The sequence below is a fragment of the Salmo trutta genome, chromosome 34 (genome assembly GCF_901001165.1).
Source record: "Salmo trutta chromosome 34, fSalTru1.1, whole genome shotgun sequence".
Taxonomy (NCBI): domain Eukaryota; kingdom Metazoa; phylum Chordata; class Actinopteri; order Salmoniformes; family Salmonidae; genus Salmo; species Salmo trutta.
Genome location: NC_042990.1, coordinates 14,928,202 through 15,072,380, shown reverse-complemented (window position 1 = coordinate 15,072,380; position 144,179 = coordinate 14,928,202). Strand labels below are relative to the sequence as shown.

Below are 144,179 nucleotides of genomic sequence, written 5' to 3'. Positions count from 1 at the left end.
AGAAATACGAGCCTTAGGTCATTAATATGGTCGAATCCGGAAACTATCATCTCGAAAACAAAACGTTATTCCTGTTACATTGCACAACCTTCAATGTTATGTCATAATTACATAAAATTCTGGCAAATTAGTTCGCAATGAGCCAGGCGGCCCAAACTGTTGCATATACCCTGACTGCGTGCAATGAATGCAAAATGACACAATTTCACCTGGTTAATATTGCCTGCTAACCTGGATTTCTTTTAGCTAAATATGCAGGTTTAAAAATATATACTTCTGTGTATTGATTTTAAGAAAGGCATTGATGTTTATGGTTAGGTACAGTCGTGCAACTATTGTACTTTTTTCGCAAATGCGCTTTTGTTAAATCATCCCCCGTTTGGCGAAGTCGGCTGTCTTTGTTAGGAAGAAATAGTCTTCACAGTTCGCAACGAGCCAGGCGGCCCAAACTGCTGCATATACCCTGACTCTGTTTGCAAGAGAAGTGACACATTTTCCCTAGTTAAAAGAAATTCATGTTAGCAGGCAATATTAACTAAATATGCAGGTTTAAAAATATATACTTGTGTATTGATTTTAAGAAAGGCATTGATGTTTATGGTTGGAGCAACATGTACATAAGCGATTATATGCAACACAGGACAGGCTAGATAAACTAGTAATATCATCAACCATGTGTAGTTAACTAGTGATTATGATTGATTGATTGTTTTTTATAAGATAAGTTTAATGCTAGCTAGCAACTTACCTTGGCTTCTTACTGCATTCGCGTAACAGGCAGGCTCCACGTGGAGTGCAATGTAAAGCAGGTGGTTAGAGCGTTGGACTAGTTAACCGTAAGGTTGGAAGATTGAATCCCTGAGCTGACAAGGTAAAAATCTGTCGTTCTGCCCCTGAACAAGGCAGTTAACCCACCGTTCCTAGGCCGTCATTGAAAATAAGAATGTGTTCTTAACTGACTTGCCTAGTTAAATTAAGGTCAAAAAAAATATATATATAAAAAAAAAAAAAATAATAATTTAAAAAATTGCCGTCCAAAAATATCAATTTCTGATTGTTATGAAAACTTGAAATCGGCCCTAATTAATCGCCCATTCCGATTAATCGGTCGACCTCTATTATTGACACCGGCCATATTAGCAAATGTTGTGCGTTTGGCACACAGAGTGCTCTAAAATCAGAGTAGATAGCCAGAGTGAATTTGCGAAAGCAAGAGATATGCTAACTGTATAACAGTCATTTAAGTTCTTGCTAGCTAACCAAATGACACCTGCATCGCTAGTGATGTACAGCCACTGAAAAATTATATTCGGGAAAAGTCAGTCACTCATCCTCCAATGACATGTCATGACATGACATCCTCCTAGCACCTATGTAGCTAACGTTAGGCTCTGTGTTTTTAGCTTGTCACTTAAATAGATACACTAGTCTATTAGCCACATTATGACTGACTTGTGATCATTGCCCTTGCTAGTTTGATTGTATTGACATTCCCCGCCTTAGTTGCATTATTCCAGTTTTGTCCAAAATATTGAGTCATTGAAACAGAAACAGTGCATCCCAAATGGAGTCAGCAAACAATGTATCAGGCCAGCTGTGATTTACAACCTGATAGCAATATTTTTTGGACTAACAAGAAATGTATTGGTGAATTTTATGAATCATTAATTGAACTGCATCCATCTATTTGTGCCAACAATGCCTTAGTGTACGTCATGGAATGTTGAGTCAAATAGAACCTATTTATAAACCTCTTATGAAGTTTGTTTTGTAGCACGAACTGGGAATTGTATATTTTTTTACTGATATTATGATTTTTCTGTTTGTTTCATATCTGCAAAGTAGTTAAAACGCTGTCAGTTCCACGGGTTAGGTTTGGTTTATAATCTGATTTTAAGGAGCAAAATTGCAGAAACAGGCAGGGTTTATGACTTTGTGACTGTGGCAACTAATGTTATGATGATCATACTTTGCAAACTGCCAGTGGCATTTAAAGTTAGCCTAGGTTATTACCCCCTAAACATAGACAGGACCCACACTGAAAATATACTAATACATCAGTTTGATGAAGACAAAGAGCGTATTTTCATCAGGATCATTAAGCTTATGCCGACTCCCCAAACAGATGTTGTGGCCATAACTCATCCCCATGCGGTGTTCACTGTAGAATTGTTAATCAGTTTCCAAAAGGAACAAGCAAACTAAATTGAACGTCTGTATATCGAAAAGAAGACACATTTCAAATGAAATCAAATTGTATTAGTCACATGTAAAATAACAATAGCGACACTATATACAGGGGGTACCAGTACAGGTCAATGTGCGGGGGCACCGGTTAGTCGAGGTAATTGAGGTAATATGGACATGTAGGTAGAGTTATTAAAGTGACTATGCATAGTTAATAACAGAGAGTAGCAGCAGCGTAAAAGAGGGGGTGGGGGGGTGGGCAATGCAAATAGTCTGGGTAGCCATATGATTAGATATTCAGGAGTTTTATGTCTTGGGGGTAGAAGCTGTTTAGAAGCATCTTGGACCTAGACTAGGCACTCCGGTACCGCTTGCCGTGCGGTAGCAGAGAGAACATTCTATGACTAAGGTGGCTGGAGTCTTTGACAATTTTTAGGGCCTTCCTCTGACACCGCCTGGTATAGAGGTGCTGGATTGCAGGAAGCTTGGCCCCAGTGATGTGCTGGGCCATACGCACTACCCTCTGAAGTGTCTTGCGGTCAGAGGCCAAACAGTTGCCATACCAGGCAGTGCGGCAACCAGTCAGGATACTCTCGATGGTGCAGCTGTAGAACCTTTTGAGGAACAAAAAAACAAATATTTTCAGTCTCTTGACGGGGAAATGGTTTTGTTGTGACCTCTTCACGACGGTCTTGGTGTGCTTGAACCATGTTAGTTTGTTGGTGATGTGGATACCTAGGAACTTGAAGCTCTCAACATGCTCCACTACAGCCCCATCGATGAGAATGGGGGCTTGCTCAGTCCTCCTTTTCCTGCAGTCCACAATCATCTCCTTTGTCTTGATCACGCTGAGGGAGAGGTCGTTGTCCTGGCACCACACGGCAGGGACTCTGACCTCCTCGCTATAGGCTGTCTCGTCGTTGTCGGTGATCAGGCTTACCATTGTTGTGTCATCGGAAAACTTAATGATGGGGTTGGAGTTGTGCCTGGCCGTGTCTGGCCCTGCGGCCTTGTGAATGTTGACCTGTTTAAAGGTCTTACTCACATCGGCTGCGGAGAGTGTGATCACACAGTCATCCGGAACAGCTGGTGCTCTCATGCATGCTTCAGTGTTGCATGCTTCGAAGCGCGCATAAAAGTCATTTAGCTCATCTGGTGGGCTTGTGTGACTGGGCAGCTCACGGCTGGGCTTCCCTTTGTAGTTCGTAACAGTTTGCAAGCCTTGCCACATCCGACAAGTGTCGGAGGCGGTGTAGTAGGATTCAATCTTAGTCCTGTATAGGCACTTTGCCTGTTTGATGGTTCATCGGAAGGCATAGCAGTATTTCTTATAAGCGTCCAGGTTAGAGTCCCGCTCCTTGAAAGCGGCAGCTCTACCCTTTAGCTCAGTGTGGATGTTGCCTGTAATCCATGGCTTCTGGTTGGGGTATGTACGTATGGTCACTGTGGGAACGATATCATCAATACACTTATTGATGAAGCTGGTGACTGATGTGGTGTACTCCTCAATGTCATCAGATGAATCCCGGAACATATTCCAGTCTGTGCTAGCAAAACAGTCCTGGAGCTTAGCATCTGCATCATCTGTCCACTTCCGTATTGAGCAAGTCACTGGTATTTCCTGCTTCAGATTTTGCTTGTAAGCAGGAACAGGATAGAATTATGGTCAGATTTGCCAAATGGAGGGCGAGGATGAGTGCTTTGTTTACGTCTCTGTGTGTGGAGTAAAGGTGCTCTGTAGTTTTTTTCCCTCTGGTTGCACATGTAACATGCTGGTAGAAATGAGGTAGAACTGATTTATGTTTCCCTGCATTAAAGTCCCCGGCCACTAGGAGCACCGCCTCTGGATGAGCATTTTCTTTCTTTTTTTTTTAGGGGGTGGTCAGCTTTAATATTTCGGATAGATTGTTGCTTCCATCAATGTAATTTTCTGCATCATTTCCAATTCCCCATATATTTTGGGGGGTAAATGTATGTATATATCTATATACATACATACATACATACATACATACATACATACATACATACATACATACATACATACATACATATACCCATTTATACATACATACATACATACATACATACATACATACATACATACATACATACATGTTGTCAGGCGGTGGGTGTAGCTGGTGCATGAAGTCAGGCACAGGAGAGCAGGGATGAGTAAACAACACACTTTACTTCAGAAATAGCACACAGTAAACATACCAATGTGCGAACAATAACGGGTGAAAACAGCACCCGGAAAAAACCTGCCGGGTAGAAGCCCGGCGCCACCCGAACAAGGAGAGGAACCGACTTTGGCGGATGTCGTGACAGTACCCCCCCCCCCCCCCCCCCCCCCCCCCCCCCCCCCCCCCCCCCTTGACGCGTGGCTCCAGCAGCGCGCCAACGCCGGCCTCCCCTGAGGTGGAAATGCGGTACCCTAGGAAGGAGACAGCCTGCTGGAAGAACAGGCATTTCTCAGCCTTGACGTACAGCTCATGCTCCAACAATCGTCCAAGCACCCTGCGCACCAGGGACACATGCTCGGTGCGTGTAGCGGAGTATATCAGAATGTCATCAATATACACCACTACACCCTGCCCGTGCAGGTCCCTGAAAATCTCGTTTACAAAGGCTTGGAAGATTGATGGAGCATTCATCAACCCGTACGGCATGACGAGGTACTCATAATGCCCTGAGGCATTCTTCCACTCGTCTCCCTCCCGGATACGCACCAGGTTGTAAGCGCTCCTGAGATCTAATTTGGTGAAGAAGCGCACCCCGTGCATTGACTTAATTGCTGTGGCGATGAGCGGCAGCGGGTAACTGTACCTCACCGTGATCTGGTTGAGACCTCGATAGTCAATACACGGGCGCAGACCTACCTCCTTCTTCTTTACAAAAAAGAAACTTGAGGAGGCAGGTGAAGTGGAAGACCGAATGTACCCCTGACGTAGGGATTCGGAGACATATGTCTCCATAGCCGCCGTCTCCGCTTGTGACTGGGGATACACGTGACTCCTGGGAAGTGCGGCGTCTACCAGGAGATTTATCGCACATTCCCCCTGTCGATGGGGTGGTAATTGAGTCGCCTTCTTCTTACAGAAGGCGAGAGCCAAATCGGCATATTCAGGGGGAATGCGCACGGTGGAGACCTGGTCTGGACCATAGTAGCACCTACGGAAACCCCTACACCTCACCGAGCACTCTCGTGACCACCCCGTGAGAGCCCTCCGTTGCCACGAAACAGTGGGATCTTGACAGACTAACCAGGGTAGGCCTAGCACCACGGGAAACGCAGGAGAATCAATAAGGAAGAGACTGATTCTCTCCTTATGACCCTCCTGCGACACCATGCCCAGGGGCGCGGTGACCTCCGTAATCAACCCGGACCCTAATGGTCGACTGTCTAGGGCGTGAACTGGGAAGGGCATATCTACAGGAACAATGTGGATCCCTAGTTTATGGGCAAATGATCTGTCAATGAAATTCCCAGCTGCTTCCCAAATCGACAAGCGCCTTATGCTGGGAATGCGGGGGAAACTCAGGAAAAGTAATGTTCAAAAACTTGTGGGCAACAGAGAGCTATGGGTGAGCATGGTGCCGGCTCACCTGGGGTGACACGAGAGTGCCCTGTCTGCTGCCTCGACTCCCAGAGGAACCTCCCCAGCATTGACCGGCAGTTTGCCCTCTGCGGCCACAGATGGTGCATGAAACGGAACCTCCTCCGGTCTCCCTAAGCGCAGCACCTCCCAGCTCCATGGGCATCGGAGCGGTGGTGCTGGGGAATGGAACAGACCCCGATCCAGACGTCCGCGGGTAGCCAGCAGGTTATCCAACCGAATGGACAAGTCCACCAACTGGTCGAAAGTGAGGGTGGTGTCCCTGCAGGCCAACTCCCGACGGACGTCCTCTCGCAAACAGCAACGATAGTGGTCATTCAGGGCCTTGTCGTTCCATCCCACGCCAGCGGCCAGAGTCCGGAAGTCCAGAGCGAACTCCTTGGCGCTCCTCGTCCCCTGCCTCAGATGTACGAGACGTTCTCTCGCTATACCCTCAGGCGGGTGGTCGAAGACTGCCCGGAAGCGGCGGGTGAAATCTTCGAAGTCCATCGCCGCATCTCCTACCCCCCACACGGCGTTGGCCCACTCCAGGGCTCTCCCTGAGAGGCATGAGATGAGGGCGGACACGCTCTCTCGGTCCGTAGGCGCCAGGTGGACGGTTGCTAGGTAGAGCTCCAGCTGTAATAGTAAACCTTGACATTGTGCAGCCGTCCCATCATACTCCCTAGGAGGGCAAGACGAATCCCACTGGGACCGGGTGAAAGAGGGGCGAGTAGTGGAGACCTTGGTGGAGCTGGCGGAGGCGCTGGAGGACCTCCCTTTCTCTCCCAGCGATCCATAGTCTGTATGACGCGGTCCATGGTGGCGCCGAGATGATGGAGCATCGCCGCTTGATCCTGGACGCGCTTCTCGACCCCAATAACAGGGGTACCTGCTCCTGCTGACTCCATGACGTTTCTTGGTGTGTGATTCTGTCAGGCGGTGGGTGTAGCTGGTGCATGAAGTCAGGCGCAGGAAAGCAGAGATGAGTGAACAACGCACTTTACTTCAGAAATCGCACACAGTCAACAAACCAATGTGCGAACAATAACAGTTGCCACAAAACACGGGTGAAAACAGCACCCGGAAAAAAACAGCCGTAAACGTACCGACCTGAACAATAAACAATCACACACAAAGACATGGGGGAAACAGAGGGTTAAATACATGACCAGTAATTGGGAAATGAAAACCAGGTGTGTGGGAAACAAAGACAAAACCAATGGAAAATGAAAAGTGGATCGGCGATGGCTAGAAGACCGTCGACGTCGACCGCCGAGCACCGCCCGAACAAGGAGAGGAACCGACTTCGGCGGAAGTCGTGACACATGTACACACTTTTTTTAGAATATGCCTTCATTATTCCCCGTAAACCCAACCACCCCACCCCCAATTGGAGTAAACTAATAAACAATAACACTTAGGCTTCTACCTTCAGTTTATACACGCTATACACATTTTACAGACACAATATATTTTACAATAGTTATATTTTGTTTGTTTTTAGTCCTGGCCTTCCTCTATTTCTGATGTCCATCCAGTTTGATTTCTATTTGTAACTTCAATTTCACAAAAAAATCTGAACCTATATACATTTTACAGACCCAACATGTTTTACATTTCTTATCCTGTTGTTATTAGTACCAATCTTCAGCTCCATTCAACCCATCCCATCTATCTCTTAACACCATCCATTTTGGATTTCTATTTTTCATATATTTTTCAACTGTGCTGTGATGCTTCACACAAGTATTGAATCTTTCTATTCTCATATCTTCTACAGATTGTAAATGAAAGATAAACATTTTTGCTAAAACAATTATTATATTATTGATCGATTGACTATGACTTTTCAAATCATCCAGTATTGCTCTCTGCAGTGATAGTTCTAGGTAAATGTTGCAATTCTTCAGCCATTCTGTTAGGTATACGGAAATGGCTGTAAGGGAGTCAGGCGCAGGAGAGCAGTTATTGGGTAGCAAACGGAGCCTTTTTTAGGTGAACCAAAAACACACGGCACACGGCACAACAAACACAAAATACAATACGGGTTGACATAACCCAGCGCAACCAGCCTATTGTGCACATACATGAAACAATAAACAATCCCACACAAAGACATGGGGGGAACAGAGGGTTAAATACACAACAAGTGATTGAGGGGATTGAAACCAGGTGTGAGGAAAACAAGACAAAACAAATGGAAAATGAAAAGTGGATCGATGATGGCTAGAAGACCGGCACCGCCGAGCGCCACCCGAACAAGGAGAGGATCCAACTTCAGGCGGGAGTCGTGACACATTCCTGGACCTGTGACCAAAAAGGAGCTACACATGGACAGTACCAAAATAAATGATCCTCGCAGCAACATCTGCAGAGCTGGGGCGATTGTATCCCCCATATATATAACATTCTATTGGTTGCAAATTCAAAGTTTTTAAGCACTTTCTTGTTGTCTCCTGGCCTTGTACAGTCTTTGTCCAGTTCGAGGTGAGCAATCATTTTTCTGATAACCAGAATCTCTTTTCGGTCATAATAGAGCTCGTAAGAAGCCCGTAAAATGGCAGCCTCTCCTCCGGCGTGTGATAGCTGCACTTTGTTTCGATTTACCTTTTTCAACTGACATTTCTTTGTATATATCCATAAAAATATTCCAGCTGATTCATGATTTAGACTGGCTGAGAAATGCTTCCTGTCTGTCTCCTCCCAACAAGTTCATTACTATCGGACAGCTAGAGATTGAATTTGAATATTGAAACAAGGTTGCAAATGTCGGAGAGACAGACAGCAAGGTTTATACAAATCTCCGCTGTTGAAAAAAAATGTGATATAATGTCTAGATGCTTCTTATAGTGGAGATCAAGTTTATAAAATGTTTGGCTGGGCTGATGACAGTGGATTGTGCAGTCAGATGGAACAGAGTAAATAGGCATTTTAATGTCATATATTTAACTTGTGGAATAGACACTGGCTGGAATGCGGTTTTAACCAATCAGCATTCAGGATTAGAACCACCCATTGTATAAAGTTAACTCTAATGAGAACCCGTTGAAATTCAATTGTGTATTAAAGTGGTCAAAGGTTAAGTATTTGGTCCCATATTTGGTCCCATGCAATGATTACATCAGGCTTGTGACTCTACAAATTTGTTGGATGCATTTTCTGTTTGTTTTGGCTGTGTTTTAGATTATTTGGTGTCCAATAGAAATTCATGATAAATAATGCATTGTGTAATTAGAGTCACTTTTATGGTAAATAAGAATAGAATAATAGAAAAAGCTTGATGTAGTCATTGCGTGCTATGAATATGGGACCAAATATTAACTTTTTCCTAGTTAATACACAAGTGAATTTGGCCCAATAACAATGGTTCCCTAAAATGGGGGGACTATGTACAAAAAGTGCTGTAATTTCTAAACGGTTCACCTGATATGGATAAAAATACCCTCAAATTAAAGCTGACAATTTGCACTAACCTCATAGTCATTGTATCATTTCATATCCAAAGTGCTGGAGTACAGAACCAAAAGAACAAAATTGTCACTGTCCCAATGACTATCCTACTGATCCTTGACTTCGGCGATGTCATTTACAAAATAGCCTCCTACACTCTACTCAGCAAATTGGATGCAGTCTATCACAGTGCCATCCGTTTTGTCACCAAAGCCCCATATACTACCCACCACTGCGAACTGTATGCTCTCGTTGGCTGGCCCTCGCTTCATATTCGTCGCCAAACCCACTGGCTCCAGCTCATCTATAAGTCTTTGTTAGGTAAAGCCCCTCCTTATATGAGCTCACTGGTCACCATAGCAGCACCCACCCGTAGCACGCGCTCCAGCAGGTATATTTCACAGGTCACCCCCAAAGCCAATTCCTCAGTTGGCCGCCTTTCCTTCCAGTTCCCTGCTGCCAATGACTGGAACGAATTGCAAAAATCCCTGAAGCTGGAGACTCATATCTCCCTCTCTAACTTTAAGCACCAGCTGTCAGAGCAGCTCACAGATCACTGCACCTGTACATAGCCTATCTTTGCACCCCAGTATCTCTACTTGCACATTCATCTTCTGCACATCTATCACTCCTGTGTTTAATTGCTAAATTGTAATTATTTCGCCACTATGGCCTATTTATTGCCTTACGTCCCTTATCTTACCTCATTTGAATACACTGTATATAGACTTTTCTATTGTGTTATTGACTGTATGTTTGTTTATTCCATGTGTAACTCTGCGTTGTTGTTTGTTTCGCACTGCTTTGCTTTATCTTGGCCAGGTCTCAGTTGTAAATAAGAACTTGTTCTCAACTGGCCTACCTGGTTAAATAAAGGTAAAAAAAATGTATAAAAATAAATAAATGAATACTTTTGGAGCTCAATGTATAGGCCCAGGACCAAATACTTAGATAATGCATTCTTACATGTCTGAATTGCTGAAAATTAAAATGAAATGTTTTGTGCATTGTGTACCATTATGTAGAGTGTAACGCTTGCAATGTCACGGTTGTTGTTGGTTTGGTTCCCGCTGGGGTCAGCCACGCAAAAATGTATGCATTCTCTACTGTATGTTGCTTTGATAAAAGCATCTACTAAATTATAATATAAACTAAGCACTAAACCATCTTCTATGTCATACCATGGCATTGAAACATATAACAAGGAGGATGTTCCTTGTTATGGATGTAGAGGTATGTTCAATAGAACAGATTCTAAAAGAAACTCAAACACCTTTCAACGTCATACGAGACGTCAGGGAGACGTCAGGGAGTGACACAACTCTTTAAAAAAACATGCCATCTTATGATATGTCATCTACTGACAAACCAGACCAGTGTTTAATCAACCGTGATCTCTTAGGGTGTGGCTAGTCACAGAACAGTGTAGTTATTGGTGGACGGCAACACCAAAGACAACAATAAATCATCAGAAACACAGTTCAAACATCCAAATAGGGTCAAGTGTAAGAGTAAGTTGTACAATTCACATCTGATAAATATAAGTTGTTATGATTGGGTCAATGCAAATCGTTAGTTGGAATGTGTCATAAAATCCCTGGTCAAAACAGTGACACTCGAGGCATCTTGCCAAAATGCTCTGACTGGTTATTCTGCCCTCTGCAAGATAAGTTTTCTCTAAACTGAATACATTTGTACCAGTACATGTCTTAGTTTAGTTTACAATGGCAAGTAGCCATTGTTTAAGCAGGATGGAGTTCTATGGAAATAATTCACTTCACAGAGGTGTAAAGGAACGCATCAGGCCAAGTTTGATATTTGAATAGTATAAATAAAGGTAATAAATGCACCTGATTGGTTAAGTTTAAGGAAGAATCCTGTATATCCTGTATATATCCTATATTTGATTCTGACTCCAATTCTGGATGGGCTAAAGTTGTAAAACCTATAAAGTGCTTTTCACATTGCTGAGCTGAACAGAGCTGCACTCACAGCACTGTCTCTGTGAATATGCTGGTGGAAAATGAGTCTTAAAGCTAGTCACACCCTAAAGAAGAAAATCACACTTTTGACGATTAACATACTGTGATGTGTTTACACCTAGCGAGTATAACTGAAACGCACATGCATACATCCAGGGCAACATACCTTATTAGTCAAGAAGGCGTGAGATAGTAACAATTGGACATCAATTGGCATCACTCTCGGGAACGTACATATTCACAAGTGACACTCACATGTTGCTGCTTAGAATGAAGCTCCTCACCCAAATTTCGTAAATAAATAGTTTGGGTAACACTATGTGAATGTTGAAAATGTCATCATGCATAACAACCTTCAAAATAAGTTTTTTTTTCATTACAGTAATTTATTAAGTTATTATTAAGTTAAGTTAAATTATTTTTTTGTTGAAATAATCTGGTCTGAGTGAACAGTATTGTTGCTGGTGTCACTGACTGGATTAGTCCTGTGCACCACAAGGCTGTATTAGTCTTTGCTGAGCTAAAGCCAAGGCATAAGCTTCTGGCTCGATGGGGTTTATGTCAGTATCAGTAAAGCAATTCCTGACCACCGCTGATGTAAAAAGTGCTTTATAAATTAAATGTGATTGATTGATTTGATTGGAGCTAATACATGTCTTCAGGTATCAGGAAAAGTTACTCAACACGTTACATTGCCATCAACTGCTCTGCCCTGGGTTCAAATAGTATTGAGCCTGTCTGGAGTGAGTGCCAGAGGGGCCAACGTATTGGGATCAGACAGTGAGGTATTGGAGGGGGTCAGGCCACACCTCCTTGTTCTTCTCTCTGTACGCTGTGCCACATGGCATACAAGAACACTGCTGCACATCAACACTGTGTTCTTTTGGGACTACGACAATAGTTTCATTGTGCCAGGCAAGCTAAATCATCAACTACAGCTAGTTAAAGTATTTGAGATATACTATTTACAGTCAGTTCTGGTTCCAACCTTTTTGCCCTTGTGGCCTTGAGCAAGGCACATAAACCCTTAAACTGCTACCTGGGTATTGCTCTGAGGCTTACCTGGTGCTTCCAGACTGTTGTGTGAATAGTGTGTCAGAGGGTTGGGTACTTTGACAAAAGAAATAAACATGTTTGTTGTACTGATAAAGAAATAGCTTTTCGAGGGGACTTATATTTAGCATTTCCTCAAGAATGATGTTGAATAAATGTGTCATAGTTGCTATGAATGATACTGGAACACTAATCAAGGTGTTATGTATACCCCCCTTTGTTTTAGATCAGCTAATACAACATTGGCATGCAGAAGATTCCCCTTAGTTGAGATTCCTGAAGAAAAAGAGGAACTCCCTGGGGAAGACAGGAAAACTGTGCATCAAGGTTTAACCCTGAATAAAGTGATACTGACAGTCAGCTGGAGAGGGAAAACCTGCATACTTCAGATGCACATTAGTGTTGCCATGAACCTTGCAGACATTAAATATGCACCCAGAAATAGGTCAATACTATTATGAAACTGCATACAGATGCACTGTAATTCATTTACAAAAAGGTAGGGATCTGAGCTTCCATCTTCAATCTAGCAGGTCTACAAATATTTCACTCTGTAACGGCGTTCGTCGGAAGAAGGGGACCAAAGTGCAGCGTGGTAAGTGCTCATGATTTTATTTAAACAAAACAAAAAGCCAAACCGTTCCATCAGGTAACGAATACAAAACAGAAAACACCTACCCACAAACACAGGTGGGAAAAAGGCTGCCTAAGTATGATTCCCAATCAGAGACAAAGAGAAACAGCTGCCTCTGATTGGAAACCATACTCGGCCAAAACAAAGAAATAGAATGCATAGAATGCCCACCCCACACCCTGACCTAACCAAATACAGAAAAAACACGGCTCTCTAAGGTCAGGGCGTGATACTCTATAAAATGAATAGGGTTGGTAAGATTGAGATGAATTAGCTGTGCGGGTGTTACAAAAATAAATTGATAATCATGACAGCCTTAACTTTTTGATATCTTTAATAAAGATTTGAGTTCTTAGACCCTGAGTCCTTAAAGGGGCAATCTGTGATTCAAACAACAAAGCAGACACCCCCCCCACTTTAGTAAACTTAACCACTCTCAAATTCATAGATGTAACTATGAATGTAAGGACTAACCATCATGATATCAAAATGATGAGGACCAAGGCACCCTTCAAAATACTGAAACACTATTGTTGGTTCATGTTAATGTTCAATAGAAAATATTGAAAAAACCTGAACACATTTCATTACCATAGAGAGATACAAGTCCTTAAATACGTTTTTTTTTTAATTCAGCCACAAGATACACATTTTTATTAATTTCTCCAAAATATATTCACTGTGAAGTCCGATATGGATAATAATTCCTTCAAATTTGTAACGCCCTGGCCATAGAGAGGGTTTTTTTTGGTCTTTATTTTGGTTAGGCCAGGGTGTTACATTGGGTGGGCGTTCTGTTTTTTCTAGGTTTTTGTATTTCTTTGTTTTGGGCCGTGTGTGTGTGTGTGTGTGTGTGTGTGTGTGGCTCCCAATCAGGCACAGCTGAAGTTCGTTGTTGTTGATTGGGAGTCACACATAAGGAGCATGTGTTTTCTTTGGGTTTTGTGGGGGATTATTTCTGTTTAGTGTTTTGCACCTGACAGGACTGTTTGGCTGTCGGTTTTCTTGTTTGTTTTGTATAGTGTTCTTACGTAATTAAAAATACAAAGATGAACACTAACTCCGCTGCGTATTGGTCCACTTTCTCGGACGATGACTCCTCTGTTTCGTCTGACGAAGAAGACAGCCGTTTCAAAATTAAAGCTGACAATCTGCTCTAACCTCATAGTCATTATATCATTTCATATCCAATGTGCTGTAGTACAGAGCCAAAACAACAAAATTGTCACTGTCCCAATAGTTTTGTACCTCACTGTATAGGCCCGGTCCAAATACTTTGAAAAGGTATTCTAACATGTCTGAATTGATGAAAGCTAGCATTAAAAGTTTTCAAAGGGCCATTATGTACCATTATGTTGAGTTAGTGCTTGCAATGCCACGGTTGTCGTTGGTTTGGTTCCCACTGGGGTCAGCCACGCAAAAATGCATGCATGCTCTACTGTATGTTGCTTTGATAAAAGCATCTACTAAATTATAATATAAACTAAGCACTAACACCATCTCCATGTCATACCATGGCATTCAAACATATAACAAGGATGTTCCTTGTTATGGATGTAGAGGTATGTTCAATAGAACAGATTCTAAAAGAAACTCAAACACCTTTTAAACGTCATAGGAGACGTCAGGGAGTGACACAACTCTTTAAAAAACATGCCATCTTATGATATGTCATCTACTGACAAACCAGACCAGTGTTTAATCAACCATGATCTCTTAGAGTGTGGCTAGTCACAGAACAGTGTAGTTATTGGTGGACGGCAACACCAAAGACAACAATAAATCATCAGAAACACAGTTCAAACATCCAAATAGGGTCAAGTGTAAGAGTAAGTTGTACAATTCACATCTGATAAATATAAGTTGTTATGATTGGGTCAATGCAAATTGTTAGTTGGGATATGTGATAAATCACTGATCAAAACACTGACATGGGAAGCAACTTGCCAACACTTTCTGAATGGGGATTTTTCCCTCTGCAAGATGACAATAAGTTTTCTCTAAACTGAATACATTTAAACCAATACATGTGTTAGTTTAGTTGACTATAGCAAGTAGGCAATGTATTAACAGGATGGAGTTCTATGGAAATAATTCACTTCACAGAGGTATAACGGAACGCATCAGGCCAATTTTGTTAGTTGAATAGTATAAATAAAGGTTATAAATGCACCTGACTGGTTAAGTTTAAGGAAAAGTCCTTTATATCCTGTATATATCATATATTTTTATTTGATTCTTACTCCAATTCTGGATGGGCTTTTCACATTGCTGAGCTGAACAGAGCCGCATTCATAGCACTGTCTCTGTGAATAGGCTGGTGGAAAATGAGTCTTAAAGCTAGTCACACACTAAAGAAGAAAATCACACCTTTGACGATAAACATACTCTCTAAAACCTGTGATGTGTTTACACCTAGCAGTTATAACTGAAAAGCGCATGCATACATTCATGGCAGTCAGTGCTTATTTTTCAAGAAAGCGTGAGATAGTAACAATCGGACATGTTGAGTCAGGCATCACACCGAGGAATGTACATGTTCACAAGTGATACCCACATGTTGCTGGTTAGAAATAAGCTCCTCGCCCAAATTGCATAAATAAATAGTTGGGTAACACTTTGTGAATGGTAAAAGTATCATCATGCCTAACAACCTTAATATTTTAACATCATTCACAAGGAACCTTCATTAGTTATTTTTTATTTCCAGTAAGTTATTATTAAGTTAAGTAAAATGATTTTAAACCAGTATTGTGAACAGTATTGTTGCTGGTGTTACTGACTGGATTAGTCCTGTGCACCACAAGGCTGTATTGGTCTTTGCTGAGCTAAATCCAAGGCATAAGCTTTTGAGTCGATGGGGTTTATGTCGGTATCAGCAAAGCGATTCCTGACCACCGCTGATGTAAAAAGGGCTTTATAAAGTAAATGTGATTGATTGATTTGATTGGAGCTAATACATGTCTTCAGGTATCAGGAAAAGTTACTCAACACGTTACAATGCCATAAATTGCTCTGACCTGGGTTCAAATAGTATTGGGCCTGTCTGGAGTGAGTACCAGAAAGATGGGGTTTGCTCTTATGGGACTACGACAACATTTCCATTGTGCCGGTCAAGCTCAATCATCGACCACAGTCCCTTAGAGTATTTGAAATATAGTATTTACAGCCAGGTCTGGTTCCAAACCTTCTGGCCTTGTGGCCTTGAGCAAGGCACATAAACCCCTAAACTGCTACCTGGGTACTGCTCTGAGACTTACCTGGTGCTTCCAGACCGAATCGTATGTCAGAGGGTTGGGTACTGTGACAGGAGAAATAAACATGTTGTTGTACTGATAAATAAATAGCTTTGAGGGGACTTATATTTAGCATATTCCTCAAGAATGATGTTGAATAAATGTGTCATAGTTGTTATGAATGATACTGGAACACTCATCAAGGTGTTATGTATACCCCCCTTTGTTTTAGATCAGCTAATACAACATTGGCATGCAGAAGATTCCCCTTAGTTGAGATTCCTGAAGAAAAAGAGGAACTCCCTGGGGAAGACAGGAAAACTGTGCATCAAGGTTTAACCCTGAATAAAGTGATACTGACAGTCAGCTGGAGAGTGAAAACCTGCATACTTCAGAAAAGTCAATTAAGTACAATGAAGCACGTTTCTGGCTAATTGTATTTGTCACCTAATCAGTTTTCAATAAAATAATGTCAGTACATAACTGTTATTATACTCTTAAACAGATTCTTTGCCCCTCCCTTTCTTTCAATAATTTATTGTCCATCACAAATTTTTTGCCAGAACACCAAACCAGTTTTCCATACCACGTCAGTACCTGGGGATATTTTTTTTTAAGCTACGTACCTCTCACATGCATTCCTCTGTCCCTCCCTTTTTCATTACCATTATCTTGTTAACTTTAACTTTGGTGCCTCCCAAAATATTACGTCACCTGAAATATAGTAATAGAAGCTAGAAATACATTTTCATGACAGTATGCCTACTGTATCAACAATTGTAAGCTACCTCATCCCCATATTGTTATTTTTATATATATATATATATATATATATATATATATATATATATTTATTTTTCTGTTTTGCACCCCATTATCTCTACTTGCACATCATCATCTGCACTTCTATCACTCCAGTGTTAATGCTAAATTGTAGTTATTTCGCCTCTATGGCCTATTTATTGCCTTACCTACCTAATCTTACTACATTTGCACACACTGTATATAGATTTTTCTATTGTGTTATTGATTATAAGTTTGTTTATTCCATGTGCAACTCTGTTGTTGTTTTTGTTGCACTGCTTTGCTTTATCTTGACCAGGTCGCAGTTGTAAATGAGAACTTGTTCTCAACTGGCCTACCTGGTTAAATTAAGGTGAAATAAAAAAATGTATTAAAAAAAGCTTGAAATGGTTAACAGAACTAGAAGGATAATGAGATTTTAGAGTAGATAAGGTAGATATTGTGATTGTTTATTGTCTTTAACCAAGACCTTCCTCAATTGCTATTTGGAGAAATTACAGAAATAGGTGGCTGACATTGAAGTGTTTGCTGTAGGAAAGTAATAACCTTTACTGTATAATGGAATATATACATGGAAATGCTTTGATACATTTAATAAAGAAACTGCACATAGTACAAAAAAAAGAAATACATACAAATATAACAAGGTAAAATGGTCTCATACTTTCTCCTTTTTGAAGTAACGGTTACATGATTTACAGTGCCTTCAGAAAGTATTGATACCTCTTGACTTATTCCACATTTTGTTGTGTTACAGCCTGAATTCAAAATTGATAAAATAAGAGATTTTACAACATTCTCAAACAGAGAATTAGTGAACATAAAAGTTCAATCAGGAGAAACAACAGGGATTATCCAGTCGCAGTACATTTTAATGATCTACCTTTACATTTTGAGGCATAGAGAAAGTCAAGATATCAGACCAGGGAGTTGATATAAATAATACTCTGAGCAAAAGAGAATGTTTTGGGATTTTCACCCTCCAGACATGATGAAATGCCCAGGCATGTTATGTAAATGTGAACATGAGTTAATGCCACCACTTCAGATCACTCTGACGTTTTTTCTTGTACAGTACCCAGTGATTTATGAAAACTTACTTGATAGGTCGATGTCCTCATTGTGGTTTCACTGTCTTGTTTATTACGTTTTATGTATACACTTTATAGAATTATAAGAATACTTATGAAATGCACATTATGATGTTTGGTAACATATGCTTGTTTTCTTTATACTCCAATCCCATTGAACGGATGTGGGTGGAGAAATGTCTACATAAGGGTGCAAATTAAAAAGCTCTGACCAAGGCCTTGAGGCCTATATGTAAGGCTTAATACAGAGCAGTGATATTATCAAGAGCAGTGTGTGTATTTCTTATTTATCATCTTTTGAAGACTATAGAAATTGGATTGGTAAACTTTTGATAGCCAAGATTAAATACTTATGTTTTTAAGCAGTAAAATGCTGATTTCTCCTGAAAAATTGCAACGTTAATGTGGATTATAATATATTATTTTATGTATTATATTTTATATTACAAAAAACATCCACTTTTGATGAACTACACAAATTACTTTCACAGAATATGTATAGAATTCAGAATGAATTGCTGGTCGCTGGCAGACCATTTGAAAATACTTTTCCTCTTTTATGAAGTAACATGATTGGTGGGATGAGGTAATAGGCTGATTTCTCATGGAAAAAATGCAATGCTGATCTGGATTTTACTCTGTAATTTCACCACGGTGTATAAATCCATGTACACAGCAGTTATAGTGCCTATTGTGAAATGATTCACACCCTTGAAAACTTATTCACCGAGATGTCTAGCATGCGTAGTTATTCACACCTCTTGATCTGGCACACATGAGTTCAAGTGCATATAGTTGCTTAACAAGTTACAGATAAAGTTGAAAAGTGTCTACCGTTGCACATTAATAGTGGTTCAAATTACCTGTCAATAAAATTGATATTTTTCTTTCCATTCAGAAAACTGCATCAACTGAGTCCAAAATGAAGACACAGAAAATGACAGCTACTTTTTTTTTACCATGGTTAAGTAGTACACTGAATTTCATTCTGTGTTTATGTTTCAGATTTTTTACTAATTGCAAACGTCATGCCAACTCGTGTATTAATCCTGAATCAAAATATTAGCAACCAAAAATGCTAGATGGTGACAGAATAGACCATATACATTTGGATAATGTAATCATAATAATGAGCAATGATGTACATATTCTTTGCATATGATGTTACAATGCCTATTCTTTTTTTCTAAATATGTTTATTCTGACATTTCATTGGGGCAATTTTACATTTTGCCTAGTCTACTGTCAAATTTTTTTCCAAAATACAAAAAAGGAAAATGACTAAGTTGTTAGCGGTATTGTCAGGCGGTAGGTGTAGCTGGTGCATGAAGTCAGGCGCAGGAGAGCAGAGATGAGTGAACAACGCACTTTACTTGAGAAAACAGCACAAAGTAACAATACCAATGTGCGAACAATAACGGTTGCCATAAAACACAGGTGAAAAAAGCACCCGGAAAAAAACAGCCGGAAATGTACCATCCTTAACAATAAACAATCACACACAAAGACATGGGGGAAACAGAGGGTTAAATACATGACCAGTAATTGGGAAATGAAAACCACGTGTGTGGGAAACAAAGACAAACCAACAGAAAATGAAAAGTGGATCGGCGATGGCTAGAAGACCGGCGACGTCGACCGCCGAGCACCGCCTGGACAAGGAGAGGAACCAACTTCGGCGGAAGTCGTGACAGGTAAACATTATCACACTGCTGTAACGTCTATTAGTTGAATTATATTACTGTAAAAAAAATACAACTCAGGTGTGGTAATCTCAATAAGGTATTATAGGTAATATTATTAACAATCAAGGGAATTATTTAAGTATTTCATTTATGTAGCTATAAATTATAATTGTTTATTGTATATAATAAAGATGTCAAAAACTGCACCATGTTGATGAAAGGTAATCTTGGAAATAATGATATTGTGCGCAATGAACATATTAATCATTCATCTCATAAACCACAGTGTTTTTATGGTGGATTGTCTTTGGAGTTCCGACCACAACTGCAGTTTACACAACTGCAGCTCCTACTACAATGACCACAACTGAAGCTCCTACGACAACTGTAGCTACAACTACAACAACAACTATAGCTCTTATGACAACCACAACAACCACTGCAGATCCTACTACAACAACGGTAGCTCCAATGACCACTATGAATACAGTACCTACTACGACAACTACAACTGCCGCTCCGGCGACAACGACAACTGCAGGACCTACAATGACAACTGCAGGTTTTACAATGACAACTGCAGGTCCTACGACAACTGCAGCTCCTACAACAACTGTATCTCCTTCGACCACTACGACTGAATCACCTACTACCAAAACTGCAAGTGAAACTCCTATGACAACCACAACTGCAGCATCTGCTACGACAACTATAACTGAAGCTTCTAAGACCACTACAACAGCAGCATCTACTACTACATTGACAACTGTAGCTCCTAAAACAACTACAGCTGCAGCACCAACTACGACCACTACAACTGCACATCTTAGGACCTACAACGATAACTACAGGTCCAACGACAACTGCAGCTCTTACAACAACTGTCGCTCATTCGACCACTACAACTGCAGCACCTACTAAGACAATTACAACTGACGCTCCTATGGCAATCACAACTGCAGCGCCTACTACTACAATGACAACTGTAGCTCCTACAACCACTACAACAGCAGCACCTACCATGACCAATACAACTGCAGCACCTACCACGACAACCACAACAGCAGCACCTACTACGACAACTACAACTGCAGGACCTACAACAACTGTAGCTCCTACAACCACTACAACTGCAGTACTTACTTCGACAACCACTGCACCTACTACGACCACTACAACTCCAGCACCTACAACAACAATAGTAGCTCCTACGACAACAACTGTAGCTCCTACAACCACTACAACACTAGAACCTACCATGACCAGTACAATTGCAGCACCTACTACGATAACCACAACAGCAGCAACTACTACGACAGCCACAACTGCAGCAACTACTACTACAATGACAACTGTAGTTCCTACCACAACTACAACTGCAGCACCTACTTCAACAACCACTGCAGCTACTACAACCACCACACCAGCAGCACCTACTACGACAACTACAATTGAAACTCCAACGACAACCACACCTGCAGCACCTGCTACGAGAACAACAACTCAAGAACCTACGACCACTACAACAGCAGCACATACTAAGACAACTACAACTGAAGTTCCAACAACAACCACAACTGCAGCACCTACTACTACAATAACAGCTGTAGCTCCTACAACCACTACAACAGAAGCACCTACTACAACAACTAAAAGTGAAACTCGTACGACAACCACACCTGCAGCACCTGCTACGACAACTACAACTGAAGCTCCAACGTCCACTACAACAACAGCTACTACGACAACTACAATTGAAGCTCCTATGACAACCACAACACCTACTACGACAATGACAACTGTAGCTCCTTCAACACCTACAACTGCAGCACCAACTACGACCACTACAACTGCAGCACGTACAACAACAACTGTAGCTCCTACGACTTCTCCAACTGAATCACTTACTACGACAACTGCAACTTTAGCTCCTATGGCAACCACAACTGCAGCTCCTTTTACAACAACTTTAAATCCTGCGACCACGAAAACAGAAGCACCTACAACGCCATCTGTAGCTCATACAACCACTACAACTGCAACACCTACGTCAACAACAACTGCAGCTCCTACAACCACTACAACAGTAGGACCTACAATGACAACTACAAGTGAAAATCCTACGACAACCACAACTGCCGCACCTGCTACGAAAACTAGAACTGAAGCTCAAACGACCACTACAACATCAGCACCTTTTCCTACAATGATAACTGTGGCTCCGACAACAACTACAACTACAACTGCAGCACCTACTACGACCACTAAAACTGCAGCACCTACTACTACAATGACAACTGTATCTCCTACGACTTCTACAAATGAATCACCTACTACAACAACTGCAACTTCAGCTCCTACAACAACCACAACTGCAGCTTCTTTTACAACAACTTTTAATCCAACGACAACTGTAGCTCGTACAACAACCGCTGAAGCTCCTACGACCACTACAACTTTGTCACCTACTGCAACAACCAGTGCAGCTCCTACGACCACTACAACAGTAGGACCTACAATGACAACTACAAGTTAAAATCCTATGACAACCACAACCGCCGCACCTGCTACGAAAACTAGAACTGTAGCTCCTACAACAACTACAACTGTAGCTCCTACGACAAGAACTGTAGATACTATGACAACTACAACTGCAGCACCTACTTCAACAACCACTGCAGCACCTACTACTACAATGACAACTGCAGCACCTACAACAACAACTGTAACTCCTTCGACAACAATTTCAGCGTCTATGACAATCACAACTGCAGCTCCTCCTACAACAACTTTAGACCCTAAAACCACTACAACCAAAGCAGTTACAACGACAACTGTAGCTCATACGACAACAAATATAGCTACTACTACAACAACCATAGCTCTTACGACCACTACGACTGTAGCACCTACTACGACAACTACAACTGCAGCTCTGACGATGACAATAACGGCAGCTTCTACAACTACCACAGCTCCTACTACAACAACCACATTATTATCCCTTGTGGCATCGCTATCATTCTGGTACCCCTGTGGAACCTGCTATGTGTACGTATAGGCATGTGTTCACTTGCGTACTGTGTATACTGTTTACATATTTTACAGTGTATTTATTTAAAAAATATGCTAAATCTCTGCAATGATTTGATTTTACATGTGCATCATACTTCTCCATCTTTGTTCTGCAGTGCATTTTATGTGGCTGCTGTGCAGCTTTAAGGAGACGCTGGCACAGACGCAGATCTTACAATGTACAGTACACCAGAAGAAACGGTCTCTTCTGAGGTGACAATGCTAACATCTGTGCCAATTGTAATCACAAGAACAGCCAATCATCTATATCTGCTAATCACGGGACTTTAACCTGTTATGACTAGCGGGCAGTATTTTCACGGCCGGATAAAACACGTACCCGATTTAATCTGATTATTACTCCTGCCCAGAAACTAGAATATGCATATAATTATTAGCTTTGGATAGAAAACACTCCAAAGTTTCTAAAACTGTTTGAATGGTGTCTGTGAGTATAACAGAACTCATTTGGCAGGCCAAAACCTGAGAAGATTCCAAACAGGAAGTACCCTGTCTGACCATTTCTTGGCCTTCTTGATTATCTCTATCCAATACAGGGGATCTCTGCTGTTACGTGACACTTCCTACGGCTCCCATGGGCTCTCAGAAGGCGGCAAAAAGCTGAATCGTGGCTTTGCAGGCACTGGTTGAAAAACATTAGCGCGTTTGGATAGTGGCCGGTCAGAGTACTATGAGACTAAGGCTCGTGCACGAGTCGACTCCATGTTTACTTTCTCTCTCTCTTTGAACGAAAACCACCACTCCCGGTCGGAATATTATCGCTTTTTTACGAGAATAATAGCATAAAAATTGATTTTAAACAGCGGTTGACATGCTTCGAAGTACGGTAATGGAATATTTAGAATTTTTTGGTCACGAAATGCATCGTGCTCGTCACCCTTCTTTACCATTCGGATAGTGTCTTGAACGCACGACCAAAACGCCGCTGTTTGGATATAACTATGGATTATTTGGGACCAAACCAACATTTGTTATTGAAGTAGAAGTCCTGGGAGTGCATTCTGACAAAGAACAGCAAAGGTAATAACATTTTTCTTATAGTAAATCTGACTTTGGTGAGTGCTAAACTTGCTGGGTGTCTAAATAGCTAGCCGTGATGGCTGGGCTATCTACTGAGTATATTGCAAAATGTGCTTTCACCGAAAAGCTATTTTAAAATCGGACATATCGAGTGCATAGAGGAGTTCTGTATCTATAATTCTTAAAATAATTGTTATGCTTTTTGTGAACGTTTATCGTGAGTAATTTCGTAAATTCACCGGAAGTTTGCGGGGGGTATGCTAGTTCTGAACGTCACATGCTAATGTAAAAAGCTGGTTTTTGATATAAATATGAACTTGATTGAACAAAACATGCATGTATTGTATAACATAATGTCCTAGGGGTGTCATCTGATGAAGATCATCAAAGGTTAGTGCTGCATTTAGCTGTGGTTTGGATTTATGTGACATTATATGCTAGTTTGAAAAATGGGTGTCTGATTATTTCTGGCTGGGTACTCTGCTGACATAATCTAATGTTTTGCTTTCGTTGTAAAGCCTTTTTGAAATCGGACAGTGTGGTTAGATAAAGGAGAGTCTTGTCTTTAAAATGGTGTAAAATAGTCATATGTTTGAAAAATTGAAGTTTTTGTATTTTTGAGGAATTTGTAATTCGCGCCACGCCCATCATTGGCTATTGGAGCAGGTGTTCCGCTAGCGGAACGTCTAGATGTAAGAGGTTTTAATGCATGGAAAATCCCTTGACTACATAGGACTGCATCTGAGAAGATAAAGTGAAAATTGATAATAGGCTTAAAAGTCCACATGTTTTTGTGCAATGTACTACTTTTTATATTATGCATCTGATTGTTAATCAAAGTTACAGCTGAGCTGAAAAAAGTATGTTTATATATTTATTAGTTATGTCATTTGTGGGTTCAAGCTGTGCTGTCCACTGACTAAAATGGTTATAATTTATTTATTTAACGTATAATAAGCTTCATTACAATATTTTTGTTTTGTAATTTCATCTCTTGATTAACTACTGTATGAACAAATGTATTTTAAATTGCAATACAGTACTTGTTTCTTCAACTTACAGTTTGACAAATGTAATGAAAATACTTCACCAACCAGTATTACGATCAAATTCTATGAAAAAGTTTGACTCCAGGGTGATTATAGACAGCACATCTACACATCAAAAGTAGTCAAAATTGTTCGACCTGGCACCTTGAAAATCTATTTAAAGACCCAGGGCTATCTTCTATTTACCACCCCTACCTTGTCACAAGACAACTGATTGGCTCAAACGCATTAAGAAGGAAAGATCTTCCACAATTTAACTTTTTACAAGGCACACCTGTTAATTGAAATGCATTCCAGGTGACTATATCATGAATCTGGTGGAGAGAATGCCAAGAGTTTTTAAAGCTGTCATCAAGGCAAAGGGTGGCTTCTTTGAAGAATTTCAATTATACTTTTTTGGTTACCACATGATTCCATATGTGTTATTTCATAGTTGTGATGTCTTCACTATTAGTCTACAATGTAGAAAATAGTAAAAATAAAGAAAACCCGGGAATGAGTAGATTCTGTATATTACTGTTCTGTACTTTGTCATGTATATGTACATTTTATGTGGACCCCAGGAAGAGTAGCTTCTGCATGTGCAGTAGCTAATGTGGATCCTTATAAACTAAACCAAGAAGACAGTGAATATTCCTGAGTGGCCAAGTGACTTAAATCTGCTTGAAAATCCATGGCAAGACCTGAAAGTGGTTGTCTAATAGTGATCAACAATCAATTTGACACAGTTTGAAACATTTAGAAAATAATCAAGGGCAAATGTTGCACAATCCAGGTGTGGAAAGCTCTTAGACTTACCCAAGACTCACAGCTGTGATCGCTTGCTGTCAAATGTGATTCTAATGTATTGACTCAGGGGGTTGAATACTTATGTAATCAAGATATAATTGTGTTTTATTTTTCATACCATATAGAGTATTTTGGTAGATATTTCACAAAAAATGACATTTGAATCCATTTGAATTCCAATATGTAAGACAACAAAATGTGGAAAAAGTCAAAACTGACACATTTTGATGGGGATTTTTTTGTAGTGTAACTTATTTTGACGCACTGGTGCTTCAACTGACTATAGGGGTTAACTATTTAGCATTCTTATGGCTTGGGGGTAGAAGCTGATCAGGGTCCTGTTGGTACAGACTTGGTGCACCGGTACCGCTTTCCGTCAGGTAGAGGAGAAAATAGTCTCTGACTTGGGTGGCTTCAGTCTTTGACAATCTTTAGGTCCTTCCACTGTTCTGACACCGCCTTTTTGTAGAGGTCCTGGATGGCAGGGAGTTCGGCTCCAGTGATGTACAGGGCCGTACGCACTACCCTCTGTAGCGCCTTGTTGTCGGATGCCAAGCAGGTACTATACCAAGCTGTTATGCAGCCAGTCAAAATGCTCTCAGTGGTGCAGCTGTAGAACCTTTTGAGGATCTGCCAAATCTTTTTGAGGGGGAAGAGGCACTGCCGTGCCATCTTCATGACTGCGTTGGTGTGTGTGGACCACATTAATTCTTCAGTGATGTGAACACTGAGGAACTTGAAGCTCTCAACCCATTCCACTACAGCCCTGTCAATGTGGATGGAGTCATGCCTGGCCCTCCGCTTCGTGTAGTCCACGATCAGCACCCCTTGTCTTGCTGAAGTTGAGGGAGAGGTTGTTGTCCTGGCACCACACTGCCAAATCACTGACCTCCTTTTTATAAGCGGTCTCATTGTCTTTGGTGATTAGTTACTAATGGGTAAAAAGTATACAAGAAGGACCAAAGTAAGAATCTATTTAAAGTAAAAAAAACTGTGCCTCTGCCACTTGGTAAATAGCTGAGGGGTGAGGGAAATGTAACCTCTCTCAGGCATTTTGTCTAGTGCAAGGACTGACAGTCCAAAGATGAACATTATATTTAACTGGTTTAAGATATCAATTATTTACAAACAATGGAGTTAACCGGTTAGGGCTAGGGCGCAGTATTTACACGGCCGGATAAAAAAGTACACGATTTAATCTGGTTACTACTCCAACCCAGTAACTAGAATATGCATATAATTATTGACTTTGGATAGAAAACACCCTAAAGTTTCTAAAACTGTTTGAATGGTGTCTGTGAGTATAACAGAACTCATATGGCAGGCAAAACCTGAGAAGATTCCTTACAGGAAGTGCCCTCTCTGACAAGATCTTGTTCTTTTTGTCTCTGTTTATTGAAGACTGAGGATCTTTGCTGTAACGTGACACTTCCTACGGCTCCCATAGGCTCTCAGAGCCCGGGAAAAAGCTGAATGATATCGAGGCAGTCCCAGGCTGAAACACATTTGCGCTTTTGGCAAGTGCTCTATCAGAGGACAATGGGCTTATGCGCGTGCACGAGTCGACCCTGTGCTTTATTTTCTTTCGTCTATTTACCTAAACGCAGATTCCCGGTCGGAATATTATCGCTTTTTTACGAGAAAAATGGCATAAAAATTGATTTTAAACAGCAGTTGACATGCTTCGAAGTACGGTAATGGAATATTTAGACATTTTTTGTCACGAAATGCGCCGTGCTCGTAACCCTTATTTACCCTTTCGGATAGTGTCTTGAACGCACGAACAAAACGCCGCTGTTTGGATATAACAATGGATTATTTGGGACCAAACCAACATTTGTTATTGAAGTAGAAGTCCTGGGAGTGCATTCTGACGAAGAACACCAAAGGTAATCAAACTTTTCTAATAGTAAATCTGACTTTGGTGAAGGCTAAACTTGCTGGGTGTCTAAATAGCTAGCCCTGTGATGCCGGGCTATCTACTTAGAATATTGCAAAATGTGCTTTCACCAAAAAGCTATTTTAAAATCGGACATATCGAGTGCATAGAGGAGTTCTGTATCTATAATTCTTAAAATAATTGTTATGCTTTTTGTGAACGTTTATCGTGAGTAATTTAGTAAATTGTTAGTAAATTCACCGGAAGTTTGCGGGGGGTATGCTAGTTCTGAACGTCACATGCTAATGTAAAAAGCTGGGTTTTGATATAAATATGAACTTGATTGAACAAAACATGCATGTATTGTATAACATAATGTCCTAGGTGTGTCATCTGATGAAGATCGGACAGTGTGGTTAGATTAACGAGAGTCTTGTCTTTAAAATGCTGTAAAATAGTCATATGTTTGAGAAATTGAAGTAATAGCATTTCTAAGGTATTTGAATAACGCGCCACAGGATTCCACTGGCTGTTATGTAGGTGGGACGATTTGGTGCCACCTACCCTAGAGAGGTTAAACAAGCTTCGCTTGAAGTGTAATGAAGACAATAGTGAATATAGCAGAATGTTTATTAGTGATGCAAACTATATAATAATATATATAAATATGGGTCTTTATATTTATATTTAAAAAAAATATTTTGGAAAACCTTGAAAAAAGCTGTGAGTTTGTGAGATTATGTTAGCTTCAAATGTCATGAAGAAGTTGTTTATTTCTCTCAGACATAAGAAAATCTAAACAAAATGTAGTGTAAACTAAATATCCAATCTGTATCCAGCTATCAATCCAAAACGATTGGGATCGGACTCTACAATGCATTCTTTCACACAGGATTGGGACATTTTCAACTCAAGTGATGCATTTCTCTTCAGAGGGGAATATATTTCTCTGTGAGAGGTACAATCACACTGTTTAACATCATGAATGCCTATAGATTTAAGAGAGTCACTGAATATTTTTACGATATCTAAAATCCCTGATGTAATTCTGGATTGGAAGACCAAGCTTTAACTTCCTGACTGATGTTTTGAGATGTTGCTTCAATATATCCACATCATTTTCCTACCTCATCATGCCATCTAGTTTGTGAAGTGCACCAGTCCCTCCTGCAGCAAAGCACCCCCACAACATGATGCTGCCACCCCCATGCTTCACAGTTGGGATGGTGTTCTTCGGCTTGCAAGGCTCCCCCTTTTTCCTCCAAACATAACGATGGTTATTATGGCCATACAGTTCTATTTATGTTTCATCAGACCAGAGGACATTTATCCAAAAAGTCTGATCATTGTTCACATGTGCAGTTGCAAACCGTAGTCTGGCTTTTTTTATGGCAGTTTTGGAGCAGTGGCTTCTGCCTCGCTAAGCAGCCTTTCAGGTTATGTCGATATAGGACTCGTTTTACTGTGGATATAGATACTTTTGTACCTGTTTCCTCCAGCATCTTCACAAGGTCCTTTGCTGTTGTTCTGGGATTGATTTGCACTTTTCGCACCAAAGTACGTTCATCTCTAGGAGACAGAACGCATCTCCTTCCTGAGCGGTATGACGGCTGCGTGGTCTCATGGTGTTTTACACTTGCGTACTATTGTTTGTACAGATGAACAAGGTACTTTCAGGCGTTTGGAAATTGCTCCCAAGGATGAACCAGACTTGTGGAGGTCTACAATTATTTTTCTGAGGTCTTGGCTGATTTCTTTTGATTTTCCCATGATGTCAAGCAAAGAGGCACTGAGTTTGAAGGTAGGCCTTGAAATACATCCACAGGTACACCTCCAATTGACTCAAATGATGTCAATCAACCTATCAGATGCTTCTAAAGCCATAACATCATTTTCGGGAATTTTCCAAGCTGTTTAAAGGCACAGTCAACATAGTGTATGTAAACTTCTGACCCACTGGAATTGTGATACAGTGAATTATAAGTGAAATAATCTGTCTGTAAACAATTGTTGGAAAAATGACTTGTGTCATGCACAAAGTTTGTTAACAAGAAGTTTGTGGAGTGGTTGAAAAACGAGTTTTAATGACTCCAACCTAAGTGTATGTAAACTTCCGACTTCAACTGTATGTGTCCTTAAGAAATTCCTGATTTGGAGGTATCTGAAAATATGTGTTGTTGGCATGTTAAACTTACCCTGTAATTATTGAAATTAAGCTAACTAACCATCAATGTATAAGTTACCAATTGTTGTGAGCCCCTTCTCCCTCCACTGTGAAAACACCCATATCATCCAATGCAGAGTGGAAAGCATGATTCAGGCAAATCGGGCTGTCAATGTATATAGTGGGTATGTTAAGAAAATACCTCATCTGTTTCTAGATCCTAAGAGTATGACAAATGACTGGTTTAGAGTCATACGTGGCTTTTTTTCACATATGCTAGACTATTAACAAGTGAAGGGAGTGAGGAACGTTGACAGGAGGCCTGCTCAATCAAAAGCCATGAAGGCATATCATTCTGTCGCATCCCAGGTAAACTTTCCTTCCAGAAAGACAAAATGTTCAGATTAGCAGCCCAATAATAGAGTTTAAAGTGAGGAAGGCCAAAGCCCCCCTCTATCTTGTACTTGCATAAATGCTTTTTTGAAATTCTGGCTGCCTTGTTATCCCATAAAAATGGAATTACTATTGAATCCAGTTTCTTAAAATAGCTTTGTGGTATGAAACTGGGTCGATATTGGAAGAGGTAAAGAAACCTGGGTAGGACAACCATTTTAATAGCGTTTTCATTTCCAAATTCGCTTTCAATAGCTGATCAAGTTCTCTTGTCACTGCAATGCCAAGGCTTGTGAACTTGTCCATCACTGTTTTATATGGGGTAGATTGCAGAAATTGCATATCCACAGTCCGTAATATCGGCATCAACTCGCTTTTTTGTCCCTCTTTGTTTCTTGGGACCTAGAACAAGCATCTCTGTTTTGTCTGAGTTTAAAAGTCGAAAATTTGCCGCCATCTACTTCCTTGTCTGAAACACAGGCTTCCAGGGATGGCAATTTTGGGGCTTCACCATGTTTCATCGACATGTACAGCTGGGTGTCATCCACATAGTAATGAAAGTTAACATTATGTTTCCAAATGACATAACCAAGAGGTAAAATATATAGTTAAAACAATAGTGGTGCTAAAACTGAGCCTTGAGGAACACCGAAATTTACAGTTGATTTGAGGACAAACCATCCATAGAGACAAACTGATACCTTTCCGACAGATAAGATCTAAACCAGGCCAGAACTTGTCCGTGTAGACCAATTTGGGTTTCCAATCTCTTCAAAAGAATGTGGTTATAAGACGACATCACCATGGAATGTCTACAGTGAGGGAAAAAAATATTTGATCCCCTGCTGATTTTGTACATTTGCCCACTGACAAAGAAATGATCAGTCTATAATTTTAATGGTAGGTTTATTTGAACAGTGAGAGACAGAATAACAACAAAAAATCCAGAAAAACGCATGTCAAAAACGTTATAAAATGGTTTGGATTTTAATGAGGGAAATAAGTATTTGACCCCCTCTCAATCAGAAAGATTTCTGGCTCCCAGGTGTCTTTTATACAGATAACGAGCTGAAATTAGGAGCACACTCTTAAAGGAAGTGCTCCTAATCTCAGTTTGTTACCTGTATAAAAGACACCTGTCCACAGAAGCAATCAATCAATCAGATTCCAAACTCTCCACCATGGCCAAGACCAAAGAGCGCTCCAAGGATGTCAGGGACAATATTGTAGACCTACACAAGGCTGGAATGGGCTACAAGACCATCGCCAAGCAGCTTGGTGAGAAGGTGACAACAGTTGGTGCATTTATTCGCATATGGAAGAAACACAAAAGAACTGTCAATCTCCCTCGGCCTGGGGCTCCATGCAAGATCTCACCTCGTGGAGTTGCAATGATCATGAGAACGGTGAGGAATCAGCCCAGAACTACACGGGAGGATCTTGTCAATGATCTCAAGGCAGCTGGGACCATATTCACCAAGAAAACAATTGGTAACACACTACGCCGTGAAGGACTGAAATCCTGCAGCGCCCGCAAGGGCCCCCTGCTCAAGAAAGCACATAGACATGCCCATCTGAAGTTTGCCAATGAACATCTGAATGATTCAGAGGACAACTGGGTGAAAGTGTTGTGGTCAGATGAGACGAAAATGGAGCTTTTTGGCATCAACTCAACTCGCCGTGTTTGGGGGAGGAGGAATGCTGCCTATGACCCCAAGACACCATCCCCACCGTCAAACATGGAGGTGGAAACATTATGCTTTGGGGGTGTTTTTCTGCTAAGGGGACAGGACAACATCACCTCATCAAAGGGACGATGGACGGGGCCATGTACCGTCAAATCTTGGGTGAGAACCTCCTTCCCTCAGCCAGGGCATTGAAAATGGGTCGTGGATGTGTCACATCCTGACCAGTAAAGAGGTTATTTTGTTATTATAGTATGGTCAGGGCGTGGCAGGGGGGTGTTTGTTTTGGGATTTTGGGTTTGATCTATGTTATATACTGCTCAAAAAATAAAGGGAACACTTAAACAACACATCCTAGATCTGAATGAATGAAATAATCTTATTAAATACTTTTTTCTTTACATAGTTGAATGTGCTGACAACAAAATCACACAAAAATAATCAATGGAAATCCAATTTATCAACCCATGGAGGTCTGGATTTGGAGTCACACTCAAAATTAAAGTGGAAAACCACACTACAGGCTGATCCAACTTTGATGTAATGTCCTTAAAACAAGTCAAAATGAGGCTCAGTAGTGTGTGTGGCCTCCACGTGCCTGTATGACCTCCCTACAACGCCTGGGCATGCTCCTGATGAGGTGACGGATGGTCTCCTGAGGGATCTCCTCCCAGACCTGGACTAGAGCATCCGCCAACTCCTGGACAGTCTGTGGTGCAACGTGGCGTTGGTGGATGGAGCGAGACATGATGTCCCAGATGTGCTCAATTGGATACAGGTCTGGGGATCGGGCGGGCCAGTCCATAGCATCAATGCCTTCCTCTTGCAGGAACTGCTGACACACTCCAGCCACATGAGGTCTAGCATTGTGTTGCATTAGGAGGAACCCAGGGCCAACCGCACCAGCATATGGTCTCAGAAGGGGTCTGAGGATCTCATCTCGGTACCTAATGGCAGTCAGGCTACCTCTGGCGAGCACATGGAGGGCTGTGCGGCCCCCCAAAGAAATGCCACCTCATACCATGACTGACCCACCGCCAAATCGGTCATGCTGGAGGATGTTGCAGGCAGCAGAACGTTCTCCACGGCGTCTCCAGACTGTCACGTCTGTCATGTGCTCAGTGTGAACCTGCTTTCATCTGTGAAGAGCACAGGGCGCCAGTGGTGAATTTGCCAATCTTGGTGTTCTCGCAAATGCCAAACGTCCTGCACGGTGTTGGGCTGTAAGCACAACCCCCACCTGTGGACGTCGGGCCCTCATACCACCCTCATGGAGTCTGTTACTGACCGTTTGAGCAGACACATGCACATTTGTGGCCTGCTGGAGGTCATTTTGCAGGGCTCTGGCAGTGCTTCTCCTGCTCCTCCTTGCACAAAGGCGGAGGTAGCGGTCCTGCTGCTGGATTGTTGCCCTCCTACGGCCTCCTGCATGTCTCCTGATGTACTGGCCTGTCTCCTGGTAGCGCCTCCATGCTCTGGACACTACGCTGACAGACACAGCAAACCTTCTTGCCACAGCTCACATTGATGTGCCATCCTGGATGAGCTGCACTACCTGAGCCACTTGTGTGGGTTGTAGACTCCGTCTCATGCTACCACTAGAGTGAAAGCACCGCCAGCATTCAAAAGTGACCAAAACATCAGCCAGGAAGCATAGGAACTGAGAAGTGGTCTGTGGTCCCCACCTGCAGAACCACTTCTTTATTGGTGGTGTCTTGCTAATTGCCTATAATTTCCACCTGTTGTCTATTCCATTAGCACAACAGCATATGAAATGTATTGTCAATCAGTGTTGCTTCCTAAGTGGCCAGTTTGATTTCACAGAAGTATGATTGACTTGGAGTTACATTGTGTTGTTTAAGTGTTCCCTTTATTTTTTTGAGCAGTGTATATTTCTATGTTTTCCTTTCTAGTTCTTCTATTTCTAGGTTGTGTATGTTTGGGTTGATCTCAAATTGGAGGAAGCTGATCCTCGTTGCCTCTGATTAGAGATCATATTTAAGTAGGGGTTTTTCTTCATGGGTTTTGTGGGTAGTTGTTTCCTTGTATAGTCAGTGCACCTTACGGGACTGTTTTTCGTCATTGTTTTTGTGTTTAAGTGTGGTTCTTTAAAAAATACGAAGATGAGCACTTTATCTGCTGCATTTTGGTCCGATGATTCTTCCTCCTCAGACGATGAAGTTTGTGACAGGATGGGTATTCCAGCATGACAATGACCCAAAACACATGGCCAAGGCAACAAAGGAGTGGCTCAAGAAGAAGCACATTAAGGTCCTGGAGTGGCCTAGGCAGTCTCCAGACCTTAATCCCATAGAAAATCTGTGGAGGGAGCTGAAGGTTCGAGTTGCCAAACATCAGCCTCGAAACCTTAATGACTTGGAGAAGATCTGCAAAGAGGAGTGGGACAAAATCCCTCCTGAGATGTGTGCAAAGCTGGTGGCCAACTACAAGAAATGTCTGACCTCTGTGATTGCCAACAAGGGTTTTACCACCAAGTACTAAGTCATGTTTTGCAGAGGGGTCAAATACTTATTTCCCTCATTAAATGCAAATAATTTTATACCATTTTTGACATGCTGTTCAAATAAGCCTACCATTAAAATTATAGACTGATAATTTCTTTGTCAGTGGGCAAACGTACAAAATCAGCAGGGGATCAAATACTTTTTTCCCCTCACTGTAACTGTTCCACAAAAAATTAGTGATGAAGAAGAAATGTATACAGATTATGATAATAAAGAAAGATGTATGAATAATAGCCTTTGTCCAAGTGTTGTGACAAAATTCTACATTAACGTATCGAATGTCTGAATGCAAAGAAAAGTTCTGCATCACAACAAAATAAATCTTGCTAAATCCAATGCATCAAAGGGACATTGTCCATGAATCAAAAATAACATTTAGGCAGCTTTATGAAAGTCACTAAATACAGGGTATTAAGTCACAACAACTTGAAGTACCAACATAACCTGCGCACTAAATTGCTGACTACGAATGCAAACTGTAAAATAAATCCAGAACATAATGCATTGAAATAAATAGCATGCGATCATAGGAATTACTTACAATTATCAAAGACGCATACATTTTCATTTAGTTCTCGGGGTGACAGGTTTAAACGAACAGAAATCTAACTTTTGCCGTTTTGGAATAGAAAAACCGTCATTCCCCGCATCATCGTCAATCGGCTGGCTTGGGTCTTTCTCCACCAGTCTTGTGGAGCTGTGCTTGGCCTGAAGGTGCTTCTTGATATTTGAAGTTGAGTTCTTCGCAGCTGACAGGCGCTTATCCCCGAGGCACCTTTTGCGTTCCAATTATTGTTGTTCTCATTTTACACTACCAATTGAAAGTAATGTGAATACTTCCACGGTGTAAAGGCTGTTGTCTCCGGCCATATTGCTAGCTATATTCCCGCCACAACGTTCTTGAAGAAACAGGAAGAGTGTGAGTTTAGGGGAAAGGATTAGAACTTTTGGGGGGGCAACATATTTAAAAAATAAAATGGAAATCATATTTAAAAGTAACAAGTTGTTATTTTAAAAAGTAACTAATTACTTAAATTGAAAAACTAAAGCGTTAAGTTACTTTGTAACATGTCACCCCCCAAACTAAGACATTTATATGAAGTAGTTCTAAAATCCCATATGGAAAAAAACCATTGGAACCATTTACAGGCTTAACTGCTAGGTTTTATGGGAATTATGACTCATACTGTGGTACTCAATTCAGCCTTTTGTTAAGTAAATCAGGTGTTAGAGGTGAAAAGGAGACTGGAATGCTGTCGTGTATTGATGTGATGTACTGAGATAGGATGTCTCCACATCAGTAAAGGAATGTGAGGGGATTACACAGACAGTGATGGAGTAAAGACATGTTGAAGTTTACCTCTGAGTCAGGTTGATTAAATTCAGTATAATATCTTAATTTAGCACGAGTATAAGACTGAACAGTGACGACGAGGATAACGTTTGAAAACGATAGTTAAATCTGAAAATGTCAGTTAGTGTCGTCAAGATGGAAAACACTGTGCCAAAGTTTGACTGCTACAGTGAGCCTTCTTACAATAGGTCCACGCTGGACCAGGTGGTTGATGACGTTTGAGCTGTTCGCGGATGGTAAAGGATTAATACTATCTCAAGGCCATCAGACTGCTAAACAGCAATCACTAACTCAGAGAGGCTGCTGCCCACATTGAGACCCAATCACTAGACACTTTAATAAATGGATCACTAGTCACTTTAAACAATGCCACTTTAATAATGTTTACATATCTTATATTACTCATATCACATGTATATACTGTATTTTATACCATCTACTGCACCTTGCCTATGCCGCTCGGCCATCGCTCATCTATATATTTATATGTACATATTCTCATTCACCCCTTTAGATTTGTGTGTATTAGGTAGTTGTTGGGAATTGTTCGATTATTTGTTAGATATTACTGCACTGTTGGAACTAGAACACTCACATTAACATCTGCTAACCATGTGTATGTGACCAATAAAATTAGATTTGATTTGGTGTACTCGTGTTCTTATTCTCCTACTTGGATGGCACTTCCAGAAGCTTTAAATTGAGGGCCAGATTCTCAGGATGGGTATTGTACTGTATAAGTACATATTCATTACAAGTAAGTACTCCTCAACATACACTTAATTTTAACCAGCTAAATCCTGTGTATCAACTAGTAATTACATTGTAATTAGGCAAACATTACCTGTGCTTTTATATAGTGTATTTTTCCTCATCTGGGATGATACCAGTGTTGCCAACTCCTCAATAAGGAATGTAGCTATTGGCTGTCCTAAAAGTCGCTAGAAGTTGCTAAATGACGTCATCACCGAATTTGCATAATTGGCCATGTGCATGTAATTGTGATGGATGCTGTAGGAGACAGGAATAACGTCATGGGAGAGACAAAAAGTGAGTAAAAAACACTAAAAACTTTCTTCTGTCGATTCTTGTTTTTTTTTATGTCACAATTCCAACCGTCCTCCTTTATCCGGGCTTGGGACCGGCAAAAGTGACACTCTGGCAGAGTTACTTAGTTTAATACATTTTTTATTTAGTTTTTTAGTTTAGTTTGTTTTTTAACCTTTATGGTTTAACCTTAGGAGCCTACAACAAGTCACAGTAAAACATGAACATTTTTAACCATACATTTTTTTTGTATACAATCTACATTAACAATCTAAATGTACCAAAAAGAGACAATAAAAAAACTGTCAATAAATTTGTTTAAGATTTAGGATAAATCATGTATATCCTGAATATGTACTATAACAGTCCTTATTAGTCAAGGCGGCCTTATTTTACCTTTATTTAACTAGGCAAGTAAGTTAAGAACAAATTCTTATTTTCAATGACGGCCTAGGACATGTTGAGTCAGGCATCACACTCCAAATCTACATGTTCACAAGTGATACCCACATGTTGCTGGTTAGAATGAAGCTCCTCGCCCAAAATGCTAAATAAGTAGTTTGGGTAACACTGTGAATGTTAAAAGTATCATGCATAACAACCTTCATGTTTTAACATCATTCGTAAGGAACCTTCAAAATAAGTTATTTTTTCATTACAGAAAGTTAAGATATTATGAAGTTAAATTATTTTAGTTTAAATAATCTGGTCTGAGTGAACAGTATTGTTGCTGGTGTTACTGACTGGGTTAGTCCTGTGCACCACAAGGCTGTATTAGTCTTTGCTGAGCTAAAGCCAAGGCATAAGCTTCTGGCTCGATGGTGTTTACGTCGGTATCAGTAAAGCAATTCCTGACCAACACTAATTTATAAAGCTCTTTTTACATCAAATGTGATTGATTGATTTGATCTAATATATATTTTTTCAGATATCAGGCAAAGTTACTCAACACGTTACAATGCCATCAATTGCTCTGACCTGGGTTCAAATACTATTAAGCCTGTCTGGAGTGACTGCCAGAATGATGGGGTTTGCTATTTTGGAACTACTGCAATGGTTCCATTGTGCCAGGCAAGCTAAATCATCGACCACAGCTAGTTAGAGTAATTGAAATATTCTATTTATAGCCAGTTCTGGATCCAACCCTTCTGCTCTTCTGGCCTTGAGCAAGTTACATAACCCCTAATCTGCTACCTGGGTACTGCTCTGAGGTTTACCTGGTGCTCCCAGATTGTTGTGTGATTAGTATGTCAGAGGGTTGAGTACTTTGACAGAATAAAAAAAAAATGTATCAAATTCCTCATGAATGACGTTGAATAAATGTGTTCTAAAAGTTGTTATGAATGATACTGGAACACTCATCAAGGTTTTATGTATACCCCCCATTTGTTTTAGAGCAACTAATGCAACATTGGCATGCAGAATATTCCCCTTGGTTGAGAGGAACTCCCTGAGGAAGACAGGAAAACTGTGCATCAATGTTTAACCTTAAATAAAGTGATACTGACAGTCAGCTTGTCACAGAGTTCGTTGGGTTGTACAGACCAAAACGCAGCCGGGATGTAAATGCTCATCTTATTATTTAATTGAATAAAGAGAACACGGAGAAAAACAAGAAAACGAATAAAGACTAGTGACAGTTTTACAGGCAGAATAAACGCAGTGCAAAATACAACTACCCACAACCTACCAAACAAACACACACCTACTTATAGGGCTCCCAATCAGAGGCAACTAGAAACACCTGCCTCCAATTGAGAGTCCAGCACCCAAAACTACACATAGAAAAACAAACCTAGAACCTATACCAAAACTAACACACCCCACAATACAAAACAAATATACCTCTGCCACGTCCTGACCAAATATAATACAAATAATACCTAAAAATTGGTCAGGACGTGAACCAGGTGGAGAGGGAAAACCTGCATACTTCAGATGCACGTTTGTGTTGCCATGAACCTTGCAGAGGTTAAATATGCACCCAGAAATAGGTCAATACTATTATGCATTTACTTTTTGATAGCTTTAATAAAGATTTTAGTCCTTAGACCCTGAGTCTTTAAAGGGGCAATCTGGGATTCAAACAACAACAAAGCGGCCACCCCACCACTTAAGTAAACGTAACCACTCTCAAATTCATAGATGTAGCTATGGATGCAAGGACTGACCATCCATGATATCAAAATGATGAGGACCAAGGCACTCTTCAAAATACTGAAACACTATTGTAGTGTCACGTTAATGTTGAATAGAAAATATTTAAAAATAACTTTAACAGTCTTAAAATATGTATTTTTTTAATCCAGCCACAAGATACAGATTTTTATACATTTCTCCAAATATATCAACTGTAGTCCAAAAAATATAAGGTATGTCGCACACAATATTTTATCAGAAATTAATTTTTTGTTATATTGTTAACCTTTTCTTTCTTGCTTTTCAGCAGGTACACACATATGTGTAGGTGTCAACATTCTTCATTGTAAGCAATCATTTTTGTAAAATAATTTTAGCATCTGGAAAATGCTCACCATAAAACCAGAAATCCAAGATGATTTCCTCCATTGTTGGGCTCACCATGTGGGGTCATTGTGACCCTCAATCATATTTACCAGCTGATTGCAACCTATCTTGACACCACTTTTGTTAGAGATTCATAAACTGAATCTACTGTTAAAAGAAATCAAATCAAATGTATTTATATAGCCCTTCTTACATCAGCTGATATCTCAAAGTGCTGTACAGAAACCCAGCCTAAAACCCCAAACAGCAAGCAATGCAGGTGTAGAAGCACGGTGGCTAGGAAAAACTCCCTAGAAAGGCCAAAACCTAGGAAAAAACCTAGAGAGGAACCAGGCTATGAGGGGTGGCCAGTCCTCTTCTGGCTGTGCCGGGTGGAGATTATAACAGAACATGGCCAAAATGTTCAAATGTTCATAAATGACCAGCATGGTCAAATAATAATAATCACAGTAGTTGTCGAGGGTGCAACTAGTCAGCACCGCAAGAGTAAATGTCAGTTGGCTTTTCATAGCCGATCATTGAGAGTATCTCTACCACTCCTGCTGTCTTTAGAGAGTTGAAAACAGCAGGTCTGGGACAGGTAGCACGTCCGGTGAACAGGTCAGGGTTCCATAGCCGCAGGCAGAACAGTTGAAACTGGAGCAGCAGCACGGCCAGGTGGACTGGGGACAGCAAGGAATCATCATGTCAGGTAGTCCTGAGGCATGGTCCTAGGGCTCAGGTCCTCCGAGAGAGAGAAAGAAAGAAAGAGAGAATTAGAGAGAGCATACTTAAATTCACACAGGATACTGGATAAGACAGGAGAAATACTCCAGATATAACAGGCTGACCTTAGCACCCCGACACATAAACTCCTGCAGCATAAATACTGGAAGCTGAGACAGGAGGGGTCAGGAGATACTGTGGCCCCTCCGATGATACCCCAGGACAGGGCTAAACAGGAAGGATATAACCCCACCCACTTTGCCAAAGCACAGCCCCCACACCACTTGAGGGATATCTTCATCCACCAACTTACCATCCTGAGACAAGGCCGAGTATAGCCCACAAAGATTAAATAAGGAAACAACGTTTTTAAAAAGACATGGGAAGTAGCACATGTGTGAATGTCGAACTGTTAAATAGAAAAAGGCTGACTGCTTACTTCAGGCCACTGACTAAATTAAATGAATGGCTCCAAAGTTAAGTCAATTACATTTACATCTACGTCATTTAGCAGACGCTCTTATCCAGAGCGACTTACAAATTGGTGCATTCACCTTATGATATCCAGTGGAACAACCACTTACAATAGTACATCTATATCTTTTTTTGGGGGGGGGGGGGGGTAGAAGGATTACTTAATCCTATCCCAGGTATTCCTTAAAGAGGTGGGGTTTCAGGTGTCTCCTGAAGGTGGTGATTGACTCCGCTGTCCTGGCGTCGTGAGGGAGCTTGTTCCACCATTGGGGTGCCAGAGCAGCGAACAGTTTTGACTGGGCTGAGCGGGAACTGTGCTTCCGCAGAGGTAGGGAGTCGAGCAGGCCAGAGGTGGATGAACGCAGTGCCCTTGTTTGGGTGTAGGGACTGATCAGAGCCTGAAGGTACGGAGGTGCCGTTCCCCTCACAGCTCCGTAGGCAAGCAACATGGTCTTGTAACAGATGCGAGCTTCAACTGGAAGCCAGTGGAGTGTGCGGAGGAGCGGGGTGATGTGAGAGAACTTGGGAAGGTTGAACACCAGACGGGCTGCGGCGTTCTGGATGAGTTGTAGGGGTTTAATGGCACAGGCAGGGAGCCCCGCCAATTAAGCACAATTAAGCAAGTTTCTAGCTACAGAAAATCTTTTACAAAATGTATTTGTCACCTAAACAGTGTACAATAAATTAAGGTCAGTACATAACTGTTATTATACTCTCAAACAGATTCTTTGCCCCTCCCTATTTAAAAAAAAAATTGTCCATCCCAAATTTTTTGTCCCGAACACCTAACCAGTTTTCTATACCACGTCAGTACCTGGGGGAAAACGAAAACATTATTAAGCTAAGAACATCGCACTTGCATTCCTCTGTCCCTCCCTTTTTCGTCACCTTTATCTTATTATCTTGGGTGCCTCCCAAAATATTACGTCACCTGAAAGACAGACTATTTGGCATCAAACCAGCCCTATAGTAATATAAATACAAACTAGGAATACATTGGCTTGACAGTATACACAGGAACAGTTCAATTGTAAGCTTGAAATGGTTAACAGAACTAGACAGATAATGAGATTTTAGAGTTGATATAAGCTAGATATTGTGATTGTTTATTGTCATTAACCAAGACCTTCCTCAATTGATATTTGGAGAAATTACAGAAATAGGTGGCTGGCATTGAGGTGTTTGCTGTAGGTAAGTAATAACCTTTACTGTATAATGGAATATATAAATGCAAAATATTTGATACATTTTTTTCAAATAAATTGCACACAGCACAAATACATAATACACAAATACATAAATACACAAATACATAAATACATACAAATATAACAAGGTAAAATGGTCTTATAAGAAAAGATCAAAATCCAAAATTGATAATGTAAAGCAAAAACATTGAAACTATGAAGATTATGGTTATTATGTACACGTTATATGTAAACACCCATACACTTTTGATTAACTACTAAGCTGTCACAGAATATGTATAGGAACATGTAGTTAATTGCTGGCAGACCATTTGAAAACTTTAAATTTACATGATTTACATGATGTTACATGATTTACAGTGCCTTCAGAAAGTATTCATACTTCTTGATTTATTCCACATTTTGTTGTGTTACAGCCTGGTCTTAATGATGAAATGCCCATGCATGTTCTGTAAATGTGAACATGAGTTAATGCCGCCACTTCAGATCACTCTGACGTTTTTTGTTGTACAGTACCCAATGATTTATGACAACTTCCTTGATAGGTCAATGTCCTCATTGTGGTTTCACAGTCTTGTTTAAAACGTTTTATGTACACACTTTATTATAATTATTAGAATACTTATGAAATGCACATTGTTATATTATAAGGGTGTCAGGTAGCCTAGTGGTTAGAATATTGGGCCAGTAACCAAAAGGTTGCTAGATTGAATCCCTGAGCTGAGAAGGTAAAAATCTGTTGTTCTGCCCCTGAACAAGGCAGTTAACCCAATGTTCCTAGGCTGTCATTGTAAGTAAGAATTTGTTCTTAACTGACTTGCCTAGTTAAATGAAGGTTAAATAAAAAATTTAAATATTTGTAACATATGCTTGTTTTCCTTATACTCCAGGATTTTGTGAGTGTTTTTATTTTGCACACTTATGTAGACATTGCTCCAGCCACATCCGTTCAACGTGTTTAATGCTTGAGGCCTATATGTGAAGCTTAATAGAGCAGTGATATTAGCAAGAGCAGTGTGCAGGTTTCCTATTTTTCTCATCTTTTTAAGAATATAGAAAATGGATTGGTCAACTTTTGATAGCCAAGTTTAAATACTTGTGTTTTTTAAGCAGCAAATGCGGATTTCTCCTGAAACATTGCAACGCTAATGTGGATTTTACTATTTCATGTATTATGTTTTATATTTGAAAAAACATCCACTTTTGATGAACTACGCCGATTACTTTCACAGAATATGTGTGAATTGCTGGTCGCTGGCAGACCATTTGCAAATTTGAAATGCCCATTCCTCTTTTATGAAGTAACATGATTGGTGGGATGAGGTAATAGGCTGATTTGTTATGGGAAAAAATGCAATGCTAATCTAGATTTTACTGTGTAATTTCACTAAAGTATATAAATCCATGTTCACAGCAGTTATAGTGACTGTTGTGAAGTTATTCACACCCTTGCAAAAGTTTTCACATTTTGTTTCCTTATTTTTAACATTATTCTTCACAAGCTACTTTTATTCACAGAGATGTCTTGAATGAATAATTATTCACACCTCTTGATCTGGCACACCTAAATGAGTCGCATTAATTCGCTTAACAAGTTGCAGATTAAGTTGATGTCCACCGCTGCACATTAATAGTGGTTTATGACCTGTCAATAAAATGTATATATTTTTCTTTCTATTCAGAAAACAACTGCATCAACTGAGTCCAAAATGAAGACACAGAAACTGACAGCTACATTTTTTACCATGGGTATGTAGTACACTGAATTTCATTCCGTGATCATGTTTCTAACTCATTTTTTACTATTTGCTAACTTCATGCCAACTCGTGTATTAATCCTGAATCAAAATATTAACAACCAAAAAGGCAAGATGGTGACAAAATAGACCATGTACATGTAGATCATGCAATTACAATAATGAGCAATTATGTACATATTCTTTGCATATGATGTTACAATGCTTATGATTTTTTTCTAAATATGTTTATTTTTACATTTCATGGGGGCAATTTTACATTTTGCCTAGTCTAATGTCAAATGTCTCACCTCGATTAAATACATTTCAAAATATAAAAAGGAAAATGACTCAATTGTAAGCGGTAAATATTATCACACTGCTGTAACCTCTATTACTTGAATTATATTACCACACTACTGCAATGAAAAATGTATCAACTTTTCAACAACAAAAATATACAACCCAAGTGTGGTAATCTCAATAAGGTATTATAGGTAATATTATTACCAATCAAGGGAATAATTTCCGTATTTAATTTATGTAGCTATAAATTATAATTGTATATTGTATATAATAAAGATGTCAAAAACTGCACCATGCTGATGAAGGGAAATCTTGGAAATGTTGATAGTGTGCGCAATAAACATATTAACCATTCATCTCATAAACCACAGTGTTTCTATGCTGGAATATCCATGGAGTTCCGACCACAACTGCAGTTAACACAACTGAAGCTCCTACGACAACTGCAGCTCCTACGACAACTGCAGCTCCTACGACAACTGCAGCTCCTACGACAACTGCAGCTCCTACGACAACAACTGTAGCTCCTATAACAATAACTGTAGCTCCTACTACAACAACTGTAGCTCCTATGACAATAACTGTAGCTCCTACTACAACTGTAGCTCTTACAACCACTACAACTGCAGCACCTACTTCAACAACTACAACTGAAGCTCCTACGATAACCACAACTGCAGCACCTGCTACGACAACTACAACTGAAGCTGCTACGACAACCACAACTTCAGCGCCTACAACGACAACTACAACGACAACTACAACACCTACTACGACAACTACGACAACCAAAATACCTACTACGACAACCACAACTGTAGCTCCTACGACAACACCTGTAGCTCCTACGGCCACTACAACTGCAGCACCTACTTCAACAACCACTGCAGCTCTTACAACCACTACATATGCAGTTCCTACAACAACGACAACTGAAGCTCCTACGACAACCACAACTGCAGCTCCAACTACAACATCTGTAGCTCCTACGACCACTACAACTGCAGCACCTACTACAACAACTACAAATGCAGCTCCTACGACAACCACAACTGCAGCTCCTACTACAACTTTAGATCCCACGACCATTACAACAGAAGCACCCACTACGACCACTACAAACGCAGCTCCTACGACAACCGCAACTGATGCTCCTACTACAACTTTAGATACTACGACCACTACAACAGCAGCACCTACTTCAACAACCACTGCAGCTCATACAACCACTACAACATCAGCACCAACTACAACAACTACAAATGCAGCTCCTACGACAACCACAACTGCAGCTCCAACTACAACATCTGTAGCTCCTACGACCACTACAACAGCAGCACCTACAACGACAACTGTAGCTCCTACGACAACCACAACTGTAGCTCCAAGTACAACTGTAGCTCCTACCACCACAACTACACCACCTACTTCGACAACCGTAGCACCTACGACCACAACTACACCACCTACTTCGACAACCGCTGCATCTGCTAAAATAACTACAAGTGACGCTCCTACAACACCATCTGTAGCTCTTGCAACCACTACAACTGCAGCACCAACTTCAACAACTACAACTGAAGCTCCTACGATAGCCACAACTGCAGCACCTGCTACGACAACTACAACTGAAGCTGCTACGACAACCACAACTTCAGCGCCTACAACGACAACTACAACACCTACTACGACAACTACGACAACCAAAATACCTACTACGACAACCACAACTGTAGCTCCTACGACAACATCTGTAGCTCCTACGGCCACTACAACTGCAGCACCAACTTCAACAACTACAACTGAAACTCCTACGATAGCCACAACTGCAGCACCTGCTACGACAACTACAACTGAAGCTGCTACGACAACCACAACTTCAGCGCCTTCTACGACAACTACAACACCTACTACGACAACCACAACTGTAGCACCTACGACAACATCTGTAGCTCCTATGACCACTACAACTGCAGCACCTACTTCAACAACCACTGCAGCTCTTACAACCACTACATCAGCAGCACCTACTTCGACAACTACAAATGCAGTTCCTACAACAACGACAACTGAAGCTCCTACGACAACCACAACTGCAGCTCCAACTATAACATCTGTAGCTCCTACAACCACTACAACAGCAGCACCTACTACAACAACTACAAATGCAGCTCCTACGACAACCACAACTGCAGCTCCTACTACAACTTTAGATACTACGACCACTACAACAGCAGCACCTACAACCACAACTGTAGCTCCAAGTACAACTGTAGCTCCTACCACCACAACTACACCGCCTACTTCGACAACCGTAGCACCTACGACCACAACTACACCACCTACTTCGACAACCGCTGCATCTGCTAAAATACCTACAACTGACGCTCCTACAACACCATCTGTAGCTCTTACAACCACTACAACTGCAGCACCTACTTCAACAACTACAACTGAAGCTCCTACGATAACCACAACTGCAGCACCTGCTACGACAACCACAACTTCAGCGCCAACTACGACAACTACAACACTTACTACGACAACTACAACACCTACTACGACAACCACAACTGTAGCTCCTACGACATCATCTGTAGCTCCTATGACCGCTACAACTGCAGCACCTACTTCAACAACCACTGCAGCTCTTACAACCACTACATCAGCAGCACCTACTTCGACAACTACAAATGCAGTTCCTACAACAACGGCAACTGAAGCTCCTACGAGAACCACAACTGCAGCTCCAACTACAACATCTGTAGCTCCTACGACCACTACAACAGCAGCACCTACTACAACAACTACAAATGCAGCTCCTACGACAACCACAACTGCAGCTCCAACTACAACATCTGTAGCTCCTACGACCACTACAACTGCAGCACCTACTTCAACAACCACTGCATCTCCCACTTCAACAACCACTGCAGCTCATACAACCACTACAAAAGCAGCAAATACTACAACAACTACAACTGCAGCTCCTACTACAACTTTAGATCCCACAACCATTACAACAGAAGCACCCACTACGACCACTACAAACGCAGCTCCTACGACAACCGCAACTGATACTCCTACTACAACTTTAGATACTACGACCACTACAACAGCAGCACCTACTTCAACAACCACTGCAGCTCATACAACCACTACAACAGCAGCACCTACTACAACAACTACAAATGCAGCTCCTACGACAACCACAACTGCAGCTCCAACTACAACATCTGTAGCTCCTACGACCACTACAACAGCAGCACCTACTACAACAACTACAAATGCAGCTCCTACGACAACCACAACTGCAGCTCCTACTACAACTTTAGATACTACGACCACTACAACAGAAGCACCTACAACGACAACTGTAGCTCCTACGACAACCACAACTGTAGCTCCAAGTACAACTGTAGCTCCTACCACCACAACTACACCTCCTACTTCGACAACCGCTGCATCTGCTAAAATAACTACAACTGACGCTCCTACAACACCATCTGTAGCTCTTACAACCACTACAACTGCAGCACCAACTTCAACAACTACAACTGAAGCTCCTACGATAACCACAACTGCAGCACCTGCTACGACAACTACAACTGAAGCTGCTACGACAACCACAACTTCAGCGCCTACTACGACAACTACACCACCTACTACGACAACTACAACACCTACTACGACAACCACAACTGTAGCACCTATGACAACATCTGTAGCTCCTATGACCACTACAACTGCAGCACCTACTTCAACAACCCCTGCAGCTCTTACAACCACTACATCAGCAGCACCTACTTCGACAATTACAAATGCAGTTCCTACAACAACGACAACTGAAGCTCCTACTACAACTTTAGATACTACGGCCACTACAACAGCAGCACCTACTTCAACAACCACTGCAGCTCATACAACCACTACAACAGCAGCACCTACTACAACAACTACAAATGCAGCTCCTACGACAACCACAACTGCAGCTCCTACTACAACTTTAGATACTACGACCACTACAACAGCAGCACCTACAACGACAACTGTAGCTCCTACGACAACCACAACTGTAGCTCCAAGTACAATTGTAGCTCCTACCACCACGACTACACCTCCTACTTCGACAACCGTAGCACCTACGACCACAACTACACCACCTACTTCGACAACCGCTGCATCTGCTAAAATAACTACAACTGACGCTTCTACAACACCATCTGTAGCTCTTACAACCACTACAACTGCAGCACCAACTTCAACAACTACAACTGAAGCTCCTATGACAACCACAACTGCAGCTCCAACTACATCTGTAGCTCCTACGACCACTACAACAGCAGCACCTACCACAACAACTACAAATGCAGCTCCTACGACAACCACAACTGCAGCTCCTACTATAACTTTAGATCCCACGACCATTACAACAGAAGCACCCACTACAACCACTACAAACACAGCTCCTACGACAACTGCAACTGATACTCCAACTACAACTTTAGATACTACGACCACTACAACAGCAGCACCTACAACGACAACTGTAGCTCCTACGACAACCACAACTGTAGCTCCAAGTACAACTGTAGCTCCTACCACCACAACTACACCACCTACTTCGACAACCGTAGCACCTACGACCACAATTACACCACCTACTTCGACAACCGCTGCATCTGCTAAAATAACTACAACTGACGCTCCTACAACACCATCTGTAGCTCTTACAACCACTACAACTGCAGCACCAACTTCAACAACTACAACTGAAGCTCCTACGATAACCACAACTGCAGCACCTGCTACGACAACTACAACTGAAGCTGCTACGACAACCACAACCTCAGTGCCTACTACGACAACTACAACACCTACTACGACAACTACAACACCTACTACGACAACCACAACTGTAGCTCCTACGACATCATCTGTAGCTGCTATGACCGCTACAACTGCAGCACCTACTTCAACAACCCCTGCAGCTCTTACAACCACTACATCAGCAGCACCTACTTCGACAACTACAAATGCAGTTCCTACAACAACGACAACTGAAGCTCCTACGGCAACCACAACTGCAGCTCCAACTACAACATCTGTAGCTCCTACGACCACTACAACAGCAGCATCTACCACAACAACTACAAATGCAGCTCCTACGACAACCACAACTGCAGCTCCTACTACAACTTTAGATCCCACGACCATTACAACAGAAGCACCCACTACGACCACTACAAACACAGCTCCTACGACAACCGCAACTGATACTCCAACTACAACTTTAGATACTACGACCACTACAACAGCAGCACCTACAACGACAACTGTAGCTCCTACGACAACCACAACTGTAGCTCCAAGTACAACTGTAGCTCCTACCACCACAACTACACCACCTACTTCGACAACCGTAGCACCTACGACCACAATTACACCACCTACTTCGACAACCGCTGCATCTGCTAAAATAACTACAACTGACGCTCCTACAACACCATCTGTAGCTCTTACAACCACTACAACTGCAGCACCAAATTCAACAACTACAACTGAAGCTCCTACGATAACCACAACTGCAGCACCTGCTACGACAACTACAACTGAAGCTGCTACGACAACCACAACCTCAGTGCCTACTACGACAACTACAACACCTACTACGACAACTACAACACCTACTACGACAACCACAACTGTAGCTCCTACGACATCATCTGTAGCTGCTATGACCGCTACAACTGCAGCACCTACTTCAACAACCCCTGCAGCTCTTACAACCACTACATCAGCAGCACCTACTTCGACAACTACAAATGCAGTTCCTACAACAACGACAACTGAAGCTCCTACGGCAACCACAACTGCAGCTCCAACTACAACATCTGTAGCTCCTACGACCACTACAACAGCAGCATCTACCACAACAACTACAAATGCAGCTCCTACGACAACCACAACTGCAGGTCCTACTACAACTTTAGATCCCACGACCATTACAACAGAAGCACCCACTACGACCACTACAAACACAGCTCCTACGACAACCGCAACTGATACTCCAACTACAACTTTAGATACTACGACCACTACAACAGCAGCACCTACAACGACAACGGTAGCTCCTACGACAACCACAACTGTAGCTCCAAGTACAACTGTAGCTCCTACCACCACAACTACTCCGCCTACTTCGACAACCGTAGCACCTACGACCACAACTACACCACCTACTTCGACAACCGCTGCATCTGCTAAAATAACTACAACTGACGCTCCTACAACACCATCTGTAGCTCTTACAACCACTACAACTGCAGCACCTACTTCAACAACTACAACTGAAGCTCCTATGATAACCACAACTGCAGCACCTGCTACGACAACTACAACTGAAGCTGCTACGACAACCACAACTTCAGCTCCTACTACGACAACTACTACGACAACTACAACACCTACTAAGACAACCACAACTGTAGCTCCTACGACATCATCTGTAGCTCCTATGACTGCTACAACAGCAGCACCTACTTCAACAACCACTGCAGCTCTTACAACCACTACATCAGCAGCACCTACTTCGACAATTACAAATGCAGTTCCTACAACAACGACAACTGAAGCTCCTACTACAACTTTAGATACTACGACCACTACAACAGCAGCACCTACTTCAACAACCACTGCAGCTCATACAACCACTACAACAGCAGCACCTACTACAACAACTACAAATGCAGCTCCTACGACAACCACAACTGCAGCTCCTACTACAACTTTAGATACTACGACCACTACAACAGCAGCACCTACAACGACAACTGTAGCTCCTACGACAACCACAACTGTAGCTCCAAGTACAATTGTAGCTCCTACCACCACGACTACACCTCCTACTTCGACAACCGTAGCACCTACGACCACAACTACACCACCTACTTCGACAACCGCTGCATCTGCTAAAATAACTACAACTGACGCTCCTACAACACCATCTGTAGCTCTTACAACCACTACAACTGCAGCACCAACTTCAACAACTACAACTGAAGCTCCTACGATAACCATAACTGCAGCACCTGCTACGACAACTACAACTGAAGCTGCTACGACAACCACAACTTCAGCGCCTACTACGACAACTACAACACCTACTACGACAACCACAACTGTAGCACCTATGACAACATCTGTAGCTCCTATGACCAATACAACTGCAGCACCTACTTCAACAACCCCTGCAGCTCTTACAACCACTACATCAGCAGCACCTACTTCGACAACTACAAATGCAGTTCCTACAACAACGACAACTGAAGCTCCTATGACAACCACAACTGCAGCTCCAACTACAACATCTGTAGCTCCTACGACCACTACAACAGCAGCACCTACCACAACAACTACAAATGCAGCTCCTACGACAACCACAACTGCAGCTCCTACTACAACTTTAGATCCCACGACCATTACAACAGAAGCACCCACTACAACCACTACAAACACAGCTCCTACGACAACTGCAACTGATACTCCAACTACAACTTTAGATACTACGACCACTACAACAGCAGCACCTACAACGACAACTGTAGCTCCTACGACAACCACAACTGTAGCTCCAAGTACAACTGTAGCTCCTACCACCACAACTACACCACCTACTTCGACAACCGTAGCACCTACGACCACAATTACACCACCTACTTCGACAACCGCTGCATCTGCTAAAATAACTACAACTGACGCTCCTACAACACCATCTGTAGCTCTTACAACCACTACAACTGCAGCACCAACTTCAACAACTACAACTGAAGCTCCTACGATAACCACAACTGCAGCACCTGCTACGACAACTACAACTGAAGCTGCTACGACAACCACAACTTCAGTGCCTACTACGACAACTACAACACCTACTCCGACAACTACAACACCTACTACGACAACCACAACTGTAGCTCCTACGACATCATCTGTAGCTCCTATGACCGCTACAACTGCAGCACCTACTTCAACAACCACTGCAGCACTTACAACCACTACATCAGCAGCACCTACTTCGACAATTACAAATGCAGTTCCTACAACATTGACAACTGAAGCTCCTACGACAACCACAACTCCAACTACAACATCTGTAGCTCCTACGACCACTACAACAGCAGCACCTACCACAACAACTACAAATGCAGCTCCTACGACAACCACAACTGCAGCTCCTACTACAACTTTAGATCCCACGACCATTACAACAGAAGCACCCACTACGACCACTACAAACGCAGCTCCTACGACAACCGCAACTGATACTCCAACTACAACTTTAGATACTACGACCACTACAACAGCAGCACCTACAACGATAACGGTAGCTCCTACGACAACCACAACTGTAGCTCCAAGTACAATTGTAGCTCCTACCACCACGACTACACCTCCTACTTCGACAACCGTAGCACCTACGACCACAACTACACCACCTACTTCGACAACCGCTGCATCTGCTAAAATAACTACAACTGACGCTCCTACAACACCATCTGTAGCTCTTACAACCACTACAACTGCAGCACCAACTTCAACAACTACAACTGAAGCTCCTACGATAACCATAACTGCAGCACCTGCTACGACAACTACAACTGAAGCTGCTACGACAACCACAACTTCAGCGCCTACTACGACAACTACAACACCTACTACGACAACCACAACTGTAGCACCTATGACAACATCTGTAGCTCCTATGACCAATACAACTGCAGCACCTACTTCAACAACCCCTGCAGCTCTTACAACCACTACATCAGCAGCACCTACTTCGACAACTACAAATGCAGTTCCTACAACAACGACAACTGAAGCTCCTATGACAACCACAACTGCAGCACCTACTTCGACAACCGTAGCACCTACGACCACAATTACACCACCTACTTCGACAACCGCTGCATCTGCTAAAATAACTACAACTGACGCTCCTACAACACCATCTGTAGCTCTTACAACCACTACAACTGCAGCACCAACTTCAACAACTACAACTGAAGCTCCTACGATAACCACAACTGCAGCACCTGCTACGACAACTACAACTGAAGCTGCTACGACAACCACAACTTCAGTGCCTACTACGACAACTACAACACCTACTCCGACAACTACAACACCTACTACGACAACCACAACTGTAGCTCCTACGACATCATCTGTAGCTCCTATGACCGCTACAACTGCAGCACCTACTTCAACAACCACTGCAGCACTTACAACCACTACATCAGCAGCACCTACTTCGACAACTACAAATGCAGTTCCTACAACAACGACAACTGAAGCTCCTACGACAACCACAACTGCAGCTCCAACTACAACATCTGTAGCTCCTACGACCACTACAACAGCAGCACCTACTACAACAACTACAAATGCAGCTCCTACGACAACTTTAGATCCCACGACCATTACAACAGAAGCACCCACTACGACCACTACAAACGCAGCTCCTACGACAACCGCAACTGATACTCCTACTACAACTTTAGATGCTACGACCACTACAACAGCAGCACCTACTACAACAACTACAAATGCAGTTCCTATGACAACCACAACTGCAGCTCCTACTACAACAACTTTAGATCCTACGACCACAACAACAGAAGCACCTACAATGACAACTGAAGCTCCTACGATAACCACAACAACATCTGTAGCTCCTTCGACAACAACTGTAGCTCCTACGACCACTACAACTGCATCATCTACTTTGACAACCACTGCAGCACCTGCTACAATAACTACAACTGAAGCCCCTACGACAACCACAACACCTACTACGGCCATTACAACAGCAGCACCTATAACAAGAACTGTAGCTCCTATGATCAATACAACTTCAGCACCTACTTTGACAACCACTGCAGCACCTGCTACAATAACTACAACTGCAGCTCTTACAACAACCGCAACTGCAGCTACAACCATAACTGCACCTCCTACTATAACATTTTTAGCTCTTATGACCCCTACAACAGCTGCACCTACAATGAAATTTGTTGCGCCTACGGCAACTGTTGCGCCTACAACCACTACATCTACCATACCTACAACAACAACTAAAGCTCTTACTCCAATAACTGTAGCTCCTTCAACCAGCACCACAAAAGCTGCTATGACAATCAATTCAGCTCTTACTAAAACAGCCATTGGTCCTACCACCCCTACAACTGCAGCATCTACTACGACAACAACTACAGCTCTTACAACAACCACAATTGCAGGTCCTATGATAACTGCAGCTCCTACAACTGCAACTGCAGCTCCTACAGCTGCAACTGCAGCTCCTACAGCTGCAACTCTTACAACTGCATATGATAATGCTGCACTAATTAAAACAGCTGTAGCTCCTACAACCACTAGAATGGCAGCTCCTTCAACAACCACAACTCCAGCTCCTTCGACAACCACAACAAAAGCTGCTACAACAACCACAAATATAGCTGCTACAACCACCACAACAGCAGCACCCACAACGACAACTGTAGAAGCTACCACACCACCTCCTACTCTTTTGCTGACCACTCCTTTCAATACCACAAGTGGAGGTTTTCCTGGCTGGGCTCTGGCCATTATCATCCCTTGTGGCATCGCTATCATTCTGGTACCCCTGTGGATCCTGCTATGTGTACGTATACGCTTGTGTTCACTTGTGTACTGTTTACATATTTATTCAAAAAATATGCTAAATCTCTGCAATGATTTAATTTTACATGTGAATCATACTTCTCCATCTTGTTTTGCAGTGCATTTTATGTGGCGGATGTGCAGCCATAAGGAGACGCTGGCACAGACACAGATCTTACAATGTACAGTACACCAGAAGAAACGGTCTCTTCTGAGGTGACAACGCTAACATCTGTGGCCAACTGTAATCACAAGAACAGCCAATCATCTATATCTGCTAATCATGGCACTTTAATGCATGGAAAAATCACTTGACTACATAGCATTGCATCTGAGAAGATCAAGTGAAAATGTATAATAGGCTGAAAAGGCCACATGTTTTTTGTGCAATGTACTACTTTATATATTATGCATCTGAATGTTAATCAAAGTTACAGCTGAGCTGAACATAGTATGTTAATATATTTATTAGTTATGTCATTTGTGGTTTCAAGCTGTGCTGTCCACTTACTAAAACAGTTATAATTTATTTATTTCATGTATAATAAGCTTCATTCCAATATTTTTTTTTTTTGTTATTTCCTCTCTTGATTAACTATGAACTAATTTATTTTAAACTTCAATACAGTACATGTTTCTTCAACTTATAGTTTGACAAATGTAATGAAAATACAAACCAGTATTATGATCAAATTTTATGTAAATGTTTGACTGCAGGGTGATTATAGACAGCACATCTACACATCAAAAGCAGTCAAAATTGTCTGACCTGGTACCTTAATCTATGCAAACCTTATTAAAGACCAAGTTCAGTCAAAAAACTTGATTTTCTTATGTTTTGTATTCAGTGCCTTCAGAACGTATTCACAACCCTTGACTTAAAAATAATAATAATTGTGTTACAGCCTGAATTTGAAATGGATTAAATTGAGATTTTGTGACAATGGCCTACACACAATACCCCATACAGTCAAAGTGGTATTATGGTTTTAAATTTTTTACAAATTAATTTAAAAAGTAAATATGTATTCAACCCTTTTGTTATGGCAAGCTTACAAAAGTTCACATAACAAGTCACATAATAAGTTGCGTGGACAATCTGTGTTAAAAAGTAGAATTTAACATGATTTTGGAATGACTTCCTCATCTCTGTACAACCACAAACACCAGGGAGGTTTTCCAATGCCTCGCAAAGAAGGGCACTTATTGGTAGATGGGTTAAAGAAAAAAAACAGACATTGAATAGCCCTTTGAGCATGGTTAAGTTATGAATTACACTTCATGTGGTGTATCAGTGCACCCAGTCACTACCAAGATACTGCCGTCCTTCCTAACTCAGTTGCTACAGTGGAAGGAAACTGCTCAGGAATTTCACCATGAGGCCAATGGTGACTTTAAAACAGTTACAAAGTTTATTGGCTGTGATAGGAGAAAACTTAGGGTGGACCAACAACATTGCAGTTATTCCACAAAACTAACTAAGAGTGAAAAGAAGGATGCCCGTATAAAATGTAGCAAAGCCATTCACCTTTTGTCCTAAACACAAGGTGTTATGTTTGGGGCAAATCCAATACAACACATTACGCCAAGGACTTGGGAGTTTTTCAGGATAAAACATAAATGGAATGGAGCTAAGCACAGGTAAAATCCTAGAGGAAAACCTGGTTCAGTCTGCTTTCCACCAGACATTGGGATATGAATTCACCTTTCTACAGGACAATAACCGAAAACACAAGGCCAAATCTACACTGTCTCTTGGTGTCTTTCACACATACATAAACATATACATATGTATTTAAACGCAGAAAAAAAGAAACGTCCCTTTTCAGGACCCTGTCTTTCAAAGATCATTCGTAAAAATCCAAATAACTTCATAGATCTTCATTGTAAAGGGTTTAAACACTGTTTCCCATGCTTGTTCAATGAACGATAAACAATTAGCTTCTCTAGGGTAGGGGCAGTATTCGGAATTGTGGATGAAAGGTGTGCCCAAATTAAACTGCCTGTTACTCGGGCCCAGAAGGTAGGATATGCATATTATTAGTAGATTTGGATAGAAAACACGCTGAAGTTTCTAAAACTGTTTGAATGATGTCTGTGAGTATAACTCAAATAGCAGGCAAAAAAAAAAAAATCCAACCAGGAAGTGTGGAAATCTGAGATTGTAGTTTTTCAAGTCCTGGCCTATCCAGTATACAGTGACTTAGGGTTCATTTTGCACTTCCTAAGGCTTCCACTAGATGTCAACAGTCTTTAGAATGTTGTTTGAGGCTTCTACAGTGAATCTTGAGCGAACAAGAGCTCCTGGAAGTTGACTCAGAAAATGACATGAGTTCAGTGGCGAGCATTCACGTGAGCGTTAGCTGTGTTCCAGTTCATTTTTGAAGACATTTGAATCGTCCGGTTGGAATATTACTGAAGATTTATGTTATACATCGTTTGACATGTTTCTACGAACGTAAATATAACTTTCTTTTACTTTTCGTCGTGACATTTCGGCGCGCTTCCTGGATTTGGAGTAGTGGACTGAATGCACGAACAAAAAGGAGGTATTTGGACATAAAATATGGACTTTATCGAACAAAACAAACATTTATTGTGGACCTGGGATACCTGGGAGTGCATTCTGATGAAGATCATCAAAGGTAAGTGAATATTTATAATGCTATTTATGATTTTATTATCTGTATTGTTTGATGTTGTTGTCTGAGCGCAGTACTCAGATTATTGCAAAGTGTGCTTTTGCCATAAAGCTTTTTTGAAATCTGACACAGCGGTTGCATTAAGGAGAAGTTTATCTATAATTCTTTGAATAACAGTTTAATATTTTATCAACGTTTATGATGAGTATTTCTGTAAATTGATGTGTTCATTCACCGGAGGTTTTTGGAGGCAAAATATTTCTGAAAATTACGAGCCAATGTAAAATGGGGTTTTTGGATATAAATATGAACTTTATCGAGCAAAACATACATGTATTGTGTAACATGAAGTCCTATGAGTGCCATCTGATGAAAATCAAAGGTTAGTGCTTCATTTTAGCTGTATTTCTGGTTTTTGTGATGCCTCTCCTTGCTTGGAAAATGGCTGTGTGGTTTTTCTTGTTTCTGCGCTGTCCTAACATAATCTAACTTTATGCTTTCGCCATAAAGACTTTTTGAAATCGGACAATGTGGTTGGATTAACGAGAAGTGTATCTTTAAAATGGGTTATAATAGTTGTATGTTTGAGAAATTTGAATTATGAGGTTTCTGTTGTTTTGAATTTGGCGCCCTGCTATTTCACTGGCTGTTGAATAGTGTGTCCTGCAGGTGGGACGATAGCGTCCCATATACCCCAGAGAGGTTGAACATGCAGCAGTGGAACGGTCATTACGACACTAACAGCTTACAGACGGTAGGCAATTAAGGTCACAGTTAAGAAAAATTAGGACACTAAAGAGGCCTTTCTACTGACTCTGAAAAACACGATGCCCAGGGTCCCTGCTCATCTGCGTGAATGTGCCTTAGGCATGCTGCAAGGAGACATGAGGACTGCAGATGTGGGCAGGGCAATAAATTGCAATGTCCGTAATGTGAGATGCCTAAGACCGAGCTACAGGGAGACAGGACGGACAGCTGATCGTCCTCGCAGTGGCTGACCACGTGTAACAACACCTGCACAGGATCGGTACATCCGAACATCACACCTGCGGGACAGGTACAGAATGGCAACAACAACTGGCCGAGTTATACCAGGAACGCACAATCCCTCCAATCAGTGCTCAGACTGTCCGCAATAGGCTGAGAGAGGCTGGACTGAGGGCTTGTAGACCAGTTGTAAGGCAGGTCCTCACCAGACATCACCGGCAATGTCGCCTATGGGCACAAACCCACCGTCGCTAGACCAGACAGGACTGGCAAAAAGTGCTCTTCACTGATGAGTCGCGGTTTTGTCTCACCGGGGTGATGGTCGGATTCGTGTTTATCGTCGAAGGAATTAGCGTTACACCGAGGCCTGTACTCTGGAGAGGGATCGATTTGGAGGTGGAGGGTCCGTCATGGTCTGGAGTGGTGTGTCACAGCATCATCGGACTGAGCTTGTTGTCACTGCAGGCAATCTCAATGCTGTGCGTTACAGGGAAGACGTCCTCCTACATTGTGGTGCCCTTCCTGCAGGCTCATACTTACATGACCCTCCAGCATGACAATGCCACCAGCCATACTGCTCGTTCTGTGCGTGATTTCCTGCAAGACAGGAATGTCAGTGTTCTGACATGGCCAGCGAAGAGCCTGGATCTCAATCCCATTGAGCACGTCTGGGACCTGTTGGATTAGAGGGACAGGGCTAGGGCCACTCCCCCCAGAAATGTCAGGGATCTTGCAGGTGCCTTGGTGGAAGAGTGGGGTAACATCTCACAGCATGAACTGGCAAATCTGGTGCAGTCCGTGAGGAGGAGATGCACTGCAGTACTTAATGCGGCTGGTGGCCACACCAGATACTGACTGTTACTTTTGATGTTGACCCCCCTTTGTTCAGGGAAACATTATTCCATTTATGTTAGTCACATGTCTGTGGAACATGTTCAGTTTATGTCTGTTGTTGAATCTTATGTTCATACAAATATTTACACGTTATGTTTGCTGAAAATAAATGCACTTGACAGTGAGAGAACATTTCTTTTTTTACTGAGTTTATATAGATGGGCAAAAGAACACAGACACTGGATAGAGGAACTCTCCCTAGGTCAGCATCCCGGAGTTGCCTTTTCACTGTTGACGTTGAGACTAATATATATATATATATATATATATATATATATATATATATATATATTATATGACATTGAGACCATTTACAGTTGAAGTTGGAAGTTTACATACACCTTAGCCAAATAGTCGTAGCCAAATAGTCGTGGCCAAAAGTTTTGAGAATGACACAAATATTATTTTTCACAAAGTCTGCTGCCTCACTTTATATGATGGCAATTTGCATATACTCCAGAATGTTATGAAGAGTGATCAGATGAATTGCAATTAATTGCAAAGTCCCTCTTTGCCATGCAAATGAACTGAATTCCCCCCAAAAAAATTTCAGCCCTACCACAACAGGACCAGCTGACATCATGTCAGTAATTTTTTCGCTAACACAGGTATGAGTGCTGATGAGGACAAGGCTGGAGATCACTCTGTCATGCTGATTGAGTTCAAATAACAGACCAGAAGCTTCAAAAGGAGGGTGGTGCTTGGAATCATTGTTCTTCCTCTGTCAACCATGTTTACCTGCAAGGAAACACGTGCCGTCATCATTGCTTTGCACAAAATGTGCTCCACAGACAACCATATTGCTGCCAGTAAGATTGCACCTAAATCAACCATTTATCGGATCATCAAGAACTTCAAGGAGAGCGGTTCAATTGTTGTGAAGAAGGCTTCAGGGCGCCCAAGAAAGCCAGCAAGCGCCAGGACCGTCTCCTAAAGTTGATTCAACTGCGGGATCGGGGCACCACCAGTACAGAGCTTGCTCAGGAATAGCAGCAGGCAGGTGTGAGTGGATCTGCACGCACAGTGAGGCGAAGACTTTTGGAGGATGGCCTGGTGTCAAGAATGGCAGCAAAGAAGCCACTTCTCTCCAGGAAAAACATCAGGGACAGACTGATATTCTGCAAAAGGTACAGGGATTGGACTGCTGAGGACTGTTGTAAAGTCATTTTCTCTGATGAATCCCCTTTCCGATTGTTTGGGGAATCCAGAAAAAAGCTTGTCCGGAGAAGACAAGGTGAGCGCTACCATCAGTCCTGTGTCATGCCAACAATAAAGCATCCTGAGACCATTCATGTATGGGGTTGCTTCTCAGCCAAGGGAGTGGGCTCACTCACAATTTTGCCTAAGAACAGAGCCATGAATAAAGAATGGTATCAACACATCCTCCAAGAGCAACTTCTCCCAACCATCCAGGAACAGTTTGGTGACGAACAATGCCTTTTCCAGCATGATGGAGCACCTTGCCATAAGGCAAAAGTGATAACTAAGTGGCTCAGGGAACAAAACATCAATATTTTGGGTCCATGGCCAGGAAACTCCCCAGACCTTAATCCCATTGAGAACGTGTGGTCAATCCTCAAGAGGCGGGTGGACAAACAAAAACCCACAAATTCTGACAAACTCTAAGCATTGATTATGCAAGAATGGGCTGCCATCAGTCAGGATGGTCACAGAAGTTAATTGACAGCATGCCAGGGCAGATTGCAGAGGTCTTGAAAATGAAGGGTCAACACTGCAAATATTGACTCTTTGCATCAACTTCATGTAATTGTCAATAAAATCCTTTGACACTTATGAAATGCTTATAATTGTACTTCAGTATTCCATAGTAACATCTGACAAAAATATTTAAAGACACTGAGGCAGCAAATTTTGTGGAAATTAATATGTGTCATTCTCAAAACTTTTGGCCACGAATGTACATTTAAACTCGTTTTTCCCAATTCCTGAAATGTAATTCTAGTAAAAATTCCCTGTCTTAGGTCAGTTAGGATCACCACTTTATTTTAAGAATGCAAAAAGGTCAGAATGATAGTAGATAGAATTATTTATTTGAGCTTTTATTTCTTTCATCACATTCCCAGTGGGTCAGAAGTTTACATACACTCAATTAGTATTTGGTAGCATTGCCTTTAAGCAAGGACTTGAAATACACCCACAGGTACACCTCCAATTGACTCAAATGATGTCAATTAGCCTATCAAAAGCTTCTAAAACAATGACATCATTTTCTGGAATTTTCTAAGCTCTTTAAAGGCGCAGTCAACTTAGTGTATGTAAACTTCTGACCACTGGAATTGTGATACAGTGAATGATAAGTGAAATAATCTGTCTGTAAACAATTGTTGGAAAAATGACTTGTGTCATGCACAAAGTAGATGTCCTAACCGACTTGCTAAAACTATAGTTTGTTAAAAAGACATTTGTGGAGTGGTTGAAAAAATAGTTTTAATGACTCCAACCTAAGTTTATGTAAACTTCCGACTTCAACTGTATATATAGTCTCAACGTCAACAGTGAAGAGGCGACTCCGGGATGCTGAGTTTCCAGGCAGAGTTCCTCTATCCAGTGTCTGTGTTCTTTTGCCCATCTTAATCATTTATTTTTATTGGCCAGCTTGAGATATAGCTTTTTATTTGCAACTCTGCCTAGAAGGCCAGCATCCCGGAGTTGCCTCTTCACTGTTCACGTTGAGACTGGTGTTTTGCGGGTACTATTAATTGAAGCTACCAGTTGAGGACTTGTGAGGCGTCTGTTTCTCAAACTAGACACTCTAATGTACTTGTCCTCTTGCTCAGTTGTGCACCGGGGCCTCCCACTCCTCTTTCTATTCTGGTTAGAGCCAGTTTGCGCTGTTTTGTGAAGGGACTGGTACACAGCGTTGTACGAGATCTTCAGTTTCTTGGCAGTTTCTCGCATGGAATAGCCTTCATTTCTCAGAACAAGAATAGACTGACGAGTTTCAGAATATAGTTCTTTGTTTCTGGCCATTTGAGCCTGTAATTGAACCCACAAATGCTGATGCTCCAGATACTCAACTAGTCTAAAGAAGGCCAGTTTAATTGTTTCTTTAATAGCACAACAGCTTTCAACTATCCTAACATAATTGCAAAAGGGTTTTCTAATGATCAATTAGCCTTTTAAAATGATATACTTGGATTATCTAACACAACGTGCCATTGGAACACAGGAGTGATGTTTGCTGATAATGGGCCTCTGTACGCCTATGTAGATATTCCATAAAAAAATTAGAAGTTTCCAGCTACAATAGTCATTTACAACATTAACAATGTCTACACTCTATTTCGGATCAATTTTATGTTATTTTAATGGACAGAAAATGTCCAAAATTTTGAACGGTAGTGTACATATTACCTCAACTAACCAGTGCCCCCGCACATTGACTCTGTACTGGTAACCCCCTGTATATAGTCTCGCTATTGTTATTTTACTGCTGCTCTTTAATTACTTGTTACTTTTATTTCTTCTTCTTATTTATATATTTTGAAACTCCATTGTTGGTTAGGGGCTCGTAAGTAAGCATTTCACTGTAAGGTCTACATGCATTCGGCGCATGTGACCAATAAAATTTGATTCGATGACAACATTTGTTATTTGAAGATAAACAATGTAGACAGAATTTGATGAGAATCTGTGCCTCCATGTCTTAACGATGGTTCCATCACAACTTTCAGAAATTAACAACAATTACACATAAAAATGATAATGAAGATGCAGGACAATTTATTGATCAACACCAAAACCCATTGTCACATACAGGGCGATTTCGGCTTGGGCTTGAGACTGTGTCATCTCTAGTCTCTCTATACAGACTGGTTGATTCAGGCAATGTACCAATACTCCAGTTTAACATGTGTAGTAGATGTTCCTGCCTCAGTTGGGACAAAGGTGACAAGTCTGAAATGGGAAGCACATCATCGGTAACGTCGCTGCCGGATCCGCTTCTTGCCCTAGCTAAACATGAGCAGAATTCTTGCCTACATTTTGACCCCTGCCTATCCAAACTCTTGATTTGTTGAGAGTTATCTGTCTGAAGAAGATCCTCCCCTAAAATCATATTTTTTCCCCATTTCGAAATGTCAGAGAGCAGCCGACATCCTCCCCAGACCTTCTGCTGTTACCTAGTTTACGTTGCCTGACGAATTTCTACTGCTCTATCGATTGCAACATACATTCTACATTCAGTCTCAACCTGCTATCCTAGAAGTCATTTTGAATATGAGCCTTACAAACTAAAGCTGTCACACCCTAAAAAATTACAGCCTAAAAAAACGAACATGTTCCCTTCGTCTAGCAGGTACACCAGAATTGCACACTTTACATCCATGGCATCGTTCCTTATTAGCCAAGAAGGCTCTGATTTGAACAATTAGACAGGTTGAGTCAGCCATCCCTCTCAGGGAGCATGTAGAAGTTCAGAAGTGATACATGTTGCTGGTTAGAAAGTTGAACAAAATCATTTGTTTTTAGATCAACTATTTTATTGAGCACTTTTGGGCATAGTGCCCAGCTAAAGGGCACAATCTTCAAAAGCTACTGCTCCATTTTTTCCCAAGCTCAATGAACATAAGTTAGTTACATCAAAAAGTAGAAACAACTATCACAATACATAAAAACATGACCTACTAATGCAAAAGATAGACTTTAAGCAAAATAAGCAATCAAATATTAAAAGCTAGCCTGAATGGGTGGGGCTTTATTTGTTTTTTAAATGATGAAATGTAAGCTGCCTCCTTGACATGTACAGCTAGAGTGTTCTAGAGCCGATGTGAGGAGTTCCTGTCACTCATGCTGTGCAGGGTTGTGGCTGGTATGACCAAGCTGTTTGAGCCTGATAATCGTAGGGTGCTGGTGAATAGTTCTCTAGAAGTTGGCATATATCTTTAAGTGCTTCACCCTTGGGAGCCATGAAAGGTGAACAGAATAATCTTGAATTTGATCCTATATTGAACAGGCAGCCATGGGAGGTTGAATAAAACAGGGGTGATGTGCTATTTCTTTGGGTGATGTGTGAGATTATTCTGGCAGCTGCATTCTGGATAATCTGGAGTTGAGACAGGAGCCTTACTGCTATTCCTGTCAGCAGTGCATTGCAGTAGTCAAGATGAGATGTTACCAGGTAATGTACAAGCTTTTCAGCATCAACAGTGGACAATAACAACCTGATCCAATCAATGTTACATAGATAAACAACACTTTCTTGGTGATGTGGATATGTGCTTCAAATGAGAGGTTACAGTAAAAAAAGAAAATCTGGTGGTGGGGCAATCTGCGATGGTGTCATCATCCAGAGATATGGAGAATGTGCTCAGCTTGCTCTATGCATTCTTAGAGCCTCTAAGCACAAGCTCTGTTTTGCTGCAATTAAGTTTCAGGAAGTTCAACTGCATCCATCTCTTGATTGCATCTACACAGTCTGTCAGTTTAGTTGTAACAGTCTCAGTATCCCCATTTGTCCTTACATATATTTGTGTGTCATCAGCAGAAAAATAACAGTTCAGTCCAAATCTTTGGATAAGTATAGCATTTGGCAACATGTATATAGAGAACAGAAGTGGCCCAAGAACAGAGCCCTGTGGGACCCCTTGAGTGACTGTGTTAGGGTTGGATTTATAAATGGCAATTGTCACAAATTGTTGTATGTCAATCAGATAGGAGCTAAACCACTAGAGAGCTGTGCTAGAATATACACGGAAGTTGTGTATTCTGTTGATGAGAATGTTATGATTCACTGTGTCAAAAGCTGATGTAATGTCCAGGAGCTAAAGAAGGCTAATGTCTCCATCATCAGCTGCCATCAACAAGTAATTTTGTACTCTTACCTGGGCTGTCTCTGTGATGTGCTGGAAGGCTGAAAGGGATCATAGAGGCTGTTGGTTGAAAGGTATTTCTGGAGCTGTATTGAGACCACACATTCAAGGATCTTTGATAGAAAGAGCAGGTTGAAAATTAGTCTGTAATTGCGTTGGGTGTTGGGGTCAAGTCCAGGTTTTTTCAAGGTTGGTGTAATGGAGACAGTTTTCAGGGAATTAGGCACAGTACCTGAATTAAGATAGTAATTTATGATTTTGGTTATAGTTGGACTGAGAAGAGTGAGGCTGGATTTAATAAGTACTGTGGGACAGAGATGGGCATGAATAATTTGAGTACTCGAACTAAAGTCAAAACTCCATCTTAAACCAGAGATCACATTTTCTTAAAATACTGTTAAACTATTTGGTCTAAATTTGCTTCGACTGTAGTGTTTCATTTGTAAAATATACCAAGCCAAGCCTCCCACTGTTCTGCTCCCTAAATTCCCTTTCCCCTCAGCACTAGCGGTTCTGGAGGGGGGGGTTGCAGTGCCCCTGTGAAAACAATTTTTTGGACCCCCTTGTGGCCCCCCTAAATGTGGAGTATGAAATAATTTTTACATAACTAATTTTTGCTATCGTTCTTTTTTTACATCCGTTATTAGACAGTGGCAACGCGGAACACTAATTTTACCCACACATTTTCTAGAGGGACGGCTTTAGGCGGAACACAACAGTATCATACCACAAGCAAAACGGTATGACAACAATAAAGTCTAATGTAACTGGCCCCTCTAACACTGGCCCCAGCTTGGCCCCCCAGTTGAAATAGTCTAGAACCACCACTGCCCCTCAGTGTCCCACTCAATTTAATTTCAACAAGCTACATTCCTTGCCAAATAATGACAGTTTTATCACACATTCTAAATGGACTGGTTGACTGAAGTAGAGAAATATGTGTTCTAACAATGAGCTACAGTTTTGGATTGATTGCGTCATTTTCCGCGTAGGCTACTTTGCGGTTGTCACTAGTTAACACAAACACAAAGTCAAAATTGGCTATACCTTAAACATTAAATTAGCTTTTTGGTCTTAATTTAAGGTTAGGCTTAAGGTTAACAGTCTAGTTAAGGTTATGGTAAAAGTGGAACTGACAGAATTTTAGCAAAATTAAATCTTATTAAAATCTGTTCATATACCCACCCCCAGAAAGAATGACACTTTTTTTTACATTTTCTGACAAGCACTTAGATATGGTAATTTTCACGTTTTCATAAATTCTTAGAATGTTTGTGAATTACGTATACTAAAGCATTTGTGAAAATTCTATAGCAATATAGAGTGGGAAAGGGGCTGTGCGTTTGGACAAATAATAGACCCTGAGGTAAATAAAACCTAATAAAACATCTGTCTTTTCCAGGACCAGACTCTATGCAGACCAGTGCGCCATAGCCAATCAGAGCTACAGTAAGCCTTTATGCAAACAAGCCATTTGCCACACAGGCCTGCCATCATTCACTTTGAACTGGACTGTGTGTTTACAGGCAGTTGCAACAGCGCGACTGATCCAAAAATCACAAAATACACCTGAATGGAGATCCGCAAATATGTCAAATACCATGGGAGCCCTCTTACATTTGGACTTTACAATCTTATTGATCAAACCACCATGAAAAGCTAGGCTCTCTCTCCCTCAATTATGCACATCAACAACCAGATCAACAACTAATGTCAGCCAGAGCAAGATGAGCTAGATAAACCTTCTTAAACTTTTTCAGCAGTTGACTGTCAAAATTGCACCAATAAACAGTGGGGAATAGTAGCCTACTCGTCCTTCTGCAGCTTGCCTTGTCCCAACAAAGCACCCAAGCCAACTGGCTAAAGTTGGCTAGCTTGCTATCTAGCGACTTCCAGTCACAAATCAGAGAACACCTCACTGAACATTTTACTCGCCCTAGCAGAGCTGGTTTGGCTGTTTACATGTTATCTAGAGCGTTCGTGACAACGATTCCTTTTTGGCCTATGTTTATTGACTAGAGGTCGACCGATTATGATTTTTCAACGCCGATACCAATACTGATTATTGGGGACCAAAAAAAGCCGCTACCGATTAATCAGCCGATTTATTTATTTATTTGTAATAATGACAATGACAACAATCCTGAATGAACACTTATTTTAACTTAATATAATACATCAATAAAATCAATTTAGCCTCAATTAAATAATGAAACATGTTCAGTTTGGTTTAAATATGCAAAAACAAAGTGTTGGAGAAGAAAGTAAAAGTGCAATATGTGCCATGTAAAAAAGCTAACGTTTAAGTTCCTTGCTCAGAACATGAGAACATATGAAAGCTGGTGGTTCCTTTTAACATGAGTCTTCAATATTCCCAGGTAAGATGTTTTAGGTTGTAGTTATTATAGGAATTATAGGACTATTTCTCTCTGTACGATTTGTATTTCATATACCTTTGACTATTGGATGTTCTTATAGGCACTTTAGTATTGCCCGTGTAACAGTATAGCTTCCGCCCCTCTCCTCGCTCCTACCCGGGCTCGAACCAGGAACACATCGACAACAGCCACCCTCGAAGCAGCGTTACCCATGTAGAGGAAGGGGAACAACTACTCCAAGTCTCAGAGCGAGTGAGGTTTGAAACGCTATTAGCGTGCACCCGCTAACTAGCTAGCCATTTCACATCGGTTACACCAGCCTAATCTTGGGAGTTGACAGGCTTGAAGTCATAAACAGCGCAATGCATTGCGAAGGGCTGTTTGAATGAATGCTTACGAGCCTGCTGCTGCCTACCATCGCTCAGTCAGACTGCTCTATCAAATCATAGACTTAATTATAACATAATAACACACAGAAATACGAGCCTTAAGTCATTAATATGGTCGAATCCGGAAACTATCATCTCGAAAACAAAACGTTATTCCTGTTACATTGCACAACCTTCAATGTTATGTCATAATTACGTAAAATTCTGGCAAATTAGTTCGCAATGAGCCAGGCGGCCCAAACTGTTGCATATACCCTGACTGCGTGCAATGAATGCAAAATGACACAATTTCACCTGGTTAATATTGCTTGCTAACCTGGATTTCTTTTAGCTAAATATGCAAGTTTAAAAATATATACTTCTGTGTATTGATTTTAAGAAAGGCATTGATGTTTATGGTTAGGTACAATCGTGCAACGATTGTGCTTTTTTCGCAAATGCGCATTTGTTAAATCATCCCCCATTTGGCGAAGTCGGCTGTCTTTGTTAGGAAGAAATAGTCTTCACAGTTCGCAACGAGCCAGGCGGCCCAAACTGCTGCATATACCCTGACTCTGTTTGCAAGAGAAGTGACACATTATCCCTAGTTAAAAGAAATTCATGTTAGCAGGCAAAATTAACTAAATATGCAGGTTTAAAAATATATACTTGTGTATTGATTTTAAGAAAGGCATTAATGTTTATGGTTGGAGCAACATGTAGCTAAGCGATTATATGCAACACAGGACAGGCTAGATAAACTAGTAATATCATCAACCATGTGTAGTTAACTAGTGATTATGATTGATCGATTGTTTTTTATAAGATAAGTTTAATGCTAGCTAGCAACTTACCTTGGCTTCTTACTGCATTCGCGTAACAGGCAGGCTTCACGTGGAGTGCAATGTAAAGCAGGTGGTTAGAGCGTTGGACTAGTTAACCGTAAGGTTGCAAGATTGCATCCCTGAGCTGACAAGATAAAAATCTGTCGTTCTGCCCCTGAACAAGTCAGTTAACCCACCGTTCCTAGGCCGTCATTGAAAATAAGAATGTGTTCTTAACTGACTTGCCTAGTTAAATAAAGGTAAAAAAAAATGTATAATAAAAATAATAAATAAAATAAAAATCGGCCAAATCGGCGTCCAAAAATATCAATTTCCGATTGTTATGAAAACTTGAAATCGGCCCTAATTAATCGCCCATTCCGATTAATCGGTCGACCTCTATTATTGACACCGGCCATATTCAGCAAATGTTGTGCGTTTGGCACACAGAGAGCTCTAAAATCAGAGTAGATAGCCAGAGTGAATTTGCGAAAGCAAGAGATATGCTAACTGTATAACAGTCATTCAAGTTCTTGCTAGCTAACCAAATGACACCTGCATCGCTAGTGGTGTACAGCCACCGAAAAATGATATTAGGGAAAAGTCAGTCACTCATCCTCCAATGACATGTCATGACATGACATCTTCCTAGCACCTATGTAGCTAACGTTAGGCTTTGTGTTTTTAGCTTGTTGCTTAAATTGATACACTAGCCTATTAGCCACATTGACTGACTTGTGATTATTGCCCTTGCTAGTTTGATTGTATTGACATTCCCCGCCTTAGTTGCATTAATCCAGTTTTGTCCAAAAATATTGAGTCATTGAAACAGAAACAGTGCATCCCAAATGGAGTCAGCAAACAATGTATCAGGCCAGCTGTGATTTACAACCTGATAGCAATATTTTTTGGACTAACAAGAAATGTATTGGTGAATTTTATGAATCATTCATTGAACTGCATCCATCTATTTGTGCCAACAATGCCTTAGTGTACGTCATGGAATGTTGAGTCAAATAGAACCTATTTATAAACCTCTTATGAAGTTTGTTTTGTAGCATGAACTGGGAATTGTATATTTTTTTACGTCGTTGTCGGTGATCAGGCCTACCATTGTTGTGTCATCGGAAAACTTAATGATGGGGTTGGAGTTGTGCCTGGCCATGTCTGGCCCTGCGGCCTTGTGAATGTTGACCTGTTTAAAGGTCTTACTCACATCGGCTGCGGAGAGTGTGATCACACAGTCGTCTGGAACAGCTGGTGCTCTCATGCATGTTTCAGTGTTATTTTCCTCGAAGCAAGCATAGAAGTAGTTTAGCTCGTCTGGTAGGCTATTGTCACTGGGCAGCTCTCGGCTGTGCTTCCCTTTGTAGTTTGTAATGGTTTGCAAGCCCTGCCACATCCGACGAGCGTTGGAGCCGGTGTAGTACGATTCAATCTTAGTCTTGTATTGATGCTTTGATGGTACATCGGATGGCATAGCGGGATTTCTTATATGCTTCTGGGTTAGAGTCCCACTCCTTGAAAGCGCAGCTCTAGCCTTTAGCTCCGTGCGGATACTGCCTGTATTCCATGGCGTACGGTCACTGTGGGGACGAAGTCATCGATGCACTTATTGATGAAGCCAATAACGGATGTGGTGTACTCCTCAATGCCATCGGAAGAGTCCCAGAACATTTTCCAGTCTGTGATAGCAAAACAGTCCTGTAGCTTAGCATCTGCTTCATCTGACCACTTTCTTATTGACCGAGTCACTGGTGCTTCCTGCAAAAAATGTTGCTTGTAAGCAGGAATCAGGAGGATAAAATTATGGTCAGATTTGCCAAATGGAGGGTGAGGGAGAGCTTTCTACGCGTCTCTGTGTGTCGAGTAAAGGTGGTCTAGAGGTTTTTTCCCTCTGGTTGCACATTTAACATGCTGATAAAAATTTGGTAAAACGGATTTAAAGTTTCCTGCATTAAAGTCCATCGGCCACTTGGAGAGCCGCCTCTGGATGAGCGTTTTCCTGTTTGCTTATGACGGAATACAGCTCATTGAGTGTGGTCTTAGTACCAGCATTGGTCTGTGGTGGTATGTAGACAGCAATGAAAAATACAGATAAAAACTCTCTATTTAGATAGAGTATCTCATGATAAGCTGTAGACCACACTAACACAGGTGAGCAAAACCTCGAGACTTCCTTAGATATCATCCACCACCTGTTGTTTACAAATATACATAGACCGCCCCCCTTGTCTTACCAGACGCCGCTAATCTTTCCTGCCGATACAGAGTATAACCAGCCAGCTGTATGTTGATAATATTGTTGTTCAGCCACGACTCCGTGAAGCATAAGATATTACAGTTTTTAATGTCCCGTTGGTAGTTTAATCTTCCCGTAGGTCGTCAATTTTATTTTCCAATGATTGCTTGTTAGCTAGTAGAACTGAAGGCGTTGGTGGTTCATTCGATCACCTACGAATTCTCAGAAGGAAGCCCGACCTCCGTCCTCTTTTTCTCTGTCTTCTCTTCATGCAAATGACGGGGATTTGGGCGTGTTCCCGGGAAAGCAGTTTGTCTTTCACGTCGGGTTGGAGTTGTGCCTGGCCATGTCTGGCCCTGCGGCCTTGTGAATGTTGACCTGTTTAAAGGTCTTACTCACATCGGCTGCGGAGAGTGTGATCACACAGTCGTCTGGAACAGCTGGTGCTCTCATGCATGTTTCAGTGTTATTTTCCTCGAAGCAAGCATAGAAGTAGTTTAGCTCGTCTGGTAGGCTATTGTCACTGGGCAGCTCTCGGCTGTGCTTCCCTTTGTAGTCTGTAATGGTTTGCAAGCCCTGCCACATCCGACGAGCGTTGGAGCCGGTGTAGTACGATTCAATCTTAGTCTTGTATTGATGCTTTGATGGTACGTCGGATGGCATAGCGGGATTTCTTATATGCTTCTGGGTTAGAGTCCCACTCCTTGAAAGCGCAGCTCTAGCCTTTAGCTCCGTGCGGATACTGCCTGTATTCCATGGCGTACGGTCACTGTGGGGACGAAGTCATCGATGCACTTATTGATGAAGCCAATAACGGATGTGGTGTACTCCTCAATGCCATCGGAAGAGTCCCAGAACATTTTCCAGTCTGTGATAGCAAAACAGTCCTGTAGCTTAGCATCTGCTTCATCTGACCACTTTCTTATTGACCGAGTCACTGGTGCTTCCTGCAAAAAATGTTGCTTGTAAGCAGGAATCAGGAGGATAAAATTATGGTCAGATTTGCCAAATGGAGGGTGAGGGAGAGCTTTCTACGCGTCTCTGTGTGTCGAGTAAAGGTGGTCTAGAGGTTTTTTCCCTCTGGTTGCACATTTAACATGCTGATAAAAATTTGGTAAAACGGATTTAAAGTTTCCTGCATTAAAGTCCATCGGCCACTTGGAGAGCCGCCTCTGGATGAGCGTTTTCCTGTTTGCTTATGACGGAATACAGCTCATTGAGTGTGGTCTTAGTACCAGCATTGGTCTGTGGTGGTATGTAGACAGCAATGAAAAATACAGATAAAAACTCTCTATTTAGATAGAGTATCTCATGATAAGCTGTAGACCACACTAACACAGGTGAGCAAAACCTCGAGACTTCCTTAGATATCATCCACCACCTGTTGTTTACAAATATACATAGACCGCCCCCCTTGTCTTACCAGACGCCGCTAATCTTTCCTGCCGATACAGAGTATAACCAGCCAGCTGTATGTTGATAATATTGTTGTTCAGCCACGACTCCGTGAAGCATAAGATATTACAGTTTTTAATGTCCCGTTGGTAGTTTAATCTTCCCGTAGGTCGTCAATTTTATTTTCCAATGATTGCTTGTTAGCTAGTAGAACTGAAGGCGTTGGTGGTTCATTCGATCACCTACGAATTCTCAGAAGGAAGCCCGACCTCCGTCCTCTTTTTCTCTGTCTTCTCTTCATGCAAATGACGGGGATTTGGGCGTGTTCCCGGGAAAGCAGTTTGTCTTTCACGTCGGGCTCGTCGGACTCGTTAAAGGAAAAAAAAGCTTCTGCAAGTTCGTGGTGAGTAATAACTGTTCTGATGTCCAGAAGTTATTTTCGGTCATAAGAGATGGTAGAAGCAACATTATGTACAGAATAAAAAAAAATTGAGACAAACAATGCAAAAAAACTAACAAAAACGTTAGCCATCTTCTCTTGCGCCATGGTACAGTCAATTTTGGTTTGTAACCCTGAATAATGTCTTTCAACTTGCCAAATTGAGCCCCGTTTCAAATGACCACTTTTTGAGAATAACTGTTCAAGAAGCAAGATGCGAATCACTTCACACTATTCTGTTCTATTTTATTCGCTTATATTACATCATGTTTTTAATATAAAATAGATGTCTTGACTGTGATAAGGGCTCTGTAAATAAGAGCTAAATGAACAAAACAAGGCTATGACATTTTACAGCCATAAGCTTCTACAAGCAGGCACCACACTGCTGAGGTTACTACCTTTTTGTTCCAGGATATAACCAGTTGATATCACAGTTTCAATAAATGTATCTTCAATGGCACTTGTTTTTTCATTGAATGAATATATAGTACCAGTCAAAAGTTTGGACACACCTACTTATTCAAGGGTTTTTCTTTATTTGTTACTATTTTCTACATTGTAGAATAATAGTGAAGACATCAAAACTCTGAAATAACACATATGGAAAGTAACTTACTGTGGAAAGTAACTCGTTAGTCGTTACATTACTTTTGTGTTACCAAAAACAAATAACCCTCGTAAAATGCCTTGGACATGTTAGTCATCGTTATGCCCAGTAGAGGGTGCACACTACCTTAGAATGGCTACTTAGTACTTGCGGGATATTCAAAGTGGAACTTTACGCTAAACACCTAAAGGGTTGTCAGTGCGCCAAACTTTAGGCAGCACTGATGTCATCGGACATCATGGGGGAGCTCAAGACCGAGGTCTCTGACAGATTTCCCAATAGTTTTTTCAGTAAATTGAACTGTGTAATTTGCAAGAAACAATGTCTTATTTTTTTTATCTTATTATTATTATTATTTGGACTTTGTAGCAGCCTATTGAAATGTAACAGTTCCACAAAAAATGCATGATGAAGGAGAAATGTATACACATTATGATAATAAAGAAAGATTTATAAATAATAGCTTATGTCCAAGTGTTCTGACAAAATTCTACCTTAAACTATCTAAATGTCTGATGAATGCAGAGAAAAGTGTTGCATCACAACAAAATATATCTTGCTAAATCCAACGCATCAAAGCAACATTGTCCATGAATCAAAAACAACATTTAGGCAGCTTTATGAAAGTCACTAAATACAGGCTATAAGCCCGACTTGAAGTATCAACATGAACATTTAAATAACCTGCACACTAAATTGCTGACCACGAATGCAAACTGTCAAATAAATCCAAAACATAATGTATTGAAAGAAATGGCATGCAATCAGGAATGACTTACATTCATCAAAGACGCATACAATTTCATTTAGTTCTCGGGGTAACAGGTTTAACCGAACAGAAATCGAACTTTTGCTGTTTTGGAGAAGAAAAAACGTCATACTGAGCATCAACGTCAATCGGCTGACATGGGTTTTTCTCCACCAGTCTTGTGGAGCTGTGCTTGGCCTGAAGGTACGTCTTGACATTTGAAGTTGAGTTCTTTGCAGCTGACAGGCGCTTATCCCCGAGGCACATTCACCATTGTATTACATTCTTCTCATTTTCTTCTACCAATTAAAAATAATGTGAATACTTCCACAATGTAAAGGCTGTTGTCTCTGCCATCTTGCTAGCTGGTTTTCCGCCACAGCGTTCTTGAAGAAACAGGAAGAGCGTGAATTTAGGGTAAAGGATTTACATTTTGGGGGGCAAAAAAGAAAAATGGAAATCAGATTTAAAGTAACGAGTTGTTATTTTAAATAGTAACTAATTACTTAAATTGAAAAACTAAAGCGTTAAGTTACTTTGGAACATGTCACCCCCAACACTAAGAAAATTATATTAAGCAGTTCTAAAATCCCCTATGGAAAAATGAATGGTGGAAAAACGATTGGAATCATTTCCGGGCTTTACCGCTTGGTTTTATGGGTATCATGACTCATACTGTGGTACTCAGATGTGCCTTTTGTTAAGTAAATTAGGTGTTAAATGAGGTGAAAAGGAGACTGGAGTGCTGTCTGAATTGATGTGACGTACTGAGAGAGGACGTCATCACGTCAGTAAAGGAATGTGAAGGGATTACATAGACACTGATGGAGTGAAGACATGCTGAAGTTTACCTCTGAGTTTGGTTGATTTAATTCAGCATAATATCTTAACTTAGCATGAGTTGTAAGTATAAGATTGAACAAGTGCCACTTTAACTCAGTCTCCTGAAAGGTTTATGTGAAGAAAATTGGGAATGGACAAAGACCGCCTCCATCAGTCTGACAATACAGAATATTTCATTATTGTAGTCATATTTTGTCTCTTCAGCAAGAGGGCGCCAAATAATCAGGGGCTGGTTAGTTGTTGTTCAGCATACAGTGAGTTCCAAAAGTATTGGGACAGTGTGTCACGCCCTGACCTGAGAGAGACGGTTTGTTTCTCTATGTGGTTAGGTCAGGGTGTGGGGTGGGGTGGGCATTCTATGGTGTCTATTTCTTTGTTTTTGAGCCGAGTATGGTTCCTAATCAGAGGCAGCCGTCTATCGTTGTCTCTGATTAGGAATCATACTTAGGCAGCTTTTCCCCACCTGTAGTTGTGGGGTCTTAATTTTGTACTGCTTGTTAAGCCTACAAGACGTGACGGTCGTTATCATTGTTAATTATTTTGTTTGTAGTGTTCTGATTTAAAATAAATACAACGATGAACACTTACCATGCTGCGCTTTGGTCCACTCCTTTTGACGATCGTGACACAGTGACAAATGTCTTTTTGTTTGGCTCTTTACTCCAGCACCTTGGATTTTAAATTATACAAAGACGTTGAGGTTACAGTGTCAGCTATAATTTGAGGGTATTTTCATCCATATCGGGTGAACCGTTTTCAAAATTACAGCCCTTTTTGTACATAGCCCCCATTTTATGGGACCAAAAGTATTGGGACAAATTCACAGTAACACTTCCTTTTAAGGGGTCCTTTTTACAGTGTATCTACTCTACATGTGTAATTACACTAACAAGCATTGTAGCGACTCATAGTTACAATGTAATAACAACATGTACCTGGTAGTAATTGTGGTCTGTAATTACAGAAGTGTAGCAAAGAATGCTTGAGCACCATGCTTTTCACCAACTTAATGTTTAGCTTTATCTCAGCTGCATCTGATTCATTAACAACTGTGACAAAGGTTTGGATATCTTGTGGATTCGCTGGGTGTCTGAGAGATTATAGCCTATGCTCAATAAGCTCTAATTACTTAACCATGAATGTGAACTGTTCAAAATATTTGTTTAAGGTCAACTTCGGCACAGACAGAAAACCTCAGCCATTTTCATGCACTGAGCAATGGGTATTATGGGTACTGTTTAATAAATATGGAAGGAAAGTTCTGTAGAGAGCCTATAATGGTAAGGTTATGAGCTATGGCAAAAACGGGTTCACAAATGGCTCATATCAAAAAAGTTTAAATTGTTAAATCATTTAACGGTATATTTGACAATATATCTATTGCCTTAACAGTCTATAAAAACATTTTGACACATTATTAATAAGCAGTTATGGTTACAATTCTGAGATAGTAATTTATGCTTTCCAAATTGTAAGCTTGGTTGAATAATGGCTTATAAATGCACTTAAAATTGTCATAAGACAAACTCTTATTCCATCATGTAACCTTGCGATATTGAAGAACATTCTCACTTTTGGATGTGATGCATTGGTGCAATTATTTATTTATCCCAGGATATAAGGCATGTCAAGTAATTAACGTTTAATGTCTCCCAATCTGTGCCGCACGTTTAAAACAACGATGACCTCGAACATGTCCCTTTGTAAAAGAACGGGGTCAAGAAGAAGGTCAATGTGCAAAATCTAGACATGATAGATTGCCAAAAAAAAAATAAAGTGTTGTAGACGAGACAAAAACTTCAAGACAGGAGAACCTTTTCAATGCAATTTTTTGTTTGTTTTTGGGGGATACATTAATTCTGCTGGACAATTTAGTGTAGGAAGTTACCAATCTACAGTATCTAGCATTTACCTGCCACCTAGCCAAGTGTTGGCTAGCGAACTAGCTATGTAACTGCAGAGCCGTAGCTAGCTAAGTAGAAAATGTTAGCTGGTGTTTTTGTTAGCTAGCTAGCCTAGTTGGTAGACCTAAACACAAATGTAAAGTGTTGGTCCCATGTTTCATGACTTGAAACAAATGATCCCAGAAATGTTCCACAAGCACAAAAAGCTTATTTCTCACAAATTCTGTGCACTAATTTGTTTGAATCCCTTTTAGTGAGCATTTCTCATTTGCCAAGATAATCCATCCACCTGACAGGTGTGGCATATCAAGAAGCTGATTAAACAGCATGATCATTACACAGGTGCACCTTGTGTAATGTGGACAGTAAAAAGCCACCCCAAAATATGCAGTTTTGTCACACAACACAATGCCACAGATGTCTCAAGTTTTGAGGGAGCGTGCAATTGGCATGCTGACTGCAGGAATGTCCGCCAGAGAATTTACTGATCATTTCTCTACCATATGCCGACTCCAATGTCGTTTTAGTGAAATTGGCAGTACGTTCAACAGGGCTCACAACCGCAGACCACATGTAACCACGCCAGTCCAGGACCTCCACATCCGGCTTCTTCACATGCGGGATTGTCTGAGACCAGTCCTCTGGAAAGCTGATGAAACTGTGGGTTTGCACAACCAAAGAATTTCTGCTCAAACTGTCTCATGGAAGCTCATCTGTGCTACCTTGTCCTGTACCTGCTGTTTTCGACTCTCTCTCTCTACCGCGACTGCTGTTTCTAACTCTGAATGATCGGCTATGAAAAGCCAACTTACATTTACTCCTGAGGTGCTGACCTGCTGCACCCTCTACAACCACTGTGATTATTATTTGACCTTGCTGGTCATCTATGAACGTTTGAACATCTTGGCCATGTACTGTTATAATCTCCACCCGGCACAGACAGAAGAGGACTGGCCAGCCCTCAGAGCCTGGTTCCTCTCTAGGTTTCTTCCTAGGTTTCTGCCTTTCTAGGGAGTTTTTCCTAGCCACCGTGCTTCTACATCTGCATTGCTTGCTGTTTGGGGTTTTCTGTACTGCACTTTGTGACATCGGCTTATGTAAAAAGGGCTTTATAAATACATTTGATTGATAAAAACTTTGAAATTGTTGTGTGTTGTGCTTATATTTTTGTTCAGTGTAGTTCCCATAGCACATTCTACAAAATAGACTTTCCATGCAATCTGTTTTGTTTGGATTATGTGGCATGCTAGCTAGCTGGTTTTCTAACCTTGACTAGCTAGCTAAATTACCTAACCTAAAGCTGGCATACAACTTTGCTATGGTTCCTAATCACTAGCTAATTAGCTAGCTATCTGGGCTCACGTTTGTGTGAAGCTAGCCAAAATAACGATTATCCACAACAGTACAATTTACGGTTTGCCTTCATAGTAATAGTCCCCCATTGAAAGTGATGGAAAACCAGCATGTTAGCTAGCTAACGTTATGTGTGTTAACAGACACTATGAGTAACATTTGTTTATTTTCAATAAAGCTAAACACTAGCTAACTTATTAGTGTTGGCGCAGGGAGAGCAATGGTCCAGATGTTTCACCGCAAGTATCAATGTGAAGCATCCGGTTGGAGTTTCCTCTCCCCTCCAAATATGGTGGGGAAGAAAGGTCAGTGGACGGCAGTGGGAGAGTATGGAGTGAGATGGAACTGTGCTGACACTGACGATTTTCTCATCTATGAAACATTTGATTTCAATACAGTTTTCTGTTTCCAAAACTTGAATATTTTACAAATAGTGGACTCCCTCTGCCAACGTTTAAAAAAAATGGCAAGGTTTCGAAGGAGTGCAAGGTCGAATTAAGTTATTGCACTCGTACACTTCACAGACTAGGCGTTCCCTAACGTAAATATGCAAATACATGCTAGAATGTGCCAATAGGATCTTGCAAGCTCATGCTTGGCTCTGCCCACCTCCTTGCTTGTTCTGCCCACTCGACTCACTAGCTTCACAATGGAAACAAATGGGTGTGGTCTATCTTGGGTTAGTTATACAAATCTTTGGTGTTAGCATGCACTTTTATAGCTTGCTGGATAACACAATAACTAGCTAGGTAGCTAGCTAGACCTAGCTAGCTATAGGCCTAAACTATAGAAACCATGAGGATGATAACTAGTATAGGGTAACGTAGTGTCTAACTCTAAATTGTCATAAAATCTTCTTCTCTACCACAGATTTCCACAAGGTCTCATACTCCAGGACCGGAAAATACTGAAGACAGAGATTTCCATTGTTACCTGTAATGTTAAAAAGGGGAGAAAAATACAATCCTGGTTTTCCAAATGATCTATTTAGGCTACTCAACATTCAATAGGCTACAGATTTGAGTCACCACTATTGTAGTTATAACTTTGTTTAATCTAATTCATCAAATTATTGATCCAACAATAACAATCTTTATTGTTTTGTAAGAAATTATGGTGCAATAAAGTTGACTAAAGTAGAAGCTCATCTATTGTTTGTAGGTATTTTCACTTGGTAATGAGTAGTAGACCTAAGTAAATATATGGAAATTGCTCAATTCTGTGTAACACCTAGTAAATGCATTGTTTCTATGCAGATATTGCATTTATTATGTGGTGTAGTAGTGTGTTTATTTCTCACTTGGATGGCGCATTCAGAAGCTGACAATTAGATTGTAAGGATGGGTAACGTACTTTGTAGGTACACTATAATTACAAGTACCCCTCAACATACACTGAATTTTAACTAGCTAAATCCTGTGTAACAACTAGTTATTACATTGTACTTTATGTGGATATTACATGTAATCTATGGTGTACTCGTGTTCTTATTCTCCCACTTGGATGGCACTTCCAGAAGCTTTAAACTGAGGGACAGATTCTCAGGATGAGTAATGTACTATATACAGTGGGAGGAAAAAGTATTTGATCCCCTGCTGATTTTGTACATTTGCCCACTTACAAAGAAATGATCAGTCTATAATTTTAATGGTAGGTTTATTTGAACAGTGAGAGACGGATTAACAACAACAAAATCCAGAAAAACGAATGTCAAACATGTTATAAAATGATTTGCATTTTAATGAGGGAAATAAGTATTTGACCCCTCTGCAAAACATGACTTAGTGCTTGGTGGCAAAACCCTTGTTGGCAATCACAGAGGTCAGACGTTTCTTGTAGTTGGCCACCAGGTTTGCACACATCTCAGGAGGGATTTTGTCCCACTCCTCTTTGCAGATCTTCTCCAAGTCATTAAGGTTTCGAGGCTGACGTTTGACAACTCGAACCTTCAGCTCACTCCACAGACTTTCTATGGGATTAAGGTCTGGAGACTGGCTATCCCACTCCAGGAACTTAATCTGTTTCTTCTTGAGCCACTCCTTTGTTGCCTTGGCCGTGTGTTTTGGGTCATTGTCATGCTGGAATACCCATCCACGACCCATTTTCAATGCCCTGGCTGAGGGAAGGAGGTTCTCACCCAAGATATGACGGCACATGGCCCCGTCCATCGTCCCTTTGATTGCAACTCCACGAGGTGAGATCTAGCATGGAGCCCCAGGCCGAGGGAGATTGACAGTTCTTTTGTGTTTCTTCCATTTGCGAATCATCGCACCAAATGTTGTCACCTTCTCACCAAGCTGCTTGGCGATGGTCTTGTAGCCCATTCCAGCCTTGTGTAGGTCTACAATCTTGTCCCTGACATCCTTGGAGAGCTCTTTGGTCTTGACCATGGTGGAGAGTTTGGAATCTGATTGCTTCTGTGGACAGGTGTCTTTTTTACAGGTAACAAGCTGCGGTTAGGAGCACTCCCTTTAAGAGTGTGCTCCTAATCTCAGCTCGTTACCTGTATAAAAGACACCTGGGAGCCAGAAATCTTTCTGATTGAGGGGGGGTCAAATACTTATATTCCTCATTAAAATGCAAATCAATTTATAAAATTTTTGACATGTGTTTTTCTGGATATTTTTGTTGTTATTCTGTCTCTCACTGTTCAAATAAACCTACCATTAAAATTATAGACGGATCATTTCTTTGTCAGTGGGCGAACGTACAAAATCAGCAGGGGATCAAATACTTTTTTCCCCCACTCTATGTACATTTTAATTACAAATAAGTACTCCTCAAGATACACAGGATTTAGCTGGTTGAAATGAAGTGTATCTTGAGGAGTACTTATTAGAATAGAAAATGTTTCTAAAGAAGTCTACATTAATGTGGATGCTACCATGATTACAGATAATCCTGAAAGAATTGTGAATAATGGTGTTAGAAATGCACAAATATCATACCCCAAAGATATGTTAACCTCCCCTGTCATTGTAATGTTGAGAGGTTAGCATTTTTGTGGGGTATGATATTTGTTAAATGGACAATCATGGATTGGCACAGCTATTGCTTTAGTTTTAAATTAATTAAATATAGCCATTGATTCTTAAAGAATATAACTAATAAATGCATCATGAGATTAGTTCAACAGTCATTCTCTATGGTTAGCTCAACTGTCACTTTTATTGTAAATAAGAATAGACTGTTTCTGAACACTTGTATATTAATGTGAATGCTACCATGAATAATTCAGAATGAATTGTGAATAATGATAAGTGAGAAAGTTACAGACGCACAAATCATACCCCCAAGACATGTTAACCTCTCACCATTACAATAACAGGTGAGGTTAGCTTTTTTGGGGGGGTTAGAAACATACTATATTCTTATATACAAAAAAAGTGACTCCAAAATGACACAATACATTATTTACCATGAATTTCTATTGGGCACAAAATAATCTGAAACACAACCAAAACAAACAGCAAATGCATCCAACAAATGTGTAGAGTAACAAGCTTGATGTAGTCATTGCGTGCTGTGAATATGGGACCAAATACTTAACTTTTTACTACTTTAATACACATAAGTGAACTTGTACCAATACTTTGTTACCTAAAATGTGGGGACTATGTACAAAAAGTGCTGTAATTTCTAATCGGTTCATCATATATGGACAAAAAATACCTTCAAATTAAATCTGACAATCTGCCGTAACCTCATAGTCATTGTATCATTTCATATCTAAAGTGTTGGAGTACAGAGCCAAAACAACACAATTGTTAATAATGTCCCAATACTTTTGGGGATCACTGTATATTACTGTACTGATGAAAACTAGCATTAAAAGTTTTCAAAGTTCCATCATGTACAATTATGTAGAGTGTAGCGCTTGCAATGCTACGGTTGTTGGTTTGGTTCACACTGGAGTGAGCCACACAAAAATGCATGCATTCTCTACTGTATGTTGCTTTTGATAAAATAATCTACTAAAAGATAATATAACCTAAGCACTAATACCATCTTCCATGTCATACCATGGCATTCAAACATAAAACAAGGATGTTCCTTGTTATGGATGTAGAGGTATGTTCAATAGAACAGATTCTAAAAGAAACTCGAACACCTTTCAACGTCATAGGAGACATCAAGGAGACGTCAGGGAGTGATACAGCTCCTAAAAAACATGCCATCTTATGATATGTCATCTAATGACAAACCAGACCAGTGTTTAATCAACCATGATCTCTTAGGGTGTGGCTAGTCACAGAACAGTGTAGTTATTGGTGGACGGCAACACCAAAGACAACAATAAATCATCAGAAACACAGTTCAAACATCCAAATAGGGTCAAGTGTAAGAGTAAGTTGTACAATTCACATCTGATAAATATAAGTTGTTATGATTGGGTCAATGCAAATCGTAAGTTGGGATATGTGATGGGAAAAAAATCACTGATCAAAACACACGGGAAGCAACATGCCAACAAGCTCTGACTGGGGATTTTGCTCAATACGTTTTCTCTACACTGAATACATTTATACCGGTACATGTGTTATTGTACAGTATTGTTGCTGGTGTCACTGACTGGATTAGTCCTGTGCACCACAAGGCTGTATTAGTCTTTGCTGAGCTAAAGCCAAGGCATAAGCTTCTGGCTCGATGGGGTTTATGTCAGTATCAGTAAAGCAATTCCTGACCACCGCTGATGTAAAAAGGCCTTTACAAATTAAATGTGATAGATTGACTTGATTGGATCGAATACATATCTTCAGGTATCAGGCAAAGTTACTCAACATGTTACAATGCCATCAATTGCTCTGACCTGGGTTCAAATACTATTGAGTCTGTCTGGAGTGACTGCCAGAAAGATGGGGTTTGCTATTTTGGGGCTACTACAATGGTTCCATTGTGCCAGGCAAGCTAAATCACCGACCACAGTCAGGTATTTGAAGTATATTATTTACAGCCAGGTCTGGTTCCAACGCTTCTGCCCTTGCGGCTTTGAGCAAGTCACATAAACCCCTGAACTGCTACCTGGGTACTGCTCTGAGGCTTACCTGGTGCTATTGTGGGAATAGTATGTCAGAGGGTTGGGTACTGTGACAGAAGAAATACACATTTTATTTCTACTGATATATAAAGAACTTTATATCAAATTCCTCATGAAGGATGTTGAATAAATGTGTTCTAATAATTGTTATGAATGATACTGGAACACTCATCAAGGTGTTATGTATACCCACCTTTGTTTTAGATCAACTAATGCAACATTGGCATGCAGAAGATTCCCCTTGGTCGAGAGTCCTGAAGAAAAAGAGGAACTCCCTGAGGAAGACAGGAAAACTGTTCATCAACGTTTAACCCTAAATATAGTGATTCTGACTTTCAGCTGGAGAGGGAAAACCTGCATACTTCAGAAGCACATTAGTTTTGCCATGGACCTTGCAGAGGTTAAATATGCACCCAGAAATAGGTAAACTATTATGCATTTAATATTTGATAGGTTTAATAAAGATTTTAGTCCTTAGACCCTGAGTACTTAAAGGGGAAATCTGGGATTCAAACAACAACAAAGCGGACACCCCACCACTTTAGTAAATGTAACCACTCTCAAATTCATAGATGTAGCTAATGATGCAAGGACTGACCATCCATGATATCAAAAGGATGAGGACCAAGGCACTCTTCAAAATAGTGACACACTATTGTAGTGTCATGTTAATGTTCAATAGAAACTATTTTTAAAAAACGGAACACATTTCATTATCATAGAGAGATACTTTAAGTCTTTAAATATGCTTTTTTTTAATTCAGAGACAAGATACAGATTTTTATTAATTTCTCCAAATATATCAACTGTGAAGTCCCAAAAATGTAGTGTAATTCGCACACAATTCTTTATCAGAAATTCCTTTTTCTTTTTATATTTATATTTCTTTCTTGCTTTTCAGCAGGCACACACAAATGTTTAGGTGTCAACATTCTTCAGGGTAAGTAATCATTGTTAAATTATTTTGTCACGTCCTGACCAGCAGGTGGAGTAGGTGTATAAGTTTGGTCAGGGCGTGGCAGAAGAAGTTGTGTTTTCTATGTTCTGTCTAGGTTGGGTGTTTCTATGTAGAGTTAATTGGGGTGGACTTCCAATTGAAGGCAGCTGTGTGGTGTTGCCTTTGATTGGAAGTCCTATATTAGTTGGGTGTGTTTGTCTGTGTGGTCGTAGAGAATTATTTGTGAGCACTGTGTTATTGAGCCTGCTACACTGTTGTGAGTCGTGAGTATCATTTATTGTTTTGTTTTTCCTGTGGATGCTTTTCGTTTTTCCCATTAAAAGAATGAGTATCCACAACTCTGCTGCATTTTGGTCCTCCTCTCTGCAACACCACGACATAATTCGTGACATATTTGGAAAAAGTGCCAAACTAATATTATTTTTATTAATACAATTCATGAAGTCCAACTCCCCATAAAACCAGAAATCAATGATAATTTCCTCCATTGTTGGGCTCAGCATGTGGTGTCATTGGGACCTTCAATCATAGTTACCAGCTGATTACAACATATCTTGACATCTCTTTTGTTAGAGATTCATAAACTGAATCTACCTTTATAAGAATAAACTATGTTGTGTAAAAAGATATGGGAAGAAGCACATGTGTGAGTGTAGGACTGTTAAATAGAAAAAGGCTGACTTTACTTTAGGCCTTTGACTAAAATACATTTATGTCCCAAAAGTTAAGTCAATTAAGTACAATGAAGCAAGTTTCTAGCTATAGAAAATATTTTATAAAATGTAATTGTCACCTAAACAGTTTTCAATAAAATAAGGTCAGTACATAACTGTTATTATACTCTTAAACAGATACACCAGCCCATCTTTGCCCCTCCCTTTTTTAGATGATGATTTGTCCGTCCTAACATTTCTTTTACACAACACCTAACCAGTTTTCCATACCACGTCAGTACAGGCGGAAATAAACAAAAACATTATTAAACTAAGGACCTCTTACGTGCATTCCTCTGTCCCTCCCTCTTTCATCACCTTTTGGTGCCTCCCAAAATATTACGTCACCTGAAAGACAGACAATTTGTGGCATCAAACCTGCCCTATAGTAATATAAATAGAAACTAGAAATGCATTGGCATTACAGTATGCATATGAACAGTTCAATTGTAAGTTTGTAAGCTAGGGTAGATATTGTGATTGTTTATTGTCATTAACCAAGACCTTCCTCAATTGATATTTGGAGAAATTACAGAAATAGGTGGCTGGCATTGAAGTGTTTGCTGTAGGTAAGTAATAACCTTTACTGTATAATGGAATATATACATGGAAAAGCTTTGATACATTTAAAGAAAATAAACTGCACACAGTACAAAAAAAAGAAATACATACAAATATAACAAGGTAAAATGGTCTCATACTTTCTCTTTCTTGAAGTAACGGTTACATGATTTACAGTGCCTTCAGAAAGTATTGATACCTCTTGATTTATTCCACATTTTGTTGTGTTACAGCCTGAATTCAAAATTGATTAAATAAGAGATTTTACAACATTCTCAAACAGAGAATTGGTGAACATAAAAGTTGAATCAGGAGAAACGACAGGGATTAACCAGTCGCAGTACATTTTAATGACCAAAAACATGACATTTCTACCTTTTAAATTTTGAGGCATAGAGAAAGTCAAGCTATCAGACCAGGGAGTTGATATAAATAATACTCTGAGCAAAAGAGAATGTTTTGGGATTTTCACCCTCCAGACATGATGAAATGCCCATGCATGTTATGTAAATGTGAACATGAGTTAATGCTGCCACTTCAGATCACTCTGACGTTTTTTCTTGTACAGTACCCAGTGATTTATGAAAACTTGCTTGATAGGTCGATGTCCTCATTGTCACGTCCTGGCCAGTATATAAGGTTAATTGTTTTGTAGTTTGGTCAGGGCGTGACAGAGGGTATTTGTTTTATGTGGTTCGGGGTGGTGTGTTTGTGTAAAGGGTGTTTGATTTAGTATGTCCGGGTTTTGGTTTATGTCTAGGTAGTTCTATGTGGAATCTAGTGTGTGTGTGTTTCTATGTTTGGTTGATTGGGGCTCTCAGTTGAAGGCAGGTGTTGTCTATCTGCCTTTGATTGAGAGTCTCATATATGAGGGTGTGTTTGTGATTTGTGGGTGATTGTTCTGTGTTCAGCCCTAGGCTTTACCAGACTGTTTGTTGTTCGTTCATTTGCGTGTTTTGTTGTTTTGGAGTGTCCGTTTGAAAGGTAATAAATCTAAAAATGAGTATACACGTACCTGCTGCATTTTGGTCCTCATTCACCAACGACAACCGTGACAGAATCACCCACCACTCAAGGACCAAGCAGCAGAGGAAGGAGCAGAAGGCGTTCGAGTTGGACTGGCGGGAGAAGTGGACTTGGGAAGAAGTTCTGGACGGGGCCGGACCTTGGCATCAGGCTGGGGAGTATCGCCGCCCGCAGTGGGAAATAGAAGCAGCCAAGGCAGAGAGGCGTTGGTACGAGGCCAGAGTGGACGCGCTGAAGGAGATGCACGAGAGGCACCCCCAAGAAAATTTTGGGGGGGGGCACACGGGTAGTTTGGCTAGGCGAAGGAAGAGCCGGAAGCCAGCTACCCGTGGTTATATGGAGGAGCGTATGAGGTGGGGAGCGCCATGTTTCGCTGAGAAGCGCAATATCTCACCCATACGCACGCACAGTCCGGTGCAAGTTATTCCAGCCCCTCGCAGGTGCCGTGCTAGAGCGGGCATCCAGCCTGGTAGGAGGATGCCTGCGCAGCGCATCTGGTCGCCGGTACGCCTCCGAGGACCAGGCTACCCAACTCCCGCTCTACGCACGGCTACCATCAAGCCCCTGCACAGCCCAGTCTGCCCTGTACGAGCACTCCGCTCGTGCAGGGCTACTAGTTCCATCGAGCCAAGGCGGGTTGTGCAGGAGGTAAGATCTAGACCGGCTGTGCGCCTCCATAGCCCTGGGTTTCCAGCTCCTGTCTCTCGTGCGGACCCGGAAGTGCGTCCACCCAGTCCGACTCCACCCAGTCCGACTCGTCCTGTTCCCGCTCCCCGCACTAAACGGCAAGTGCGTAAACCCAGCCTCGCCAGTCAACAGTCGTCGGAGCTGCCCGCCAGTCAACAGTCGTCGGAGCTGCCCGCCAGTCAACAGTCGTCGGAGCTGCCCGCCAGTCAACAGTCGTCGGAGCTGCCCGCCAGTCAACAGTCGTCGGAGCTGCCCGCCAGTCAACAGTCGTCGGAGCTGCCCGCCAGTCAACAGTCGTCGGAGCTGCCCGCCAGTCAACAGTCGTCGGAGCTGCCCGCCAGTCAACAGTCGTCGGAGCTGCCCGCCAGTCAACAGTCGTCGGAGCTGCCCGCCAGTCAACAGTCGTCGGAGCTGCCAGACTGCGCTGAACTGCCGGAGTGGCCAGACTGCGCTGAACTGCCGGAGTGGCCAGACTGCCCTGAACTGCCGGAGTGGCCAGACTGCCCTGAACTGCCGGAGTGGCCAGACTGCCCTGAACTGCCGGAGTGGCCAGACTGCCCTGAACTGCCGGAGTGGCCAGACTGCCCTGAACTGCCGGAGTGGCCAGACTGCCCTGAACTGCCGGAGTGGCCAGACTGCCCTGAACTGCCGGAGTGGCCAGACTGCCCTGACCTGCCGGCGTGGCCAGACTGCCCTGACCTGCCCGAGTGGCCAGACTGCCCTGACCTGCCCGAGTGGCCAGACTGCCCTGACCTGCCCGAGTGGCCAGACTGCCCTGACCTGCCCGAGTGGCCAGACTGCCCTGACCTGCCCGAGTGGCCAGACTGCCCAACTGCCCAGACAGCCTGGAACGGCCTGAGCCGGAGCCGCCTCCAATATAGGTGGGTTGGGGAGGAGGGGTGTAGCACAGTGCCGTCGTTGACGGCAGCCACCCTCCCTTCCCTCCCTTTAGAAAGGGGGAATTTTTCTTTTGGGTATTGTTTGGGGGTATTTATATTTTTTTTGTGTTAAGGTGCTTCTGGGGTAGCACCTTTAAGGGGGGGGTACTGTCACGTCCTGGCCAGTATATAAGGTTAATTGTTTTGTAGTTTGGTCAGGGCGTGACAGAGGGTATTTGTTTTATGTGGTTCGGGGTGGTGTGTTTGTGTAAAGGGTGTTTGATTTAGTATGTCCGGGTTTTGGTTTATGTCTAGGTAGTTCTATGTGGAATCTAGTGTGTGTGTGTTTCTATGTTTGGTTGATTGGGGCTCTCAGTTGAAGGCAGGTGTTGTCTATCTGCCTTTGATTGAGAGTCTCATATATGAGGGTGTGTTTGTGTTTGTGATTTGTGGGTGATTGTTCTGTGTTCAGCCCTAGGCTTTACCAGACTGTTTGTTGTTCGTTCATTTGCGTGTTTTGTTGTTTTGGAGTGTCCGTTTGAAAGGTAATAAATCTAAAAATGAGTATACACGTACCTGCTGCATTTTGGTCCTCATTCACCAACGACAACCGTGACACTCATTGTGGTTTTACGGTCTTGTTTAATACATTTTATGTACACACTTTATTTGAATTATTAGAATACTTATGAGATGCACATTGTTATATTATAGGGGTGGCAAGTAGCCTAGTTGTTAGAGTACTGGCCAAGTAATCGAAAGGTTGCTAGATTGAATCCCTGAGCTGACAAGGTAAAAAAATCTGTCGTTCTGCCCCTGAACAAGGCAATTAACCCAATGTTCCTAGGCCGCCATTGTAAATAAGATTTTGTTCTTAACTGACTTGGCTAGTTAAATATTTGGTAACATATGCTTGTTTTCCTTATACTCCAAGATTTTGTGAGTGTTTTTAATTGTCACCCTTATGTAGACATTGCTCCATCCACATCCGTTCAATGCATTGAATGCATTGAATTGAACGGATGCGGTTGGAGCAATGTCTACATAAGGGTGCAAATTAAAAACACTCACAAAAGCTCTGATGAAGGTAGGCCTACGTGAAGCTTAGAGAAGTTATATTAGCAAGAGCTGTGTGCAGGTTTCTTATTTTTTCTCATATTTTTAAGAATATAGAAAATGGATTGGTCAACTTTTGATAGCCAAGTTTAAATACTTGTGTTTTTTAAGCAGCAAAATGCCAATCTCTTTAAAAATTGCAACGCTAATGTGAATTTTACTATTTTATGTATTATGTTTTATATTTGAAAAAACATCCACTTTGATCAACTACACCGATTACCTTCACAGAATATGTATAGAATTCAGAGTGAATTGCTGGGTGCTGGTAGACCATTTACAAATTTGAAATTACTTTTCCTCTTTTATAAAGTAACATGATTGACGGGATGTGTCACGGGTGTCGTAGGGTAGAGACCAAGACGCAGCGGGAAAATGTACACATCTTTTATTATGGTGAAGAAGGGCAACACATACAACGTATACAAAACAAAACGAACTTGACAGTCTTGTCAGGCAAACAGCTAAACAAGAACAATCTCCCACAAAATCCCATGAAAAACAAACTCCTAATTATAGGACCCTCAATCAGAGGCAACAATAACCAGCTGCCTCCAATTGAAGGTCCAACCCCAATTAACTAAACATAGAACTACAAAAGACTAGATAGAACATAGAAATATACTAACATAGAACAATGACTAACAAACCCTGGACTAATAAATCAAATACCCCCTCTACCTAAACACATACACAAAACACACCCTGAACCACATAAAACAAACACCCCCTGTCACGTCCTGACCAAACTACAATAACAAATAACCCCTATACTGGTCAGGACGTGACAGGATGCAGTAATAGGCTGATTTCTTATGGGGAAAAATGCAATGCTAATCTGGATTTTACTGTGTAATTTCACTAAGGTGTATAAATCCATGTTCACTGCAGTTAAAGTGACTATTGTGAAGTTATTCACACCCTTGCAACGTTTTCACATTTTGTTTCCTTACTTTTTACATTATTCTTCACATGCTACTTTTATTCACTGAGATATCTTGAATGAATAATTATTCACACCTCTTGATCTGGCACACCTAAATGAGTTCAAGTGTATAAATTTGCTTAAAAAGTTGTAGATTAAGTTGTAAAGTGTTCACCGTTGCACATTAACAGTGGTTTATGACCTGTCAATAAAATGTAGATTTTTCTTTCTATTCAGAAAACAACTGCATCAACTGAGTCCAAAATGAAGACACAGAAACTGACAGCTACTTTTTTTTACCATGGGTATGTAGTACACTGAATTTCATTCTGTGTTTATGTTTCTAACTCATTTTTACTATTTGCTAACTAACTTCATGCCAACTCGTGAATTAATCCTGAATCAAAATATTAACAACCAAAAAGGCTAGATGGTGACAGAATAGACCATGTACATTTAGATAATGTAATTAGAATAATGAGCAATGATGTACATGTTGTATGCATATGATGTTACAATGCTTATGATTTTTCTAAATATGTTTATTTTGACATTTCGTGGGGGCAATTTTACATTTTGCCTAGTCTACTGTCAAATGTCTCCCCTCGATTTAAATCCGTTTCCAAAATATAAAAAAGGAAAATGACTAAATTGTAAGCGGTAAACATTATCACACTGCTGTAACCTCTATTACTTAAATTATATTACCACACTACTGTAATGAAAAATGTACCATCTTTTCAACAACAAAAAAATACAACTCAAGTGTGGTAATCTCAATAAGGTATTATAGGTAATATTATTACCAATCAAGGGAATAATTGTATTTAATTTATGAAGCTATAAATTATAACTATATATTGTACATAATAAAAATGTCAAACTGCACCATGGTGATGAAGGGAAATCTTGGAAATGTTGATATTGTGCGCAATAAACATATTAACCATTCATCTCATAAACCACAGTGTTTTTATGCTGGAATATCCATGGAGTTCTGACCACAACTGCAGTTTACAAAACCGAAGCTCCTACGACAACAACTGCAGATCCTACGACAACCCCTGTAGCTCCTACGACAACCCCTGTAGCTCCTATGACAACCCCTGTAGCTCCTATGACAACCCCTGTAGCTCCTATGACAACCCCTGTGGCTCCTATGACAACCCCTGTAGCTCCTATGACAACCCCTGTAGCTCCTACGACAACCCCTGTAGCTCCTACGACAACCCCTGTAGCTCCTACGACAACCACAGTAGCTCCTACGACAACCACAGTAGCTCCTACGACAAGCACAGTAGCTCCTACGACAACCAATGCAGATTCCACTACACGAACTGAAGCTCCTATGACCACTACAACTTCAGCACCTACTTCGACAACCACTGCAGCAACTACAACAACTGAAGCTCCTACTTCTTCTATAACTGAAGCACCTACTACGACAACTACAAATGTAGGTCCTACGACGACAACTGCAGCTCCTATTACAACAACTGTATATCCTATGACCACAACAGAAGCACCTACAATGACAACTGAAGCTCCATCGACAACCACAACACCTACTACGACGATTACAACAGCAGCACCTATAACAACAACTGTAGCTTCTACAACAACTATATATCCTATTACCACTACAAATGTAGCTCTTACGACCACTACAACTGCAGCACCTATTTCGACAACCACTGCAGCTTCAACAACTCTAGCTTTTTCAACAACAACTGTAGCTCCTATGACTACTACAAATGCAGCTCCTATGACAACCACAACTGCAGATCCAATTACAACACCTTTAGATCATACGACCACTACAACAGAAGCACCTACAACGTCAACTGAAGCTCCTACGACAACCACAACAACAGCACCTACAATAACAACTGTAGCTTCTACGACAAGAAATATATCCCCAACCACTACAACGCCAGCAGCTACTTCGACAATCACTTCAGCTCCTACTACAACAACTGTAGTACCACAAGTGCAGCACCTAACCACAAGTGCAGCACCTATTACGACAATTGCATCTGAAGCTCCTACGACAACCACAACTAAAGAACCTACTACGACAACTACAACTGCAGCACCTACGACGACAACTACAAATACAGCTCCTACAACAACCACAACTGCAGCACCAACAACGACAACCGTAGCTCCTACAACTGCAGCACCTACTTCGACAACCACTGCAGCACCTGCTACAACTACAATTGAAGCTCCTACAACAACAACTGTAGCGCCTATGACCACTACAACTGCAACACCTACTTCAACAACCACTGCAGCTCCTACAACCACTACACCAGCAGCACCTACTACGACAACTAAACCTGTAGCACCTGCTACGACAACTACACTTGCAGCACCTATTACGACAACTACAAATGCATCACCTACTACAACCACTGCAACTGCAGCACCTACAAGAACAACTGTAGCTCCTTCGACAACATCTGTAGCTCCTGCGACTTCTACAACTGAAGCACCTACTACGACAACAACTAATGCAGCTGCTACGACAACTACAAATGCAGTTCCTACGACAACCACAACTGCAGTTCCTACTACAACAATTTTAGATCCTACGACCACAACAACGGAAGCACCTACAACGACAACTGAAGCTCCCACGACAACCACAACAGCAGCACCTACAACAACTGTAGCTTCTACGACAACTACATATTCTACTACCACAATGACAACTGTAGCTCCTACAACAACTACAACACCTACTACAACAACAACTGTAGCTACTAGGACCACTACAACTGCAGCACCTAATTCGACAACCACTGCAGCTTCTACTACAACAACTGTAGCTCCTACGACTTCTATAACTGAAGCACCTTCTACGACAACTACAAATGCAGCTCCTACGACAACGACAACTGCAGCTCCTATTACAACAACTGTATATCCTATGACCACAACAGAAGCACCTAGAACGACAACTGAAGCTCCATCGACAACCACAACACCTACTACGACCATTACAACAGCAGTACCTACTACTACAATGACAACTGTAGCTCCTACAACAACTACAACACCTACTACAACCACTGCAACACCTACAGCAGCAACTGTAGCTCCTACAACCACTACAACTGCAGCACCTACGACAACCACAACTGCAGCTCCTATTACAACACCTTTAGATCCTACGACCACTACAACAGAAACACCTACAACGACAACTGAAGCTCCTACGACAACCACAACAGCAGCACCTACAACAACAACTGTAGCTTCTACGACAACAAATATATCCCCAACCACTACAACGTCAGCAGCTACTGCGACAATCACTTCAGCTCCTACTACAACAACTGTAGCTCGTACAACCACTACGACTGCAGCACATACAACTGCAACTGAAGCTCCTACGATAACCACAAGTGCAGCACCTATTACGACCATTACAACTGAAGCTCCTACGACAACCACAACAAAATAACCTACTACGACAACTACAACATCTACAACTGCAGCACCTACGACGACAACTACAAATGCAGCTCCTACAACAACCACAACTGCAGCACCAACAACGACAACCGTAGCTCCTACAACTGCAGCACCTACTTTGACAACCACTGCAGCACCTGCTACAACTACAATTGAAGCTCCTACAACAACAACTGTAGCTCCTATGACCACTACAACTGCAACACCTACTTCAACAACCACTGCAGCTCCTACAACCACTACACCAGCAGCACCTACTACGACAACTACACCTGCAGCACCTGCTACGACAACTACACTTGCAGCACCTATTACGACAACTACAAATGCATCACCTACTACAACCACTGCAACTGCAGCACCTGCAAGAACAACTGTAGCTCCTTCGACAACATCTGTAGCTCCTGCGACTTCTACAACTGAAGCACCTACTATGACAACAACTAATGCAGCTGCTACAACAACTACAAATGCAGTTCCTAAGACAACCATAACTGCAGTTCCTGCTACAACCATAACTGCAGTTCCTACTACAACAATTTTAGATCCTACGACCACAACAACAGAAACACCTACAATGACAACTGAAGCTCCTACAACAACCACAACAGCAGTACCTACAACAAGAACTGTAGCTTCTACGACAACTACATATTCTACTACCACAATGACAACTGTAGCTCCTACAACAACTACAACACCTACTACAACAACAACTGTAGCTACTAGGACCACTACAGCTGCAGCACCTAATTCGACAACCACTGCAGCTTCTACTACAACAACTGTAGCTCCTACGACTTCTATAACTGAAGCACCTTCTACGACAACTACAAATGCAGCTCCTACGACAACGACAAATGCAGCTCCTATTACAACAACTGTATATCCTATGACCACAACAGAAGCACCTACAACGACAACTGAAGCTCCATCGACAACCACAACACCTACTACGACCATTACAACAGCAGCACTTGCTACTACAATGACAACTGCAGCTCCTACAACAACTACAACACCTACTACAACCACTGCAACACCTACAGCAGCAACTGTAGCTCCTATGACCACTACAACTGCAGCACCTACGACAACCACAACTGAAGCTCCATCGACAACCACAACACCTACTACGACCATTACAACAGCAGCACCTACTTCTACAATGACAACTGTAGCTCCTACGACCACTAAAACTGCAGCTCCTATTACAACACCTTTAGATCCCACAACCACTACAACAGAAGCACCTACGACAACTGAAGCTCCTACGACAACAACAACTGTAGCTTCTACGACAACAAATATATCCCCAACCACGACAACGTCAGCAGCTACTTCGACAATCACTTCAGCTCCTACTACAACAACTGTAGCTCTTACAACCACTACGACTGCAGCACATACTACAACTACAGCACCTACTATGACCACTTCAACTGCAGCACCTGCAAGAACAACTGAAGCTCCTTCGACAACTGTAGCTCCTACGACCACTACAATTGCAGCACCTACTACGACAACTACATCTGCAGCACCTGCTACGACAACTACATCTGCAGCACCTGCTACAACTACAACTGCAGCACCTACTACGACAACCACTCCAGCTTCCACTACAACAACTGTTGCTCCTTCGACAACAACTGCAGCTCCTACGACTTCTAAAACTGAAGCACTTACTACGAGAACTACAAATGCAGCTCCTAAGACAACCACAGCTCCTACTACAACAACTGTAGATCCTACGACCACAACAGAAGCACCTACAATAACAACTGAAGCTCCTATGACAACAAATATAGCTCCTATCACTACAACGTCAGCAGTTACTTCGACAATCACACCTCCTACCTTGTTGCTGACCACTCCTTTCAATACCACAAGTGATGGAGGTTTTCCTGGCTGGGCTCTGGCCATTATCATCCCTTGTGGCATCGCTATCATTCTGGTACCCCTGTGGATCCTGCTATGTGTACGTATAAGCTTGTGTTCACTTGTGTACTGTGTATACTGTTTACATATTTTAGAGTATTTAATCAAAAAATATGCTAAATCTCTGCAATGTTTTGATTTTACATGTGAATCATACTTCTCCATCTTGTTTTGCAGTGCATTTTATGTGGTGGATGTGCAGCTATAAGGAGACGCTGGCACAGACGCAGATCTTACAATGTACAGTAAACCAGAAGAAACGGTCTCTTCTGAGGTGACAACGCTAACATCTGTGGCCAATTGTAATCACAAGAACAGCCAATCCTCTATATCTGCTAATCACGGGACTTTAATGCATGGAAAATCACTTGACTACATAGCATTGCATCTGAGAAGATCAAGTGAAAATTGATAATAGGCTTAAAGGGCCACATGTTTTTTGTTCAATGTACTACTTTTTATATTATGCATCTGAATGTTAATCAAAGTTACAGCTGAGCTGAACAAAGTATGTTTATATATTTATTAGTTATGTCATTTGTGGTTTCAAGCTGTGCTGTCCACTGACTAAAACGGTTATCATTTACTTATTTAATGTATAATAAGCTTCATTCCAATATTTATTTTTTGTTTGTTATTTCCTCTCTTGATTAACTATGAACTAATTTATTTTAAACTGCAATACAGTACTTGTTTCTTCAACTTACAGTTTGACAAATGTAATGAAAATACAAACCAGTATTATTTGATGTAAAGGTTTGACTGCAGGGTGATTATAGACAGCACATCTACACAACAAAAGTAGTTAAAATTGTCCAACCTGGCACCTTAATCTATGCAAACCTTATTAAACACCCAGTTCAGTCAACAAATGTGATTTTCTTATGTTTTGTATTCAGTGCCCTCAGAATGTATTCACACCAATTGTGTTACAGCCTGAATTTGAAATGGATTAAATTGAGATTTTGTGACAATGGCCTACACATAATACCCCATACTGTCAAAGTGGTATTATGTTTTTATAATTTTTTACAAATTAATTTAAAAAGTAAATCAGTTTTCAACCCCTTTGTTGTGGCAAGCTTACATAAGTTCACATAATACGTTCCATGGACACACTGTTCAAAAATTGTATTTAACACGATATTGGAATGACTTCCTCATCTCTCTACAACCACAAACACCAGGGAGGTTTTCCAATGCCTCGCAAAGAAGGGCACTTATTGGTTGATGGGTTAAAGAAAAAAACATACATTGAATAGCCCTTTGAGCATGGTTAAGTTATGAATTACACTTTATGTGGTGTATCAATGCACCCAGTCACTACCAAGATACTGTCGTCCTTCCTAACTCAGTTGCTAAAGTGGAAGGAAACCGCTCAAGAATTTCACCATGAGGCCAATGGTGACTTTAAAACAGTTACAACGTTTAATGGCTGTGATAGGAGAACATTTAGGGTGGACCAACAACATTGCAGTTATTCCACAATACTAACTAAACTGACAGAGTGTCAAGAAGGATGCCTGTAGAAAATGCAGCAAAGAAATTCACTTTTTTTGTGCTAAATACAAGATGTGTTTGGGGCAAATCCAATACAACACATTGTGTCAAGGACTAAAATGGAATGTAGTTAAGCATAGGTAACATCCTAGAGGAAAACCTGGTTCAGTCTGCTTTCCACCAGACATCTCTTGGTGTCCTTCACACATACATATACTGTACATATACATACAGTTGAAGTTGGACGTTTACATACACCTTATCCAAATACATTTAAACTGTTTTTCACAATTCCTGACATTTAATCCTAGTAAAAATTCCCTGTCTTAGGTCAGTTAGGATCATCACTTTATTTTAAGAATGTGAAATGTCAGAATAATAGTAGAGAGAATGATTTATTTCAGCTTTTATTTCTTTCATCACATTCCCAGTGGGTCAGAAGTTTACATACACTCAATTAGTATTTGGTAGGATTGCCTTTAAATTGTTTAACTTGGGTCAAACGTTTCATGTAGCCTTCCACAAGCTTCCCACAATAAATTGGGTGATTTTTGGCCCATTCCTCCTGACAGAGCTGGTGTAACTGAGTCAGGTTTGTAGGCCTCCTTGCTCGCACACACTTTTTCAGTTCTGCCCACAGATTTTCTATAGGATTGAGTACAGGGCTTTGTGATGACCCCTCCAATACCTTGACTTTGTTGTCCTTAAGCCATTTTGCCACAACTTTGGAAGTATGCTTGGGGTCATTGTCCATTTGGAAGACCCATTTATGACCAAGCTTTAACTTCCTGACTGATGTCTGGAAATGTTGCTTCAATATAGCCACATAATTTTATTTCCTCATGATGCCATCTATTTTGTGAAGTGCACCAGTCCCTCCTGCAGCAAAGCACCCCCACAACATGATGCTGCCACCCCCGTGCTTCACGGTTGGGATGGTGTTCTTCGGCTTGCAAGCCTCCCCCTTTTTCCTCCAAACATAACGGTGGTCATTATGGCCAAACAGTTCTATTGTTGTTTCATCAGACCAGAGGACATTTCTCCAAAAAGTACAATCTTTGTCGCCACGTGCAGTTGCAAACCGTAGTCTGGCTTCTTTATGGCGGTTTTGGAGCAGTGGCTTCTTCCTTGCTGAGAGTCTTTTCAGGTTATGTTGAGGTAGGACTCGTTTTACTGTGGATATAGATACTTTTGTACCTGTTTCCTCCAGCATCTTAACAAGGTCATTTGCTGTTGTTTTGGGATTGATTTGCACTTTTCGCGCCAAAGTACGTTCATCTCCAGGAGACAAAACGCCCACTTCCAGAGTGGTGTGATGGCTGCGTGGTCCCATGGTGTTTATGCTTGCGTACTATTGTTTGTACAGATGAATGTGGTACCTTCAGGTATTTGGAAATTGCTCCCAATGATGAACCAGACATGTGGAGCTCTAAGCATTTTTTTTAGGTCTTTGCTGATTTCTTTTGATTTTCCCATGATGTCAAGCAAAGAGTTTGAAGGTAGGCCTTGAAATACATCCACAGGTACACCTCCAATTGACTCAAATTATGTCAATTAGCCTATCAGAAGCTTCTAAAGCCATGACATAATTTTCTGGAATTTTCCAAGCTGTTAAAAGGCACAAACAACTTAGTGTATGTAAACTTCTGACCCACTGGAATTGTGAGGTAGTGAATTATAAGTTAAATAATCTGTCTGTAAACAGTTTTTGGAAAAACGATTTCTGTCATGCACAAAGTAGATGTCCTAACCGACTTGCCAAAACTATAGTTTGTTACCAAGAAATTTGTGGAGTGGTTGAAAAATGAGTTTTAATGACTCTAACCTAAGTGTAAACTTCTGACTTCAGCTGCATATAAACTCAGCAAAAAAAGAAACGTCCCTTTTTCGGGACCCTGTCCCTTTTTCGGGACCCTTCACAGATCTTCATTGTAAAGGGTTTAAACACTGTTTCCCATGCTTGTTCAATGAACCATAAACAATTAATGAACATGCACCTGTGGAACAGTTGTTAAGACACTAACAGCTTACAGACGGTAGGCAATTAAGGTCACAGTTATGACAACTAAGGACACTAAAGATGCCTTTCTACTGACTCTGAAAAACACCAAAATAAAGATGCCCAGGGTCCCTGCTCATCTGTGTGAACGTGCCTTAGGCAAGCTGCAAGGAGGCATGAGGACTGCAGATGTGGCCAGGGCAATAAATTGCAAGGTCCGTAATGTGAGACGCCTAAAACAGCACTACAGGGAGACAGGACGGACAGCTGATTGTCCTCTGCCACTGTGAGGACAATCACACCTGCGGGACAAGTACAGCATGGCAACAACAACTGCCCGAGTTACACCAGGAACGCACAATCCCTCCATCAGTGCTCAGACTGTCCGCAATAGTTTGAGAGAGGCTGGACTGAGGGCTTTGTAGACCTGTTGTAAGGCAGGTCCTCACCAGACATCACCGGCAACAACGTCGCGTATGGGCACAAACCCACCGTCGCTGGACCAGACAGGACTGGCAAAAAGTGCTCTTCACTGACGAGTCGCGGTTTTGTCTCACCAGGGGTGATGGTCGGATTCGTGTTTATCGTCGAAGGAATGAGCGTTACACCGAGACCTGTATCGATTTGGAGGTGGAGGGTCCATCATGGTCTGGAGTGGAGGGTCCGTCATGTTCTGGAGTGGTGTGTCACAGCATCATCGGACTGAGTGTATTGTCACTGAAGGCAATCTCAACGCTGTGCGTTACAGGGAAGACGTCCTCCTCCCTCATGTGGTACCCTTCCTGCAAGCTCATCCTGACATGACCCTCCAGCATGACAATGCCACTGCTCGTTCTGTGCGTGATTTCCTGCAAGACAGGAATGTCAGTGTTCTGCCATGGCCAGCGAAGAGCCCGGATCTCAATCCCATTGAGCACGTCTGGGACTTGTTGGATCGGAGGGTGAGGGCTAGGGCCATTCCCCCCAGAAATGTCCGGGAACTTGCAGGTGCCTTGGTGGAAGACTGGGGTAACATCTCACAGCAAGAACTGGCAAATCTGGTGCAGTCCATGAGGAGGAGATGCACTGCAGTACTTAATGCAGCTGGTGGCCACACAAGATACCGACTGTTCAATTTATGTTAGTCACATGTCTGTGGAACTTGTTCAGTTTATGTCTCAGTTGTTGAATCGTATGTTCATACAAATATTTACACATGTTAAGTTTGCTAGAAAATAAACAAAGTTGACAGTGAGAGGACATTTCTTTTTTTGCTGAGTTGATATATATATATATTAGTCTCAACGTCAACAGTGAAGAGACGACTCCTTGATGCTGACCTTCTAGGCAGAGTTCCTCTATCCAGTGTCTGTGTACTTTTGCCCATCGTTAATATTTGATTTTTATTGGCCAGTTTGAGATATGGCTTTTTCTTTGCAACTCTGCCTAGAAGGCCAGCATCCCGGAGTCACCTCTTCACTGTTGACATTGAGACTGGTGTTTTGCGGGTACAATTTATTGAAGCTGCCAATTGAGGACTTGTGAGGCGTCTTTTTCTCAAACTAGACACTCTAATGTACTTGTCCTCTTGCTCAGTTGTGCACCGGGGCCTCCCACTCTTCTTTCTATTCTGGTTAGGGCCAGTTTGCGCTGTTCTGTGAAGGGAGTAGTACACAGCGTTGAACGAGATCTTCAGTTTCTTGGCAGTTTCTCGCAGCCTTCATTTCTCAGAACAATAATAGACTGACGAGTTTCAGAATATAGTTCTTTGTTTCTGGCCATTTTGAGCCTGTAATCAAACCCACAAATGCTGACGCTCCAGATACTCAACTATTCTAAAGAAGGCCAGTTAAATTGCTTTTTTAATAGCACAACAGTTTTCAACTGTTAGCCTTTTAAAATGATAAACTTGATTTAGCTAACACAACGTGCCATTGGAACTGTCACGACCGTCAGTTGAAGTAGACCAAGGTGCAGCGTGGTTGTCACGATGCTAGGAGTCAGGCGCAGAGAGCAGAGGTAAGAAAAATTAGATGTATTTTTCTCTGGATTGACAACGGTCGATGCCAACACAACAGGCGTGATAGCACGGCCCCCACCTCAGTCTCGGACGCGTCCACTTCCACTATGAATGCCAAAGAGGGGTCCGGATGAGCCAGCACGGGAGCGTCGGTAAACAGCTCCTTCAGACGACTGAACGCTCTGTTCGCCTCTGCTGACCAGCGCAAGCGCACTGGACCCCCCTTCAGCAGTGAGGTAATGGGAGCAGCCACCTGACCAAAGCCCCGGATAAACCTCCGGTAGTAATTGGCATACCCTAAGAACCGCTGCACCTCCTTTACCGTAGTCGGAGTTGGCCAATTACGCACGGCTTTAACGCGGTCACACTCCATCACCACCCCCGAGGTGGAAATGCGATACCCCAGGAAGGAAACGGCTCGTTTGGAAAACACACATTTCTCAGCCTTAACGTACAGGTCATGCTCCAGCAGTCGCCCAAGCACCTTGCGCACCAGGGAGACATGCGCGGCCCGTGTGGCGGAATAGATCAGGATGTCATCAATATACACCACCACACCCTGCCCGTGCAGGTCCCTGAGAATCTCGTCGACAAAGGATTGAAATATGGCTGGAGCATTCTTTAACCCAAACGGCATGACGAGGTACGTTTAGCCCGATGTGGTACTAAACACGGTTTGCCACTCGTCTCCTCCCCGGATACGCACCAGATTGTACGCGCTCCTGAGATCCAGTTTCGTGAAGAAACACGCTCCGTGAAATGATTCCACCGCCGTAGCGATGAGAGGTAGCGGGTAACTAAACCCTACTCTGATGGAATTTAGACCTCAATAATCAATGCACGGATGCAGACCTCCATCCTTTTTCTTCACAAAAAAGAAACTCGAGGAGACGGGTGACATGGAGGGCTGAATGTACCCCTGTCTCAGAGATTCCGTGACGTATGTCTCCATAGCCAGCGTTTCCTCTTGGGACAATGGGTACACGTGACTCCTGGGAAGTGTAGCGTTTACCTGGAGGTTTATCACGCAATCCCCTCGTCGATGAGCTGGTAATCGGGTCGCCCTCTTTTTACAGAAGGCGATAGCCAAATCGGCATATTCAGAGGGAATGCGTACAGTGGAAACCTGGTCTGGACTCTCCACCGTCGTCGCACCGATGGAAACTCCTTTACACCTGCCTGAACACTCCTCTGACCACCCTCTGAGAGCCCCCTGTTTCCATGAAATATCAGGATTGTGATTGGCCAGCCAGGGAATCCCCAGCACCACCGGAAACGCAGGCGAATCAATGAGGAAGAGACTAATCCGTTCCCCATGATCCCCCTGCATTACCATGTCCAGTGGCACCGTGGCCTCCCTGACCAGCCCTGACCCTAATGGTCGGCTATCTAAGGAGTGCACGGGGAAAGGTTGGTCCAATGACACCAGGGGAATCCCTAGCCTTAACGCGAGCCCACGATCCATAAACTTTCCAGCTGCGCCTGAATCGACTAGCGCCTTATGCTGGAAAGAGGGAGAAAACTTAGGGAAAGTTACAAGTACAAACATATGACCAACAGGGAGCTCTGGGTGAGGTTGGTGCTTACTCACCTGGGGTGAACGAGGAGTGCTCTGCCTGCCATCCCGATTCCCAGAGGAGCTCCTCCAGCACCGGTCGGCAGTGTGTCCTCTCCGACCACACCGGGTACAGGAGGAGCCTCCTCCTCCGGTTCCCCTCGATGCGGCCCCCCCTAGCTCCATAGGGATGGGAGCTGGAGGGCCTGGAGGTGGAACCAACAGGGCCCGGTCTGGACGCCCACGGGCACCCAGCAGGTTGTCGAGACGAATGGACATGTTGATAAGTTCATCCAGGGAGAGGGTAGTGTCCCGACAGGCTAGCTCCCGGCGGATGTCCTCCCGGAGGCTACACCGATAGTGGTCCATCAGGGCCCTGTCGTTCCACCCCGCTCCAGCAGCCAAGGTCCAGAGCAAAGTCCTGTGCGCTCCTCGTCTCCTGCCGCAGGTGGAACAGCCGTTCACCCGCCGCCCGGCCTTCTGGTGGGTGGTCGAACACGGCCCGGAAATGGCGGGTGAACTTGGGGTAGTGATCCCTTGCCGAGTCTGGGCCATACCACCCTGCGTTGGCCCACTCCAGGGCACGACCCGTTAAGCAGGAGACGAGGACGCTCACGCTCTCCTCTCCCGAGGGAGTCGGACAAACGGTAGCCAGCTCCAACTCCAGCTGCAGCAGGAACCCCTGGCACCCAGCCGCCGCTCCATCGTACTCCCTGGGGAGAGCCAGGCGTAGGGCCCCGGGTCCAGACGCCGGAGGAGGGGTAGCAGGTGGAGGGGGAAGAGGTGCTGGGGATGCGGTAGGGAGGCCACTCCTCTCCCATCGGTCCATCCTCTCCATCATCTGATCCATCGCTGAACCGATCCGGTGGAGAATGCTAGTATGATGGAGGACCCTTTCCTCCATCGATGGGAGAGGAGGTAAGAAAAATGTGATTTATTTTTCTCTGGATTGACAACGGTCGACGCCAACACAACAGGCGTGAGAACTACGTGCCCAACCCATACATAACGGGTCCACAGAATGGAAAGAAAAATAAAACAAGCAGATCGCCAGCACATCCAAAAAAACACACTGACGAAAATAATCCCGCACAAACCTGGGCGGGCTAAACAGGCTTAAATAACCACAAATCAAGAACACAAATAAGGAACAGGTGCAAACAATAAGACGTCCAACCGAAAAGGAAAAAGGGATCAGCGGCGGCTAGTAGGCCGGCGACGATGACCGCCGAGCGCCGCCCGAGCAGGCAGGGGAGCCACCTTCGGTGGGATTCGTGACAGTGGTGAGCGTACATTTTCCTCTTTATTGAAATAACGCCAGCAAAACCAATAAACAATGCAAAACGACCGTGAAGCTTACAGGGCAAAGTGCAACAAACAAAGTTAACTACCCACAAGGACAGGTGGGAAAAAGGGCTACCTAAGTATGGCTCCCAATCAGCAACAACGAAGTACAGCTGTCCCTGATTGAGAGCCATACCAGGCCAAAACAAAGAAATACAAAACATAGAAAATAGAACATAGAATGCCCACCCCAACTCACGCCCTGACCAAACCAAAATAGAGACATGAAAAGAAACTCTAAGGTCAGGGTGTGACAGGAACACAGGAGTGATGGTTGCTGATTGTAATGGGTCCTAGGTGTAGCTGGTGTAGAGAGTCAGGCGCAGGACTGCAGATATGAGTAATCAAAGTATTTTTACTCAAAATGTCAAATATACAAAGTAACAAATACACGCACACCATGACAGACCGAAAATATAACAAACAATCACTCACAAAAAAACATGGGGGAACAGAGGGTTAAATAATGAACCAGTAATTGTGGGATTGAAATCAGGTGTGTAAAACAAAGACAAAACAAATGGAAAATGAAAAGTGAATCGGCGGTGGCTAGAAGGCCAGTGATGTCGACAGCCGAACGCCGCCCGAACAAGGAGAGGGACCGACTTCGGTGGAAGTCGTGACACTGATAATGGGCCTCCGTATGCCTATGTAGATATTCCATGAAAATGTTGCCATTTCCAGCTACAATAGTCATTTACAAAATTAACAATGTCTACACTGTATTTCCGATCAATTTTATGTTATTTTAATGGACAAAAAATGTCCAAACTTTTGAACGGTACTGTACATATTACCTCAACTAACCGGTGACCCTGCACATTGACTCTGTACCTGTACCCACCTGTATATAGTCTATTGTTATTTTAATGCTGCTCCTCCTTATTTATTTTTTAAACTGCATTGTTGGTTAGGGCCTCGTAAGTAAGCATTTCACTGTAAGGTCTACAGGTATTCGGCGCATGTGACCAATAAAATTTGATGACAACATTTTTTACTTGACAATAAAAAAATGTAGACAGCATTTGATGAGAAACTGTTGCTCCATGTCTTAACGATCGTTCCATTACAACTTTCAGAAATTAACAACAATTATGCATACAAATTATAAGGAAAATGCAGTATGATTTATTGATCAACACCAAAACCCATTGTCACATACAGGACGACTTCAGCTTGGGCTTGAGACTGTGTCATCTCGCTCTATACAGACTGGTTGCTCCGGCAATGTACCAATACTCCAGTTTAACATGTGTAGTAGATGTTTCTGCATCATTTGAGACAAAGAGGAAAAGAGGAAATGGGAACCACGTCACCGATAACCTTGCTGCTGGATCCGCTTCTTGCCCTAGCTAAACATGAGCAGAATTCCTGCCTGCATTTTGAACCCTGCTTACTTTGGGTAACTCTCAACAAACCCTGCTTAATTTGTTGAGAGTTATCTGTCTGAAGAGGATTCTCCCCTAAAGCCATTTTTTCCCCATTTTGAATTGTCAGAGAGCAGCCGACATCCTCCCCAGACCTTCTGCCGTTACCTAGTTTACGTTCCCTGACGACTCACGCTGAATTAATTTCTACTGCTCTATTGATTGCTACATACATTAGACATTCAGTCTCCACCTGCTATCCTAGAAGTTGTTTGTGTGACTTCAAAATCAGTGGCATGGTACAAAACAAACTCATCAGCGATCGGATGGTCTTTAACAAATCTTAACCAATCAGAGGATCAAAGTTGATAACGTCATCATTTAGACCGCCACTGGCCCAACCCATTGGCCAATCAGAATGGTCAGAATGTGTTTGCATTCTAAAAATCATCAGGGAGGGAAGCAAATTCAGACTCATAGAGAAGAAACGTCAGTTGGCCGGAAAGATGTGGATGGGTAACCAGGCAATAGCTTACGATGCTACAAGGTCTAGGATATCCGAGACTATGTCATCTCAGGTTTTGTTGAATGTGAAATGTCATATTACCACAATGATATTCTTTCCCTGCACTGTCTCTGTGAATAGATTGCGCAATATGAGCCTTACAAACTATTGCTGTCACAGCCTAAAAAAACAAACATATTCCCTTCGTCTAGCAAGTATAACCAGAATTGCACACACTTTACATCCACGGCAACGTTCCTTATTAGCCAAGAAGGCTCTGATTTGAACAACTTGACAAGTTGAGTCAGCCATCCCTCTCAGGGAGCATGTAGAAGTTCAGAAGTGATACATGATGCTGGTTAGAAACAAGTTGAACAAAATAATTTGTTTTTAGATCAACTATTGTATTGATCACTTTTGGGCATAGTGCCCAGCTAAAGGGCACAATCTTCAAAAGCTACTGCTCCATTTTTGCAACCTATTATTACATCTGGGTTATTATAATTATAATAATAATATTTCATTTGTAGAGCACATTTCCCAAGCTCAATGAACATAAGGTACAAAACAAAAACAGCATCAATACATAAAAACGTAGAAACAACTATCACAAGACATAAACACATGACCTACTAATGCAAAACACAGACTTAAATCAAATATTAAATGCTAGCCTGAATGGGTGGGACCTTAGTTATTTTTTACATGAGGAAATGTAAGCTGCCTCCTTGACAAGTACAGCTAGAGTGTTCTAGAGCTGATGTGAGGAGTTCCTGTCACTCATGCTGTGCCGGGTTGAGGCTGGTATTACCAGGCTGTTTGAGCCTGATGATCGTAGGGTGCGTGCTGGTGAATAGTTCTCTAGAAGTTGGCATATATATTTAGGTGCACCACCCTTGAGGGACTGAAACGTGAGCCGAATTATCTTGAACTTGAACCTTTATTGAACAGGCGGTTAGGAATAGGAGGTTGAATAAAACAGGGGTGATGTGTTCTGTTTTGGGGAAGTGTGTGAGAATATTCTGGCAGCTGCATTCTGGATCATCGGAGTTGAGACAGGAGTCTTACTGAGATTCCTGTCAGCAGTGCATTGCAGCAGTCAGGATAAGATCAAATCTAATTTGTATTAGTCATATGCGCTGAAAAGGACAGGTGTAGACCTTACAGTGAAATGCTTACTTACACGCTCCTAACCAACAATGCAGTTTCAAAAAAATATGTAAAGAATAAGAGATAAGTAAGAAGTAATTAAAGAGCAGCAGTAAAATAACAATAGCGAGACAATCTACAGGGGAGTACCAATACAGTGTCAATGTGCGGGGGCACCGGTTAGTTGAGGTAGTATGTACATGTAGGTAGAGTTAAAGTGACTATGCATAGATGACAACAGAGAGTAGCAGGGGTGAAAAGGGGGGCAGCAATGCAAATAGTCTGGGTAGCCATTTGACTAGATGTTCATGAGTCTTATGGCTTGGGGGTAGAAGCGGTTTAGAAGCTTCTTGTACCTAGACTTGGCGCTCCGGTACCGCTTGCAGTGCGGTAGCAGAGAGAACAGTCTATGACTAGGGTGGCTGGAGGGCATTCCTCTGACACCGCCTGGTATAGACATCCTGGATGGCAGGAAGCTTGGCCCCAGTGATGTATTGGGCCGTTCGCACTACCCTCTTTAGTACCTTGCGGTCGGAGGCCAAGGATTTGCCATACCAGGCAGTGATGCAACCAGTCAGGATGCTCTCGATGGTGCAGCTGTACAAACTTTAGAGGATCTCAGGACCCATGCCAAATCTTTTCAGTTCCCTGAGGAGGAAAAGGTTTTGTCGTTCCCTCTTCCCAACTGTCTTGGTGTGCTTGACCCATGTTAGTTTGTTGGTGATGTGGACACCAAGGAACTTGAAGCTCTCAACCTGCTTCACTGCTGCCCCGTCGATGAGAATGGGGGCGTACTCAGTCCTCTTTTTCCTGTAGTCCACAATCATCTCCTTTGTCTTGATCACGTTGAGGGAGAAGTTGTTGTCCTGGCACCACACGGCCAGGTCTCTGACCTCCTCCCCATAGGCTGTCTCGTCGTTGTCGGTGATCAGGCCTACCACTGTTCTGTCATTGGCAAATTTAATGATGGTGTTGGAGTCGTGCCTGGCCGTGCAGTTATGAGTGAAAAGGGAGCACAGGAGGGGACTGAACACGCACCCCTGAGGGGCTGAGGGGTTGAGGATCAGCGTGGAAAATGTGTTGTTACCTACCCTTACCACCTGGGGGAGGCCCATCAGGAAGTCCAGTGTCCAGTTGCAGAGGGAGGTGTTTAGTCCCAGGGTCCTTTGCTTATTGATGAGCTTTGAAGGCACTATGGTGTTGAACGCTGAGCTTTAGTCAATGAATAACATTCTCACATAGGTGTTCCTTTTCTCCAGGTGGGAAAGGGCAGTGTGGAGTAAAATAGAGATTGCATCATCTGTGGATCTGTTGGAGTGGTATGCAAATTGGAGTGGGTCTAGGGTTTCTGGGATGATGGTGTTGATGTGAGCCATGACCAGCCTTTCAAAGCACTTCATAGCTACAGACGTGATTGCTACGGGTCAGTAGTAATTTAGGCAGGTTGGTTACCTTAGTGTTCTTGGGCACATGCACTATGGTGGTCTGTTTAAAACATGTTGGTATTATAGACTCGGACAGGGAGAGGTTAAAAATGTCAGTGAAGACACTTGCCAGTTGGTCAGCGCATACTCGCAGAACACGTCCTGGTATTCTGTCTGGCCCTGCGGCCTTGTGAATATTGACATGTTTAAAGGTCTTACTCACATCGGCTGCGGAGAGCGTGATCACACAGTCTTCTGGAACAGCTGGTGCTCTCATGCATGTTTCAGTGTTATTTGCCTCGAAGCGAGCATAGTAGTAGTTTAGCTCGTCTTATTAGGCTCATGTCATTGGGCAGCTCTTGGCTGTGCTTCCCTTTGTAGTCTGTAATGGTTTGCAAGCCCTGCCACATCCGTCAAGCGTCAGAGCTGGTGTAGTACGTTTCATTCTTAGTCCTGTATTGATGCTTTGCCTGTTTGATGGTTCGTCAGAGGGCATAGCGGGATTTCTTATAAGCTTCCGGGTTAGAGTCCCGCTCCTTGAAAGAGGCAGCTCTACCCTTTAGCTGACTGCGGATGCTGTCTGTAATCCATGGCTTCTGGTTGGGGTATGTGCGTATGGTCACTGTGAGGACGACATCGATGCACTTATTGATGAAGCCAATGACTGATGTGGTGTACTCCTCAATGCCATCGAAGGAATCCCGGGAACATATTCCAGTCTGTGCTAGCAAAACAGTCCTGTTGCTTAGCATCTGCTTCATCTGACCACTTTTTTATTGATCTAGTCACTGGTGCTTCCTGCTTTAATTTTTGCTTGTAAGCAGGAATCAGGAGGATAGAATTATGGTCAGATTTGCCAAATGGAGGGTAAGGGAGAGCTTTGATTGCATCTCTGTGTGTCAAGTCCTGACCAGTTAAGGGTTATTTGTTGTTGGAGTTTGGTCAGGATGTGGCAGAGGGTATTTGTTTTATATGGTTTGGGGTGGTGGGTAGTTATTTTTGCACTGCGTTTGTATAGCCTGCAAAACTGTTGCACTGTCGTTGTTTCTTGTTTTGTATAGTGTTCACGTTATTGATTAATTAAATTCAAAGATGAACGCGACCTCCGCTGCGTATTGGTCTACTTTGTCAGATGAGGACTTCTCTATTTCTTCTGAAGACGAAGACAACTGTGACAGAACTACCCACCAAACCAAGACCAAGCAGCGGAGAGAGGAGCGGCACGCTAAGTATATGGACTATGGGGAGAGATGGACTTGGGAGGAGATTTTGGACGGGGCTGGACCTTGGCATCAGGCTGGGGAATACCGTCGCCCACGGGAGGAGATCGAGGAAGCGAAGGCTGAGAGGCGGCGTTTTGAAGCCATGAATGCGCTGGCGAGGAAGCCGGAGAGGCACCCCCAAGATTTTATTAGGGGGGGGCACACGGGTAGTTTGGCTAGGTCTAGGAAGAGCCATAAGCCAGCTACCCGTGAGTATGTGGAGATGCGTAGGGAGGTGAGAGCGCCGTGTTTTGCTGAGGTGCGCACTATCTCGCCTACACGCACGCACAGCCCAGTCCGCCCTGCACCAGCACCCCACTCGTGCAGGGCTACTAGTTCCATCCAGCCAGGACGGGTTGTGCAGGCGGTGCGATCACGGCCACCTGCGCGCCTCCATGGCCCAGTCTTTCCGGTTCCTGCCTCTCGTGCTTTCCCGGAAGTGAGTACCTCCAGTCTGGCACGACCAATACCGGCAACCCGGACCAAGCTTCCCAGTAATCAGCCTAGTCCTGTTCAGCCTGTTCCCGCTCCCCGCACTAGCCCGAAGATGCGTGTGCCCAGACTGGCACATCCAATACCAGTCCCACGCATCAGGCATCTAGTGCGTCAGCCCAGCCTCGCCAGTCAGGAGCTGCCAGAGTGGCCCGACTGCCCGGTTCTGCCAGAGTGGCCCGACTGCCCGGGTCTGCCAGAGTGGCCCGACTGCCCGGGTCTGCCAGAGTGGCCCGACTGTCCTCCGGGTCTGCCAGAGTGGCGCGACTGTCCTCCGGGTCTGCCAGAGTGGCCCGTCTGTCCTCCGGCCCAGCCCGAGTGGCCCGCCTGTCCTCCGGCCCAGCCCGAGTGGCCCGCCTGTCCTCCGGCCCAGCCCGAGTGGCCCGCCTGTCCTCCGGCCCAGCCCGAGTGGTCCGTCTGCCAGGGTCAGCCCGAGTGGCCCGTCTGTCCTGCGCAGCTATCGGCGCCACCGAAGTGGGCGACGCCAAAGGTGGAGCGAGGTCCACGTCCTGCACCTGAGCCACCTCCAGGATAGGTGGGTTGGGGAGGGAGGATGTAGCACAGTGCCGTCGTTGACGGCAGCCACCCTCCCTTCCCTCCCTTATTGTTTAGGGGGATATTTGTTGTTGTTTGGGGGTTTGTTTTTTCTTTTAGGTGCATTCCGGGGTCTGCACCTTTAGGGGGGGGGGGGTACTGTCACGTCCTGACCAGTTAAGGGTTATTTGTTGTTGGAGTTTGGTCAGGATGTGGCAGAGGGTATTTGTTTTATATGGTTTGGGGTGGTGGGTAGTTGTTTTTGCACTGCGTTTGTATAGCCTGCAAAACTGTTGCACTGTCGTTGTTTCTTGTTTTGTATAGTGTTCACGTTATTGATTAATTAAATTCAAAGATGAACGCGACCTCCGCTGCGTATTGGTCTACTTTGTCAGATGAGGACTTCTCTATTTCTTCTGAAGACGAAGACAACTGTGACACTGTGTGTGGAGTACAGGTGGTCCACAGTTCTTTTTCCCCTGGTTGCACATTTAACATGCTGATAGAAATTTGGTAAAATGGATTTAAGGTTCCCTGCATTAAATTCCCTGGCTACTAGGAGCGACGCCTCTGGGTGAGCGTTTTCTTGTTTGCTTATGGCGGAATACAGCTCATTCAATGCTGTCTTAGTGCCAGCCTCTGACTGTGGTGGTATGTAAACAGCTACGAAGAATACAGATGAAAGCTCTCTATTTAGATAGTGTGGGCTACAGCTTATCATGAGATACTCTACCTCAGGCGAGCAATAACTTGAGATTTCTTTAGATATCGTGCACTAGCTGTTATTTACAAAAATACATAGTCCGCCTCCCCTTGTTTTACCAGAAGCCGCAGTTCTATGCTGCCGGTACATCGTATAACCAGCCAGCTGCATGTTGATATTGTCGTCTGCCTTCTTCTCCGGCGCCATCTTACTGATAAGATGTTACCAGGTTTTTTCCATTTTCAAATTCTTTTTTCACCTTTATTTAACCAGGTAACCTAGTTGTGAACAAGTTCTCATGTACAACTGTGACCTGGCCAAGATAAAGCAAAGCAGCGCAACACAAACAACAACACAGAGTTACACATGGACTAAGCATACAGTCAATAACACAATAGAAAAAAAGAAAGTCTATATACAGTGTGTGCAAATGGCGTGAGGAGGTAGGCAAAAAATAGGCCATAGTAGCGAAGTAATTACAATTTAGCAGATTAACACTGGATTGATAAATGAGCAGATGATGATGTGCAAGTAGAGATACTGGTGTGCAAAAGAGCAGAAAAGTAAATAAAAACAATATGGGGATGAGGTAGGTAGATTGGGTGGGCTATTTACAGATGGACTATGTACAGCTGCTGCGATCGGTTAGCTGCTCAGATAGGTGATGTTCAAAGTTAGTGAGGGAAATATAAGTCTCCAGCTTCAGCAATTTTTGCAATTCGTTCCAGTCACTGGCAGCAGAGAACTGGAAGGAAAGGCGGCCAAAGTAGGTGTTGGCTTTGGGGATGACCAGTGAGATATACCTGCTGGAGCGCGTGCTACGTGTGGGTGTTGTTATCGTGACCAGTGAGCTGAGATAAAGCGGCACTTTACCTAGCATAGACCTAAAGATGACCTGGAGCAAGTGGGTCTGGCGATGAATATGTAGCGAGGGCCAGCCAACTAGGGCATACAGGTCGCAGTGGTGGGTGGTATAAGAGGCTTTGGTAACAAAACGGATGGCACTGTGATAGGCTGCATCCAGTTTGCTGAGTAGAGTATTGGAAGCTATTTTGTAGATGACATCGCCGAAGTCGAGGATCGGTAGGATAGTCAGCTTTACTAGGGTAAGTTTGGTGGCATGAGTGAAGGAGGCTTTGTTGCGAAATAGAAAGCCGATTCTAGATTTGATTTTGGATTGGAGATGTTTAATATGAGTCTGGAAGGAGTTTACAGTCTAGACAGACACCTAGGTATTTGTTGTTCACATATTCTAGCTCAGAACCGTCCAGGGTATTGATGCTAGTCAGGCGGGCGAGTGCGGGCAGCGAACAGTTGAAAAGCATGCATTTGGTTTCACTTGCATTTAAGAGCAGTTGGAGGCCACGGAAGGAGTGTTGTGTGGCATTGAAGCTCGTTTGGAGGTTAGTTAACCTGTTAGGGTATAGGGGGCAGTATTTTCACGGCTGGATAAAAAAATGTACCCGATTTAATCTGGTTACTAATCCTACCCAGTAACTAGAATATGCATATACTTATTATATATGGATAGAAAACACCCTAAAGTTCCTAAAACTGTTTGAATGGTGTCTGCGAGTATAACAGTACTCATTTGGCAGGCAAAACCCTGAGACAGATTCTGACAGGAAGTGGATACCTGATGTGTTGAATTGACTTTAAGCCTATGCCATTGAAAAACAAAGGGGCTGAGGAATGTTTTGGCACTTCCTATTGCTTCCACTAGATGTCACCAGCCTTTACAAAGTGTTTTGAGTCTTATACTGTGAGATCTGACCGAACAAGAGCCATGGAATAGTGATGGCCCATTAGACACCTGGCGCGCAAGTTCATGTTGGGTACTCTCATTCCAATACGTTTTAAAAGAGAACCCAATCGTCCGCCTTGAATTTTATTCATGTTCTGGTTAAAAACGGCACTAATGATTTATGCGATACAACGTTTGACATGTTTGAACGAACGTAAATATATTTTTTCTGTTCGTGAAGTGAAGTCCGGCTGGCTTAGATCATGTGCTAACAACACGGAGCATTTTGGACATAAATGATGAGCTTTTTTGAACAAAACTACATTCGTTATGGACCTGGGATTCCTGGAAGTTACATCTGATGAAGACAATCAAAAGGTAATGGATTATTTACATAGTATTTTCGATTTTAGATCTCTCCAACATGGCGGTTAGTCTGTATCGCAATGCGTATTTTTCTGGGCGCAGTGCTCAGATTATTGCAAAGTGTGATTTCCCAGTAAGGTTATTTTTAAATCTGGCAAGTCGATTGCGTTCAAGAGATGTAAATCTATAATTCTTTGAATGACAATATAATATTTTACCAATGTTTTCTAATATTAATTAATTATTTTGTTGTCATGACTTGACTGACGGTTATTGGAGGGAAACGATTTCCTGAACATCAACGCCATAGTAAAACGCTGTTTTTGGATATAAATATGAACTTGATAGAACTAAAAATGCATGCATTGTCTAACATAATGTCCTAGGAGTGTCATCTGATGGAGATTGTAAAAGGTTAGTGCATAATTTTAGCTGATTTTATGGTTTTGGTGACGCCTGTCTTTGAATCGACAATACATTACACACAGCTATTGTCAATGTACTCTCCTAACATAACCTAACTTTATGCTTTCGCCGTAAAACCTTTTTGAAATCGGACAACGTGGTTAGATTAAGGAGATGTTTATCTTTCAAAGGGTGTAAGTTAGTTGTATGTTTGAGAAATTTGAATTTTGACATTTATTTGGTTTCAAATTTGCCGCTCTTGAAATGCACCTGCTGTTGATAGGGTGCGCCACGGGTGGCACGCTAACGTCCCACATAGCCCCAAGAAGTTTTAACACAGTGTCCAAAGAGGGGCCCGATGTATACAGAATGGTGTCGTCTGTATAGAGGTGGATCAGGGAATCACCTGCAGCAAGAGCGACATCATTGATATATACAGAGAAAAGAGTCGGCCCGAGATTTGAACCCTGTGGTACCCCCATAGAGACTGCCAGAGCCGGACAACAGGCCCTCTGATTTGACACTCTGAACTCTGTCTGCAAAGTAGTTGGTGAACCAGGCGAGGCAGTCATTTGAGAAACCAAGGCTATTGAGTCTGCCGATAAGAATACGGTGAATGACAGAGTCGAAAGCCTTGGCCAAGTCGATAAAGACGGCTGCATATTACTGTTTTTTATCGATGGCGATTATGATATCGTTTAGGACCTTAAGTGTGGCTGAGGTGCACCCGTGACCAGCTCGGAAACCAGATTGCACAGCGGAGAAGGTACGGTGGGATTGAGAGGTTACACAAAATCTGGTGGTGGGGGAAGGTGCGATGATGTCATCATCTAGAGATATGGAGAATGTGCTCAGCTTGCTCCATGCATTCTTAGAGCCTCTAAGCACATGCTCTGTTTTGCTGCAATTAGTTTCAGGAAGTTCAACTGCATCCATCTCTTGATTGCATCTACACAGTTTGCCCGTTTAGTTGTAACAGTCTCAGTATCCCCATTTGTCATATATTTACATATATTTGTGTGTCATCAGTAGAAAAATAACAGTTCAGTCCAAATTTTCAAATAAGTATACCATGTGGCAGCATGTATATAGAGAACAGGAGTGGCCCAAGAACAGAGCCCTGTGGGACCCCTTGAGTGACTGTATTAGGGTTGGATTTATAATTGGCAATTGTTACAAATTGTTGTCTGTCAGTCAGCTAGGAGCGAAACCACTGGAGATCTGTGCTAGAGTATACACGCAAGTTGTGTAGTCTGTTGATGAGAATGTTATGATTCACTGTGTCAAAAGGTGATATAATGTCCAAAAGCAAAAGGATACTAATGTCTCCATCATCAGCTGCCATCAACAAGTTATTTCGTACTCTTACCTGGGCTGGCTCTGATATGCCGTGCACGTGTGGCGGATGAATCAGAATTAGTTGGGTAACATAGATAATTAAGATGTTTTATTTGCCTAATATGCTTATGTGAGATACTTGTCATTAGAATGTATCCCTTTGGATAATGAATGTTGACAGTTGCACTTTTCCCTTAGCTGGGGCTCAGTCACTTGGGGCCCAGAGAGGGGAGAGGTCAGGCTTGTCTTTTACATGTCCCTGGTGCTATGCAGAATATCAGAAAGGGAAGAGGACAGGATGGAACATTGTCTTCATTTGTGAATGTGACTTTACCTATTCTTAAACCATGTGAAGGGATGGCGTGATTAATGGGGAACCAATTACTTGTCCCCACAATGTCTGTGCGCAAGTCACTCCCTCCTTTGGCATTGGGGGAAGGTGTATGGCAGTGTCTGGAACCATTGTATGTCCCCTCTGATGTTGCACTTATCTTGGGATAGTGTATGACCTAGAGGCTCACTCCCCTCAGTGAGCTTGTCCAGGAGCGGAGTCAAGAGGGGGTTTACTTGAGATGGGAGTATCTAGAGTTGTCAATTGATTTATGCCATTGGATGAGATGGTGTTTCTGTTCTATACCGTACCAGGGAGAGACGGTTCCAGTTTGGAGTAGGAGGACCAGACATTGGTCTATACAATGAAAACTGTTGACACAGCAGTTGCTGTCTGCTATGTTTTATAGATATCTTTCATACAAAACTTAACCTTGTGACCTATTCTATGTATCTGTGGTTCGTCATGTACGTTGAGAGGGTGGTATCTTGGCTATAAAAGATCTTTGTACTTTTGTGTAATCACTTTTCAATGGTTCATTAGAGATAGCGTATTATTGAAAGTCAAGGGCTTTTGCAAAAGCTCTTATTATTAAATATGTAGTTTAAGTATAACTCTGGTGTGTGAAGTTTGTAACTCTCCTCATTTGGTAATGCAGAAATTAGCCACCACACACGGAAGCCAGACTGGAAGGGATCACGGAGACTGTTGTTTGAAAGGTCGTTCTATAGTTGTATTTAGACCAAACATTCAAGGACCATTGATAGAAAGAGCAGGTTGGAAATTGGTCTGTAATTGCGTTGGGTGTTGAGATTAAGTCCAGGTTTTTTCAAGGTTGGTGTAATTGAGGCCGTTTACAGGGAATTAGGCACAGTACTTGAATTAAGATAGTAAATTATGATTTTGGTTAGAGTTGGACTGAGAAGAGTGAGGCTGGATTTAATAAGTGCTGTGGGACAGAGATGGGCATGAGTAACCGAGTACTGGAGGACTCAAACTGAAGTCAAAACTCTATCTTTAACAAGAGATCACATTTTCTTCAAATACTCTAAAACTATTTGGTCTAAATTTGCTTCGACTGTAGTGTTCCATTTGAACATGTGCATTCGCGGGACACAACTAAAAATAATCCAAGCCAAGAAACAAACTGTTCTGCTCACTAAATTCCATTTCTCCTCAGTGTCCCACTGACTCAATTGCATTTTAAGATCAAATCAAATCAAATGTATTTATATAGCCCTTCGTATATCAACTGAAATCTCAAAGTGCTGTACAGAAACCCAGCCTAAAACCCCAAACAGCAAGCAATGCATGTGAAAGAAGCACGGTGGCTAGGAAAAACTCCCTAGGAAAAACTCCCTAGAAAGGCCAAAAACCTAGGAAGAAACCTAGAGAGGAACCAGGCTATGAGGGGTGGCCAGTCCTCTTCTGGCTGTGCCGGGTGGATATTATAACAGAACATGGTCAAGATGTTAAAATGTTCATAAATGACCAGCATGGTCAAATAATAATAATCAGAGTAGTTGTCGAGGGTGCAACAAGCACGTCCGGTGAACAGGTCAGGGTTCCGTAGCCGCAGGCAGAACAGTTGAACTGGAGCAGCAGCATGGCCAGGTGGACTGGGGACAGCAAGGAGTCATCATGCCAGGTAGTCCCGAGGCATGGTCCTAGGGCTCAGGTCCTCCGAGAGAAAGAAAGAAAGAGAAAGAGAGAATTAGAGAGAGCATATTTAAATTCACACAGGACACCGGATAAGACAAGAGAATACTCCAGATGTAACAGACTGACCCTAGCCCCCCGACACATAAACTACTGCAGCATAAATACTGGAGGCTGAGACAGGAGGGATCAGAAGACACTGTGGCCCCATCCGATGATACCCCCGGACAGGGCCAAACAGGCAGGATATAACCCCACCCACTTTGCCAAAGCACAGCCCCCACACCACTAGAGGGATGTCTACAACCACCAATTTACCGTCCGAAGACAAGGCCGAGTATAGCCCACAAAGATCTCCGCCATGGCACAACCCAAGGGGGGGGGGCGCCAACCCAGACAGGAAGACCACGTCAGTGACTCAACCCACTCAAGTGACGCACCCCTCCCATGGACGGCATGGAAGAACACCAGTAAGTCAGTGACTCAGCCCCTGTAATAGGGTTAGAGGCAGAGAATCCCAGTGGAAAGAGGGGAACCGGCAAGGCAGAGACAGCAAGGGCGGTTCGTTGCTCCAGCCTTTCCGTTCACCTTCACACTCCTGGGCCAGACTATACTTAATCATAGGACCTACTGAAGAGATAAGTCTTCAGTAAAGACTTAAAGGTTGAGACTGAGTCTCTCACATGGGTAGGCAGACCATTCCATAAAAATGGAGCTCTATAGGAGAAAGCCCTACCTCCAGCCGTTTGCTTAGAAATTCCAGGGACAATTAGGAGGCCTGCGTCTTGTGACCGTAGCGTACGTGTAGGTATGTACGGCAGGACCAAATCGGAAAGATAGGTAGGAGCAAGCCCATGTAATGCTTTGTAGGTTAGCAGTAAAACCTTGAAATCAGCCCTTGCCTTAACAGGAAGCCAGTGTAGGGAGGCTAGCACTGGAGTAATATGATCAAATTTTTTGGTTCTAGTCAGGATTCTAGCAGCCGTATTTAGCACTAACTGAAGTTTGTTTAGTGCTTTATCCGGGTAGCCGGAAAGTAGAGCATTGCAGTAGTCGAGCCTAGAAGTAACAAAAGCATGGATTAATTTTTCTGCGTCATTTTTGGACAGAAAGTTTCTGATTTTTGCAATGTTACGTAGATGGAAAAAAGCTGTCCTTGAAGCAGTCTTGATATGTTCTTCAAAAGAGAGATCAGGGTCCAGAGTAACGCCGAGGTCCTTCACAGTTTTATTTGAGACGACTGTACAACCATCCAGATTAATTGTCAGATTCAACAGAAAATCTCTTTGTTTCTTGGGACCTAGGACAAGCATCTCTGTTTTGTCCGAGTTTAAAAGTAGAAAATTTGCAGCCATCCACTTCCTTATGTCTGAAACACAGGCTTCTAGCGAGGGCAATTTTGGGGCTTCACCATGTTTCATTGAAATGTACAACTGTGTGTCGTCCGCATAGCAGTGAAATTTAACATTATGTTTTCGAATGACATCCCCAAGAGGTAAAATATATAGTGAAAACAATAGTGGTCCTAGAACGGAACCTTGAGGAACACCGAAATTTACAATTGATTTGTCAGAGGACGAACCATTCACAGAGACAAACTGATATCTTTCCGACAGATAAGATCTAAACCAGGCCAGAACTTGTCCATGTAGACCAATTTGGGTTTCCAATCTCTCCAAAAGAATGTGGTGATCGATGGTATCAAAAGCGGCACTAAGATCTAGGAGCACGAGGACAGATGCAGAGCCTCGGTCTGACATCATTAAAAGGTCTTTTACCACCTTCACAAGTGCAGTCTCAGTGCTATGATGGGGTCTAAAACCAGACTGAAGCGATTCGTATACATTGTTTGTCTTCAGGAAGGCAGTGAGTTGCTGCGCAACAGCTTTTTCTAAAATTTTTGAGAGGAATGGAAGATTTGATATAGGCCGATAGTTTTTTTATAATTTCTTGGTCAAGATTCGGCTTTTTCAAGAGAGGCTTTATTACTGCCACTTTTAGTGAGCTTGGTACACATCCGGTGGATAGAGAGCCGTTTATTATGTTCAACATAGGAGGGCCAAGCACAGGAAGCAGCTCTTTCAGTAGTTTAGTTGGAATAGGGTCCAGTATGCAGCTTGAGGGTTTGGAGGCCATGATTATTTTCATCATTGTGTCAAGAGATATAGTACTAAAACACTTTAGTATCTCCCTTGATCCTAGGTCCTGGCAGAGTTGTGCAGACTCAGGACAATGGAGCTTTGGAGGAATACCCAGATTTAAAGAGGAGTCCGTAATTTGCTTTCTAATGATCATGATCTTTTCCTCAAAGAAGTTCATAAATGTATTACTGCTGAAGTGAAAGCCATCCTCCATTTGCGAATGCTGCTTTTTAGTTAGCTTTGCGACAGTATCAAAAAGAAATTTCGGATTGTTCTTATTTTCCTCAATTAAGTTGGAAAAATAGGATGATCGAGCAGCAGGGAGGGCTCTTCGATACGGCATGGTACTGTCTTTCCAAGCTAGTCGGAAGACTTCCAGTTTGGTGTGGCGCCATTTCCGTTCCAATTTTTTGGAAGCTTGCTTCAGAGCTCGTGTATTTTCTGTATACCAGGGAGCTAGTTTCTTATGACCGATGTTTTTAATTTTTAGGGGTGCAACTGCATCTAGGGTATTGCGCAAGGTTAAATTGAGTTCCTCGGTTAGGTGGTTAACTGATTTTTGTCCTCTGAGGTGGTTAACTGATTTTTGTCCTCCGTCCTTGGGTAGGCAGAGGGAGTCTGGAAGGGCATCAAGGAATCTTTGGGTTGTCTGAGAATTTATAGCACGACTTTTAATGCTCCTTGGTTGGGGTCTGAGCAGATTATTTGTTGCAATTGTAAACGCAATAAAATGGTGGTCCGATAATCCAGGATTATGAGGAAAAACATTAAGATCCACAACATTTATTCCATGGGACAAAACTAGGTCCAGAGTATGACTGTGGCAGTGAGTAGGTCCAGAGACATGTTGGACAAAACCCACTGAGTCGATGATGGCTCCTTAAAGCCTTTTGGAGTGGGTCTGTGGACTTTTCCATGTGAATGTTAAAGTCACCAAAAAAATTTATATTATCTGCTATGACTACAAGATCCGATAGGAATTCAGGGAACTCAGTGAGGAACACTGCATATGGCCCAGGAGGCCTGTAAACAGTAGCTATAAAAGTGAGTGAGTAGGCTGCATAGATTTCATGACTAGAAGCTCAAAAGACGAAAACGTCATTGTTTTATTTTTTGTAAATTGAAATTTGCTATCGTAGATGTTAGCAACACCTCCGCCTTTGCCGGATGCACGGGGGGTATGGTCACTAGTGTAACCAGGGGGTGAGGCCTCATTTAACACAGTAAATTCATCAGGCTTAAACCATGTTTCAGTCAGGCCAATCACATCAAGATTATGATCAGTGATTAGTTCATTGACTATAACTGCCTTGGAAGTGAGGTATCTAACATTAATTAACCCAATTTTGAGATGTGAAGTATCACAATCTCTTTCAATAATGGCAGGAATGGAGGAGGTCTTTATACTAGTGAGATTACTAATGCGAACACCGCCATTTTTAATTTTGCCCAACCTAGTTCGAGGCACAGACACGGTCTCAATGGGGAAAGCTGAGCTGACTATGCTGACTGTGCTAATGGCAGACTCCACTAAGCTGGCAGGCTGGCTAACAGCCTGCTGCCTGGCCTGCACCCTATTTCATTGTGGAGCTAGAGGAGTTAGAGCCCTATCTATGTTCGTAGATAAGAGGAGAGCACCCCTCCAGCTAGGATGGAGTCAGTCACTCCTCAACAGGCCAGGCTTGGTCCTGTTTGTGGGTGAGTCCCAGAAAGAGGGCCAGTTATCTACAAATTCTATCTTTTGGGAGGGGCAGAACACAGTTTTCAACCAGCGATTGAGTTGTGAGACTCTGCTGTAGAGCTCATCACTCCCCCTAACTGGGAGGGGGCCAGAGACAATTAATCGATTCAAGAAGTTACATTCCTTGCCAAATAATGACAGTTTTATCACAACTTCTAAATGGACAGGATGACTGAAGTAGAGAAATATGTGTTCTAACAATGAGCTGCAGTTTTGGATTGATTGCGTCATTTTCTGTGCAGGCTACTTTGCGGTTGTCACTAGTTATCACAGCCACAAAGTCAAAATGGGCTATATCGTCAACATTAGCTTTTTGGTCTTAATTTAAGGTTAGACTTCAAGATTGTTTTGATCACGCAAACTGGGATATGTTCCGGTCAGCCTCAGAGAACAACATCGACCTATACGCTGACTTGGTGAGTGAGTTTATTAGTTAGTGCACTGGGGATGTTTTACCCACTCTGACTATTAAAACCTAAACTAACCAGAAAAAGTGGATGGGTGGCGGCATTCGCACAAAACTGAAAGCTCGAACCACGGCATTTAACCATAGAAAAAGGTCTGGGAATATGGCTGAATATAAACAGTGTAGTTATTCCCTCCGCAAGGCAATCAAACAAGTGAAATGCAGGTATAGGGACAAAGTGGTGTCGCAATCCAACGGCTCCGACACGAGACGTATGTGGCAGGGTCTACCTCTCCTTCTAATGGCCGACGTGAGTACCCAAGGCAAAGATAATTGAACTAAATGACCATCGCCCCGTAGCACTCACATCTGTCATCATGAAGTGCTTTGAGAGACTAGTCAAGGATCATATCACCTCCACCTTACTGGCCACCATGGACCCACTTCAGTTTGCATACCGCCCCAACAGGTCCACAGACGATGCAATAGCCATCACACTGCCTATCCCATCTGGACAAGAGGAATACCTATGTAAGAATGCTGTTCATTGACTACAGCTCAGCATTCAACATCATAGTACCCTCCAAGCTCATCAACAAGCTGGAGGCCCTGCGTCTCAACCCCGCCCTGTGCAATTGGGTCCTGGGCTTTCTGACGGGCCACCCCCAGGTGGTGAAGGTAGGAAACAACATCTCCACCTCATTGATACATAACACTGGAGCCCCACAAGGATGCATGCTCAGCCCACTCCTGTACTCCCTGTTCAGGCGTGGCCATGCACACCTCCAACTCAATCGAATCAAATCAAAGTTTATTTGTCACGTGCGCCGAATACAACAGGTGTAGACCTTACAGTGAAATGCTTACTTACAGGATATACCAATAATGCAAAAAAGGTATTAGGTGAACAATAGGTAAGTAAAGAAATAAAACAACAGTAAAAATACAGTGAAAAATAACAGTAGAGAGGCTATATACAGTAGTGAGGCTATAAAAGTAGCGAGTCTACATACAGACACCGGTTAGTCAGGCTGATTGAGGTAGTATGTACATGGAGATATGGTTAGTGACGATGCATATATGATGAACAGAGAGTAGCAGTAGCGTAAAAGAGGGGTTGGCGGGTGGTGGGACACAATGCAGATAGCCCGGTTAGCCAATGTGCGGGAGCACTGGTTGGTCGGCCCAATTGAGGTAGTATGTACATGAATGTATAGTTAAAGTGACTATGCATATATGATAAACAGAGAGTAGCAGCAGCGTAAAAGAAGGGTTGGGGAGGGGGGGCACACAATGCAAATAGTCCGGGTAGCCATTTGATTACCTGTTCAGGAGTCTTATGGCTTGGGGGTAAAAACTGTTGAGAACCTTTTTTGTCCTAGACTTGGCACTCCGGTACCTCTTGCCATGTGGTAGTAGAGAGAACAGTCTATGACTGGGGTGGCTGGGGTCTTTGACAATTTTTAGGGCCTTCCTCTGACATCGTCTGGTGTAGAGGTCCTGGATGGCAGGCAGCTTAGCCCCAGTGATGTACTGGGCCGTACGCACTACCCTGTGTAGTGCCTTGCGGTCGGAGGCTGAGCAATTGCCGTACCAGGCAGTGATGCAACCAGTCAGGATGTTCTCGATGTTGCAGCTGTAGAACCTTTTGAGGATCTCAGGACCCATGACAAATCTTTTTAGTTTCCTGAGGGGGAATAGACTTTGTCGTGCCCTCTTCACTACTGTCTTGGTGTGTTTAGACCATTCTAGTTTGTTGTTGATGTGGACACCAGGGAACTTGAAGCTCTCAACCTGCTCCACTACAGCCTCGTCGATGAGAATGGGGGGGTGCTTGGCCCTCCTTTTCCTGTAGTCCACAATCATCTCCTTAGTCTTGGTTACATTGAGGGATAGGTTGTTATTCTGGCACCACCAGGCCAGGTCTCTGACCTCCTCCCTATAGGCTGTCTCGTCGTTGTCGGTGATTAGGCCTACCACTGTTGTGTTGTCTGCAAACTTAATGATGGTGTTGGAGTCGTGACTGGCGATGCAGTTGTGGGTGAACAGGGATTACAGGAGGGGACTGGGCACGCACGCTCCAGAGTTGAGGATCAGCGTGTGTTGATGAACAGTTACTTGAGAAGGAGACCAAGTCAAGACGCTGGACCGGGTGGATTCAATTATCGTAAGGCAGCTTTATTAAGAGACAAAGATATTTGGCAAAACGTGCACGGGCTCGTTCTTTCAGTTCTTAGGGAACTAGCGGAAGCAAGCCCCGTAAACATATTGTGCATCTGTTTTATACAACATGATTGTAATGTAATGACGTATGTTGAGTCTTGTAGATTCGTCCTCCTGACTGGTCGATGAGTGGAGTGACGATCTGGTCTCGGGTCGGGATCGACTCCCCATTGGTCCATGAGTGTGTTCTTTGTTCCGCTGACCCAGCCCTCTGGGATGGGTTTGTGTGTGTGTGTGTACTTTGTGCTGAGTCCTTGTCTGTGTATCTCTGTAGTCACAAGATATTATTGCGAGTCTGGACGTTGACCCCTGTGATCAGGTCATTTCCTATTTTATCAGTGCTGTGTAAGGTCTAATTCGGCCAATCTGTTTCTAGGTGTGCGTGTATAGCTAGTATCAGTACAACACAGAATGTGTCTTTTGTATCAGCAGATAAGTGTTGCGCAATAGACCAGCTTATCAAATATATTTATAACAAATCCCCCTCTTCACGTCTCCTAAGAGATGTGACAATTATATATATGAATAGGAAAACAAGGTCAAAATTTGCAAGAGGCAAATTTTGTGAGTCCCCCTCTTCACGTCTCACAAGAATATGTAAGTAGGTTCTGCTTCCTCAACAGTAAACCAAGGATCATTGCCCATAGCTGGATTCAGTGTCCTCCGGGGTCACTTCCATCAAAGGCATCATTCCAGTTGCCCATCTGCTCCGTTATCAATCTCTCCAGAATCCTGGAAATAAGACCTCTCGCACACGGGACCAAACAACAACCACACAACACAAACACACTCATACCGGTGAAGGCAGGCCATAATACAGTTCCTACAACACTTTTCCATTTCCCAAACATGGGCTGTGTTATCAGGAATGTACGTACAGCAATGAACCTAATCATTCTACCTACACCATCCTCCTTTGCCAATAACATATCGAGAGTCAGTCTATTTTACCAGGTCATGAGGGGGGTGGCGGATAATTGGTCAGAGAACCTCTTTACTGCATCCCCGGTTTCATTCATGAATATATTTGATTCATATCTTTGTATTCATCTGGAACTTCCCTGAGGATGCCAATAGCATCCATCTAGACAAAGCTACTCCCATCCTGGTCAAAACTCCTCCTGTACCTACTTTAGCCTCCTATAACTGGTCTCTTATCACTAATTCAAACTGGTTGGACCAATAACCCCAGGGCGCAAGTTCCTAACCACCCTTTGTGGTAATTCCTGTCATATGCGTCCTTCGCTGGTACTAGCCCACCCTTCATCAGTTATAGGTGCTATGAGGCTACACATTTTCTCCTGTGCTTTCAAACCTAAGTCAGTCACATTAACGATTACCTTTCCAGCCATTAAAATCATCTTAATTCTCGGTGCCATTCTTGTATCTATTACACTGGTGCTCATCAGGAATCCAGGTGAACCGAGGTGTGTTGGCTGAGCACTTCAATCTGGCCAACCCCCATTCCTATACAGTTGTCTTCTTTCCCAGGAAATTGTTTAATGTTTACCTTAAATCCTACATCTTGATCTTCTTTGACTCCTTATTCTGTAAGTCACTCATCAGTGTATTATATAGTTTATCCTCTACTTTTTCTCAATGACAACGTTATCGTATGATTAGTACCAGAAGGTGGTGGATCTGAATGTATCAGTCAGATTAGACTATGATGCAGCTCAGAGTCTAAACTCTTTCCAAAAACCGCCAACCCTCTCCTGCCCTTAGTCTCTCTGCTAGGTACCACCCCATACTCACACCTCTAGGAGCACACACAGTGATGAACGGTCGGGATAGGAAATCTTCGTTAAGGAGGTAACCCCCGGACCCTATTGGTATCGGTTCTTCTCCTAACTCTGTGTGTGATCAACAGTGTTCATATGTGTACATACCTCCTTGCAGTGGGTAACGTGGACCCAAGTGACTCTCTCAGCTTTTCTAATGGCAAAGGCAGTGGTTTAACAGAACCTGGTATGGGCCTTCCCAACGGGACTGCTTCCCGTCTTTTCTCCTCAGGGACTGGATCCACACCCAGTCTCCTGGTTGGATTGAGTGAATCACCTTCTCCTGTAATTCACCTGTTGGACACAAATTCTTGGACATACGGGTTTGGTTAACAAACAGTCTTCTCATGTGCTCTGCCAGTATATCTTTAATTTCTATGTCTACCTGTTCTGGTATCTCTAACTATGGCATTCTATAGGCTCTACCTGATTAGCTAATCTGTCATTCATTCTTTAAAGAGATAGATCCCAGTAAACCAACTCTAGGGATAATATCTCAATTCGGAATAGTTCAATAAGTCCATTTCCAAATGTTGGAATGGAAATTTTACAAAAATGTTTTTTTTTTTTTTTTTTTTCCTAATAGCATCCTATCCTGTTCTATCGCCTGCTCTACTATACTCCCCCTTTTTATACATGGCTCAAGCCCTGTATCAATTTTGCTGCATATCTAAACAGTGTCTTTGGTAAGGTTAGTAAATTATCCTTATGTCAGCCCTTCTCTTGTAGGATTGCCCCCTTTCATTTTCCACATGTCCAATTCTCCCTGGGGCATTCCTCCTTAGCTACCCTGTAACAATTCTCTATCAAGTGTCTTATTTTCTTTAAGATTTAACTACTTTCCATTAAATTATCATATCTTTTCCTAGCGAATTTTACCAAACATAAACTTCAAATCAAAACTAAAATACATGCCTGCCAATGGAGCCGATAGTCTCTCCATTAATTAATATCCTAAAGCTAAGTGAACCAAATTCTCTTCCTATCTACTCCTGCTGGCCCCCTTTCTTTCTTCCTGCTACTTACTCCCCAACCCTCAAGGTCACAGCAGTGCAGGGGAGGATCTCTCTGTCTGCCCTTCTATCTGTCTCCAGCTTTTTCTCATAACAGAAAGTATCAAATCTGGGTTGTTTCCAAATATTGACTAGATGTCTCATTGTCTCCTTGGTTGCACTCCTGAACTTTAGAAAAATCAACCCGTCTAGATATTGCATATCTACTTAAATTTATCTCGATACCCTCAATAATCCTGGATCACCTAAAGATGTCATGTATCCCTGTCCTGTTGACATAAGTCTACCATTATTAAACTTATTCACAACAAAATATAGTAATACTAGTATATCAATTTCACAGCCTTGTTGTGTTAAATCTCTTACACTGAATTCAACAACAGCTGACTTCCTAAGGGAAAATAAACGTATCTAGATCATGTAAAAAATACCCCTGCTACTGGTCAAAATATTTTCAAATCACATAATCAGATCAAAATGACTCATCTGATTTACTCCACCCAGAAAAAATATTTTACCCTTATTGTTCTAGGAAAATAGACTTAAAGGAAGCCTACCCTTATTCTAAGGCTTTTACCCTTTTAGTCCTATCATTGGTTCAAATTATCAATTGTGTCTAAGAGCTTTAACTCCATCATTATTATCAGTTCTACAAATTCCCTTAAAATCAATATCACCAATGCCCTTAAATTCACCATCCAAATGGCTTTTCAATGTGGCTGATCAGACCACACAGGAAAAGTCACCAGAGGGGTTAAAAAGTCATACCACCCTTTCAGAACCGTGTTTCTTACTACATTAAACAAATTAAAGCTAAGAACTTTATCTACATTTGTATCCCAGGTTCCCAGAACATCCCTTATCAAAAGAACTTCGTGTGTTTATTAAAACTCAGAAAACAAAACTTCCAAAATGCCATGTGTGTATACCCCTTTAAGATATCCTGTCCCTAGGATTTTTTCCAAAGACAGTTAAGCGCTCCTTTTTCCATAAAATAACCACTTTGTCAGCATTTCCTCATACTACACCTATTCAAAAACCCAAACGTTAACTACAAACCAAACCTAAAAATACTTTATAATTCCATTATACTCCCCCCGGTCATTAGTTTTAAACTTACTTGAACATGCGCTACCCTTGGATACAATACTGTACTTCAAACCTATTAAACTCCCCTACTTTAACATACTACTTAACTAATTTAACCCAAGATTGCTTAAAACCTTAAACCCCTTCAGTTTGTCTGCAAACCGGCCCATTCTGTTTGCTAAGAATACCTTGCCATTATACACAACTGTGTTTAATGTGCACCGTCCCTGTAAAAATAAAATTAACTCCACCTGCAATTCACTTTACTAACTTAATATTTTTCCATGCAATGTTCAAATCCCCACCAGTGAGAGTTCCTAAGGATACTCCGGCAATGATTATGAAAATAACAAACAGGGGAGCTGATATCCCCAGCCTCTCCCAGGGAGGGAGATAACCCGACCCTGGGCGTGGCGCCTTAGGTCGTGGAAACGGGAGCTGTGGTCCCATTTTCCCCAACTAAGGTTTCAGTGGTTGGAATCGAATTTTAGGGTGCGCAAATCGGCCCTGGTTTCAGTCAAAGTTCTGGAAGGGGTTGGGGCCGGAGTGCAGTGTGTAAGGTGGTGCCAAGGCGCGCCTGATTTGCCTTTGACCTGGACAGAGTGTGAAGTAACTTCCTTCACTTCGTACGGTCCAGTCCACCTGGGTTCTAGCCACTTTCTCTTGTGGACTTTGACCCTCACCCAGTCCCCAACTTTTACCTTCAGTGGTGGCGAGTCTCCCGACAGCTCCCCCTCTTGGACCTTGCGGATCTGTGTGGAGAGAGCTGCAGACAGTTCCGTCAGTTTTCTCACATAGTCAGACATTCCAATCCTCAGCACATCAAGAGGGGGCATATGACCTCCCTCCCTTGGTGGGCCAGGCATGACTCTCCCCGTCATTATCTCATGGGGAGAGAGATGGGTCCCCGCCCCTGGCGAGGCCCTCATGGCCATCAGTGCCAGTGGTAGGGCTTCCACCCAGGTTAGCTTCGAACCTGCACATACCTTAGCAATCTTAGCCTTAAGAGTTTGATTTGCATGTTCCGCTAGGCCCTGAGATTGTGGCCTGTACACTGACCCGAATTTGTGCACAATTCCAAACCTTTCCTCCACCTGTCTCAGGTGTTTATTGCTGAAATGGGATCCGTTATCGCAACGGATTTGTCTCGGAACCCCATACCTAGGTATGAGGTCTCTTTGCAGCCATTTGATGACTGATTTGGCATCTTCCCGTGCCGTTGGTATTGCCTCTACCCACCTAGAGAACCTGTCTACCATTACTAACAGGTACCTTTTTCCTCCCCCCACGTTATCTGCTCCCATGTCTGTGTAATCTATACTAATGTCTTGGAAACAGGCATTGGGTACTGGGTAAGCATATCTGGTTTTTTATATAGAAGCGCCCTTCTAGTCTCCTCTATAGCCCAAACTCCTATTCTCAATTCTGCTTCTGCCTTTTCTCTGTTCTTAGTCCCTTTTTTCTTAAACATATGCTTTCTGTTACCTTCTATCTCACCTTCTATTCCTTTCTGAACTGCCTCCTTCAAACCTTCCTCCATCACCATCAGCTGGCCTTTAGTGGGAGCTCCCCCGCTAAAATAGCCCGCCTGTGTCCATCTCAACTTCACTTCCTCCCACACTTTTCTTATTACTTTATATTGTTCCTCTCCTCCAGCTCTATCCTGTATTTTTTGTTCCAAATATTCACTGAATTTAAGTTTGGTGGGCGGAATAGCTGCCATGTTATTATTTGTATAAATGTCCCTCTATCTTTGTATACTTAGCTCGTCGTTGGTCAAGACCAGCGATGTATTCACGGTGCTGACTCAGACTTATCTCTGGTGCCCCACCCTCGTAAACAAAGTTTTTTTTTGAAATATTAGGACTAATATTTTGAATAGGCTAATACATTAACCCGGTCAATACCAACTCCCCGGTGATTACCCCAATTTGGTGTTCAATGTTATTTAGGTCCCCCGCAGTACTTGCAAATCAAATCCTCACTCAGTTTTATAGACAGACAGATCGCACACCCGGGCTGAAACTCAAACTATTGGTATAGTTTCGGACCTTCGGGGTACGTACAAACAAGCACACTCAAACAGGGCTGGAAACAAATTCCAGACGCACTGGAGGCGCACAAATCCCTCCCTAAACAAAGTCAAAACCGGAACTATTTCTAGATCTCCGGGACGAAACTAAACACGTTATTACAATGTACGGGACTTCCGACCAAAATCGGTTTATCTACCTACTTGCTACTTCAATTATTCCCTAAGCAAAGTCAAAACCGGAACCAGAATAAATTCCAGATCTCCGGGACGAAACTAAATAATTTTACAATGTACGGGGCTTCCGACCAAAATCGGTTTATCTACCTACTTGTTATTTCAATTATTCCCTAAGCAAAGTCAAAACCGGAACCAGAATAAATTCCAGATCTCCGGGACGAAACTAAATAATTTTACAATGTACGGGGCTTCCGACCAAAATCGGTTTATCTATCTACTTGCTATTTCATTATTCCCTAAGCAAAGTCAAAACCGGAACCAGAATAAATTCCAGATCTCCGGGACGAAACTAAATAATTTTTAACAGGATTAATATGTTTTAGTTATATTTACTTTACTGAATCCGCTTGTTCTGAGTGTTCCCTTCTGGTCAGCTATTCCAGTAGGCCTTCTCTAGTTAGCAGATGTATACTATCAATATTTCGCCACACATGCTTTTAATTTAGCATGGGCGACCGACACACAATCTCTCTGTTCACTCTATTCACGATCTCTCTATTCCATTTTTATGTATCCGACTTTCTATTGATGTCCCTTATCCACACGCCACGGTGAATGGTCATAATCTCACGGTATACATTTGTACCAATCCCAGTTTCTACTGATGCTACTTGGTATCAAGCCTATTACCACAAATATCCTTGTACTCAGCCCTTACATTTTGTTATTACAATCCTATACAATATTAACAGTAATTCATACTCACGCCCGGTACTTCTGATCAAAATTTGGATATGACTATAATACAATATGCAGATTTTTGTTTTAACAGGCTCTGCTTACCTTTTATTAGTCGAGCTCGTTGATCAGTTTCCCGGGGCAAGTAGAATCACCGATGGCTCCTGCGGACAGGTCACCCGTCCTCACGAGATTGTCCTGGACTTGTCCCCTCTCACATCAACCATCTATGGACCGAATTCAGAAGTATGAAACCATCCTCTGCTACCAAGTTTTGTTGATGAACAGTTACTTGAGAAGGAGACCAAGTCAAGACGCTGGACCGGGTGGATTCAATTATCGTAAGGCAGCTTTATTAAGAGACAAAGATATTTGGCAAAACGTGCACGGGCTCGTTCTTTCAGTTCTTAGGGAACTAGCGGAAGCAAGCCCCGTAAACATATTGTGCATCTGTTTTATACAACATGATTGTAATGTAATGACGTATATTGAGTCTTGTAGATTCGTCCTCCTGACTGGTCGATGAGTGGAGTGACGATCTGGTCTCGGGTCGGGATCGACTCCCCATTGGTCCATGAGTGTGTTCTTTGTTCCGCTGACCCAGCCCTCTGGGATGGGTTTGTGTGTGTGTGTGTACTTTGTGCTGAGTCCTTGTCTGTGTATCTCTGTAGTCACAAGATATTATTGCGAGTCTGGACGTTGACCCCTGTGATCAGGTCATTTCCTATTTTATCAGTGCTGTGTAAGGTCTAATTCGGCCAATCTGTTTCTAGATGTGCGTGTATAGCTAGTATCAGTACAACACAGAATGTGTCTTTTGTATCAGCAGATAAGTGTTGCGCAATAGACCAGCTTATCAAATATATTTATAACACGTGGCAGATGTGTTGCTACCTACCCTCAACACCTGGGGGCGGACCATCAGGAAGTCCAGGATCCAGTTGCAGAGGGAGGTGTTTAGTCTCAGGATCCTTAGATTAGTGATGAGCTATGAGGGTACTATGGTGTTGAACGCTGAGCTTTAGTCAATGAATAGCGAGCAACAGTTGTTGCTGTAGGTGCTTCTGTTGTAGTGGTCGTAGGATCTAAAGTTGTTGTAGGAGGAGATGCAGTTGTGGTTGTAGACGTTGGTGCTGCAGGTGTGGTTGTCATTGGACTTTAACTTCTAATTGTCGTTGTAGGTGCTGCTAGTGTAGTGGTTGTAGGTGCTGCAGTTGTGGTTGTCATAGGAGCTTTAGTTGTAGTTGTCATTGTATTTGCTGCAGTTGTAGTGGTCGTAGGAGGTACAGTTGTTGTCGTATGAGCTACAGTTGTTGTTGTAGGTGCTGCAGTTGTAGTTGTAGTAGCTGGTGCTGCAGATGGGGTTGTTGTAGTAGGTGCTGCTGTTGCAGTGATCTTAGAAGCTTCAGTTACAGTTGTCGTAGAGGATGCTGCAGTTGTGCTTGGCATAGGAATTTCACTTGTAGTTTTGGTAGTAGGTGCTGCTGTCGTAGTGGTCGAAGGAGCTGCAGTTGTTGTTGTAGAAGGTGTTGTTGTTGTAGTAGGATCTGCAGTGGTTGTTGTGGTTGTCATAAGAGCTATAGTTGTTGTAGTAGGAGCTATAGTTGTTGTTGTAGTTGTAGCTAAAGTTGTCGTAGGAGCTTCAGTTGTGGTCGTTGCAGTAGGAGCTGCAGTTGTGTAAACAGCAGTTGTGGTCGGGACTCCAAGGACAATCCACCATAAAAACACTGTGGTTTATGAGATGAATGGTAAATATGATTATTGCGCACAATATCAATATTTCCAAGATTACCCTTCATCAACATGGTGCAGTTTTTGACAGCTTTATTTACAATAAACAATTGTAATTTATAGCTACATAAATTAAATACTGAACTAATTCCCTTGATTGTTCATAATATTACCTAAAATACTTTATTGAGATTACCACACTTTAGTTGTAATTTTTGTTTCTTGACAAGATTGTATATTTTTCAATGCAGTAGTGTGGTAATATATTTAAAGTAATAGACGTTACAGCAGTGTGATAATGTTTTCCGCTTACAATTTAGTAATTTTCCTTTTTATATTTTGGAAATGTATTTAATCGAGGTGAGACATTTGAAAGTAGACTAGGCAAAATGTAAAATTGCCCCCATGAAATGTCATTTTGAAAAAGAATTGGGCTTTGTAGTAACATCATATGCAAAGAATATGTACATCATTGCTCATTCTTATAATTACATTATCTACATGTATATGGTCTATTCTGTCACCATCTTGCCTTTTTGGTTGTTAATATTTTGATTCAGGATTAATACACGAGTTGGCATAGAGTTTGCAATTAGTAAAAAAAATTGTTAGAAACATGAACACAGAATGAAATTCAGTGTGCTACATACCCATGGTAAAAAAATAGTTGTCAGTTTCTGTGTCTTCATTTTGGACTCAGTTGATGCAGTTGTTTTCTGAATAGAAAGAAAAATCTACATTTTATTGAGAGGTCATATGAACTACTATTAATGTGCTACGGTAGACACTTTTCAGCTTAAACTGCAACTTGTTAAGCAAATGAATGCACTTAATCTCATTTATGTGTGCCAGATCAAGAGGTGTGAATAAATATGCATTCAAGATATCTCAAGGGTGTGAATAATTTCACAATAGGCACTATAACTGCTGTGAACATGGATTTTTACACTGTAGTGAAATTACACAGTAAAATCCAGATTTGCGTTGCATTTTTTCCATGAGAAATCAGCCTATTACTGCATCACGTCAATCATGTTACTTCATAAAAGAGAAAAAGCAATTTCAAATTTGTAAATGTTCTGCCCATTAATTCAATCTGAATTCTATACATATTCTGTGAAAGTAATCAGTGTAGTTTCAAATATAGTACATAAAATTATATATTATAATCCAGATTAGCGTTGCAATTTATCAAGAGAAATCAGCATTTTACTGCTTAAAAAACATAAGTATTTAATCTTGGTTATCAAAAGTTTACCAATCCAATTTCTATATTCTTCAAAAGATGATAAAAAATAAGAAACCCACACACTGCTCTGGATAATATCACAGCTCTGTATTAAGCTTTACATATAGGCCTCGAGGCCTTCGTCAGAGATTTTTAATTTGAACCCTTATGTAGACATTGCTCCACCCACATCCGTTCAATGCATTGAATGGGATTGGAGTATAAGGAAAACAAGCATATGTGCCCAAACATAACAATGTGCATTTCATAAGTATTCTAAAAATTCTAATGAAGTGTGTACATAAAACGTATTAAATGAAACCGTTAAACCACAATGAGGACATCGACCTATCAAGGAAGTTTTCATGAATCATTGGGTACTGTACAAGAAAAAACGTCAGAGTGATCTGAAGTGGCAGCATTAACTCATGTTCACATTTACATAACATGCATGGGCATTTCATCATGTCTGGAGGGTGAAAATCCCAAACATTTTCTTTTGCTCAGAGTATTATTTATATCAACTCCCTGGTCTGATAGCTTGACTTTTTCTATGCCTCAAAATTTAAAGGTAGATCATTAAAATGTACTGCGACTGGATAATCCCTGTTGTTTCTCCTGATTGAACTTTTATGTTCACCAATTCTCTGTTTGAGAATGTTGTAAAATCTCTTATTTAATCAATTTTGAATTCAGGCAGTAACACAACAAAATGTGGAATAAGTCAAGAGGTATCAATACTTTCTGAAGGCATTGTAAATCATGTAACCGTTACTGTCACGGTTGTCATTGGGAAAGGAGGACCAAAATGCAGCAGGTATGTGGTTGCTCATCTTGAACTTTTATTAGACTCAAAATGGACACCAAAATAACAAAACGAACTCACTATTACCGAACAATATGCCACAAAACCTACACCAAACAATTACCCATATATAGGACTCTCAATCAGAGGCAACGAGGAAGCACCTGCCTCCAATTGAGAGTCCCAACCCCCCCATTAACCTAACATAGAAATACACTCACTCGACTAAACATAGAAATACCTAAACATAGAACATAAACCAAAACCCGGAAATAATAAATCAAACGCCCTTCAACAAACACACCACCCCGAACCACATAAAACAAATACCCTCTGCCACGTCCTGACCAAACTACAATAACAATTAACCCTTATACTGGCCAGGACGTGACAGTTACTTCAAGAAAGAGAAGGTATGAGACCATTTTACCTTGTTATATTTGTATGTATTTCTTTTTTTTGTACTGTGTGCAGTTTATTTTCTTTAAATGTATCAAAGCTTTTCCATGTATATATTCCATTATACAGTAAAGGTTATTACTTACCTACAGCAAACACTTCAATGCCAGCCACCTATTTCTGTAATTTCTCCAAATATCAATTGAGGAAGGTCTTGGTTAATGACAATAAACAATCACAATATCTACCCTAGCTTACAAACTTACAATTGAACTGTTCATATGCATACTGTAATGCCAATGCATTTCTAGTTTCTATTTATATTACTATAGGGCAGGTTTGATGCCACAAATTGTCTGTCTTTCAGGTGACGTAATATTTTGGGAGGCACCAAAAGGTGATGAAAGAGGGAGGGACAGAGGAATGCACGTAAGAGGTCCTTAGTTTAATAATGTTTTTGTTTATTTCCGCCTGTACTGACGTGGTATGGAAAACTGGTTAGGTGTTGTGTAAAAGAAATGTTAGGACGGACAAATCATCATCTAAAAAAGGGAGGGGCAAAGATGGGCTGGTGTATCTGTTTTAGAGTATAATAACAGTTATGTACTGACCTTATTTTATTGAAAACTGTTGTGACAATTACACTTTATAAATATTTTCTATAGCTAGAAACTTGCTTCACTGTACTTAATTGACTTAACCTTTGGGACATACATTTATTTTAGTCAGTGGCCTATAGTAAGCAGTCAGCCTTTTTCTATTTAACAGTTCTACACTCACACATGTGCTACTTCCCATATCTTTTTACACAACATACTTGTTTATATTAAAGGTAGATTCAGTTTATAAATCTCTAACAAAAGAGATGTCAAGATATGTTGTAATCAGCGGGTAACTATGATTGAAGGTCACAATGACCCCACATGGTGATCCAAACAATAGAGGAAATGATCTTCGATTTCTGATTTCTGGTTTAATTGGGAGTTGGACTTCATTAATTGTATTAATAAAAATAATATGTTTGGCACTTTTTCCAAATGCTCAAATAATTGAACAATGATTTCTTACACTGAAGAATGTTGACTCCTAAAATTTGTGTGTGCCTGCTGAAAAGCAAGAAAGAAATGTATTAAAAAAAATATATATATATATAAAAACATATATATATATATATATATTTCTGATAAGAAATAGTTTTTGCAAAATACACTACATTTTTGGGACTTCACAGTTGATATATTTGGAGAAATTAATAAAAATCTGTATCCTGGCTGAATAAAAAAAGCGTATTTAAAGACTTAAAGTATCTCTCTATGATAATGAAATCTGTTCAGGTTTTTTTATAGTTTCTATTCAAATCAAATCAAATTGAACATTAACATGACACTACAATAGTGTGTCACTATTTTGAAGAGTGCCTTGGTCCTCATCATTTTAATATCATGGATGGTCAGTACTTGCATCATTAGCTACAACAATGAATTTGAGAGTGGTTACGTTTACTTAAGTGGTGGGGTGTCCGCTGTTTTGTTGTTTGAATCCCAGATTGCCCCTTTAAGTACTCAGGGTCTAAGGACTAAAATCTTTATTAAAGCTATCAAAAAGTAAATGCATAATAGTATTGACCTATTTCTGGGTGCATTTTTAACCTCTGCAATGTCCTCGGCAACACTAATGTGCATCTGAAGTATGCAGGTTTTCCCTCTCCAGCTGACCGTCAGAATCACTATATTTAGGGTTAAACGTTGATGCACAGTTTTCCTGTCTTCCTCAGGGAGTTCCTCTTTTTCTTCAGGACTCTCGACCAATTGGAATCTTCTGCATGCCAATGTTGCATTAGTTGATCTGAAACAAAGGTGGGTATACATAACACCTTGATGAGTGTTCCAGTGTCACTCATAACAACTATTAGAACACATTTATTCAACATCATTCATGAGGAATTTGATAAAAAGTTATTTATATATCAGTAGAAATAAAATGTGTATTTCTTCTGTCACAGTACCCAACCCTCTGACATACTATTCCCACAATAGCACCAGGTAAGCCTCAGAGCAGTACCCAGGTAGCAGTTCAGGGGTTTATGTGACTTGCTCAAAGCCGCAAGGGCAGAAAGGTTGGAACCAGACCTGGCTGTAAATAATATATTTCAAATACCTTAACTGACTGTGGTCGGTGATTTAGCTTGCCTGGCACAATGGAACCATTGCAGTAGTCCCAAAATAGCAAACCCCATCTTTCTGGCAGTCACTCCAGACAGACTCAATACTATTTGAACCCAGGTCAGAGCAATTGATGGCACTGTAACATGTTGAGTAACTTTGCCTGATATCTGAAAACATGTATTAGATCAAATCAATCAATCACATTTGATGTAAAAAGGGCTTTATAAATTAGTGTTGGTCATTAATTGCTTTACTGATACTGACCTAAACCCCATCGAGCCAGAAGCTTATGCCTTGGCTTTAGCTCAGACCAGATTATAAATAATTTAACTTAATAATTTACTGTAAATAAAAATATATATATTTTGAAGGTTAATTATGAATGATGTTAATTAAAATATGAAGGTTGTTATGCATGATGATACTTTTAACATTTACAAAGTGTTACCCAAACTATTTATTTACGAAATTTGGGTGAGGAGCTTCTTTCTAACCCTTAACATGTGGGTATCACGTGAACATGCACATTCCTGAGTGTGATGCCTGACTCAACATGTCCAATTGTTACTATCTCACATCTTCTTGACTAATAAGGACTGTTGCCCTGAATGTATCAGTTATACTTGCCAGGTGTTATACTTGCCATACTCTCTAAAACATCACAGGTTTTAGAGAGTATGTTTAATCGTCAAAGGTGTGATTTTCTTTTTTAGGGTGTGACTAGCTTTAAGACTCATTTTCCACAAGCCTATTCACAGAGACAGTGCTGTGACTGTGACTCTTATAACCTTTATTTATACTATTCAACTAACAAAATTGGCCTGATGCGTTCCGTTACACCTCTGTGAAGTGAATTATTTCCATAGAACTCCATCCTGTTAATATATTGGCTACTTGCTATAGTCAACTAAACTAACACATGTATTGGTTTAAATGTATTCAGTTTAGAGAAAACTTATTGCCATCTTGCAGAGGGAAAAATCCCATCATGGTTGATTAAACACTGGTCTGGTTTGTCATTAGATGACATATGATAAGATGGCATGTTTTTTTAAAGAGTTGTATCACTCCCTGACGCCTCCCTGACGTCTCCTATGACGTTGAAAGGTGTTTGAGTTTCTTTTAGAATCTGTTCTATTGAACATACCTCTACATCCATTACAAGGAACATCCTCCTTGTTATATGTTTCAATGCCATGGTATGACATGGAGTTGGTGTTAGTGCTATGTTTATATTATCATTTAGTAGATGCTTTTATCAAAGCAACATAGAGTAGAGCATGCATACATTTTTGCGTGGCTGACCCCAGTGGGAACCAAACCAACAACCGTGACATTGCAAGCGCTACACTCCACATAATGGTACAGGATGGAACTTTCAAATCTCTTCATGGTAATTTTCTTCAATTCAGACATGTAAGAATGCATTTTCTATGTTTTTGGCCTGGGCCTATACAGTGAGCTCAAAAAGTATTGGGACAGTGACAATTTTGTTGTTTTGGCTCTGTACTCCAACACTTTGGATATGAAATGATACAATGACTGTGAGGTTAGGGCAGCTTTAATTTGAAGGTATTTTTTTGTCCATATCGGATGATCCGATTAGAAATTAAAGCACTTTTTGTACATAGTCCCCCAATTTTAGGGAACCAAAAGTATTGGGACAAATTAACTTATATGTTTATTAAAGTAGTAAAAAGTTAAGTATTTGGTCCCATATTCATTGCACGCAATGACTACATATGCATTTGCTGTTTGTTTTGGTTGTGTTTCAGATTATTTTGTGCCCAATAGAAATGAATGGTAAATAATGTATTGTATCATTTTGGAGTCACTTTTATTCTAAATAAGAATATAAATTTTTTTCTAACCCCTCCCCCCCCAAAAAGCTGACCTCCCCTGTTATTGTTATGAAATAAATCATCATGAACACTTACCACGCTGCGCCTTGGTCCACTTCTCCTCCTTACGATGAGCGTTACACGTATATTACATGTGCTCTATTGTGTACTGTTGTTTTTATTCTCCCACTTGGATCACACTTCCAGAAGCTTCAAAATGAGGGACAGGTTGCCAGGATAGGTAATGCTTACTAGCTAAATCCTGTGTAGCAACTAGTAATTACATTCCACTTAAGCAAACATTACATGTGCTTTAAAAAGGTGTCTTTTCCTCATCTGGGATGACACTCATACATTTCTTTCCCATAAACTCAACCAAGTTAACCCAGATGGTACGCTTTATTTTTGAGGCAAGTGCTAGCAACAACGTTGACTGGAGATATATATACAGTTCACATTCATGGTTAAGTAATCAGAGCCTATTGAGCACAGGCTATAATCTCTCAGCCACCCAGCGAATCCACAAGCTATCCAAACCTTTGTCACAGTTGTTAATGAATCGGATGCAGCTGGGAAAAAGCAAAACACTAAGTTAGTGAATTTAGTGGAACACTGCCCATTTGTAACAAGCATGGTAACAAGTATTCGTTGATACACTTCTGTAATTACAGACCACAATTACTACCAGGTACATGTTGTTATTACATTGTAAGTATGAGTCGCTGCAACGCTTGTAGATACTCTGTAATAAGGACCCCTTAAAAGGAAGTGTTACTGTGAATTTGTCCCAATACTTTTGGTCCCTTAAGATGGGGGACTATGTACAAAAAGGGCTGTAATATGGATTAAAATACCCTCAAGTTATAGGTGACACTTTAACCTCATAGTCATTGTAACATTTCAAATCCAAGGTGCTGGAGTAGAGAGCCAAAACAATAAGACATTTGTCACTGCCCCAATACTTTTGAAACTCACTGTATGTTAAACAATAACTAACCAGACCCTGATTATTTGGCGCCCTCTTGCTGTAGAGACAAAATATGACTACAATAATGAAATATTCTGTTTTGTCAGACTGATGGAGGCGGTCTTTGTACATGCACCATTTCTTCACATAAACCTTTCAGGAGACTGAGTTAAAGTGGCACTTGTTCAGTCTTAAACTTACAACTCGTGTTAAGTTAAGATATTATGCTGAATTAAACCAACCAGACTCAGAGGTAAACTTCAACATGTCGAAAGTCAACTCGAAAGTCATTGGGTTGGAGTCTCAGCACCCACCGTTCGATGCGAGCGCAATGGCTTTGAGCGAGGACTGTAAATAGCCTCTAACACCTTATGATCAGTCACTAGATCAAATTCCCTGCCGTGTACATACAGGTGAAGCCTTTCACAAGCCTAAACAAATGCAAGGGCCTCACACTCAGATTGTGAATATCTACGTTCACACTTTGACAGACTCCTACTCACATAACAGACTGGAACCATTTATCCGTGTTGTTCTTACACAAGCACAGCTCCTAGGCTCACTGGTCCTGCATCTGCTATTACTTTTGTTGGCGCGTCTTTGTCAAAGTACACAAGTGTCGTGGCTTCAGCCAGTTTCTCTTTTAATGTCTGAAATGATTTCTTCTGTTCCGGTCCAAAGTGGAATGTTGTTTCCTTCTGGGTCAACATACGCAGAGGCTCTGAGAGTGTAGATAACTGGGGAATAAACCTACTGCTGTAGCCCACGAAACCTAGAAAGCTACGAACCTCTGATGCCGTCTCAGGATCCCTGGCCTTCGACCACGGCTCACTCTTTCAGCTGTGGGTTCTATGCCTTTCTGTGAGAGTAAAATGCCCATAAACACAAATTTGTCCATGTTGAACTAACATTTCTCTGACTTGAGAGTCAGCCCACAGTTCTCCAGCCTATTGAGGAAAACATGTAGCCGCTGGTCATGGGTCTCCTTGTCTGGGGGCGTGGACGATGATGTGGACGATGATCCAATATGTTTTCCACTCCCACGATGCCTGCCAGTGCTGTTGCGATTTCATGTCTATACTGCTCGCTCGCCGATGAAACTCCAAATATGAGTCTTTTATATCTGTATATCCCATTATGCACTGCAAACTTCGTTATGCCTCTTGACTCTGGTGTTAGTTCCAATTGATGATATCCCCATTTAAGATCCAGTTGACTGAACATGACAGACCCGTTCATTCCTTGCAAAAGTTAATCGACTGTGGGGATTGGTTACCTGCCACATATGACTGCTGTGTTCGCTTGTCTCATGTCTAAACGGTTTTGGCACTACCACTACCAGATTCACCCATGGTGTGGCACCATCCACTCTCTCTATTAAGTCCATGTTTTGTAGTTCCTCTATCTGTTTCTCCACAGCTTCCCTCAGGTGGAATGGTAGACGCCTAAGGGCCTGAGCTACTGGTGTCACATTTTTATCAACATGTAGGTTGATCTGTTTTGTGTTTAGCTTACCCACCCCTTGAAACAGAAACACCCCAGGTTCTTTGATCTGAGTTTTTACATCTGTCACTGCTGCTATGTAAACACCCACTTTTAGCACACCCAATTTAATGGCAGTCTCTTTACCTAGCAACGGTACTCTGTGTCCACATATAGCAGTGAACTCAGCCTGTGTGCTTTTTTAGGCATGTGAAAACCCATTCTACTGGTAATGGCTCGCTTGATGAGCATGCATATAGCTTTTTATCAGTCAGTGATGAACGGAACCTTATTTTCTTGGCTTTCAGCATTTCCCATGTGATCTCATCTACTATATTACTCATGGCCCCAGAGTCAATTAACATGAATAAACTGACCGCTCCCACTGAGAACGTGGTCCTGTCTGAGTTACAGTTTTCATTTACCACAAATGCATAGTCTCTGTTTTGTTCCTCTGAATTAACATAAATTATGTAAACTTCAGCATGTCTTCACTCCATCACTGTCTGTGTAATCCCCTCACATTCCTTTACTGACGTGATGATGTCCTCTCTCAGTACGTCACATTAATACACGACAGCACTCCAGTCTCCTTTTCACCTCATTTAACACCTGATTTAACACCCCCAAAAGGCACATCTGAGTACCACAGTATGAATCATAATACCTATAAAACCTGGCGGGAAAGCCCGGAAATGCTTCCATTCTTTTTCCATAAGTGATTTTAGAACTATTTCATATAAGTTTCATAGTGTTGGGAGTGACATGTTCCAAAGTAACATAACACTTTAGTTTTCAATTTAAGTAATTAGTTACCGTTTAACAAAAACAACTCTACTTTTAAATCTGATTTCCATTTTTATTATTTTGGCCCCCCAACAATTCAAATCCTTTCCCCTAAATTCACCCTCTTCCTGTTTCTTCAAGAACGCTGTGTCGGAAAGCCAGCGAGCAAGATGGCAGAGACAACAGCCTTAACATCGTGGAAGTATTCACATTCTTTTTAATTGGTAGAAGAAAATGAGAAAAACAATAATAAAATGCAAAAGGTGCCTCGGGGATATTCGCCTGTCAGCTGCAAAGAACTCAACTTCAAATATCAATAAGCACCTTCAGGCCAAGCACAGCTCCACAAGACTGGTGGAGAAAGACCCAAGCCAGCCGATTGACGTTGATGCTCAGTATGACGGGTTTTCTGCTCCAAAACAGCCAAAGTTAGATTTTTGTTCGGCTAAACCTGTCATCCCGAGAACTAAATTAAAATGTATGCGTCTTTGAAGATTGTAAGTAATTCCTGTGATCGCAGGCCATTTATTTCAATGCATTATGTTTTGGGATTTATTTGACAGTTTGCATTCGTAGTCAGCAATTTAGTGCGCAGGTTATTTAAACGTTCATGTCGATACTTCAAGTCGGGTTTGTTGTGACTTAGGCTGTAGTGACTTTAGTGACTTTCATAAAGCTGCCTAAATGTTGTTTTTGATTCATGGACAATGTTCCTTTGATGCGTCGGATTTAGCAAGATTTATTTCGTTGTGATGCAACACTTTTCTTTGCATTCATCAGACATTTAGATAGTTTAAGGTATAATTTTGTTAGAACACTTGGACATAAGCTATTATTTATACATCTTTCTTTATTATCATAATGTGTACACATTTCTCCTCCATCACGTATTTTTTTGGAAACAGTTCCATTTCAATAGGCTGCTGAACTACAAAGGCCAAATGATAATGAGATAAAGAAAACATGACATTGTTTCTTGCAAAATACACAGTCGAATTTACTAAAAGAACTGAAAAAACTATTGGGAAATCTGACAGAGATCTCGGTCTTGAGCTCTCCCGTGATATCCGATGACATCAGTGCTGCCTAAAGTTTGGCGCATTGACAACCCTTTAGGTGCTGAGCGTAACGACCCTCTTTGAATATCCCGCGAGTACTAAGTAGGCAAGCCATTCTAAGGTAGGGTGTTCTACTGAGCATAACAATAACTAACACCCCCAAGGCATTTTAAGAGTGTTTTCTGTTTTTGGCAGTGGTGGAAAAAGTATCCAATTGTCATACTTGAGTAAAAGTAAAGATACATTAATAGAAAATAACTCAAGTAAAAGTGAAAGTCACCCAGTAAAATCCTACTTGAGTAAAAGTCAAAATGTATTTTGTTTTAAATATACTTAAGTATCAAAAGTAAATGTAAATCCTAAAATATAGTTAAGTATCTAAAGTAAAAGTATAAATCATTGATATTCCTTATATTAAGCAAACCCGACAGCACATTTATTATTTTACATTTTATTTTACGGATGGCCAGGCGCACACTCCAACACTCAGACAAAAATTTACAAACAAAGCATTTTGTTTCTAGTGAGTCCGCCAGATCAGATGCAGGAGGGATGACCAGGGATTTTCTCTTTAAGTGCGTGAATTCAACCATTTTCCTGTCCTGCTAAGCATTCAAAATGTAACGAGCACTTTTGGGTGTCAGGGAAGAGTAGGAAGTACATTATTTTCTTTATGAATGTAGTGGAGTAAAAGTAAAAGTTGTCAAAATGACTTAAGTAGTACTTTCAAGTATATTTACTTAAGTACTTTACACCGCTGGTTTTTGGTAACGCAGAAGTAATGTAACAACTAACAATGTAACAACTATCATTGCTATGCAGACGACACACAATTAATCTTCTCCTTTCCCCCTTCTGATAACCAGGCGGCGAATCGCATCGCTGCATGTCTGGCAGACATATCAGTGTGGATGACGGATCACCACCTCAAGCTGAACCTCGGCAAGACGGAGCTGCTCTTCCTCCCGGGGAAGGACTGCCCGTTCCATGATCTCGCCATCACGGTTGACAACTCCCTTGTGTCCTCCTCCCAGAGTGGCTAAGAACCTTGGCGTGATCCTGGACAACACCCTGTCGTTCTCCACTAACATCAAGGCGGTGACCCGATCCTGTAGGTTCATGCTCTACAACATTCGCAGAGTACGACCCTGCCTCACACAGGAAGGTCCTAATCCAGGCACTTGTCATCTCCCGTCTGGATTACTGCAACTCGCTGTTGGCTGGGCTCCCTGCCTGTGCCATTAAACCCCTACAACTGATCCAGAACGCCGCAGCCCGTCTGGTGTTCAACCTTCCCAAGTTCTCTCACGTCACCCCGCTCCTCCGCTCTCTCCACTGGCTTCCAGTTGAAGCTCGCATCCGCTACAAGATCATGGTGCTTGCCTACGGAGCTGTGAGGGGAACGGCACCTCCATACCTTCAGGCTCTGATCAGGTCCTACACCCAAGCAAGGGCACTGCGTTCATCCACCTCTGGCCTGCTGGCCCCCCTACCTCTGAGGAAGCACGGTTCCCGCTCAGCCCAGTCCAAAC

General features: G+C 41.9%; 2 protein-coding genes, 1 long non-coding RNA gene and 2 pseudogenes across 3 annotated transcripts; all 5 read left to right on the top strand.

Annotated features, from left to right (window-relative positions):
* The first annotated feature begins 21,154 nt into the window (after positions 1 to 21,154).
* On the top strand, positions 21,155 to 22,785 carry LOC115173664 (mucin-5AC-like; annotated as a pseudogene).
* An 18,221-nt stretch (positions 22,786 to 41,006) lies between these two features.
* On the top strand, positions 41,007 to 43,825 carry LOC115173673 (uncharacterized). Its single transcript, XR_003871649.1, has 2 exons — positions 41,007 to 41,621; positions 43,321 to 43,825. It is a non-coding gene; the product is annotated as an uncharacterized LOC115173673 (long non-coding RNA).
* A 394-nt stretch (positions 43,826 to 44,219) lies between these two features.
* LOC115173177 (mucin-5AC-like) lies at positions 44,220 to 46,401 on the top strand. The gene is made up of 2 exons (XM_029731102.1): positions 44,220 to 45,876; positions 46,191 to 46,401. The coding sequence occupies exons 1-2, from the start codon at positions 44,252 to 44,254 to the stop codon at positions 46,399 to 46,401; spliced, it is 1,836 nt and encodes a 611-aa protein (XP_029586962.1). The 5' UTR covers positions 44,220 to 44,251.
* Positions 46,402 to 50,493: 4,092 nt separating this feature from the next.
* Positions 50,494 to 92,237, top strand: LOC115173176 (mucin-2 pseudogene; annotated as a pseudogene).
* A 745-nt stretch (positions 92,238 to 92,982) lies between these two features.
* LOC115173175 (mucin-5AC-like) lies at positions 92,983 to 95,414 on the top strand. The gene is made up of 2 exons (XM_029731101.1): positions 92,983 to 95,205; positions 95,343 to 95,414. The coding sequence occupies exons 1-2, from the start codon at positions 93,412 to 93,414 to the stop codon at positions 95,412 to 95,414; spliced, it is 1,866 nt and encodes a 621-aa protein (XP_029586961.1). The 5' UTR covers positions 92,983 to 93,411.
* Positions 95,415 to 144,179: the final 48,765 nt, after the last annotated feature.

Coding starts and splice junctions, on each gene's coding strand:
- LOC115173177 (XM_029731102.1), top strand. CDS start 44,252: ATGACAATAACTGTAGCTCCTACTACAACTGTAGCTCTTACAACCACT. Junction 45,877..46,190: donor ACGACAACCACAACTGCAGC/TCCTACTACAAC, acceptor CCACAACTTCAG/CGCCAACTACGACAACTACA.
- LOC115173175 (XM_029731101.1), top strand. CDS start 93,412: ATGACCACTACAACTGCAACACCTACTTCAACAACCACTGCAGCTCCT. Junction 95,206..95,342: donor CCCTGTGGATCCTGCTATGT/GTACGTATAAGC, acceptor CTTGTTTTGCAG/TGCATTTTATGTGGTGGATG.